We start from the raw sequence: 136,828 nt of genomic DNA on the forward strand, positions 1-136,828 counted from the left end.
CAGTTTTTGGAGATAAGGCCTCTAAGGGAAGTGATTAAGTTAAAACTGACAACTTGATCTGAACTTCTGGCCTCCAGAATTGTTTGAAAAATAAATAAATTTCTGTTGTGTGAGCCCCTCAGTCTGTGATACTTTCCTATGGCATCTCTAGTAAACTAGTGCAAGATATCACTTTGTTAAGCTATCATAATGACCAAAGATAGAAAGAGATTTTTCAAGTAGCAGACAATTGGAACTCAAATTTTGGCTCAAAAATGGAACAGTTAGGGAAAAACAAAAACAGCTACACACATATCCACATGTTTTGTTGTTGTTGTTGTTGTCTAGTCACTAAGCTGTGTCTGACTCTTTGTGACCCCATGGACTGCAGCATGCCAGGTTCCCTATCTTTTACTATCTTCTGGAGTTTGCTCAAATTCATGTCCACTGAGTCGATGATGTTGTCTAACCATCTTATCCTCTTCCACCCCCTTCTCTTTTTGCCTTTGATCCAGCATCAGGGTCATTTCCAATGAGTCAGCTCTTCTCATCAGGTGGCCAAAGTATTGGAGCTTTAGCTTCAGCATAAGTCCTTCCAATGAATATTCTGGGTTAATTTCCTTTAGGATTGACTAGTTTGATCTTTTGCAGTCCAAGGGACTCTCAAGAGTCTTCTCCAGCACCACAATTCAAAAGCATTAATTCTTCACTACTCAGCCTTCTTTTTGGTCCAATTCTCATATACTTACATGACTAATGGAAAAACCATAGCTTTGACTATACAGGTCTTTGTCGGCAAAGTGATGTCTTTGCTTTTTAATACATTATAATACACAAAAATGTGTGTTGTTAAAATGACATACTGATTTCATAATTATTTCTTGATTGCCTTTAGGTTCCTGAAATTGTGGTAATGATAATGATAATGAAAAGTCTAATGTATGCTAAAGTTGCTTCAGTTGTGTCTGACCCTTTGCGAACCTATGGACTATAGCCTGCCAGGTTTCTCTGTCCATGGAATTCTCCAGGCAATAATACTGAAGTGGGTTGCCATGCCCTCTTCCAGGGGATCTTCCCAACCCAGGGATCAAATTCACTTCTCATTGTGTCTCTTGCATTGGCAGGTAGGTTCTTTACAACTAGCACCTCCTGTGGATCTGTAATGCTTACTTAGTATTTAGAATGTTTCAGGCAATGTTTTAAGTACTTAATCTATATTAAGCATTTAATCCTAACAACAAACTCACAAGATAGACACTGTTATTACCTCTATTTCAACAGTGAAGGAACTAAGACCCAGAGAGGTTGAACAATTGATTGAGATCACAGAACTCACAAGAGGCCAAATTAGGATCTGAATCTAAATAGTTGTCCAGAATCTGAATTTTTAAGCACTAGGACTCACTGCCAGACTGACAATGTGATGGAGAGTGACTGAATTGCTGGGGCAGATGTTCACACAAGACTAGTGAAAACTTCTACATATGAAAAGGCTTAGCAGCTCAGATCAGAGCATCCATGCACCCTTGTGAGTATCATCTGTCAGTCTGTCACTGTGTGGATAAAAACAAACTAAATGGTTATAATTGACAGATGCAATTTGCCTTCAGTTATTGCTATTGTAAAGATATGGTTTGAGCGCTCCATACTCTCTGGTCCACAGTGAACGTGAAGATTCTGAGTTTAAGAGTCAAAATGCCTACCTTCAAGGTCCTGTTTTATCACTGTGAACTGTTTAACCTTGAGCTTATCAAAATACCAAGCTTCAAGGCCCTGGGGTTTATCACTGTGAGCTATTTAACCTTCTGTTTATCAATTCAGAAATTTTTTCCTAACTGTAAAAATAAAGGTAAAATGCTGCTTTGGAGATTTATGTGATGATTGAGTAAGATAATGAATATGAAAAATCCTGATATAAGTTGCTCAAGAAAGTAATTCAGGAAAAGCTGAGTCAAAAATCTTACCTAGGTGAATGAAAATGCATGACAGTGCTTGTAAGATGTTAGTGCCAACTACTCCTAGATAAATCTAGAGATGAGCCTAATATTTAGTAGGAAGGATGAATCCTAGATGAAGTGAAGGAAAAGATTTAATCCACTCTATTTTTGGCCTGTATTGCTTTCCTAGACTCTAAGACTTTTACATTATAGCATATATCCCAGTTAATGAATCTTGCTCTACAAAGTAAGTTAATATTAGGCACTTAACATTATATGATCAAATCATCTATATTAATAAACATGGTGTTACTTTTTCAGTATTTACAATCATCTTTGGAGTCAAAATAGTACAAAACAGTGTAAGTCATATAAACTTCATGACTATTTCACTCACCTATGTTAAAAAAGCCAGCATCCCCAACAGTTTAAGATCCTATTTCCCTCAGACATGTCCTCCCACATCCCCTACAAGACCTCAGATGTCAATGAGCCAGAGACAACAGAAATTCTAGGTTATAAGACTGGCACCATGACCTTCATACTTGGACAGAAGGCAAGAAGAAGAGCCCAACTGAGAGGAGTGTACCATTAGCTAGTAGACATCAATAGGGAAGGATGAGGGCACCGTGAAAGTGACTCTAAAGGTTCAGGATCTGGATGTAAGGGAGCAGAGGCAAAGTGTGGTCGGGGAGGGTGGGAAAGAACCAGCTCAAGAATTTTGCTGTTCTTACGGCATCTCACCTTTTGGATTCAGAAAAGTAGGAGTTTCTAAACCAAACTAAAATTAAAACTTTTCCTAAAAAATCACAAATATTTTACAGCCTTATGGTTCCCACTGGCCTGGGTAACTAACATAGTTTTGTCTTCCCAGCCTCTAAGTCACCCTTCCCCCACCATCCCACTTCCAAATTGACACCAAGGTTATCTTTCTAATTCAAAAGCCTTATGCCACTTCTCTGATGAAAACACCTTCACTGGTTCCCTGGTGTTTTCAAGAGAGAGTGCAACTCCTTGGCATGACTGAATCCATTATCTACTGCTGCATAAACATAAAGAATAGACTTATGGACATAGGAGATGGGAGGAGAGGGTGAGATGTATGGAAAGAGTAACATGGAAACTTACATTACCATATGTAAAATAGATATCCAACTGGAATTTGTTGTATGGCTCAGGAAACTCAAATGGGGTCTCTGTATCAATCTAGAGGGGTGGGATGGGGAGGGAGGTGGGAGGGAGGTTCAAAAGGGAGGGGATATATGTATACCTATGGCTGATTCATGTTGGTGTTTGACAGAAAACAACAAAATTCTGTAAAGCAATTATCCTTCAATTAAAAAATAAATTAATTAAAAAAAATTACCCCCAAACCTAATGGCTTAAAACAATAATCACTTATTGTCTCCCATGGTTACTGTGGGTAGAAATCCAGGCAGAATATAGCAAGAGTGGATTGTTTCTGTTCTGTGGTATCCAGGGCCCTGCAGAGAGACTCACTGGGTAAAACCATCTGAAGGCCTATTCATCCCACATCTGATGGCTGATGCTGGCTGGGGCCAAGAGACAGAACATCTACACGAATGCTCTCCTTTTGACCTGGGCTTCCTCACAACATGCTGACTTCCAAAGACAAGGATCCAGAGAGAAGGAGGCAGGAGGAGAGGAAGAGGAGGAAGCACGCTGAGCAGAAGCCACCTGTCTTTTATGACCCAGCCTTGGGTCTATGCAGCATCACTCCTGCCATGTCCTGTTGGTCAGGGAGGTCCCAGAGGAGTCTAGGGTCACAGAGAAGGAACAGAGACCCCACCTCTAGACAGAGGAAAGTGAGATCCTCTGGGATGGGATGTGTAATTGTGAGGTCATCTTTGAAAAACACAGCCTGCCACATGACTTAAGCTGACCCTTCACCTCCACCAGCATCATTTCCTTCTATTCCTCACCACTCTCTCTACACTTTCCATACTGATCTAGTTTAGTTTTTTCCTTATACAAGGACAAACTTTTCCACACGTCTGAACCCTTTTATATGCTACTACTTATGCTTGGAATATCCTTTCTTTTCTCTGTTAACTCCCTAGTGAAAACCTTCTCATGCCTCAAATCCAAATTCAAGCCACATCACTGCAAAACCTTCTAGTCCCACCCAAAGAAGGTTAACTATTCTCTTGCCTAGGCTTCTATATATAGTATGCACATCTCTGTCTTACAGTATTATCTAAAGTTGAATTTTTATCCTTAACAGACTACAAGCAACTCAAAGAAAAGGACTAAGACTTGTTCTTTTTTTGTTGTTGTTCTTTGTTTTCCCCCCTCACATTTCCCTATTGCCTCCTGAATGCCAAATATTTAACACAGTGCATAACATTAAGTCCTCACTCATTAAATGTGACTTGAATGGCCGAATAAAACTTTAAGACAAACTTTGGAAAATTATCATTTCAATGGTAGGGTGTCTCCCTTGACCCTCTATTGCAAATATTTTTTTCTACTTCTATTACTGCCTGAAATACTTTTTTTTTTTTTTTTACAGTAACAAGATAGTTTATTCATGAGGTCTTAGGAATTCCAATTCAGAAGACAGATTTGGGAAACCCCAAAGGAGTGTTTGGGGGAATAGAAACAATCAGGGGCTTATAAAGACAAAAAGTCACAGGTTGTTAAAAAGTTGCCTGGTGATGAAATACTGTACTTTTTAAGCCTTACATTTGTGAATGAGAGACAAAGGGAAGAAGAAGAAGAAGGAGGAGTAGGAGGGAAGGGAGGAGGGTAGAAGGAGGGAAGGAAGGGGAGGGAGAGGGAGAGGGAGGAAGTAGAGGAGAAAGTAGAAAGTAAAGAAAGCTGAGTAGAGAAAGCTGGTCAAGGCAAACCACTGCCTCAGTCAAAGCCATTTCTATACTTCTAGGAAAGAAAAAGTTGAGAATAAAGACACATTGGGGGGATGAGGAGTGAGGGACACCAACGAGGAAGGAAAGACAAAAAAAAAGGGAAGATTGTGAATACCAGGAACAAATTTTGCCTTGCTCACAATTTTCCCTCTAGGCAAATCTTGCTTATCTTCAGCTGTTTCTGGAGGGCTAGATGCTTGAGGCAAAAGTACCCCATGTTCTGCCCGGTTCCTTAGCAGGAACACAGCCCAGGATTTTTCACCCTCCCTCACCCTCCTCCTGCCTCCCCCAGCCCTGCTGTTGTGCCCTCAGGCCTAGCAAGGGTAGGAGGGAGGCCATCCCTGCATGGATCACTTACTTCCAGGAGCCCCAAAGTGGCCTTCCTATCAGGCTCTGGCATCGATCCCTTGGTGAGAATGTCATGAGGTCTGCAGCCCCATTCACAGCTACCCTCCTTTCTACTCCTTCCATCCTGGCTCTGGCCCTCATTTTCTAGATTCTGCGGCCAATGTGTCTCTTTGGACATGAGTTTCTTCATCAGGTCCCCCGAACCACCTGCAAATGTGAACACTCAGGTTATTAAGCACACAGACTCTGAACCCTTAGTTGGGAAATGATCCAGCAGGCCCGGGAGGAACATAGAAATCTCTCATATTTACAAGTGACGAGGAGAGCTGAGGAAAGCCTCCAATTCCCTTGTTGGGCTTGAGTAAATGGTCTTCATCTAAATTTTCTCTTCTGTAACACATGGTATTATGATTTACCCTCCAGAGTCTCAGCTCTGATCATCCTGTAACAGGAGGCCACTATGGAGAAGAGTAGCATGATTATATTTAAAATGTTGAAAGGCCAGTCTATCGGTAGTGTGAAGAGTGGTACAAGAAGAGAAAGCCATTATGGACAAAATTTTTACTATAGTACAGAAATCCTCTTTTCTCATTAGTGTCTTGGAGCAATCCTGCTTCCCATATGCTGTAGGAACTCATCTGGTATCACTTAACTGAAACTCATTGTCCTCATACACAGTTACAAACGCTATTCAAGAGACCAGGACCAGGACTCCCCTGGTGGTCCAGTGGCTGAGACTCCATGGTCCCAATGCAGGGGGCCCAGATTTGATTCCTGGTCAGGGAGCTAGATCCCACATGCTGCAACTAAGACCCGGTGCTGGCAAATTAATTAATTTGTTAATAATAATTTAAAAAGAGCTGAGGAGCAAAGCAGTAGCACTGGAGGTAAAAGAGGGGGCAGCACAGGGAAATGAGAATAAGACAGAAGGTGCAGAACTTGGTGAGGAAAGGGTTAACGCAGAGCCGAGGCTGTGCCTTGCAAGGTCTTGTAGTCTGTGGCACCTTCAGGCATCTCACAACCCTTTCTTTTTCATCATCCCGTGGTCTCCTCCAATGGCCCTAGGAATTTCTCTCATACCTGATAATCCTTTGATGCATGCATAGACCTTTTGGACCTTCTTCTGCTTTTGCTTGGCTATTTGCCATGTTTAATGGCAGTAACTTACACATCACACTTTTCTAGGACTTGCTACCACCTAACCCATATAATAGTCCAGAGTAAAAAGGTGAGCAAGAGAGCTGATTTACCCTAGCTCACCATTCTACTAAATCAATTTCTTAGCATATCATCCTGGCTATGTCCTAAGTATTCCTTTATGGTAGTTACACTTTTCCAGTTTGTTCCATTCTTCCTGCCTCCATGCTGGTCTTGCCTACATGCCTTCCTATTAGGTAGGTACAGCTCAAATGCCATCTTTTTGATTCCCATGGAGACATAACCACTTTCTCTTCTGATCTCTGTAGCTCTGTAGAGCATGATGCTACAACTATGCTCCCTGCTGGCCTGAACTCGGAGCTTCTTGTTGTGAGATGATGGTTATGTACATTTTTAGTTCTTAAGAATGCTGTGCTTGTTTTTGTTGGATTATGAAGATGTAATGATCATATTTTACTTAAACCACAACTTGTTTAGCTCAACCATGCCCTAATTCTTTATTCCACAGTTTTGAGAATAACTTTGTGATGTAGGTAAAAAAATTGGAATTGTTTTCCTTTCATAGTTAAAAAAAAATAATGCTGATTTCCTAATACAAACTTTGGCAGTCTTCATGAGGGTACAGTCACATTAGCATGGACATTTTCTATTGGGAACACATCAGTGGCTCAACACAGTGAATGAGGGAAGAGTCCAGACTAAAATTTAGGTTCCCTAAATCCATGGTGGCTCAGTGGTAGAATCCGCCTGCCAATGAAGGGGACGACGGTCTAATCCCTGGGTTGAGAAGATCCCCTGGAGAAGGTAAGGGCAGCCAGCGCTAGTATTCTTGCCTGAGAAATCCTATGGGCAGAGGAGCCTGGTAGACTATACAGTCCAGGAGGTCGCAAAGACTAGGACACGACTAAGCAACTAAACCACCCCTAAATCCAGATCCAGTGCCTTTTCCATATTGAAATAAGGTAACCAAATAAAAAATTATTATGGCATAAAGAAAACCCTGACAACATTGACTCAACCTGTTAATGATACATGAATACCGCTTTACAGTGAGAAGCCAATTAATGTATTGAGTTTAAATTAAAGCAGTGTTTCTGGAGATACTTTACATGTTTTTTCAGAGAAAACTAAAAATATGCAGGAGGATTATCACAGGGCAATCAACAACAACAAAATCAATGCAAACTAATCAAGTGTCTCTGGAAAGTCCCATATAACCAGGACATAAAGAAACAGTGATCTCAAGCCCATAGAGAACAATTCCTTGTATCTGAAGAGAAAGTGAAAGTGTCAGTTGCTCAGTCCTGTCCGACTCTTTACGACTCTATGGATTGTAGCCCACCAGGTTTCTCTGTCCATGGGATTCTCCAGGCAAAAATACTGGAGTGGGTTCCCATTTCCTTCTCCAGGGGATCTTCCTGACCCAGGGATCGAACCCAGGTATCCTGCATTGCAGGCAGATTCTTTACCAACTGAGCCACAAGGGAAGTCCTATGTATCCAGCTTCACCTCTAACATTTGTGGGGTCCAGATAAAGGAGACAAATAAAGACCCCATTGCCATACTTTTGAATATTTTACAATTTTTAACTAGACTTTTAACTTCTTAAATATAGGGTTCTCTTCCACTTTAACAAGTAGAACTTCATGGTGGCAAAATGTTTAAATTTGTAAAGCTCTACTTTTTATGGTTGAAAGACAGTAAATTATCAAGACTACTGAATTTTGTCATTATTGAGTATGTCTTAATGTTCTGTTGATGTGCCAGCAATGTTGGGGTAAGTAATAAAGACATGTATGACTCATAAATTTTATACTTATTCCACAAAATGCACCTTTTGACTTTATTTCATCAAAATCACTGTATTGTTATAACCAAGGTTTTCACATAATTTGGTGATTTTGACAGTAATAATTTAAAAGTTTCTTTTAAAAAATAATTTGAAGTATACACACTTGAATATATTTCATCAGAAATGTTAATTAAATGAAAATAGAAACATTGAAGTATTTCTTATATTTTAAAAAAGTTATTTTTCCTAAAATATTTAGAAGTTTTAAAGTTAAAAGGCAAAATAGAAATTAAAATTGATGAGTGTCAAACTTAATAAAATTACTGTTTTTAAAAATATAGCTCATAAAATATTTTTATAAAAATAAAGCTATTAGAAAATCTATAGTTTAATGTCTAATTGCTGACATAAAGCATCAATCTTATCACAATTAATGCAAGTTATGTCTAGACCTACATGTATACAATACAGATTTCAGAGTATTATAAATTGTTTAATGTTGTGAAATGTATGTTCAGTCACGTTCGACTCTTTGTAACCCCATGGACTGTAGCCTGCCAGGCTCCTGTGTCCATGGAATTCTCCAGGCAAGAATACTGGAGTGGGTAGCTATTTCCTTCTCCAGGGGATCTTCTGGATTCAGGGATTGAACCCGGGTCTCCTGTATTGCAGGCAGATTCTTTACCATCTGAGCCATCATATGAAGTTTGGGAAAAATACTGGAGTGGGTTGCCATTTCCTTCTCCAGGGGATCTTCTGGACCCGGGGACTGAACCTGCATCTCTTGTGTTTCTTGCATTGGCAGGTGGATTCTTTACCACTTACTCAGCCTGGCACTATTTTTCAGATACTGAAGAGCATTCAGTCAGTTCAGTTCAGTCGCTCAGTCGTGTCTGACTCTTTGCGACCCCATGAATTGCAGAAGGCCAGGCCTCCCTGTCCATCACCAACTCCCGGAGTTTACCCAAACTCATGTCCATCGAGTCGGTGATGCCATCCAGCCATCTCATCCTCTGTTGTCCCCTTCTCCTCCTGCCCCCAATCCCTCCGATCATCAAGGTATTTTCCAATGAGTCAACTCTTCACATGAGGTGGCCAAAGAATTGGAGTTTCAGCTTCAGCATCAGTCCTTCTAATGAAGAGCATTAACTGCCCTTAAAACACATTAAATCTTGTGGGCCTAAGTATTTGCTGTCAGTTATGAAGATTTTCCTCACAAGAATCAAGTTGTGAATTTCTTGGGGCATTACTAGATCTTATAGTTTTCTTTTACATACTCCCAGGAAGTCTTGCCAGTGCTAGGTACATAAGAGTCCATCAATATGAGGCACACAAATATTGCAGTGATTTGTTTTTAGAGTATCTGATTAGTGTGCAATTGATACTCTAATAAGGATACTGGGATTTTGCACTTGTATAATTGAAAGCAAGAAATATTGGTCTTTTAATAGTACAAGTGTCAGCTTGAATATAAGGAGTAAAATGGAAGAAAAAGACTTTTAACGGCCTAATAGAGTATCATGCACATGCTCTGAATTACTCCTCCCTGCAGACTTTGGTCCAAAGTCACTTCTTTAGTGACAGCTACATGGCAGATATTACATGCTTTAGAAGTGATTTCTGAAGATTTTCCTCACATTCTTGCCACCTCTAATTCAAGTGAATTCTAGCTGTCACCCACCTTTCCTAAAACTCACAGCTTTTTCATAATTATTAAAACTGCCTGTTTTACATAACCAGAAAAAGGAAACCCCAGAATTTTAATAACTGAAAACATTGTGGAAATTCGTTTCAGATTTTTGAATTTTCTAGAATCCAAATATAACTGACTATTGGAACATCTAGTTTCCAAAATAGTGTCTGGCCATATTTTTAAACACATAAAATCACATGAATTTGGGGTGATCCTAACATATACTACAGTAAATTAAAGGTTTTGTTTAATTTATGGTATTAATTTCCTTAATAAGTTTATTATCTTAAGCATTTTAATAAAAAACTTAGGTTAGAAAAACTTAATAATTTGAGATGACAGTCTCAACAGTCTTGAAAAGTGTCTTCAGGTGTGTATTTGTTCTGCAATTCTGATTTCTATATTTCTCTGGGAAGGCAGCTATCACTGGACAATATATTGCTTTTCCCAGGTTAGTTGGCCCATTTGAGAACATCACAGTATGCAGAAATGCTAAAACTGAAAGCTCAAGCTGTTTTAGTTATATATACAACAGACACTTTTCTTTTTTTCATACTAGAAAAGTTTGAATCTTTTCAACCGGCAAGCAGATGTTACCCTGGTGCTGTCTCCATATTCATTAGCCTGTAATGAATCTATTAATTGAATATGTAAGTTTGGCTAATTAGATGTGAGACATGTCTTCAGATTTAAAGGGTAATAATAAAAAATTTAAACTGAAACACCAGATCAAGCATTTAAGGGTTGATAAATGTGGCCTGGAAAGTGCACAATTCCAATATAAATTAGTTAATTGCCTCTGTTAATTTAGGTGAAATACATTAGCAGAAAGGTCAATCCATTTGAGGCTTGATGTGTTTTTCAAATAATAAATTAAAAATAGCAAATCAAAGAGCACTAGAAAGTGAGAAGCATGAAGTCCACTTTTACAATCCAGAGACAGCAGTATGGACTCAAGTAACCCCACAGAGCTAAGATTCTGTGGGTTAACCAGTGGTTCTCAAGCTGGGCTGTGTCTTATAGACACCAGGAAGTTTTGTTAAAATTATCAATGCCTAGGGCCCCAACTTAAACTCATTGAAATCTCTGGAGGTGGAACCAGGTATCTGTAATTTTTAAAGCTCCCTGTGTGTGTCTGTTGTGTGTAGTTGCTCAGTCATGTCTGACTCTTTTGTGACCCTGTAGCCCACCAGGTTCCTCTGTCCATGGGATTTTTTAGGCAAGAATACTGGAGTGGGTTGCCATTTCCTCCTCCAGAGGATCTTCCTGATACAGGAGTTGAACCCACATCTCTTATGTCTCCTGCATTGGCAGATGGGTTCTTTACCTGTTGATCCATCAGAGAAGCCATAAAAGCTCCCTAAATTATTATAATAGGAAACTGGGCTAAAAACCATTGGACTATTCCATGAATGCAATAGCAGGAGTATAACAGCAACATCAGTCAATGGCTGGTATGCAAGCATTAGTAGTGTCAAATTTAATGCTCTCTTTCATTACTAAGAGGGGGAAAAATAAACTGCCCTTAGTCCTTACTGCGTTTACTCTTCTGGCTATGTCTGTGTCAGAGAGTCTACTGTTATTGTTGTTTGGTTATGAGGTTCTGTCCCAACTCTTTTGCGACTTCATGGATTATAGCCCACTAGGCTCCTCTGTCCATGGGATTCCCCAGGCAAAAATACTGAAGTGGGTTGCCATTTCCTTCTCCAGGGGATCTTCCTGACCCAGTGTATGAACCTGAATCTCCTGCACTGGCAGGTAGATTCTTTACCAGGGAGCCACCAAGGAAGCCCATAGAGAGTCTATTACTTGAGAATATTTAACTCAGATTTGGGAAATGGGAGGAAATCCCAGGCCCAGGTGTTTGCTTTTGGGAGTTCCAGTTTTGCAAATAGTTAACTTACTGGATAACATTAGTTACCTTCACACTAAAAAATGTCAAAGGAGTTCTTTGTTGGGTCATGTTTTGGAAAATGTTCCCTCATCACTTGCGTCTTCTGTCCCCCATAGCACCTGCAAGAGTTTAAGACTTATGGAAACCCCAACAAAAGCATTTGTAATAGGCTGTCTCTTTTCTGATATCCTCTTTCACTCTCATTCTGCCCTGCATATTCTAACTTCTTTCCTGTCTCATATGGTCCTTGAATTGTTTCACATATGTAGTTACTGTCATCCCGCACACTTCTTTTTTGTTCTTCATAGACTCTTTGCTGATGCTTGCCTTATAATGTATCATCAATGAATATTTGTTTGGTTGAAGCTATTTGATTGATAGAGGGGAAAACAATCCAGGTTTAGCAATGTAGTCAAGGAGTCACAGATGCTCTGAAATGGGGAATATGTATGTTTGAATCAAGAAACCCTTCCTTTGTAATGTAGGACTGGATGTCCAAATTGGATGTCTGTGTCCTGGTTCTGAATGCCTCACACTCCTGACCTTTGCTTTTCACAGACTGAACTGTGTGGTTGAGAAGAAAGAGGCTGGCATTCCCCCTCTGTTGTCTATCTAACATGTTCCTCATTATCTTGTCAATGGCTCATTCCACCATGTAAAGGAGAATAATTACTATTCATTTAACCTTGTATTCTAATGACCATGAACATGGATCCCTGTCCCAAATATCACCAAAGTTCATATGAGGATTACTCATGCCCAAAGCCCCTCTTGTTAAACGACTGTATAAGGAAAGAAAGACTTGGAGAAGTTTATATTTAAAAATGCATCATGCTCAGTCACTTCAGTCATATCTGACTCTTCATGACCCTATGGGCTGTAGCCCACCAGGCTCCTCTGACCATGGGATTCTCCAGGCAAGAATATTGGAGTAGATTGCCATGTCCTCCTCCAGGGGATCTTCCCAACCCAGGGATTGAGCAAAAGAGCAAATTTAGCTTAGTTACATGCCAAGCACTTATCTGGGTGAAGGAAAACATAAAAATGCAGGGGCTTGCCCATTAATAACTCTTCCTCACCCACAATGAGGAATTGGAAACAATACTTGTTTCCAATCTGCCACACACCCATGTGACTTGCTCTGGGATATTACCTTCTCTTATCTAGCATGTGAATGAACTGTAGGGTTCTAAGTACTGCACCTCTTATGGTAAATTTGGCTAATGAACCCTATTGTTTTTTCTTAAGGGTCACAAAAGATTTTTCGATGATAGTCTAACTGCAATGTAAAATTTGTCTGAATCTCAAGCATTTTTTTCCTCTAAAGTAATTCAGATTAAAACTGTAACATTTAACAAAAGAGTTCTTACCAGTATCAGATGCATACATTGAATCCAAGCTATTGCTTTTTAAATGACAATATTTACTTGCACCTACATACCATCAACTGCAGAGGGAGCTAATGCCTTTTTTTCCTCAGGGCCATCAGAAAATACTCCATAGCTGAGATTTTAATTTTTCTCTATGCCTGTTAAGTGTGATTATTGATAAAGTACTGAGCTCATCTCTGCAACCAAATTTAAGCCTTTAAAACATATATGAGGTGGAACTGGGCTTTACAACAAAGAGGAATCTAGTTTCCACTTTTAAAATGGTCTCCTGAGGTTCTCAAAAGCTGGGAGATATATTTTAAAAGGAAAGAATTGTGTTTTGTATCAAAACATGATTTTTGGAGTCATGACCAATTAGGAATCTACTCCCTGCAACCATAAATACTCTTTTTCATAGAATATAGTGACCAGAGGCCACATTGGGCATAGGGAATTAATATGTAGAGAATTTTTATGGTTAATAAGTGCCACAATCTCAACCTTTTTTCCTCTAGATATTGGAAGGAAAAGAATAATTAAGTGAGCATTTAGATCCCAAATAAAAAGTTAATATTCACATTAAATAAAAAAATGTAAGTGAATTTATTTTATAGAAGTTTTCATAATGGGTCCAAAATACTTCATTAAGCATTTCTGGATAAAAATATGTAAAGCTCTTTATAAGCTTTTGTTAGTATATTAAATACCATTTCTCTGTAAATATTCCTTACATTAAGCTTTCCTGTTAGAGTTTTCAGGAAACATTTCAAATAAAGTAGCCAGACATATCCCATTTGAGATGAATGAGATCATTAGGAAACACTTATATCTGAAATAAGCACTGAGATCATTTTGCATACAACCCAAGGGCCCTAATTTTTTAAATATTTCAAACACCATGCTCCTTTCAAATCATTAGACTTAGAGACATTTAAGGAACTGATTCAATTAACCCAGAAGAAGGAAATGCTATAATGTGTGATTTATTTTTGCAGATAAATTAAAATGCAAGTGTATCTGTTAGAAAAGGTAGGCTGTCAGCGTGGTTAGTGATGGGAACAGGAAGGCAATTAAGCAGGGCCACCTGAGGCTGAAATAGTGCCTAAACATGGAAGTGTGACGTTCAAGCTGGACATTCAGTTATTGCCAAAACCAAAAGTGTTCCTTCGTTGGAAGGAATATCTGTGCTCTACTTAGTCTCCCTCATTGACTTCTAAAAGATGTTTCTTGATTTAACAGATACTTTCCCCCCTTAATTATAATCTGAAAAGAAGCCTAAGTTGCTCGGGTTTCATACCTAAAGTCAAGCTTCACATAAAGCTGATGCCTGAAAATTACAACTTTGCATTCTACTATTTAGGTGAGGAAATATGAGGCAAGAATTTATTTTCCTTCTCTACGACTCCAGGATATTGGCTCCACTAGGCCTAATAAATTGTTTTCACAAGGAAATAAATAGAGCATGCTGTAGTGTACATTCCCCTGTGCAGGGGGCTTTAACCAAGATGTATCCTAAACAATAAATAATTACAGATGGGGGAGGGTGGGAGAAAGAAACATTATAAGGTTGGGAAAAAATGTTTCTTAGCTAAATCAGGAAAAAGACATTCAAAATGTTAAACCTGAAGATAAAGTCTGCTACTTCAACCACTGCAAAATCTGTGGATAAAATAAGAGGACAATAAAACAAGAGAAAAGAACAGGAATATGAGAAGAGTTGCTAAGGCAGCTTTGAAAGTAAGTAACAGAAGAATAAATTCTACTAATAGAAACGAACAAGACTGAAGTAGTTGTAATTCACTATTATTTTCTGCTAAATCTTGTCCCCCCTCTTGAATTAAAAGAATTTGCACAAAAAAATGGCCACAATCATGAGCTGAAGATAGGGGGAAAAGAGAATGTACAAACAACCACAAAAAACTCTTAGAAACCTATGAAAAGATAAATTTATAGTAAAAGATAGGGAAAAGTAAAAAAAAAAAAAAAGAAGAAGAAGAAGAAGTAAGATCAGGAAGAGAAAATGTCCCTTAATCAGAGAGCTTGGGAAAGTTACCTTCATTTTACAGCTGAAGTAGTCAGCGGAAATGGAACTGTTTAGGAGAAGAAATGTTTTGAAAATGTTCAGGAGAAGCCAAGAGATCCTTCCTTTCTGGCCCAAATAAGAAGGGAATCTGTTTATTGCTCTTCCTCGCTAGGATTCCCAGGTGGTGCTAGTGGTAAAGAACCTGCCTGCCAGTGCACAAGATATAATGAGACATGGGTTCAATCCCTGGGTCGGGAAGATCCCCTGGAGGAGGGCATGGCAATCCACTCCAGTACTCTTGCCTGGAGAAACCCATGGACAGAGGAGCCCAGCTGACTGCAGTCCACAGGGTCACACAGAGTTGGACACGACTGAAGTGACTTAGCATGCATGCACTGTGTAACAAATGCTGATAACTCTATCATGTCGTTTCTTCCAGCCACAGTGATGGAGCTGGAATTAGCAGACCAGAGGGGGAGTCAAGGGTGAATATCCCTGTCTTATACTTTGAGGAGAATATAAATCAGTGGTTTCTGGTTTGCAACAGTCTTTCTCGATAATATTCATTCATCAGTTTATTTATTTTAAATTACTTATTCGTACAGTTTTCCCTTTTCTCTTCCTCAGAATCTTTTGATGACTTGCCCTTCTCAGTGTCTCGAGTTAAGACCTTACATCCTTGAGGCAACTGCCTTGCCAGCCTTATCTGCTACTTCACCACCACCACTGATGTCCCTAAAAAGCATTCACACATTTCCATGCCTTTGCTCTTGTGGACTCTTCTGCCTATTCTGTCCTCCTCGCCATGCTGAAGGCTGACCTTCCTTATAAGGCCAACCTCCAAGGTCAGTTTTCCCAGAGAGCTGGCCTCTTCCTTGGTGGGGCACCCAGATGGTGTTGTGGATGCTCTTTCCGAAACTTTTCCCCACAGCCTCTCATTGTCATCTCCCTCTCCGTGGGGGGTTTAAGCGCTGGAGAGTCCAGAGCTGTCTTATTCGTAACCCAGTCTCTACACCATGCCTTTAAAGCACTCAAAACATGTTTGTAGAATTGTTCCACAGGCATCACTGATTTCCCTCGCTACAGACTTCTCCCTCTCTCAACTAACCTTAACTTTTTGATCTCTCATTTGTATCTCTAACCCTCTAAGGTTTTCATCTATTTCATGAACATATACTGTTATTATTAGCGCATAATCTTTAGCCATTGAGATCCCCTGTGAACTGAAATCTCACCACTTTCTTGGACCCTCAGTTAAGGTCCATAATTTCTCCAAACAAAACACACACACACACACACACACAACCCCCAATTCGCTCTAGTAACTTAATGTAGATATGTTGGGTTCTGAGAGGCTGGAAGTTATTTCTTCAGATCTAATACTGAAATGATGTATTTAAGTCTATTTCTACTGTTGTTAGGAACCAAGCAATAAATATAGGGCTGTTTTAGTTACTGAAAGTATCTAAGTCAGGATCTTTTCTGGCGGACACTTAACATCCAAAGAATCAGTAGACCTCTGTCAGGCTTACATTGAGAGGGCAAGTGACCTATAAAGGTCTTTTGATCTGGACAACGGATTTAGATCACGAACCCCAAAGCCCATTCTGAGATGGGGGGTCTCTGTATTCTTGACGAAGACCTACATGCTGACCTCTATAGAGTTCCAAGAACTAGATCTGTTGGAGCTTCGAAAAGGCTTAAATCAGGGAGCTCAACTCTAAAAGGGGGGCAGTTAAGTGAGAAGCCCAATGTCTGGCACCATGACAGCTGTTAGCGTGGAGAACTACAGAAAAACAAAACTAGTTGTATCCTTGTGTATTTTTGGATGAGGGGATCCCTGTTTACCGCTAGAAAGAGGGATCAGGAAGGACCAGAAAAGCCAACGCAGCTTGCAACTCCGCGGAGCAGCCCGGTCTTCCCAAGGCCCCGTCCTCCCGGCGCAGCCCAGACCGCCCGGGGTGGTCCCGGCCAGCAGAGGGCAGCAGCTGGGCGGGAGAGTCCCGGCGAGGGCCGCGCGGCGTCGACAGGCTCGCGGGGACACTCTTTTTGAGTAGTGGGGCGAGAAACTCGCTCATCACTACCCGTCCCCGACCCTGTGGCCACGGCGCACCTCGGGCCGCATTTCGGGAAGTGGGTTGCGCGGGCACGCGGCAACTGCGGAGGGCCCGGCGCCCTTGGCGGGAGAAGGAGAGCGGAGGGAGTCCCGCGAGTCCCCGGGAGAGAAGAGGAGCCGGGCTTCCGCGGGTCCGGGGCGGGAGGGGATCTCTGCGCCAGCTGCAGCGTCGGTTGCCCCTTCCTTGGCCGGACCCCTCAGGGCCCGGGCTTCTCCCACCGACACCGCGTCCCGAGTAAGCGCCGGGCCGCTCCGGTCCCTTCGCCAGCCCCCTCCCCGCTCCGCTCCCCGGGCCGGGACGGGCGCCCGACATCGGCCAAGGTGGGCTTCCCGCCGACGCTGCCCCGGCCGCAACGAGGCCAATCCCGGCGGCTGAGCCCGGAGCGGCCGCGGCGCCGGTTTGCGCTCCCGCCGTCGAGGACTGCGGCGGCCGTGTGGGCCGGTCCCCGCAGTCGCGGGTGCTCAGGGCAAGGGGGGGCAGCGGGCGCACTTGACCGTGGGTCTCAAGCTTCTGAGTCGCGCGGCGCTGGGCGGCGGGCTTTATGTAAATCGGGGCTGCGCCGGGGCGTCCTAGGTAGGATGGACCAGCCCCCCGCGCCTCGGCCCTCACGTCCAATAAGAAGAGCCCCAGCTTGACACCTGCCTATATACAGGCGAGCGCGCCCCCGGCTCTCGGACCGCGCGCACAGCCCGCACTGCCCACGCCGCGGGCGAGCGAGACCTCGGCCCGCCCCCATGACTTCCAGTGAGATCGAGATGCCCGGCGAGGTGAAGGCCGACCCCGCCGCCCTCATGGCGTCCCTGCACCTCCTGCCGTCGCCCACGCCCAACCTCGAGATCAAGTACACCAAGGTAAGGCGCCGCGGAGGGCAGGCCGTCCACGGAGACTTTCTAGAACCTTCCTTCCTCTCCGTGGTCTGTTAGGGGGTGAGGGCGGCATGACGGGGTGTGGGGCTGGGGTCTCCTGGGCCAGGCCGTCGAGCCCGCGCAGCAGAGGGACACCCGGTCCTCGGCGTTGGGGCTGCTCAAGTGCCGCCGCGGTCTTGGGACGCGTCGGGGACTCGCTTCCTCCAGCCTGCCGCGCGGCGCTGGGAGTCGCCGTCAACGGCTGCTTCCCAAACCGCGTCCGCCGCTGCCGCCTCGTCCGGTTCTCCGGGCCCCGACTGCTGCGGGGAAGGCGTCGGCACCGCTTCCACTCCTCGAAGGGTTCCCCGCCGGATTGACCGAGCAGCCTGGCCGTCTCTTCTCGGCCGTCCACCTTCAGGGGACCGTCTCGGGTACCTCGCAGCCCTAGCGGGGTTCCGGCCAGCGGCTGTCGCGTAGGATCGTCCAGGCTCACAGCGCTGCGGCCGCCTTTGCAGATTTCATGGAAACCTGGCCTCTGAGTACAGTAGATTCAATATCAGCGTTTTATTCGAATTTTGTAGGAAGTGGCCGTTTTCCTGGAAAACTTGAGAAGTCTTTAAATTCGTGCATATTAAGGGGTTCGCTTTTGACCTGAAAAAAAAAATTGCTTTTTATAACGAACTCTGACATCTCGGGTTACCCAAGCAGGAATTATTTTTTGTTGCACCACAACATAAGGAAATGCGTTCGCTACCTTAATGTAAATAGAATTTACTTCCACAAATTGGACGTAGAATAAATGTATTGATTACACATACAGGAAAGGTTATGTTGTGCCATTGGGGTGAGAGAGAGAAATAGATGCAATTTAAAATAATGTTTCTTGGAGTTCTTTTTGCAGTTGTCTTGGTTTTCTATTCCTTTCCGTTGATTTCTACTCCAGACATCGCCCATTCAACCTAAACGCATACTGCGCACACGCAACATGGTTAAAGTTGTTTTCCATCATGCTTATTACGAGATAAACTAAATTTTGTCCAGGAACGAATTGTTTGGTTTTGTCTTAAGGATTGAAAGACAAATATTTTTTAAAAACCATCAGAATATTGAAATTTTACCCGCTGAATTTAAGATAAAAACCAGGGTGGCTCGTGTTTTGAATGCCAATTTAGATGGATTTAATGTACCTGTTAGCTTTTTAGATGGTGTGACAAATTTTTGAAAGCCTTTTTAATGAGAGGTCGTTAATGGTTACAACCATTTAGGCATTGTTTGCATAACAATGGTGCCAATGTGTGGTACTTCTCCGGGTTTAGGAACAAGCAAGGAAAGCCTATAGCGTAGGAGTTTTGTTTTATGAGGGTCCCTAACCTCTTCAGGTTCTCTTTAAAAGGTTTCGGGATCCAAGAGCTGTGCTGGAGAGGGGACCTCAGATTTGGGAGGGTTTGATTTTAGACTGACTTTGGATTGAATTTTCCTCACAGCCCCTGAATGGAGTTTTAGGTTTGCAGTAGGGTATCTAGGAATTTAATTTGGAAGCTTTTCCAGCTCTCTTTTTCTGTGACAACCCCCGCTTCCTTTTTTCTCTTGTTGTGCCCCAGTAGGAAAGACAACTGATTTATAGCTAATTGAAGCCTTTAATGTGGAGTCCTTTAGCTCAGGGGAGACTTTTATCCAGTATCCACTTTCCCACTTATTACAAAGAAAAACAATCAGAAATGAAATAATGGATCGTAACTTGATTCTTTAATTTGTGGGGAGGAGGCACCTTATTTTAGGTTTGACAAACAACCCTCATAAACATTGAGCAATACTAAACTAAAGGCAAGCTCTTTTCACAAAATCTTGTAAAATCAGGTATCTGTGAACATTCCCAGCAGCTTTACTCCTTGGCCCTTTAGTGAGACTTCTGAATTTTCTGAGACAAGTGGTATGGGCAAGCAGCATCTTTAACACAGAGAGCACAAACTGCTCTTTTGATAGCCGAGGGTACTGGGCCATGATTTTTTACTTAAAAGGAAAATAATGGACAGTTTTTTTAAAAACTCACTTATCAGAAGCGAGGGAAATTATATTAGTGATTTTAAGCAGAAGAATGAACAAGGTGCAATAGTTGGTCCTTTAGAATAGTGATACCACATTCATTGGGAATTTTTAAAAGGGCAATAGCTAAAATATTACTATGCTAGAGAGCTTGTTGAATAACACATAGGAAAGAAATACAGTATTTATGTCAGAAAATGGTACCAGATAAATATAGATAGATCCTTAATAATTTTTGTCTTGTTAAATGAATAATTTTAGTGAAGGATATATAACAATAGGATTCTAAAATATTATCTGGGGACCAGTAGAGTCAAACTTACATGTAAATGGTTATATTTTGAGAATTGTAAGTACCATGCATTCAGAAAACTTGCACTTGTGATGTTATTTTTTTAAAATATTTTTCACCATTTCTTTCTTCTAAAAGTATTTTACATTTTTTATAAAAGGGGAGTAAAGGAGACCATAAGAAATAAAAGTTACTGCTGTTGTCTGTCCAGTGAAAATGCTCCAAAATTAAAGTTCAATCCCCTAGAATGCTGAAAGGGCTAAACTCCTGGTTTTGTATTGACTCTCAGGCAATTACATCTAATTTTTAAAATAAGCCTATCTCTCTGAAATTCCAGCACCCATTTAGGACTGATGATCAATAGTACCATTTTTGGAATATGTCTAATTTTATTTCCTTAATATAGCCAACTAGACCCCCAATAAGTTTTAAAACTGATTCTTTTTAAAGGAATATGTTAAAGTAAAAAAACTGCAGACTGTTAGTCAAGAAAGACTGATAATTCCACCAGCATGAAGTCGTAAAGGGACCACTTTGGGGCCAGGAAAATGTGCACTCTTTTCCTTGTATCCTAAGAAGATTACTTAACGGCTTGCACAGGAGTGAGTGTGATTGTTTTTAGCTGTGCCTTTATGGATTAAAGATTTTTCTGAGTTGTTCCTGTTTTATCTGTCTGATCGTTAAATTTTTGTATATTTGAATATATTGTAGGAGTATACACATGATAAAATCAAGGCTTGCACTTTGCTGACTGCCCCTAACTCCAGGGGCGATCTCTTCCAGATTCCCAGATCTTTGGAAGTTTTGGACCGTATCCCACCCGGACCTTCTCTCTTGTCTCCGTCATCTTTTCTGGCTCTCCTAGTCCCTGCTTCCCCCAACTCCCCACTGCACGCACACACACAATCATTGTGCTGTCTCTCTGTTGGTCACTTTTTCAATGAAAGTTTATGCCCATAACGAACACTACCATAAAGAGTAGTGTTTTGTTTTAGTAGTAGTTTTATTTTCCTTCAGGATTTGATATGGTGGAGAGCTAGGACATAGGGAAGAAGAGGGTTATGGAGAACTGACCCACTGAACTAGAAGGGAAAAAAAATAGAAGGCAATAAACTGAAAATTAGAGCTAATGTGCATCGGGCAACTATTATTTATTCTTTTATTTATTCATTTAGCAACCTTTTCTTGAACATCTACTGTTTTCTGGGATCAATTTCAATTCAGTTCAAAGAATTTTTAAGTGGCTGTCTTCCTGTAATAGTGCTTTTCATTACACTGGTTGGGCTCTGGAAGAAGCATCAAACTCCCAGGAGCTTAGGATCTTTTTAGAAAGATGGAATGCCAAATTTGGGTTATCAGCATGGCAGTAGTTCAGTAGATCGATGTAATAATAACAATAATGATAACATTTATAATGCCACTTACATTGTGATGGAGCCTAACGGCTTACCTACCATTTTCATATGTATCTTAGATCCATGCAAAACCTTTTGAAGGACACAGAATAGGAAGAAATAGGAATAATTGATAAGGAAGGCCTTGGCCTTGACTTACAAAAAACTGATAGAGCTTGCCTCACCATACACTTTGCTTTTGCTAACAATCTGATACTTTTTTTATTTTTGAGAAAAAGTTTAAATCTTTATTTTTATGTGTTGCTTCTGTTGGAAACTTGGAGAAAATATGAACTGGTCACCTCTTAAGAAGGAACTCCTTTTTGTGACCTCTGATTTTCTGACTTTAAATTACTATTTTTGCTATTTCTATGAGTTTGTAGGTTTTTTTTTTTTTTTTTTTTTTTTAGGTCTACGGGAGGGTTCTTATCTATCCCAGGGATTATCTCTTTAAGGTTTGGTTATTTCTAAACCTCTAATCAAGATTGTCTTCTTGATATTAAGTTGTTAATCAAATTTCATGTTTATAGGAGACCTCAGGTTTTCAAAAATATACTTTTTCAAAATTGGACAGTTTTCTCATGTTTGTATCATCTCCATTTAACCCAGGGAAGCTAAACAACTTCATTGTAGGACTTGAATTAGATAATTTTTCTGGGTTCTGCCTGATGCCTTCTGTTAAATAACTAGGAATCATACGGAATCATTTGCTGAAGTGCTTTTGTCTTTATTCTATAAAAAGAGAAATTATAGGTTTTCTTTATGAGGATAAAAAGCCTTCTGAGGAATGTGTTCTGTGAGGTCTGATTTTCTTGCAGCCTGGCTTGAGAGAAGCCAGGCGTGCATAGTGAGTTCTCTTTCATGTTAGACGATGATTAACCTGATGATCAATCCATGACCAAAACAAAAATATCTCAAATATCAACATATACAGTTTTCTCTCAGGTCTTTCTCAGTTGGATAATGGAATACAAGTATTGATGTCTGTTTTTTTTTATCTTTTAGTTAGTGACAGCTTGTTGGGGTCAGCACACTACAGACTTTCTGCTTGATTTTGTAAATAAAGTTTTATCGGAACACACCCACAATGATTCATTTACATAGTGTCTGTGGCTGTTACTACAATGGCAGAGTCAGGTAGTTACAACAGGACTGTATGACCCACATTAAGTTTATAAGCCCTTGACTTACTTAGAAAAAAAGGCTCTCCATTAAAAATAGGCCCTTGTTCGAATCTAGGTCAGATTTGTAATTCTTAGTGCTGTGCATGTTTAACATTTATTCACCACATAACGCCAAATACGGTGCCAGATTCTGGAGATGGAATAGTAAACAACATATGAACGGTGCCTCCTCTCAGGGAGTTTCTTCACTGAGTGTCAATTTCTACATCTGTCAAAACTGAGGTAATAGTAGTACCTGCCTTACATGATGGTTGTTGTCAGGACTGAGCAAGTATGTAAAAGTAAGTGGCATATAATGACAGTCAGCCAAAGTCTAGTTCCATTTCATTTTTGGTAAGTGATGAATATATTTTTGCTTCAAATTGATGCATGTCCATTTTAAGGAAGATTGGAATTGTATAGTCAATAGCTGTTTTCTGTTTTCTGAAACAGTCCATTGTTTACTAATTAGTCATAAGGGTTTAATATTCTCAGTAGCTGTGGAATCATTATATGTTTACACTGGATTTTTATCAAATGGGACCCCTTGAAGGTTTCCCTATCAAGGACTTCTCTTTACTAAAAAGTTACTGAATCAAACAATTTCCAGCCAGGATTTTAGTAATCAAATTAGTTATCTGACACGTGTGCCTAAACTCTGCATCAACATGCCTTTTATACCCAGTCCTGATGTCAGATGGCAAAGAGTCATTTCTGGTGTTTTGAGTAGCTTAAAGAAAGATCATGTCAAGTTGTTGGTGCATAAATCTGGGAAGTATGACAGCATAGGAGGACATTCTCAGAAGGTGATGCCTTTTGAAATGGAAAATAATCTTAGTTTATACAATTTAAAATTAAAGAACCTTTCAGTGGTCCTGATTTTCCAGTTTGGGGGCACTTCACCCTCCATACAATAAAAGCGCCACATAGTGACTATTTTGAAAGTCTTCCTAAAACTGTGACAATTAATTTCAAAGCCAGTCATTTCCCCTTAGACACCAAACCAATGCATAGAAATGATTGCCATAATGTCACCTTGGTTGATTTTTAATTGCCTTTTCAGGCATGTCTTTGAGCTTTATTCCATTTTACCTTTCAGATATATGAGATAACCCAAATTGTGAATTTCTTATCTCTGGCATTTCTCTATTGCTAGTTTGTCTGCTTGTAAGATGGTAGAGTTATGTTTAAATTGTTTCCCTTCCAAATCTTAATGGTTTATTTACAACAACTTTCTGTTTTATCACATAATTTGAAAACACTTCCAGCCTTTGAAAATTCCAGTTGGAATAATAATCAAGTGCTTTCACCATCTAGACTTTAGCTGGGCTCACAACAAACTAGCCTGGGGCTAAACACAGGGGTTTATTGAATTCTGTAGAATGTGGTTAAAAATTAGAATGTCTGTGAGTGAACATTCCAATTTTTTATTATAGAAGGAAGCCTACCTTTTACTACAGTTCAGCTCTGTTGCCTCCAGAAGTAGGTATCTGCTGTTTTTTTTCCTTACCACAGTCTGACCTTTGGAGAGCCAGAGTTGCAATTTCTTTATTTCTAGATCTCTGGAAAGATAAAACCTATTGTCCGGTTGAAAGTGGAAAACACCTTATTTAGACAGAATTGAGGGTATCATGAGTACCAAAACAGTTTCCAATATTGATTATAAATTACAGAGAAAAAGTAAAAATAATTAAAGATTATATTTTATACACTTTCTTCTATATGATTTTAGTTTTTCTAACCTGTCATTGGATTTCAAGTCCAGTGCCTCTTAGGATTTTGCCCCAGGTCATTTCTAAGGATTTCTAAGAGATTAAGATTGGTCAAAAAATGGTATAAGCAATATGTCTCTTCCCACAGAAAGGATGGAGCCTACCTCCAGGTGAGTAGATCTGCCAAAGTAGTGTGAATTTAATAAACTAAGAGGCAGAAATCACCTGTTTCCCTCCTCCTGCAATCCCCATCATTGACTAACACCAAACATATGGACTGAGGGTTTAGAGGTTAAGAAAGGGGGAAGTTAGAAGACCTTGACTGGGAAGACAGAATTATGAACTATTTCAACAGATCAACAGAGATAACATAAAGTCTTGTTTCATGAGGTGTGAAAAATGGACTCCCTCACTGAATCCTTTTTGGGTGGAAATCAGGAAATAGTATGAGACTGGTTGGTTGAACATGAAACCAGTGAATTCTCTATATTTGAGAGTCTGATAACCAATGAACCAATATAACTTGATTTTCACAGGGAAGTTTATCTAATTGCATTACTCAGGGTTATTTTTATTTTTAACTGCAGCCAGAGCTCATCCTTTTGCTTTCCTGAATTTATTTACCTATCATGATTTATTCATCAGACATTTATTCGAGCCTCATGTGTCCAAAGCATTGTTAGTCACTGTCTGGCACGAAAAGATACATAGATGTTTGCATTGTCCTAAAGAGGCTAGAGAGGATTCCTGCTTGCGTGTGTGATGAGGACATGCACAGCAGTAACTATGGCGCATGATAGAAGATGCTGAATTCTTGACATGAATGCACTTGAAGTATCATGATGATTCAGAAGAAGGTGTTTCAGGCCCAGCACATCAGCAGCACTTTGTATTCTTAGAGGTACTTGAGAGGAGATCAGATACTTCAGTCATGCAGGAGAGTGTAGACAGTGTAACAAATGTGTATACATTAACACAGGTTTGTTTGTTCTTAACTGCACTATTTGCTTCTAATCTTTTTAAAGAAATACATTGATGCACCTGTGAACTTCTCCCAATCCCCTCTCTCCTTTCCTTTCTTCCCCAGAGGTATTTGGCATTTATCTTTCCCACTGGTGTATGTTCATATACACATATTTATAAATGATGTGTACTGTTGTCTTGTATTGTAAACCTTTTAATATAAATGGTACCATACCGTGCCAAAGTTATGACCAACCTAGACAGCATATTAAAAAGCAGAGACATTACTTTGCCAACAAAAGTCTGTCTAGTCAAGGCTATGGTTTTTCTAGTAGTCATGTATGGATGTATAAAGAAAGTTGACCGCCAAAGAACTGATGCTTTTGAACTGGGGTGTTGGAGAAGACTCTTGAGAGTCCCTTGGACTGCAAGGAGATCCAACCAGTCCATCCTAAAGGAAATCAGTCCTGAATATTCACTGGAAGGACTGATGTTGAAGCTGAAACTCCAATACTTTGGCCACCTGATGCAAAGAACTGACTCATTTGAAAAGACCCTGGTGCTAGGAAAGATTGAAGACAGGAGGAGAAGGGGACAACAGAGGAAGAGATGGTTGGATGGCTTCACCAACTCAATGGACATGAGTTTGCATGAACTCTGGGAGTTGGTGATGGATAGGGAGGCCTGGAATGCTGTTGTCCATGGGGTTGCAAAGAGTCGGGCATGACTGAGCGATTATACTGAGCCAAATCATATATTCTTTGCAGTTTGCTCTATTGGCTTAGCATAGTGTTTTCAAGATTCATTCGTGTTGTTGGATATACATGTAATTCATTCATTGTCATTGTTGCATAGTATTCCATTCTTTGAGTATACGCAATTTCAAATTTATTCTACTATTAACATGTAAGATACTGCCAGCATTTTGCTATTCCAGTAAGCATTCTTAAGCATATATCCTTATCTGCCTGGGTGAGAAACCTTCTAGGATATATACTTAGAGTAATATTGTTGACTCATGGATATATCTACAGCTTTATCAGGGACTGACAAATATTTGTCCAACACATTATACTAGTTTCCATTGCCATCAGCAGTATATCAAAGTCCCCATTGCTCTGTATCCTCACTTATACTTGGAGTTCCCATACTTCCTGAATTTTGCCAACCTGCTGAGTGTGAAATGTTATCTCATTGCTGTTTTAATTTGCATTTCATTGACTTCTTGTGAGGTTGAACATCTTTTCATATGTTTGTTGGCCATTTGGCTTTCCACCTTTGTGAATTGGCTAGTATATCATTTGCTCATTTCTGTTTCTGTGTATGTGTGTTTTTACTGATTTGTAGCAATTTTTATATATACTGGATTATAATCCTTTGACAGTTACATACTCTGTGAACATTTTCTTCCCCTTTCTGCTTATTCTTCCTTCTCCTTTTTTTGGTATAATTAGAAAGGGATTTTCTGTCTTTTTCCCATTATGCTTAGTAGTTTTGAACTTGCTCTTTAAGAAACTTAGTCCAAGTTTCTCAAGATATTCTTCTATATAGTTTTTGGAAAGTTTATTTTTATTATTACAAATTTTACCTTTTGCATTTGTGTCTTAATTCATCTATAATTGCTATTTGTATATAATGATACAGATAAATGTTAAGGATGAACAACATAACAGAAGAAAATCAAACAATATTACTGTATAAAGGAAGTTAGAACTATTCTCTGCAATTTTGGTAAGATTAAGAGGTCCATAATTCTTCACTGTGTGCCTTTTCTGTTTGGGACTGGAGAAAAATAGAAAGGTGACGATTACTATAACGTGAAAACTAACATCTAATAGATCTTTTTCTTGATTAACTGATTCAGTACTGTGCTTCATCCTGTTAGTTTGGAGAATTTAAATTATTCCTTTGTGCTGGGCTTGAAAATAACATCACTTTATTTTTTGTTAATATTTGAACTCATTGTGTTTTTGTTTTTTTCATTGTGTTTTAAACTCAAAGCTGGTGTTACACATTCCCCGTTGTATTTGGATTTCGTAAGTTATTTGATCCATGCATGTGTGCCTCTAATTCTTTTTTTTTTTTTTTTTTTGCCTCTAATTCTAAAGAACCAACTGAAGAATGAAATTCTCCAACTTTAAAACTGGATCTGGTCCTTCTAGGCATTTTACTTATGTAACACCTAATGGAGTTGACCCAACACTTATTTTTTTAGCATGAATATGATCTCTGAAAGTCCTTGTTACTTGTTTGTACTGCTACTAAAATGTGCAATTTTTGCCTTGTATTATATTTTTCTGTGTACTCTTCTCTTAATCTGTACTAGATTATAAACTTTTATTCATGTTGGTATATGGAAGCCTCTAGAGTCTTACAGTGTAAATGCTTAGAAAGTATTTGTTGAGTGAATACTTGTTATATTTTATCACTGATAGTTACTAATAGCAATGAATTATCTTTTGATTAATACTTTAATCAACATATTATCCTTTCATTAATACTACAGTTTCCAAAGTGCTTTTCACATTGATTACTTTTAATAATTGTGGCAGTCCTATTATGTGACTATTCTATTAACATCCCCATTTTATAAGTGGTGCAATCAAGCATATTAATGTTAATTAATTTTTCCAAGATCAGTAGCTGTAGGTGGCTCTTCCTTTTCCTTCCCTCTTCATAACAAGAACAAGCACAAAAACCACAACAAAGGCCAAAGAAAAAAAACTTGAATTATTAGCCTAAAGCTCTGCTAAATGTTTTACAAGATAATCCCAAACCCAGTTCTCTGACTATAAATCCCAACCTTAAGTCCAGTTGGTATTGCCATAGCTATCATCAGCCACAATTTCTGCCTGACATTAAGATCATGTTTGGGATATGAGTCACCTGTGTAGATGTGATTTCATAGGCTATGGGAAAGAATTGTATTTTTGGATTCTCACTGGTTGGCTAAGTCACACACGGCCTTTAATAACACCTGCTTGTTTGTTTTTTCTGTCAAAAAGTGCTTTTCTTTGGTGTGGTTATTTCAGATCCACTTGGGAGTGAGGACTAATGAGACTGTTGAAAGTGAATATATTTCACAGTCTTTCAGATTTTTCTCTCCCACTATGCATAAGCCATCATTTTGTGTTACTTGACTGTAAATAGTGTGGGAGAGGCACTTGACTTAGAAAGAGTTGGGTGGATATCTTGTATCTTTCTTTTTACGAGCAACCATTTCTCACTAAGACATGACTTGTTTGGATCCATCTATTCCATGTCACTTCAGCAGGGATGCAGAATACAGAAATAAAGTGCAGTTTTCAAATTTCAACAGAGTTTCGGTGACAGAAGTTGGTAGTGATTGGGATACACAATTAATGTTTTGTTGTAAATGGTTCAGAAATCCTATCTAAAGAAACAACTATCAAGTTATTGCTCTTAAGTCAGGTTATAGTCTCCAGACTTCTGTCTTCACTTTTAGAGAGAAAGCATTTCTCTTTATCCACTACTTCCCAGCCAGACACCCCTTCCTTCTTAACTGTTTTCATCTCCTTTAAAATTTTTTACACACTTGCGCTTCTCTTCTCCTTCTCAAAGTATTCCTCTCAGACAAGCCATTGATGACCCTCATTCCTTGGTTAGACTCATTTACCTGTTTTCATAAAAATGGTTAGTTGTGCCTGGGAACCTTTGTAGTCAGCTCTTCCAGCTGTTGGCCTGAATGGTCTCTAGGGAGACCAGAAGCAATGAACCTAGAATAACCACATTTGACTTCTGTGAGCCCTCTTGAGAATTTAGTAATTACTTAATGGATTGAATTGGTGACATATACTATTCCAGATAACAGCCTAGGTTGCATTAAATTAACCTTCACAAATGGGTATTTATTAGGTACTCTTAAAAGACTACACGTGTTGGCTGTAATTGCTCTTCCGTGTTTCTCCATGCTGATAGGTATTTGTACCCTGTGAAAAATTTCTCAGATGAAAGCCTGGGTGGTAGTTGTAGCCACTTAGTGATATGTGTCATTGTGTTCAGCACATTGAGCATAAATCCTGCCTTGTAAACAGCAGGAAGACTAATGAGGTTTGCCCACATTCTGGTATCATTACCGGGAATTCCAACAGAGAAGAAATAAAAGTACATAAAATGCAGTGATTTTTGGAACTCCTGATGATCCAAATTAAGGAGAGAGATGATTGCTCAACATTAAGCATAGACATACAAATAGGAGTGCATAAACTACATTTAGCTAAAATAGAAACCAGCATTCTGCTTTTATGAACACTGGTAAAGTCAGTGACTTGGTTCTACAGAGAGCTAATGAAGGGCTTATTTATGAGTGTCTTTAATTGTGAGAGTGTAGTGGGATAGCTATTGAAATAACGCAGCTGTTAAGATGATAGCACACTTTTTGCTTTCTCAGAACTCCTCATCATTACAGCCAACTAAAATCTCACATCATTTTTTTGTCTTAAAATTTTTGAAGTGATTCTGCCTGTTATTTTTATAGTCACAAATCACTTCTGAACACAAAGGGAAAAACCTTTCACATATGTTTTTTAAGATTTATTTCAGATCTTTATTATTCCTGCTATATAACTTGTGTGTTTGTCACATCAAGGGATCCAACTATTGCTTATTGCCCAGGCTACTTCTTGGATTCAAATTTTCATGAAAACTGTTATCTTCGCAGCTTTGGCACAAAATATGGTCCACACATTTTTGTGTTTGAATAAATACGTAAATGGATGAATACTGTTAATAGAAAATAATATTGTCTGATCCATTTGCAGAGTTACTAATAGACAAAAATCTGGGACTAGAAAGTGAATTCCAGGGTAAAGTGTTTTGAAATAAATAGCTTTCTCTCTTTAGAGAAAACATATGCATATTCCCTCTCTCTCCCTCCCTCCTCTGTCTCTCTCTCTCAGGGAAAAATCCCCTCCTCCACTCCCACTTACTTGTCCCTTTCTTTGAACTAGAAGCCCCTCAGAGTGTGCTGTAGAGTAGTGAACAAGGCAGTGGACTGTGCACCAGAAGATCTGTGTTTGGTCCCAGCTTTGCCAGGGATGTGTGCTTGTTTAGCAGTTTCTTGTATATGTAGGCACACAGTCAATACACAGTGAATTACTGAATGAACAAATTACTCAATCACTTATTGAGTGCTTCCGTCTATACCAGACTCTGAAAATGCTTTGTGATACTGATTAAGTTACTTAAATTCCTTGGACCTAACTTTTATTACTTATGAAGTGATAGGACAGAATCAGATGCCTATTTACTAACCCACCTAGTACTTACAAACATGACTAGATGAGTTGTAAGATTTTTTCATTTCACCCTGACTCTTAAGAACTCTTTAATTTCCTGGATCCCAATTTGGGATTATGAGATCAGAAGGAAAATACCAAACTTGTTTGTACATCTAGTTACAGGCTTTCTGGGACCCCGGGTTTTCATTCAGAACAGTGGTTTTAAAAAATATTTTCCCAGGGATGTCCTTATAATAACCAAAAAGTAGTCCATAGAAATCTCTGTTAATGACTCTAGTTATATAAATGAGTGATTAGCAGTGTCATAAAAATCCACTGGAAATAAAAAAATTGTGTTTACTGAACACTTAGAGTACTAGAAATTCGATTAGTAACTCCCAAGAGAATTCTTCCTTAAAGTCTTAGGGAACATTGATTTTAATACTTGGTAATGATGGTAGGAAAAAAGGACTTGTTGGCACTTTTCCGCCAAAGGATTTTGGCAGCTTTTCTGTCAACCTCAGCTCATGAAAACCACAGTGGGTCGGGTAAACTGTGCGGAGAGGGAACTTGTCAGAAGCTTACGGCTTTTCACTTGAGTCTAATAGAGACTTAGCACTTTGCAGGTCAGTGCCACTGCTATTTGTCTCTGACCCAAGAGATCTGGAGTTCTTCACATCAAAACCACATCTTGCTGAGCAGAGATCAAACGTAGGAAGGTAAGGATTCTGCCAGTGATTTATCATGCCAGGGAGAGTGATCAGGCCATATGGGGCCGCTGCAAATGAAGTTGACATTCCGGCAGTTTCTCTTATAAGTCTCACATGTAGTTGTGGCTAGTTTTTCTTGTAGAGGAATTCCGGGTCAAGTGGCAGCTTTCAGTGGCATTTCTTAGCAAGCCTTAACCCCAACATGAGATTTATTTCAAAATCACATCCTAGCAAGATTTTTCTTATATTTTATGTAAATAGCAAAAAGGAATTTCTTCACCAAATATTGAAGGTTAATTTGAGCTTTTCATTTGATGTCTCCTCCCTCCACCCCTTTTCTGGGATGGTAACTATTTTGAAAAAGAAAAAAGAAAGAAAAGAAAAATTAAGATGATTTTAGGTCTACAAAAAAAACTTGCTTTCTAAATGTTAGATGTGACTTTAAGATAATGAAACTGACTCTACAAGCTATGCTCAACTAGGCTCATTAGTTCATCCCATTTTATTAACTCAGGACTTTTAGGAATGAATTACTACAAATACGACAATTTAATTCTCAGGATAGGGAAGGCATCAGGTAGACCTTTCTGTATATTTGTAATGACCAAGAACAAAGGAGAAGACTTTAATTACTTAAGTACAAAATAGATATAATTATGTTTGAAAATATTTGCTGATGTTTAAGTTGTGGACAAATATTTTAACTGAAAGAAAAAAAAATCTAGTAACTATGCACTATTTATTTTTATCAACAGACGCATGAAAACAGTTGTGCAATATAAAATTCTGCTTTTTATTTGTTTACCATCACAAGCAAATGTTTAGTCTCTTGTGGAGAAAAAACTCATTTATTGGTTCAAAGACCCCTTCAACTTTAGGATATACACTGGGGCATTTCAAGCTCCTCTTTGCACAGCATGTTTGCTTTGTAACATAATGAAAGATGATATTGGTCATTAAATGTAGTAGTTTGTGACATTAATTTCTAATTCAACTGAAGATATCATTTGTCTCTTTTGTGTTTTACTTTTTCTCAATGAGAAAAATTACCATAAATGGAATGGGCTTTAGTGGTTAGAACTAGGTCTCATCCTGTCTATAGTCAGAATTTTGTTGATTTCCTGAGGTATCAGTATATCTGTTTAGTAGCTGGGAATTATTATTCTGACTGATGAAGTACTTCAGATCTTCAGGAAGCAAGTTTAAATATAATATATAATAATAACAGTTTTCATCCTTGGAATGTGTACGACATCCATGAAAACCTGGTAGAGTCACCAGGTAAAATATAGGGCATCTAGTTAAATTGGAATTTTTGATAAATAATGAATACTTTTTAAATACAAGCATGCCCCATGATTTGGGGACATTATTATACTGAAATTTAATTCATTATTTTTCTGAAATTCATATTTAACAGATTGACAACCCTAAACTGTTACATGCATGGCTTGTGATTTTTATCTGTGACCAACAAATAAATATCATTTTAATGTAAAACTACTTGCCAATAAAATCAAAGACCAAAGGAATCCTTTAAAATTGTTGCACTTGAATCATGAAAATGAGTATAGTAGAAATACCTTTTTTTAACCCTAGCAATACTAGTAAATAAATAGGGCAACTAGGCCCATTGTAAGACAGCTTAATCTCCTAAATGAATTGCTCCAACCTTTTAATTCAAAATCATACAAACAAAAACATTGAGATAAGCTGGGTGCTTTTTCAAATGGGGACCCCTGTGGCTTTGAAAATAAACACTTCAGTCTCCTTCCCACCCCAGCACCCACACTCACTAGCCTTTCTGATGTCTTCCATTTGCAAATGAACAGGCTGAATTCTGAGAAAGACAGAAGGCTAATTAAACCTAGGAAAGATAGGCAAAGGAACATTTGTTTCCAAGAAGAAACAAAAAGAAATCAAGTCACATTCTGCTTTCTCAAGATGACAGAAAGCCTTAAAGCCTTTCCTGAAGTTTCTTCTCCAAGCATATGTCTCACACCACTGCTCAGGCCCTGTCAGGGCCAGGCTTTAGTAGTGTGTTTGAACATTCCAGCATTAGACTGTCTTCATGGCTGAATCTGGAAAGGGTCTCAATCAGAAATTGTCACCAGTCAGTGTGCTGGATGACCTTCACCATCTCTACCTTCTTTCCCCATCCTTTTGCCCTGTGTGTCATGGTTTGACAGAGGGGTCTTACTTACTGGTAACAGAAGAATCAATGAACAGATAAACACAGAACAAAGAGTGAGTAACATTTTAACAGCATTAATAAATTGTCTTGAATTGATGATTTACATTCAGAATCAGTTAAAAATTTGAGTGAGCACTATTATCAGGTTTTCAGCCATCCAATACTTAATCTTTCCAGCCACTGGATGAGCTGATTTTCTCCTTTTAGAGATGAGAAAATTGAGCCATAGAAAGATCAAATGACACACCTAAGTCACACCATTTAGCAGTCTTTATACATGTAGAAATTTGATCCGTAAAGAAATAGTTTGAAAGCAGTGGGGAGGCAGAATTTGATCTTAGGACACCTAAGACGACCAAAAAAACCTCCATGAGATTCAGTATAGGTGCTAGTCAAACCTGGTGGTATTACTAAGGGAGATTGGGGAAATTAGGCAGTTTAGGTGTGTGGAAGAGAAATCTTGCCATAACCCTTGGGGTCCTGAATCAACTAGAACACTTAGGTCTGCCCTAATTTGTATCACAGGTTCTTGGAATTACCCCCAGAGCCATTTAAATGATCCAAGTATCTTCATTCTGGGAAAGAAGGCAGCCCCCCACCCCCATACCTCGCCTCCCAGTTCATTTGGTTCTAGCCTTGTGTCCTGAAGGCTGCCCAAACGGAACTGTTCTCTGGGGAACATGACTAATGATCTATTGTCTCTGTACTCTCATCAGTGTCCTTTCACTTTCAGAAACAGATCTTGGGGTTAGATGGGTATGTGGGAAGCTGGATGGATCTTGGCTACCTAACTCTGCTAATGTCCTGACGTATTTCTGTTTACAACATTAACACAATTTGTGTAATCATTGCATGTTAGTGTAATATGTTGGGCATATAGCATTTATTTTAAAGTACTCTGGCACAATCAATTTAGATTAACATTTTAAAGCTATTTGAAAATGTTGCCTCTGGCTTCTCGTTTCTTTGACCTTGTTGTTTCTGCATACGTGGAAAGTGTAGTTTGCAGTCTTTTCTAATGAAGACTTTTCCTTTTTCCTGCCTTTCAGCCTAGGACTCAGGATAAGTGGGGTTCAGGGCATACAATATTGGGTCTATTATTTAAAACTGTTAATTGATTAAAATTAAGATTGATAAACTGGTCCTTGTCAAAACAGGCTTCGTAAAACCATGCTTTTTGCCAGTAAACGATTACACCTATTGAACAAAGGCCATGTCTTTATAATATCAAAACATTGACTTTAAAGTGAAAAATGTAATCAATCATCTAGGTGTTTTCCTATACAATGCCATTTGGGTGTTTTTTTCACTTTTTAGCCAGATGTTTTGGCGTGAAGCAAAGCAAAGACAGGAGAACCACTTTTGCTCTGACTACCTAGATATTTCAATAGGAAACTTCTCACCTCACCCCATAGTGATCTGGACATTTGCTTGTTTTATTTTATATAGGGGGCCTCTTAATTGCAAGTAAATAAGGTCAGGATTTTTTTCCTTTAAGTTAAAAATACCTTTATTACCTTAGATTAAAATATTCAAAGGCTACCAGCTTTGCAAGGTGGTATCCTGAGGTGATCGTCAATATAATTTTTTATAACAATAGAAATTTAATTTCATGTAGTTCAGTGATAGTGCTATCTTTACCCTATTGATTGAAATCTCTTTGAAGTACGTCAGGAGAAACAATCATGTAAAAGGAGATAACTGACAAGACAAGTGCTCAGACTAGTTCTTTCTACTCTTAAATAAAATTGAACTTTTTCCTATAAATAGATCAGTCTGGCTATTGATTTGCTATTTGGTGCTCTCCTTTGATGAACCAAAAGCAGTGTAGTGGCAAGTCGAGTAAAATTCAACTCTCCAAAGCATAATGTACTGCAGGATTTAATGCAGATCATTTGAAGCATTTACTATTAAAAAAATAAAACCTTTTATTACTGAAATAAAACCATGGCAGCTTTATGTCAAAGATTCATTGAGGATAGGAAATTATTTACACCTAACTCCTATTAATACCTGCTGCTTTGAGAACTCCTCAGGGGTTTAGATCCTACAGTTAGAAAATCCATGGCAGCCTCTCTGTGTTGTCATGTTCACTTTGCTGTGGGCTGAAAGGGTGGTCAGCCTGATTTGTCCTCCATCATCCTCCTGCTGCAGAAGTGGCCAAGTGATATGGCTTGGCTTGTGTGGCCAAGAAACTGCTGAGATTTATAAAACAAATTAGAGCAGCTTGTGAAAGAATCAAATTCCTGTTGACAGCCAGTCTGAATTCCTTATCCCACCTTTGCTTCTTTCCCCAGTAACTTGATTTATTAAATCTTCTGAATACTGATTGCATGTTAGATGGTGTGTTAGAACCTGTAGAACATGGGGGACTCCAAATATTGCTGGGAGACCTTTCTTCAAGGAACTTAGGAAAGGGAGAAACTTCCATTGTAGCTAGCTAAGCCTTAGGCACATTCACATTTTAGCTCACCTGATTGTGCAGTAGCCTTGCAAAGACTAGGCCTACTGCTTTTTCTGGAAAGGAACCAAAGCTCAAAGAGTTTGAAAGTCTTATTTAAGATGGCTCACGCTTACACAGGGCTTCCCTTGTGGCTACCCTGGTAAAGAATCCACCAGCAATGCAGGAGGCCTGGGTTCGATCCCTGGGTTGGGAAGATCTCCTGGAGAAGGGAAAGGCTACCCACTCCAGTATTCTGGCCTGGAGAATTCCATGGACTGTATGAATTCCATGGGGTTGCAAAGAGTCAGACACGACTGATTGACTTTCACTTCCCTTCACTTCTTCAGGCTTACACAAGTGGTAAAAGGCAGGTTGATTTTAACTGGAGATCTTTCAACTCTAGTACTTCCATTCTAGTTTGTGCTATAAGGAAGATAAAGAAGTACATGGAAGGTTAGTCACCTCAGTCCTCAGTGAATTTCCTACCTTTTTTTTTTTTCACATACAGAGACATGACCCTCATGGCATTTAACCATTACTGTTGATTTAATTAAGCAACTTCAGTCTCTACACTTGTCCTGGGGAGAAGAGACATGCATATTATGTTGTTATCCTGAGGGTGTCTTTTGAAAAAAATCATATAAATTCAACCCAATATTTTGAACTGGCCTGCCTTTATAATCTTTATTGTTTAAAGTCAAGGACACAACCAGATATTTCATTCATATTTCAGGCCACTTCTCTTGAGTGCCGTGAGATGTCTGTTCCTTTCTGGTTTGGGAAGGGACACTTCTGGGCAGAAGACTCATGGAGAATTGTCCTTTTTAGAGTTCTTAAAAGCATTCCACCAGAAAGGGAATAAAATTTGTGAGATGGGGAAATAGATGACATTTCCTGACCAGGTTCCCAGAATTCTAGGATGCTATGAGATAATTACAGGAGGAAATTGTACTTACAGGTTTTGTCCAACTACCTGTGTGGCATGTCCCTAATAAACTGCCATTATGAATTTACTTTTAATTCCCTTAGCTGGTGAAGTAACTGAGAGACATATAGATGTGACCATTTCATAAAGACTGGCATTTTGATGCCTGTTTTGATACCTAGATTTGGCAGAGAAAGGAACATATGAAAAAGGAATTGTTTTGATGCAGTGAACTTGTAACCAGCCCCTAAATCAGGCAAGGGTTGGCCATTTCTTTTTCATCTGCATATCCAAAACTAGCCTTTCCGTGGGAAGTCATTAGGATAGGGATAGGTTTTGCAGTCCCCTTTCTGGACCCTCAGATACAGCCCTGTGGTTGTAAAAGTGCACAAACTCTTCTTTAAGAAGCCTCGGGAAAATAATTTTCTATCTGAGGATTACAGTAACATGGCTGCTGTCCTCTGGCAGAAGTTCCTGCTTCTGCCGGTGAGGAGAATGCAGAAAGTGTCCCAGGACCTCAGCTCTGCATGGAGTCCAGTAGGAAGGTAAACCACTGTTGTGTCCCTGACACATCATGCCGTCAGGAGAGGGAATGGAAGAGCGTTTTGCTGTCACCTGTGCTGATTGTGGTGAAGGAAAAAGACTCAAACGAAACTCCTTGTGCTGCATCATTCTGAAGAGGCATTGTGGAAGAGATGCTTATACTTCCTGGTCAGCCATCACATCTGCTTTCTAAACAAAATTTAAATTTAGCAAAAGCCCTGGTCCAGAAATCAGGATATTGGATTCCAGTCCCCATTCAGCCACTAATGGGTTGTATGACCATGGGCCAGTCATTGGACTCCTTTTTGACAATATAGCAATTTCCTTCAGTATAGGTTGTATGTAAGGCCCTTTCGGTTCTTTGAATCTCTCTCTTCCTCATTAAAGCAATCTCTACTATAGTTAGACCAAAAAATAAAGAGTGTTAATTCATTAGTGCATTTAAAAATAGTGCTTTGATGAGACTTGGATGTCAAAAGTATGAGCTTGGCATGCTGCATAATTTCACAGTAAGAAACTAAAATCAGTTGGGGGTGAGTGGGCTATTTCCAGTTATTCTTGGTGGTCACTTTGCATGAGTTTAAAAATGTTTGCTACAGGACTTTTTTCCACCTAAATTTACTTTTTTTCAAATGACATCTTTTTAGTACATTAGATGCATATTCAAGTATTAGACATAATTGGAAAAGGAAGTAACTTTTAACCTGGAGGATGGACTCTTTTATGGGCATGGAGATATATTAACTATTATTCAAGTAGTTATGAAACACCAGCATGCGCTTAGAGAAGGAGTAAGACAAATCTGCAGAGAACCTCTGATAAACTCTCTTATTGAGCGCCCACTAGTGGACACATGTGTGTACCTCAGATAGGCGGAGTATCCGAGCTAGGAAGTCCCTAGAAATGGATCTTCCATTCAGTTAGTAGTAGCTTTCTAATGTGCCATGCTGAAAAGTATTCAGGAGTTCAACTGGAAAGTTTCACAGTCAATTATGAATGTCTGTCAAGGGGCTGGGCGGAAGATTTCTATCACAGGTGCCATGGATGAGCCTGTCTTTGGTTACCAAGTCTGGTGTTCTCCTAGATGAAAGAAGGCTGGGAAAGGTGGGAGACTTGCTGAACATTTAGTGCAAAACCAGGACCAGAATACAAGCACTTCACCTATTCTTCCTTCTTTGACTGTGGAAGAAAATAGGACTCTTAAAGTAGTATCCTCTTATAAATAGCCCCTAGGTGTAGTCAGCCTAAGTAATGAGCTATAAAATGGCCACACTACATAATTGGTAGTGGTTGAAGGAGGAGACTGAAATTCCAGTTTGGTTCTGTAGGTGTCAGATCAGTCAAGAGAATTGCAGTGTTATGGCCCAAGGCCCCAGAGGAAAGTAGTTCCTTCTGAACCACTTTCACTGACAGGGTGCTGTGGTACAGCAGTCTTCCTAGGTAAGTGAATAACTCCACTGAGTCAGTGGTCACCATGTGTATCCAGAACCGTATTCTGGATGAAGGTTGATTATCGTAACCTCAGTTCCAACAAGAAAGAGTGGGAAGCTTATGGTGTTAGTGAGATGCTGTTGAGTGTCAGTTGAGGGATCAGCTTCCCTGGATAGATGAAAATGATTCTTGAGTTGCAAGAATTTTGACTCCTGGAATTCAAAACATATGTTGTTTTACTTTTTGTTTTAAGAAAGTACTTCTTTCTCATGTGATACATATACATACCTAACATTTATTGAGCAACTGCTATTTCACTGTTCCTTTTCTAGGTACTGGAGATACAAAAATAAAGATGACATAGTGACGTAGTATTAGCCCTTAAGGAAGGAACAGTTTAGTAGTGGACAGATACCTTTTACCAGAGGTAAAATATTGTAGGATGTTATGATACTAGGCAGAAGCCAGAGGACTGCATTTAGCTCTGTCTGAAGGGATTTGGGAAGGCTTTATCAAGAGGTCGTATTTGAACTGAGTTTTGAAGGATGACTAAGATTCTAATGTTTTATCAGGTGAAAAAGTACCTTTATATTGAAAGATCCTTACAAAAGTTCATAGCATATTTAGGATTAAGTGTGGTTTTAGTCACTAGGGAGGAACTTAGATCCACAGATTTTAAATTATTACACTCCTCATTAGATGGCATGCTGTAAGAAACTGGTCTGTGCAAGACTCCTCCTATTTTCCCCACAAGCATCCATTCCAGGCTATGTTTAGATACAGATATATCCTTGATGGGGAAATAGTATTATTTTGTCTATTTTTCATTTATGTAAATGGTACTGTGCTATGGATGTTATTCTGGCTTAGATCCTTAGTGAGGAATGGCCAGAGATGAGACCAGAAAGATTGGTCGGGACCAAGTTATGAAGGAAGCTACCTCTTGGGAGGAAACATCTTTAAATAATTTATTTTGAAACAGTTCACTTGGCCACTTAAAGGTTATTCAGCAATAAGGAAACTGCCCCAGAGCTCTAGTCTGTTACATAGAGGTAGGTACCAGACTGCTTCAGGTTTGGATCCTGGTTCCACTGCATCCCTTACTGCATTCCTTTACATCTCTGAGCTTCCACTTCCTCATCTGTGAAAAGGGAATGATGACACTGCCTACCTTATGTGATATTTTTGAGGATTAAATGAGTTACTACATGTAAAGTGTCTGAAGCAGTGCCTGGAACATATAAGCACTCACATTTAACTTTCATTATTATTCTCTTGATCCATTTGGTTTTCAGTAAATTTCCTAATTATGTTAGTTCTACTGCCTTTGGCCTAACTGAAGATAGCTCTTTAACATAAAGTTATAGTTTAGCAGAGAGGATGGGGAAAAACCAGTAATGTTAACTGGCATAAAAAAGCCCTATACTTAACTTCAGGAGACTTAGGTTCAAATTTTTGCCCTGTGAGTTATTTGCAGTATTTACTTGGACATAAATCTTAGTTCACTTGTCTGGAAGGAAAATACCTACATCATAGATTTGTTAAATAGATTAAGTGAAGTAGTGAAAATGCTCAGTAAACAGTGGCTAGTTAATCATCTGAATTATTTTTTGAATGTATATTGTCCATATACTTTGAGTTAAAATGAATTCCTCTCTGTCGATCTCTGCAGGATGTTTTGGTCTTCATGATATAGCTGGGCCAGTGTAGATGTGCAGTGTTAGCACAGCTCTTGGAAAAGGACTGACTTACTTATCAAACAATCCTGCTTTTTCAGCTGAGGGTTTGACGATCTGGTGCTTTCTTTGATGAAGCCCAAGTGCTGTCCTTAGAAGGATGTCCTGTTGGCTTCTGTCAGGCAGGCGTGGCACTTTGGTTGGATTTCTCTTTGGCACACAAATTACTTGTCCAGTGCAGTGTTTCATAAAATTAAAACATAAATTATCTTATCCTTAAAGCATATTCATAGTAAGTATTCAGTAATACTTTTACTTTTGAGTGTTGTTACCACACCATATCATTGGAGCTGTTGTGTTGTTCGTCTCCACTGCAGTGCTGAACACTCATTTCAAGAGCTAGGGCTAACTCTATTTATTTCTGTATCTCCAGTGCCTAGCACAGTGTCTTCCATGCAGTAGGTTCATAATAAGTACTTGTGAACATGGGAACATTAGTAACTTCAAGGGAGTGAGAACAAAGGTGTTCCCCTTTGTACATGACTGTCTTTTCTTTTTCTTCTTTCTTCCTTTCGTTTCAGCTTCTCCCTTCCTCCCAATAACTAGTGTCATGAGTCATTTACTAGCCTTAATTCACCTTTTTAGAAGATATTTCTGTCATTTCCCCGTTTCACAAAAATGGAAGGTGACATGTCTTCATGTGAAGAAATTGCTTCAGCCAATTTTGGAAAAACTCTTGTGGTTAATCAGTTACTTTTAATTTAAATATATATGTTCAATGCTGAATTGCATTATAAACTCCCGCACTGATTTATGATCTTAGTCTGCCTTAATTAACATTGATTCTAGGGGAATAGTAAATGGGAATGGCCCTTCACAATTGAGGCTGAACAATGAACTCTCTGGGTGTTGTCCAATTTGTAACATGATTTACATGGAAGCCAGCCCTTCCTTTCCTGGGGTTATCCCTTTTTCATCTGGTGTTTAGGACGGGTTATATATAATCCATAGATAGGAACATTTGCTGTCAAATACTTTTGCTGATTTAGAGCTGGGCCACAAAATGGTCACTATTAATAAAGACAGAGAAAAAAAGCAATCTGAGGCTTTGCAGGGGTTCCAGGTTCTTGCTATGTGTCATCACTTGTCCAGTCTGTGGCATTTTTATGAAGTGGCCATAATGAAAGTCAGATTAAATGCACGGGATATATACATTTAATCAACAGCCATTGGAGTCTGTGGTGCTGGAACAGTTATAAGAGCCCCATGAATGCAAATTTATTGCAAAAGAATCCAAGGGGTGGGGAATGAATGTCTGCTGAATGGTACTACCTGACACGGGACACCAAAAACTTTCCAGAGTGAGTGATTTAAGTGTAAGGCTTGGCTTGTAAAGCTGCCAGCTGCGTGGTTTCAAAACTTGAAACATTTCCAAAACATTGGATGAGGCACTTTATATGTGCACTAGAGTAAATACTCTGGTTTTACTGCCAATTTAAATGTGCTCAGTTTACAGTAATGAGCTTGTATAGGCATTACCTTGTTTATAGAAAGTGGAACAGGAAGAAATGAACATTAACCATTACCAGTAGCAATTCCCATTGCCTTCTGCCACATCACTGATGGCAAGCATAGTTTCTTCCAATTTGAGACTATGTCACAACTGACATTGATGTGTATGTGGCTCTAATGCCATGCTGCTACAACATGTAACAGAATGACAAATGCTGTAATTCACTGTGGCTCTGATGAGGCTGCTCAGTGCAGTTGACTGTTTCCTACTATTTTTCCTAAAAGAGATAAGAACAGCATTCTTAGATATGGGAATCATGGGACACTAGATTAGGTAGGTACCCTGATTACACAAAACTGAGTTTATTTTAGCCGGTCTGTTTTCTACAAGCAAATCAGTACTGGGAGTCATATATTTTCTCCTAAAAAATTATCTGGATGTGTCTTGGTTCTCTGCATGGAAGCACTGGCTTTTGTCTTTTAGGATGACTGAAACAGGAACCCCTTTAGCCCTCTCATATTCTTGAGATCATATGCTGGCAGATATATTTAGCCTGAAAGACATAATTTGCTCAGCCTGGAAAAGAAAGAAAATATAGAAATATAAGGAGGCACCAGTGAGTGCAATGCCTAGAGTAAGCACTCAATAAAAATTGTTGGAGGAGATAGGAAGGGAAGAAGGGAAGGGAGGGTGATTAATTGGAAGGGAGCATGGAAACCCATATTTTAAGAGACATATCCTCATGAGTTCAGCTGTGTTTAGACTAGACTTTTTAAAACAAAAAAGTCCCTACTGATTGCCAGGGACTCCTTGTCTTTATTTCTACATTTCTTTGCATGGCTTCTGAGAACCTTTTGGCCCAAATACACTTATTAGTTATGAGTATCTGGATTCTGCTACCCAAGGAATCCCACACCTCCCCTATAGTATAATTCCTTTTCCATTGTGTGAAATACTCTCAAAATGCAGAAATTGGCCAGAACCACAAGCCTGGTATATGTCTGCAAACAGCAGGCTTCTGATGACACAAGTGTATGGCTATCAGATTGTTTTCATGCCACAGATTGTGTATGTTTTCTAGCTGGTCTTGCTTTAAGTGCTTTTTCTAGCAGTATTTTCATGGTGCAAAAAGAAAAGAAAGCTAGTCCTTCAGCACTGAATAGTTCAACGTGTTGAATACTTGGGCTTTCATGGCAGGTGCGCGCCCCCTCTGTTTTCCCTGTCGGGTCCTCTCCCGGTCCGTTGTTTCACCCTCCCTTCATCCTAGTTTCCCTTCTCAGTGCATCGTTTGTCAGTGTGAAGTCAAGGCTTATTTGTCTCAGTCTCTTTTTTTTCAAGGAGAACTGTATTTTTAAAATAAACATATGTTTTCTAACACTTTTTAAATATTCATGTCCTTATTTTCAAGTCTTCCCATCCTATTTCTTCCACAGTATTTTTCACTCCTTTTAATTGCTTCTCTTCTTACATGTGATTAATTTATATTTTTAAAATTCTTCTCTTTTTTCATGACTGCTTTCTTTATATGACTCTATTTCACTAGCCAGGTTTGTGAGTTTCTGACCTATTAACTGACTCTCTGCATTTTCGTGAGTGCTTGCCTGAAGGCACCTTGCTTATTCTGAAGACAATGCTATCTATGGTGGAGGGGGATGCTGAGAACCCAGGTGTTGCTCAACCACTGGAGCTAGTGGTAGGGTCCGAGGACTTGTAGGTAGGAAGATGAGAAGCTAAACCTGGGTTTCTTCCATCTCTTGTCATGTATCTTCAACCTGGGTATCAGATAATCTTTGAGAGGAGCTGACATCTAGGAAGAGGGTCTGTTGAGGCCAGCTGAATAATTTTATTAGGGATAGAGTTTCTTTCTTGTACCTTTTTCATGCCTTACCCCAGGTCATACTCCCTCATTATTTCTTGTTTCCCTGAAGTGTTCTTCTAACATGTCAGCCCACACCAATATCTCTGGTCTCTGAAGCGAACTCCTGCAGTGCTTATCTCTCCCATTCATCTTGGCACTAAATCATAGAGTGCCTTACATTATTTAACTTTCCTGAAAGTAATCTTGTCTTTGAAACATGATTTTAAGCTCCAGGACAGCAGAGCACATGTCTTCTGTAGATTTTCAGTGGTACCTACAAACATCTCCATGTTTAGAATAGGCCTTTAATAAACATTTTGCAGTTTTTTCTGTGAAGTCAAATTTCTACTCAGCTATTCCTTTCCCTCTTAGTTTGAACTCATTCTGTTTTTGTTCTAACAAACCTGTTTCAGAGAGGAGAATTGAGAGGATTTAGCAGCTCCCTCAGTTTTATGAAGTGGTTGCATTGCAACTAAGAGCCATAACTCTGTTTTAGATTATTATTTTTAGATTTGTATCAGTTAAGAGTAATAGTTGCTATCTAGGATTTCTGCTTCTGGCTTTAAACTGTCATACTCTAAAGGGTCCTTCAGTCAGAATGCAACTAGCTCTTGTATAAATTAATGTGTATGTAAGTATATGTACTTGAATTTTATTTTCCAATGATTTGTTGATAGCCTACTGATCTTGTATCCTGGGATTGTGCTAAATTATACTTCCAGTAATTTTTGGTACATTTATCAGAAATCTCTATACAATCATGTCTTCTGAAAATAAAGAAAATATTACCAATTTTACTATCAACTTTTTGGCCTAATAATATCAGATCTTATTGCAGTATTAAATAGTGGGAACAGCTGTCCTTGCATATTATATTATTTTTAATATATTGCTTAATTAAAAGAACAGTGATCTGAAAACTAATCAAGGGGCTGAGGGAAAATGCAAAAGCTGGATTTTTTTTTCTAGAAGAAAATGCCAATACTAGTTCTAGGAATAGTAAAATAAACTTCTGTCCAGCAACAGGAGAATACATATTCAAGTTCACGTGGGGCATTCAACCAAGTTAGATCACATCCTGGGCCATAAGACACACTTTGGCAAAATTGAAGTGTAGAAATCATATAAAAATACACTCTCAGATTACAATGAAATTAAACCATAAATTAATAACAGAAAGATAACCTGGAAAATCCCCAAATATTTGGACATTAAACAACACTTGAATCAAAGAATAAGTCTCAAGATAAATTAAAAATATTTTGAACTAAATGAAAAGACAACTTATCAAAATTGGTGATATGCATTGAAAACAGTGTTTAGAGGGAAATCTATAGCATTAAGTACATATATTAGAAAATAAACAGTCAAAGCTTCTACCTTAGGAAACAGAAAAAAAGAGCAATATAAACATAGGTTAAGCAGAAGAAAAATAATAATAAATTATACCAGAAATCAGTGAAATTGAAAACTGGGAAACAGTAGCAAAAATAAGTGAAACCATAGGCTGGTTCTTTGAAAAAATCAATAAAATTGGTAAACATCCAGCCTGACTAACAAAGATAAGAGAGGAGACACAGATTTCTGATGCAGAAAACTGATGCATTAGAAAAGACCCTGATGATGGGAAAGATTTGAAGGTAGGAGGAGAAGAGGATGACAGAGGATGAGATGGTTGGATGGCATCATCGACTCAATTGACTTGAGTTTGAGTAAACTCTAGGAGATGGTGAAGGACAGGGAACCCTGGTGTGCTGCAGTCCATGTGGTTGCAAAAAGGCAGACAGGACTGAGCAACTGAATAACAACTGTATTATTTCTGGGAAAGGTGCAGTAAAGGAGACAGTAAAAAGGTACGTGTTTGTCAGAGCTTTAGGGGGAAGAGGAAGAGATAAATAGGTGTTGCCCAGGACATTTAGGGCAGTGAAGAAACTATTCTGTGCTAAGTGATGATGGACACATTGAAAACCCATAGAACTGTATAACACAAAGAAATAGTGAAGCCTGATACAATCTATAGATTTTATCAATACTGGTCCATCAGTTGTAATAAACATACAGCACTAAAGCAAGATCCTAAAAGCAGAAGACACTGGGGAGGAGAATAGCAAAGATATGGGACCTCTATGCTCAATTTTCTGTAAACCTAAAACTGTTCTAAAAATTAAAGTATTAATTTTTAATACAAAAAGACCAAGCAGATTTGAAAGAAAATAAAGCAGAACTTTTAGGAATAAAAGTTGAAATTAGCAGATTAGACCTTGGTAAAGATAACTGGATAATAGATCTGAAGAAATTATTCAACTGCAGGACAGAGAAAAAAGGAGAATAGAAACAACTTGAATGTCTTTCAGTTTAGGACTGATTGACTAAATTAGTCTATACCCATGCACACACATGCATGCATGTACACACGTACCTGTCTGTGTGTTAGTCGCTCAGTCATGTCTGACTCTGCGACCCCATGGACTGTAGCCCAGCAGTCTCCTCCATCCATGGAATTCTCCAGGCAAGAATACTGGGGTGGGTTGCCATTTCCTTCTCCAACATACCTGTGTACATACAAATAAAAATACACATTGGAGTCAAACAAAACCATTTAAAATGTCTATAGCATATATTAACTTTAAAAAAAGCAAATTATGAAGCTCATGTAAAGTTGATCTTGTTTTGGAAAATTGTATATATGTGTGTGTATATATATATACATATATATACACAGAGATATGTCTAGAAGGATGGTCAGGAACATGTGAACTTTAGTTATTTCTGGATTATGAAATTTGAGGTGATTTTTTACCTTCTCTTTGCTTTCTTGTATAGTTTGAATTATTTATGAGTATTTTTGACACATTTACAAACACAACAAAGTTATATTTACATAAAATGTTTTTAAAAGAGATGGAAAATACAAATGGTTAAAAGACACTGATGATAGACTAAAAAGGTATAGTTGGAATGCCAGAGCAGAGAATATAAATAATGATATTTAAGGGGATGATGATAATGATTAAGAATATCCAGGAATTACAAGACAAAAATTCACAGATGTTACAAACACAATGCTTAACTATCAAAATAAAAAAATTGACACATAGACATGTTATGTTGAAACTTAAAACACCAAGACAAAGACAAGATATGAAAAACAACCAGATAGAAGAGGCAAGTCATCAACAAAGAAATGATAACCAGACTTGCAGCAGAGATTTCTTGTAAGCACCATTATAAAATAGAAAATACTGGAATAATAGTCTCAAAGTATTGTGATATCTTTTGAGTATGCAGATGCAATAAATATATGTTAGGAATTGAGACTTTACACCCAATAAATTCATTAAATTGAATTTTAAGAAATCTTGAGAATAAAAAATTTTAAAGCTTACTAAATGTAGGAAATCCTTTTCTGCATAAAATAATGATTTTATAACAAATAAACCCCTGGAGAAGAGTGATTAGATTTTGTGTTCTAAGGCCCTTGTAATTATTTGGGGGAAATGTTAAAGTATTTATTAACTTTAGACTTAATTTTGTTAGATATGCATGATAAAATATCATGGATAACCAATGAAAGTATAGAAAGATCATACACAGCTTCAAAACTGATAAAAGAGGGAAATTACATTGTAAAGCAAACAACAAGCATTAGTCAAGAAAGGAGAAAACGGGAAGTAAAATAAAGCAAGACAAATAGGAAACATTAAGTCCAAAAGTCACAAAACACAAAAGTGTTTGTCACTCAGTCATGTCTGACTATGACCCCATGGACTGGAGCCTGGCAGGCTTCTTTGTCCATTGAATTCTCCAGGCAAGATTACTGGAATGGGTTGCCATTCTCTTGTCCAGGACATCTTCCCAACCCAGGGATCGAACCCAGGTCTCCTGCATTGCAGGCAGATTCTTTACTGTCTGAGCCACCAGGGAAGCTCGGTCTATAAAAATAACAGCATAGTAAGAATATATAATATTTTAACTTTTGGTATACCAAGAAAAATAGTCATCACATTTACCATCTGGGTCCAGTGGAGGCTATATAATTTTAAAACTTTAAGTTATTTTATGAAAAATTTAGAAAAGTGAAAGTACAGAGATAGTGAAAGCAATAAAACAAGAATTTAAACAAAACAAACCAATGTTTCTTCCATCTTTTCCTGGTATTGGAGGTATATGTATATAAAATGAGCAATGGCCTTTGAATGCAACTACCCATGTGGCATAGTGGTAAAGAATCCACCTGCCAATGCAGGAGACATGGGTTTGATCTCTGTGTCAAGAAGATCCCTGAAACAGGAAATGGCAATGCACTTCAATATTCTTGCCTGAAAAATTCCATGCACAGAGGAGCCTGGCGGGCTATAGTCCATGAGGTTGCAAGAGTTGGACATGAATGAGTGACTGAAAACATATACATCTGCTCATCAGCCATTATGTTTGAAACTGGAAATACATATGTCATAAATACTGATTGCATATTTAAATACATTTCTAATAGGTTATATCTTATTGTTCTGGTTCTTCTTGCATTTGCCTTATCATAATGTAATACTATTGAAAAGTTTGAAGGCCCCTAATTTGGTAGAAAAGATCATGGCCATTTTTGTTCCATAATTACTAAAAGATTTTCATTTTTAGTTTATAAATATAAATTGGATTGATCATTCCAATGAACTTCTTATTTCTACATAATATCTGTCCTTCTCAGTCACCTTTGTAAATACACATACTTTTAGCATTTGTCCATTTATGAATCATATCAACTAAATTTTTGCCCACGAATATCTTAAAAGATAAAAGAATTCTTACATTTTTAAAAATCAAAACAGGATGGTTTTAAATTACTAAGTCCTTCTTATTGAATAGCTAGCTAGGTTAGACTATCATATTTCCTTTTTTATGTTTATAATTATCTTGTTTGCTCTCTGATTATTAACTTGGAGAAAGTGCATTTATTTATCCTAAGGGCTCATAGTCCAAGATTTTGCTTATACAGTCAATTTCACCCTCATCAACAGTGTCTCTAGTGTTTCTGTCTCTTTGCTTTCAGCTGCTGACTCATCTAGCAATTACGAAATGTCTTTTTCTATTAGACTTCTTTTTCTCATAATGAAAAGAAATGAAAAATTCTGAATTCTTAACTGTGTTCAGTGAAAGGAAAAAAGAATATGACAAAGCTGGTGTCATCATAGTTCTTTTATTTATATCCTTTTGAGACATAATAATGCATTACTTTGGATAATACATTAATAAAACCAAAGGATGATAGAATTGTTCTGTTGCTCAGTCGTGTCTGACTCTTTGTGACCCCATGGACTGCAGCACGCTAGGCTTCTCTGTCCTTCACCATCTCCTGGAGTTTGCTCAAACTCATGTCCATTGAGTCGGTGATGCCATCTGTCCATCCCATCCTCTGTTGTCCCCTTCTCCTCCTGCTGGTGATACATTTATTTAGTCATTTCTAGATATTTTCACAATGTTTTTTGTTTCCTTATTATTTTAAATTTTTTAGCATAGTTGGAAATAATTGATGAGTGATGATGAAATATTTCCTAGAATGAAAAAATTTGCAAGATACAGAAAAAGCTTGTTAAGACCCCATACTGTATTTTAAAACAATATATGCTGGAGAGGGTATAGAGAAAAGGGAACCCTCTTACACTGTTGGTGGGAATGCAAACTCCTATAGCCACTATGGAGAACAGTGTGGAGAGTCCTTAAAAAACTGGAAATAGAACTGCCATATGACCCAGCAATCCCACTGCTGGGCATATACACCGAGGAAACCATAATTGAAAGAGACACATGTACCCCAATGTTCATCGCAGCACTGTTTACAATAGCTAGGACATGGAAGCAGCCTAGATGTCCATTGACAGATGAATGGATAAGAAAGTTGTGGTACAGGAGAGAACAAGATGGTGGAGGAGTAGGTGGATGTGGAGTACATCTCTCTTCACGGATATATCAGGAATACACCTTCAGACACGGAGTGCCTGCAGAACGTCAGCTGAGAGCAAACAGGAGTTCCTGACCAGTGGAAAATAATATATAGAACCACATAAAACTTGGTAGGATGAAGGAACTAGGGGGAAAAACAGGAGTGTTAGTAGGACTGGACCTGCCTTGGCTGGTGGGGGAACTGAAGCAGGGGTCTGATCCCCACATCGGGGTAACTGAGTCAGAGGATAAACATTTAAGGCTGAAACAGCTTATCTGTGGCAGCCTAAATTGAATGAGAATTAGACAGTCCTTGTCATAGCCATACATACCCTGGACAGGGATGCAGGTACCCTGGAGAGTGCAGCGGCTGGGAGCTGGAGTCTGGGGATTGTGGAGCAATCCCAGGGTGAGGGCTGCTGTTGACTGTGGAGAGAGGGATCAAGGGGATGTGAGGGAGGAGATTGTGCTGGGAAATGCCTGTGGAGGAAAACCCAGCAGCCAAGGAAGCAAGGGGATACTGCTGAGCCACACAGAGTGGGTGGAGCCATCACCATAGCCTCTCTCTTCACACACCAGTATGGGCAGCTGAACAATAAAGGTTAGCCCATCAAACAAACGCCTGACGCACTGAGCTACAGAGTAGGACCCCATCCAGGGTGCCCTTTTATGTGCCTGATGCGCCAATTTACAGAGTAGGACCCCAGCCAGGGGGGCCCCTCTATGTGCCTGATGTGCCAAACAACAGAGAAGGACCCCAGGCAAGGGAGCCGTCTAAGTGTCTGAACGGCGGAGCTACAGAGATAGACTGGCCAAAGAGGCCTTCTGATCGCCAGCTACAAGAGGCTCGAAAAAAGACTCTGATAGGGCCATAACTCTGCGATGGAGGCAGTCCATGGCCCTGCACACTTGCGCTGCCAAGGTCCTGGCAAGCCAAACAGCTGTGCCACCTTCACACTCAACTCTTCACTGGGGCAGAGCTGCCACATGCAAAAAAAGTCTTGCACCTGTGCATGCAGGGTTGCTTCAATAGTGTCCGATTCTTTGCAACCCTGTAGACTGTGGCTTGCCAGACTTCTCTGTCAGGGATGGGGGGTTCTCCAGGCAAGAATACTGGAGCGTATGGGCCAATACTGGTTGCCATACCCTTATAGAGCAGTATATATCCTGCTGCCCTGGCCACCAACTCCCCTGAGTACCTGGTGCTGCCAGAACCCCTGCAACCCAAGCAGCTGCAACACCTCCACACCTGGCCCTCACAGGGGCAAACCCCAGTGGACGACCCACATGCAGAAGTGGAAATAAAACCACAAGTGAAACCCAGGGGCAGTGTGGCTAAGGAAGAAGACCCAAAATTTTCCCACCAACTGTACAAGCTGCAGATTAAATCCACATAATCAACTAGGTAGACTCTGTGTCTATGGAATATATAAAAGGTCACTGAGAGCTTCCACAGAAGAAAATGCACTAGTTCTGATAGCTGTGGACATTGGTGACAAGAACACAGAGGAGTAGGACCAGATTAGAATCTGAGTTGCCCCCACAGCAGGCCCAGAGATCAGCACAGTGTTGGAGGACATGCTAGGGAGGTGAGGTGGTCTGTGACTCCCAACGAGGAGGGAAAGGGCTCTGACAGCAGTGACTCAAGAAAAACATTTGTTATTCTTATGTTTTGACTTGTTCTGTAGATTCTTTTGGATTTTTTTTTTCCTTTTTCTTCCCCCCTCTGTTGTAGTTGTTGATTTTATTGGCACTATGAAATATAGTTAAGCTTTTGAACTTTTTTTTTCTTCCTTCAGTCACATTTTTTATAGTTGTTATAAACCTCTGGGCTTTTGCAGTTCTGTGGAATTTTCCTTTTTTTTTTCTTTTCTCTTTTAATTTCAGTTTTTAATTTTTAAACCTATTACTATTTTTTATACATTTACTCCTTTGTTTCTCCTACTATTCTTTTTCCCTTGCAGTTAATCTTTAATGTATATAAATCTTCTTTATCTCTATTTAACTTTGCATATCTGTTCTTTATTTCTTTCCTTTCCTTTTAACGTATTTGTTAGCTTTATTTTCATTGCTTTATTCCCCAGTTGGCACCTTGCTTTAGTTTTGTTTTCCAGTTTGTGCTTTAGTTAGTTTTGTTCTGGTAGATATAATTTTTGGTTTCCTTTGTTTGCCAGGGCAACCTATTGTAATTTATTTTTGTTGGACTGTTTTGCTTTTGCTTATCGGTGTATATGTATATATTCAGTCACACTTTTCATTGTTGTTATAAACTTCTGCCTCTGTGTTGGGCTTTTGCAATTCTGTGGAATTTTTCTTTTTCTTTTTCCTTTTTACTTCTGTTTTTTATTTTCTTCTTTTCTTTTTTATAATTTTAATTTTTAAAGTCTGTTATATTTTTTATACATTTATTCCTTTGTTTGCCTTTCCTACTGTTCTTTTCCCCTTGCAGTTAATCTTTAGTGTATATAAATCTTCATATACCTCTAACTTTGCATATCTATTCTTTCTTTCTTTTCTTTCTTTCCTTTCCTCCCAACATATTTGTTAGTTTTGTTTTCATTGCTTTATTTCCCACTTGGCACCTTGCTTTAGTTTTGTTTTCCAGTTGTGCTTTAGTTAGTTTTGTTCTTAACTGGTAAATATAATTTTTTTATTTCCTTTGTTTGCCAGGTCAGTCTACTGTACTTCATTTTTGTTGGACCATTTTGACTTTGCACATGAGTGTATATGTATATATTCCATTATTTTAATTATTATTTGCCTGATTTTGTAACTGCCATTTGTCTGGGGTTCATCTTTGGTTTCTCATTTTTGGATATTTATTTTAATCTTACTTAATGCCATAACAAACCACTTCTGGAATCTTCATTCCTAACCAGAGATCAAGCCCTGAACCTTTGGAGTGGAATCACTGACTCCAGGACCCTAGACTACCAGAGAACTAACCGTAGGGAGTATCAATTAGTGAGAACTCACACAAAGGAAACCACTTGAATACATGACCTGACATCACCCAACCACCAGTAGCACCCTGTGCAGGAGGCCTCATCTAAACAACAAACAAAACAAAAATATGAACCCAGTCATCAGCAGACAGGATTACCACCTCACTCAACCTTGTACATCAGAGGAAAAACAAACAAACAAAAACTCAGCACAAATCTCACCCTACAGAAAGCTTACACAAACCACTGGACCAACCTTAGCAGGGCAGAAACCAAAGAAGAAAGAATTCAACCCTGAAGCCTGGGAAATGGAGACCTCAAACACAATAAGTTAAAAAAATAATAATGAAAAGGCAGAGAAATACTACATAAAGGAAGGAACAAACTAGAAACACAGAAATCCAAATAAATGAAGAAGAAATAGGCAAGCTACCTGGAAAAGAATTCAGAAAAATGAGTAAAGATGATCAAAAACCTTGAAAACAAAATGGAGAAAATGCAAGAATCAATTTAAAAAGACCTAGAAGAATTAAAGAATAAACCTACAGACAACACAGTTACTGAAATTAAAAATACTCTAGAAGGAATCAATAGCAGAATATCTGAAGAAGTAGAACGATTCAGTGAGCTGGAAGATAAAATGGTGGAAATAACTTCTGAAGAGCTGAAAAAAGTAAAAAGAATGAAAAGAACTGAGGATAGTCTCAGAGACCTCTGGGACAATATCAAATGCACCAACATTCAAATTATAGGGGTCCCAGAAGAAGAAGAGAAAAAGAAAGGGTATGAGAAAATTTTTGAAGAGATTATAGTTGAAAATTTCCCCAAGATGGAAAAGGAAATAGTCAATCAAGTCCAAGAGACACAAAGAGTCACATGCAGGATAAACCCAAGGAGAAACATGCCAAGACACATACTAATTAAACTAACAAAGACTAAACACAAAGAAAGAATATTGAAAGCAGCAAGAGAGAAGTGACAAGTAACATACACGGGAAACCCAATGTGCTTAACAGCTATCTTTCAGCAGAAACTCTGCAGGCCAGAAGAGAATGGCAGGATATATTTAAAGTACTGAAAGGGGAAAATCTACAACCAAGATTACTGTACCCAGCAAGGATCTCATTCAAAATTGATGGGGAAATCAAAAGCTTTTCAGACAAAAAAGCAAAAGTTAAGAGCATTCAGTACCACCAAATCAGTTTTATAACAAATGTTAAAGAGACTTATATAGTCAAGAAATACAAGAGAAGAAAAAAGATCTACAGAATCAACCCCAAACAATTAAGAAAATGGCAATAGGAACATATATGTCAATAATTACTTTAAATGTAAGTGGATTAAATGCTCCAACCAAAAGACACAGACTGACTGAATGGTTACAAAGACAGCACCCATATATATGCTGTCTACAAGAAACCCACTTCAGACCTCAAGACACATATAGACATATGAAAGTGAGAGCATGAAAAAATATATTCCATGCAAATGGGAAGCAAAAGAAAGCTGGAGTAGCAATCCTCATATCAGACAAAATAGATCTTAAAGAAGATTACAAGAGATAAGGAAAGACACAACATAATAATCAAGGGATCAATCCAAGAGGAAGACATACAGTTGTAAATATCCATGCACCCAACATAGGAGCACCTCAATACATAAGACAACTAATAGACATAAAAGGAGAAATTGACAGCAACACAATAATAGTAGGAGACTTTAACACTCCGTTCACACCAATGGACAGATCATCAAAACAGAAAATTAATAAGGAAACACAAGTCTTAAATGATACATTAGATGAGATGGATCTCATAACAGCTCAAAACCTATGTAGCAAAAGCAGTTCTAAGAGGGAAGTTTATAGCAATACAATCCTACCTCAAGAAACAAGAAAAATATCAAATAGGCAACCTAACTTTACACCTAAAACAACTGGAAAAAGAAGAACAAAAAACCTCCAAAATTAGTAGAAGGAAAGAAATCATAGAGATCTGAGCAGAAATAAATGAAAAAGAAATGAAAGAAACAGTAGTAAAGATTAAAATAAAACTAAAAGCTGATTCTTTGAGAAGGCAAACAAAATCAACAAACCTTTAGTTAGAGTCATCAAAAAAACAAAAGGAGAATCAAATGAACAAAATTAGAAATTAAAAAGAGGTTACCACAGACAATGCAGAACTACAAAGGATTATAAGAGACTATTATGAACAACTGTGTGGCAATAAAATGGGTAACCTGGAAGAAATCGACAGATTCTTAGAAAAGTTCAATCTTTCAAGACTGAACCAAGAAGAAATAGAAATTATGAACAGCCCAATAACAAGCACTGAAATTGATGCTGTGATTTAAAAAATCTTCCAAAAAACAAAAGCCCAGGACCAGATGGCTTCACAGGAGGATTCTATCAAACATTTAGAGAAGAGCTAATGCCTGCCCTTCTAAAACTCAAAAAACTGAAGAGGAAGGAATGCTTGCAAACCCATGCTATGAGGCCACCATCACCCTGATACCAAAACCAGACAAAGACAACTCAAAAAAAGAAAACTACAGACCAATATCACTGATGAACATAGATGCAAAAATCCTCAACAAAATTTTAGCAAACAGAATTGAGCAATACATCAAAAAGCTCATACACCATGATCAAGTTGGGTTTATTCCTGGAATGCAAGGATTCTTCAATATACACAAATCAATGTGATACACCATATTAAAAGATATGAAAGATAAAAATCATATGATAATCTCAATACATGCAAAAAAGTCTTTGACAAAATTCAGCACCCATTTATGATAAAAATCCTTCAAAAAATGGGCATAGAAGGAACATACCTCATCATAGTAAAGACCATATATGATAAGCCTACAGCAAGCATTATTCTCAATGGTGAAAAAACTGAAAGCATTCCCCCTAAGATCAGGAATAAGACAGGGGTGTCCATTTTCACGACTGTTATTCAACATAGTTTTGGAAGTCCTAGCTACAGCAGTCAGAGAAGAAAAAGAAATAAAAGGAATCCAGGTTGGAAAAGAAAAAGTAAAACTCTCACTGTTTGCAGATGACATCATACTGTACATAGAAAACTGTAAAGATAGTATCAGAAAATTAATAAAGCTAATCATTTAATTTAGCAAAGTTGCAGGATATAAAATCAATACATAGAAATCACTTGCGTTTCAATATACTAACAATGAAAATCAGGAAAAGAAATTAAGGAATCAATCCCATTCATCATTGCAACAAAAAGAATTAAATATCTAGAAATAAACTTACTTTAGGAGACAAAAGAACTGTACACAGAAAATTATAAGACACTGATGAAAGAAATCAAAGATGACATAAACAGATGGAGAGATATTCCATGTTCCTGGGTAGGAAGAATCAATATTGTGAAGATGACTATACTACCAAACACAATCTACAGATTCAGTGTGACCCCTATCAAATTACCAATGGCATTTTTCACAGAACTAGAACAAAAAATTTCACAATTCGTATGGAAACACAAAAGACCCCGAATATCCAAAGCAGTCTTGATAAAGAAGAATGGAGCTGGAAGAATCAACCTTCCTGACTTTAGATTATACTACAGAGCTACAGTCATCAAGACTGTATGGTACTGGAACAAAGATAGAAATATAGACCAATGGAACAAGACAGAATGCCCAGAAATAAACTCTTGCACCAATGGGTACCTTATTTTTGACAAAGGAGGCAAGAAATATACAGTGGGGCAAAAACAGCCTCTTCAGTAAATGGTGCTGGGAAAACTGGACAGCTACATGTAAAAGAATGAAATTAAAACACTTCCTAACACCATACACAAAGATAAATTCAAAATGGATTAGAGACCTAAATGTAAGACCAGAAACTATAAAACTCTTTAGAGGAAAACAGGCAGAACACTAGATGACATAAACCAAAGCAAGATCCTCTATGACCCACCTCCTAGAGTAATGGAAATAAAAACAAAAGTAAACAAGTGGGACCTGATTAAACTTAAAAGCTTTTGCACAGCAAAGGAAACTATAAGCAAGGTGAAAAGACAGCCCTCAGAATGGGAGAAAATAAAAGCAAATGAAACAACTGACAAAGGATTAATTTCCAAAATATACAAGCAGCTTATACAACTCAATGCCAGAAAAACAGACAACCCAATCAAAAAGTGGGGAAAAGACCTAAACAGACATTTCTCCAAAGAAGACATACAGATGGCTAACAAACACATGAAAAGATGTTCAGCATCACTCATTATTAAAGAAATACGAATCAAAACTACAGTGAGATATCACCCCACACCGGTCAGAATGGCCATCATCAAAAAATCTACAAAGAGTAACAGCTGGAGAGGGTGTGGAGAAAAGGGAAAGCTTACACTGTTGGTGGGAATGTAAATTGATACAGCCACTATGGAAGACGGCATGGGGATTCTTTAAAAAACTAGGAATAAAACCACCATGTAACCCAACAATCTCACTCCTAGGCATAATATACCCTGAGGAAACCAAAATTTAAAAAGACACATGTATCCCATTATTCACTGCATCACTATTTATGATAGCTAGAACATGGAAGCAGCCATGTCAATAGATGAACATGTCTATGATGGACATGTCGATAGATGTCCATCGACAGATGAATGGATAAAGAAATTGTCGTACATATACACAATGGAATATTACTCAGCCATAAAAAGGAATGCATTTGAGTCCTGATGAGGCAGATAGACCTAGAACCTATTATACAGAGTGAAGTGAGTCAGAAAGAGAAAGATAAATACCATATTCTAACGCATATATATGAAATCTATAAGAATGGTACTGAAGAACTTATTTAAAGGGCAGCAGTGGAGAAACAGACATAGAGAATAGACTTATGGTCATGGGAAGAGGGGAGGAGAGGGTGAGATGTATGGAAAGAGTAACATGAAAAATTACATTGCCATATGTAAAATAGATTGCCAATGGGAATTTGCTGTATGGCTCAGGAAATTCAAACAGGGTCTTTGTTTCAACCTAGAGGGGTGGGATGGGGAGGGAGTGGGGAGGTTGGTTCAAAAAAGAGGGGATATATGTATACCTTATGGCTGATTCATGTTGAGGTTTCAGAAAACCTCAGAAAACAAAATTCTGTACAGCAATTATCCTTCAATAAAAAAATAAACAAAAAGAAAGTGGTGGTACATATACACAATGGAATATCACTCAGCTATTAAAAAGAGCACTTTTGAGTCAATTCTTATGCAGTGGATGAAACTGGAGCCTATTATACAGAGTGAAGTAAGTCAGAAAAACAGTAATACAGCACATTAATGCACATGTATGGAATTTTAAAAGATGGTAAAGATGCCCCTATATGTGAGACAGCAAAAGAGACACAAAAGAGATTTTTGGACTCTGTGGGAGAAGGTGAGGCTGGGATGATTTGAGAGAATAACATTCAGTTCAGTTCAGATCAGTGGCTCAGTCACTTCCGACTCTGTGACCCCATGGACTGCAGCACGCCAGGCCTCGCTGTCCATCACCAACTCCCGGAGTTTACTCAAACTCATGTCCATTGAGTCAGTGATGCCATCCAACCATCTCATCCTCTGTTGTCCCCTTCTCCTCCCACCTTCAATCTTTCCCAGCATCAGGGTCTTTTCAAATGAGTCAGTTCTTCGCATCAGGTGGCCAGAGTATTAGAGTTTCAGCTTCAGCATCAGTCCTTCCAGTGAACGTTCAGGACTGATCTGCTTTAGGATGGACTGGTTGAATCTCCTTGCAGTCCAAGGGACTCTCAAGAGTCTTCTCCAGCACCACAGTTCAAAAGCATCAGTTCTTCGGTGCTCAGCTTTCTTTAAAGTCCAAATCTCACATCCATATATGACTACTGGAAAAACCATAGTTTTGACTAGATGGACCTTTGTTGGCAAAGTAATGTCTCTGCTTTTTAATATGCTATCTAGGTTGGTCATAACTTTTCTTCCAAGGGGCAAGCGTCCTTTAATTTCATGGCTGCAGTCACCATCTGCAGTGATTTTGGAGCCTCCAAAAAGTAGTCAGCCACTGTTTCTACTGTTTCTCCATCTATTTGCCATGAAATGATGGGACCAGATGCCATGATCCTTGTTTTCTGAATGTTGAGCTTTAAGCCAATTTTTTCACTCTCCTCTTTCACTCTCATCAAGAGGCTCTTTAGTTCTTCCTTGCTTTCTGCCATAAGGGTGGTGTCATCTGCATATCTGAGATTGTTGATATTTCTCCCTGCAGTCTTGATTCCAGCTTGTGCTTCTTCCAGCCCAGCATTTCTCATGATGTACTCTGCATATAAGTTAAATAAGCATAGTGACAATATACAGCCTTGACATACTCCTTTCCCTATTTGGAACCAGTCTGTTGTTCCAGCAAATTTGGAAAACTCAGCAGTGGTCACAGGACTGGAAAAGGTCAGTTTTCATTCCAATCCCTAAGAAAGGCAATTCCAAAGAATGTTCAAACTACCACACAGTTGCACTCATCTCACATGCTTGTCAAGTAATGCTCAAAATTCTCCAAGCCAGGCTTCAACAGTATGTGAACCATGAACTTCCAGATGTTCAAGCTGGTTTTGGAAAAGGCAGAGGAACCAGAGATCAAATTGCCAACATCCACTGGATCATCGAAAAAGCAAGAGAGTTCCAGAAAAACATCTATTTCTGCTTTATTGACTATGCCAAAGCCTTTGATTGTTGGATCACAATAAACTGTGGAAAATTCTGAAAGAGATGGGAAACCAGACCACCTGACCTACCTCTTTAGAAATCTGTATGCAGGTCAGGAAGCAACAGTTAGAACTGGACATGAAACAACAGACTGGTTCCAAATAGGAAAAGAATAACATTGAAACATGTATATTACTATATGTGAGATAGATGACCAGTTCAAGTTCAATGCATGAAACAGGGCACTCAGAGCTGGTGCACTGGGACAACCCAGAGGGATGGGATGGGGAGAGAGGTGAGAGAGGGTTTGGGACGGGGGAACACATGTACCCTTATGACTGATTCATGTCAATGTATGGCAAAAACCACCACCATATTGTAGGGTAATTAGCTTCCAATTAAAATTAATTAATTAATTTTTAAAAAAGATCCCATACTACATTTTGTATTGAGAAAATGATCTGTGGGCTTAAATAACAGTAAGAGGATGAATTTTATTCTATTAAAAAATAAGTAATTTTTCCATTTGATCTTTGGAAGACCTCTAAGAAACAATAAAAGGTCATGGAATATCAATCCTTACATACGGTCCTGGTGGCTCAGTCAGTAAAGAATCTGTCTGCAATGCAGGAGACCCAGGTTTGATCCCTGGGTCAGGAAGATCCCCTGGAGGAGGAAATGGCAACCTACTCCAGTATTCTTGCCTGGAGAATTCCATGGACAGAGCAGCCTGGCGGGCTACAGTCCATGGGGTCAGACATGACTGAGCTACTACACCACCACCACCACATACGCTTAGAACTGTTCAACAAAGCTTAAAAAACTGTGATTGGATCTGATGATATATCAAGAGTTAAGAAGTTTCAGTCAAATAGTGAATAAAAAGAGTGTTTGCAAGACCCATTCCATTCTTCCTTAAACCTGATAAGGTCTAGATGTGGATGTTTAATGAAACTAACCTCTAATAGATGTTTTTCTTTTGTTACCTTTAAGATCATACTGCATTTCAAAGGGGTATACAGATTCGAAGAGCTGTAAAATGTTAGGAAGTTTGTTAAATGGAGTGCAAAGAGGCTTATAACTATTAAATAGTTGTGTTTCTTTGGGCTGAGTAAGTCTAGAAACCAGGGTGTAGTGGGAAGAGCAGCAGACTGAATCAGAGCCTCAGAGATGACCTGCTTTTTCCGACTATTACCTCTCTTAATGTTTGCATCTTCAGTTGAAATAATAAAATCCTGCCATTAGAGTTGTTGTGAGTATTTAATGAACTACTAGGGACTGTTGACCCAAAAGACTGGAACTCTTAATCATCCTTGCCTCTCCTGTGTCTAGAAATACCTTGCATTTATTAAATACATTATACAAATGAATACAGCATATTAAGCATGTTTACACATTCATAGTAAAAACTTAAAAATTGTTACAAAGTCATTGTGTTTGTGCTCAGTACATTTGTATTAAGTGCGTTTATGGGCTTAAGGTATTTTTTCCCTCCTTTTATCTTTAAAAGCCTTCAGTGAAAGAAGACTCCTTCAACACAGGCTCATTGTTTTATCAAATCAAGGAAAAAGCAAAGATCTGACATAATCTAGAACTTAATATTTAAAATTGTAGATATACACTCACTTAGCCTCATCTGTAATTATTAAAATACCAGGCAGTAGCAAATCAGCTTATCATTGTGTTTGTTCTAAATTGACTGGCTACTAAATGGTTCATAATTTCAGAAATTTTTGTTGTGCCATAAATTTTATTGAGTAAAATCTCTTTGTGTATTCTTTGAGCTTTCATAATCCAAAATATTAGTTTGGATTTTCTCTTAATGTCAATAAAAATTTAATGTTTTTGCCCATATTTTTCCTCCTCATTTAACTCATCTCTTACAAATGTCCTGAGAAATTGACTTGCATAATTTCTTAAACCATTAGTCTCTTTGCCATTTTAAGATAGCCTTCATTTCCTAAAATAAGAAACCAAGGACTGACCAGCACCATGGACTGACTTTCTGTCACTTGTCTCATGGAGTCCATTCTTTTCTTAAGAAAAGTCCTGAAGAGACCAGTTCAAAAGTTACAGGCCTTTCCCCTTTGCCTACCCAGCAAAAGGAAAGAGATCTAACTGGGGTTTACACATGTAAGTTGTTCAATTCACCAGTTGGTTTGGTCAGAGTCATTGCTGTGTTCTGGTTCTGACTATAAATTAGGCAAATGCTTGTTCCAGCACCATTCAGGTTTCCTTGTGAAGTCACTTAAGCCCTCTGACAGAGAAACTAGTAGCTCAGGCTGGATGACTGTCAGTTTGATCCACGATTTACCCTTTTGGGGTATTGGCCGGAGCCTGGACTGTAATAAATACTTCCTCAGCCTCAGTACATGCTCTGTATGTAGGTGAGACTCTCCTTCCTTCCTTGTTTGACTCCCTCAGTAATTGACAGATTCACTAAAGGTAAGCATTATATTTAATCTTTGGATGACATTGAGGTAAAAATAGCACAAAGGAAATTTCTGAATTGGGGGTGACGCTAGATTGCATAATGATCAAGGTTTTCTTGTAATTCTTCAAATTCTGTACTTTAGTTATATACCAGCAAGTATGCTGTGCTTTGCTTAGTTACCGTCATGTCCCAGCTTTGCAACCCCATGGACTGTAGCCTGCCGGGCTCCTCTGTCCATGGGGATTTTCCAGGCAAGAATACTGGAGTGGGTTACCATGCCCTCCTCCAGGGGATCTTCCTAACCCAGGGATTGAACCCAGGTCTCCCGCATTGCAGGTGGATTGTTTACCGTCTGAGTCACCAGGGAAGCCCAAGAATACTGGCGGAGCAAGTATTACTACTATAGTACTTTCGTATAGTACAGCACCACGGACTGACTTTCTGTCACTTGTCTCATGGAGTCCATTCTGTTGTCTATTCCCTTAGATTTTTATTAACAACGAGTGGCAGAACTCAGAGAGTGGGAGAGTGTTCCCTGTCTATAATCCAGCCACAGGAGAACAGGTGTGTGAAGTTCAAGAAGCAGACAAGGTATGTTCATCTGAGAAGAAAAATTGCTATGAAATAACTACCTTCAGACAGCAGAACACTAAATTTATGGTCTCCAGACATCACCACTAATGTTCATGTATCACCTTTTTGTGTGTGTGTGTGTGAAAGCAAATGTTTCTTCCTTTATTGTATCATTGTCTCTCTTCCTCTCTAACAGGCAGACATAGACAAAGCAGTGCAGGCAGCCCGCCTGGCTTTCTCTCTGGGTTCAGTGTGGAGAAGGATGGATGCTTCAGAAAGAGGCCGTCTGTTGGATAAGCTTGCAGACTTGGTGGAACGAGATAGGGCAGTCCTTGCAGTAAGTAACCTAAGAAAACATCGTCTTTACTGCCAAATTTACCATTCATTGAAATTTAGATTCCTCAGTTTTTCTGAAAGCATGATATGAAGCAGATCTGGGGAACAAGTGAGTTCAGTTCAGTTCAGTCGCTCAGTTGTGTCCGACTCTTTGCGACCCCATGAATCGCAGCAGGCCAGGCCTCCCTGTCCATCACAAACTCCCGGAGTTTACTCAAACTCATGCCCATCGAGTTGGTGATGTCATCCAGTGAAGGAGTACATAATAACTCATGAAAAGGGGGAGAGGTTTGGCTTTTGGGGACGAGCTGAATGTCTCTTCTTACTAAATTTTGAAGAACAAAACCATAGCTTCCCATGACTGGTATGGATCTTGCTGCTTTCCTTGTCCCTCTCCTTCCCACCCTCAAGAAAAAGAACAAAAACAGTCCAGCAGTGGGAAAGTGACCATGCTGCCTGCAGGAAGCCAAACCACTCATTGGTTTTTTGGCATTCAGAAGAGTTTTACCTCTCCAGTGTGAGCCCCTCTTGACCAAAGAGAATCCTTCAGAAGCAGAAGGTGTGATGCAGACCTCTCATACAGCTCTGCTCCCTTTGTTCTTTGGTCACTTTCTAGAGTTAATAGAAAGGAGAGACGGGAGACAGCAACTTTCTTTTGCTACAGAGATCATTTTCTCACATAAGGGACATTCCCTTTCCTACTGGTTTGTCGTTGTTGATGCTGTTTTAAAAATAGAAGTCAGTTTCTTAGAGAATACAAACTCTTTTGGACACTGGAACCATTTTGGAATGCCTGTAGTCTCCACCTGCATGACCCATAGTTGATCATTTAATATTGAGGGCATCCTTGTCGAGTCAGTGCATTAAGGCCGTGAATACTACAGTCTCCCCTCTGCTTGGAAAGTCACGTCACTGTTGGGTTTCCTTTGGGGGAGGGGAGCATCAGTCCCTTAGGCATTGTCCCTTCTACCACCACTCTCCCCTCTTCCATCCCCCTCATGGATCTATTTCTAGTGTGGAAACAAAAATGGATGCTTTATGGAGATGGTTTGGAACTCCTGCGGTGCCTAACATATATTTGTCCATAAAAGCATTTTCTGGTTTGGTACTTCAAGGAATGCTGTTTCCAATGAGATGTTTCTACATATTGGGAAAAGATGTTTCATGGAGATTCATAAGACACTTAGCATATTAAAGACTGACAAGCCCTACTCAGTATGTCTCAACCCTGTTGGAGCCTCAACACTAATTTTCTGGCTAACCTGTCAATATCATACAAAACAATTCTTTGGACTACCTTGGGGGAATGCTGGTCTGTATGCTGTCTCTTTACTGGATTGTGATTTCTTTGAGAGTGTAAAGTGTGTTTTACTCCTTTTGTTGTGATCCAAGTGTAGTTCTTGGCACATAAATAGTGTGATGGGGGCACATTGATGGTCTGTAAGTATCTATTTCAGTTAAATCCATACAGTATTCATAACATTAGATTAGCAGTACTTACTAGATGAAGATGTGGTTCATTTCTGCAGTTATCTTTTCATGTCATAAAATTCAAATGCCATCCTTTCTCTGACATGTCTCACTGTGGTCAAGTCCTTTTTCCTATCACACTTAAATGAGAGTCCTACTTTTAAACACTCCTAAGCAATGTGACGAATGAGTTTTATTAAGAGGTAGCCTCTTGAATATAGGGAAGCTCCTGACTAGAATACTGAAGTTAATATTGCATCTAGGTAAACACAATTGAGAATAAACCCAGGGCTGGCAACTCTCAGGTGATCAACAGCTCATAGGGATGGACCACTTAGGTGGCCTAGAATCTGATGAATGACTCTACTTTAGTCTGTGTAGTGTTGACCTTGGCTGTATGCCCTCTGTGTGGAGAATATATTCATCTCACAGACCTATAAATATTCTAAAAAGAACTGGGAAATACCTTGTTTTGCTAATATACAGTGAATAGGTCACATAATATTTTTAAATGAGTTCCATCTTATACACATAGTATGTGAATAAATTACACTGTAAATATTATTTTTATGTCATTGAATGGAGAGTATTTCAATTTTAGTTTTGTTAGTACTCAGATAATTTTAGTGCCAGTATATATTGTAAAATGTCCTTGAGGAAGAGGACATGAGATTGCAAACATATGTTTTTATTTATATTATTTGTTAAATATGTAAAAACCTCTACTATTTCTCAAGTCAAAATACTCTTCTCATTCCAGTGAATTCTTCTTAAATTCTTTACATTACAGACTTATCCTATTTAGGAATGTGTCATTAAAATAATAACATCTATAATCTAAAACTGCTTAATAACTCTAACTCTATTTTTATTAAATGGACCGAGTACTTCACTCTTAATAGATAATGGTTGTTAAGCTAAATATTTACAGAAAACCAGCCCTCATGTTGTTGCAGTATGAGCTTCCCTAGAGGAGATCTTGTTTATTTGGTAGTAATAAATAAACTCGCTCTGCACCGTGGCCATTCCATTTCTCAGCAGGGGTCTTGGCAGCTGTGGAGAACGTTTTATATTCTCATCAAGTGCATAAAAGCCCATGTCCCTGCTCCTCTTTATGGATTCAGATTACTGATGTAGACTCTGAAAAATCCCCGCACAGCTCTGATCATTAATATAACAGAAGCTGGTTGACAAGCAGAACACTTTCTTTATCACCAGTAGTGTTTATGTATTGGAATAGTGGTTACTGGAAACACACACCCAAGCACAAGAACATGCACATACATACTCATGGTGGCTTTTACTGGAAACTAAACTCAACAAACAGTGCTCAAATCTTTTCATTTGGGAAATCAGAGTTGACCAGGTATGCGTCATTATTCAGATTCATTTGTATTCTTTCCATGCCTTTTTTTGTTTGCTCCAGCAATCACTTAGTGTATCACTGGAAAGTTCTCTCTGTTTCTTTTCCCACAGACCATGGAATCCCTCAATGGTGGCAAACCGTTCCTGCAAGCATTTTATGTCGATTTGCAAGGAGTCATCAAAACTCTTCGGTATTATGCAGGCTGGGCTGATAAAATTCACGGGATGACCATTCCTGTAGGTATGTGAGACTGAGTACGCTGAAAAGGGAAACGTGAGACCTCAGCAGAAACACACTGTCACCACCAAACACAGACAGCGGTCAGGTGGGGTGCAGATCTGAGCATACTCTTACAGCACCTTGAACTGAACAAAGAACAAAACAGATTTTGTCGCTGCTTTTGACGGTATCCCTATTTCAGTATGTAGCCAGTCCACACATAAGTGCAGAGAAAGCCTCATCAGTACGTCAGTCAGCTAAGGGACAAGTGTGTATCAGCTACAAAGTTCCTTGCACTGTGCTAGCTTAGGTGCTGGAGGTGGGACAGCACTGGGTGTGGGAAAGCCAGGGAAAACTCTGAGAAGATTAAGACTTGGCCCTTGGTCTTCTGAAACCCAAGATCTTCTTGTTTGGAAGGAAATCCTCTAAAATGTTAACAGTTGTTTTCTGTTAGTGGTGAGCTTATGGATTGTTTATTATTTCTTTTTCATATTTCTCTATATTTTCTGTATTTCCTATAAAGACCATGAACTACTTTTACCATCTGTAAAAACAACCACCATCCTGACACATTGTCTTTTAAAATCCAGTTTTGGAGACAAAACCAGTAAGACAAAATAAAGATCTCTACAGGAGAGTTACAATTAGGTGCTAAGCCATGCGGCTTGGCCTGTCAGTGCTGTGGCCCTTAAAGCAATGGGAAGGCATCCAGCCTAAGTCAGTGGAAAGGTCTCTGTCTGAGCATGAACACAAGCCTGCCAGGCTTCTCTGTCCATAGGGATCCTCCAGGCAAGAACACTGGAGCAGGTTGCCATTTCCTTCTCCAGGGGACCTTTCTGACCCAGGGATGGAACCTGTGTCTCTCACATCTCCTGCATTGTCAGGCAGGTTCTTTACCACTGGTGCCAGCTGGGAAGACCAAGCCTGAGCACTGTGCTGTAGTAACATGGAGTGAAGGGCCTTCACGGCAGCCCCAAGAGTAGGCTCTGTTATTACCAGAGGAGGAAACTGAGGCCTAGAGATGGTAAATTGTCTTCCTGATTCACCCAGCAGATAAACTGTAGAGTCAAAACTTTAACATTAGAGCCTGGTGAATCACTTCACTAGCGAATCTGTTTTAGAAACTGAGAGGAAGAGAGATCATGGCAGGAAAGGGGCCATCTGGAAGAGATATGAGGATATTGGCAGTGGTGAATAGGTATACAGAAAGAAAATACATGTGTTTGAGTGGCTCCTGGATGCTGCTAAGTAGTGTACCAGGTACTCTACCTGTGTTCTTTGGAGAAGAGCCAGCTTTCCATGTGCACACTGGGGAGAGTGGAGAGTGATGCTGGGTACCTTACAGTGCCCAGTGTGGGCTTTCCTCGATGGAGGAGGATTGGTTTCCCAGAAAAGGAACCCAATGGCTGAGAGTGTAGCTGGCTTAGAGCAGTGCCTCTCAAACCTGAATGTGCATATGTATTACCTGGAATTATCTTCAAGTGCAGGTCTAGGATGGGGTCTGAGAATCTGTGTTCCTAACGAGCTGCCAGGCGACGCCTGTGCTGCTGGTTCTCTGCCTCAAGTAGTGAGGAGTCACAGTGACAAAGAAGAGAGACAAGACTTCAAAGGACTATTTTAAAATTATCTCCATGAATGATGGTGACATGTGGAATGCTGGTTTTAGAAAATGGGTTTCTGGTTATAGAGACTCTTCCCTGCCATTCAGAAGTTTCCCAAGTTCAGACTCAGAAGGATGGAGAAGATAAAGGAATGTCAGAATCTTAGTTTAGTCCTGGCTCTCAGATATTACAGACAACTGTTCTTTGTCGGATTTGTAGTATTGAAGAACGGTCTAAGTGAGACAGAGTAATAGTTTGGTATATGCATACTTGTGGGAGGGCCTAGGAATTAAAACCTCTGTTAAGAACAGGACATGCATCAACCTTTTTAGGCTGACCTCTGCTGTTTCAATGCAGAAAGAAAATTATCAGGATCAAAGGCCCCGGTTTTTTTTGCATCCCACCCCACCTGCCATTTCACTGTTTCGGATATTTCAACATCTTTTCAAATGATATAAAGAGATCTTAGAAATAAGATGAAATCGAAGGCTGTTTGAATACGTAAATACCTACTTGGCCTAGCAATGTCTTGGTTTTCTTTTGCCTCCTTAGGATAGAAGTCCTTGATTGATTAGATAAAGATTTGTTGGAATTTTTGATCATAATTGATACTTTACTGTAACTTTATCTGGCAGTAGAGGTGGTTGGTTTATAAGCCTCACTGTTTTCATCTGATGCTGTTTAGAGATTCTGAGTTAGAAGTACAGGGCTTAGAAAAGGCATTCACAGTAGTCTCTCCTACTTTTACTCATAAACTGGCATCCAGCCTGTGAAGGAAAAAAAGGAGGAATTCTGTAAAATGCTAAGTAATTTTTGTTTCCCTGATTTCCCCTAACGTGCATTTAGAGGGATACTAGGATGAAGAACTCTCCAGGGATTCAGGTCGTTAGGCAGAGGTCCTGGGAAGCTGTGGGTCTGGGACATAAAATCTTTCATTGTGGTGCCTCAGGCAGGTGAAGGAAGGACGAAGACAGACATGAACTTGGCCACTTTCCTTTCTGTTCCAGTTTTAGATACATTTTGGCATGCCTATAGGCTATTGAATCTTCATCTCACAACTCCTTTGACTAGTTCAGTGCTTAGGGAATCTGGTTGGCTAAACCAGGGGGTCATAGTAGAAGACCAGGGAAAGGGAGGGTCATTATTATTCACTTATTTATTCTCAAATTTGTTCAATCAGTCCATCTGTGCTTTATTGTCATTTGCAAATTTATAATTTAGTATCAGCTTGATTTTTGTCTCAGTGTTCTTGGCTTTTTTCAGTGAAATCTGGACCATAAGAGAGACCATGAGGTCTTTATATATGTTTCCATGTGCCAAGTTTCTTCAGTTGTGTCCAGCTGTTCACGACCCTGTGGACTGTAGCCTGCTAGGCTTCTCTGTCCATGGGATTCTCCAGGCAAGAATACTGGAGTGGGTTGTCATTTCCTCCTCCAGGGGATCTTCCCAACCCAGGGATTGAATCCAGGTCTCCTGAGGCTCCTGCACTGCAGGCAGATTCTTTACTGCTGAGTCACATTTTCCTGTGAAACAGCCTAATTTTGTTTGAAATTATAAATATAAAGAAATAATTTATGTTTGAGCATGTAAAAGGTCTTTTGCATACAGGATCTGTGTGATTCTATGTGTGACCCTGTGAAACAAGTCACCTTTTAAAAGGTCAGTCCAGTCACTCAGTAGTGTCCCACTCTTTGCAACCCCATGAATCGCAGAACACCAGACCTCCCTGTCCATCACCAACTCCTGGAGTTTACTCAAACTCATGTCCATCGAGTTGGTGATGCCATCCAGCCATCTCATCCTCTTTCGTCCCCTTCTCCTCCTGCCCCCAATCCCTCCCAGCATCAGGGTCTTTTCCAGTGAGTCAGCTCTTCGCATGAGGTGGCCAAAGTATTGGAGTTTCAGCTTCAGCATCAGTCCTTCCAATGAACACCCAGGACTGATCTCCTTTAGGATGGACTGGTTGGATCTCCTTGCAGTCCAAGGGACTCTCAAGAGTCTTCTCCAACACCACAGCTCAAAAGCATCAATTTTTCGGTGCTCAGCTTTCTTCACAGTCGAACTCTCACATCCATACATGACCACTGGAAAAACCATAGCCTTGACTAGATGAACCTTTGTTGACAAATTAATGTCTCTGCTTTTTAACATGCTATCTAGGTTGGTCATAACTTTCCTTCCAAGGAGTAAGCATCTTTTAATTTTGTGGCTGCAGTCACCATCTGCAGTGATTTTGGAGCCCAAAGAAATAAAGTCTGACACTGTTTCTACTGTTTCCCCATCTATTTCCCATGAAGTGATGGGACCAGATGCCATGATCTTAGTTTTCTGAATGTTGAGCTTTAAGCCAACTTTTTCACTCTCCTCTTTCACTTTCATCAAGAGACTTTTTAATTCCTCTTCGCTTTCTGCCATAATGGTGGTGTCATCTGCATATCTGAGGTTATGAATATTTCTCTTGGCAATCTTGATTCCAGCTTGTGCTTCATCCAGCCTAGCATTTCTCATGATGTACTCTGCATATAAGTTAAATAAGCAGGGTGACAATATACAGCCTTGACGTACTCCTTTTCCTATTTGGAATCAGTCTGTTGCTCCGTATCCAGTTCTAATTGTTGCTTCCTGACCTGCATATAGGTTTCTCAAGAGGCAGGTCAGGTGGTCTGGTATGCCCATCTCTTTCAGAATTTTCCACAGTTTATTGTGATCCACACAGTCAAAGGCTTTGGCATAGTCAATAAAGCAGAAATAGATATTTTTCTGGAACTCTCTTGCTTTTTCAATGATCCATTGGATGTTGGCAATTTGATCTCTGGTTTCTCTGTCTTTTCTAAAACCAGCTTGAACATCTGGAAGTTCACGGTTCACGTACTGGTGAATCCTGGCTTGGAGAATTTTGAGCATTACTTTACTAGCGTGTGAGATGAGTGCAATTGTGCGGTAGTTTGAGTATTCTTTGGGATTGCCTTTCTTTGGGATTGGATTGTACACATTTTGCAGGTAAGAAAATGAGACAGCAAGGGTTTAGTGTTTTGAACAAGGTCACATGTGAGTAAGTGGCAGGCCTGAGATTCAAACCCAGGTCTCTCTGCCTGAGCCATTGTAGACCCTCTGGTAGAGACCTATCAGCAGAGTGGGAAAAGGAAGAGGCCAGTTAACCTGGTGAAGTCTTTAACCCTCTGCACATTTTTAGATTAACATTAACCGTTGTTCCTAGAGGAAATACAAGGGTAGAAAGCAGTCATAAAAATAAACCTGAAAGTTTTTTTTAAAATATATGACTACTTAGTTACATTGAGTCATGCTCCATGGTTCATCCAACTTAGTATCCCTAACACTGAAGGATAAGACCCAGAAAGAGTGCGAAGAATTATGCTGTTGTCTCTTGGACTCCTTCCCATTTAGGAAGGCTGGGCATTCTGCCTCATAATGGGAAGAGCTCTTCCTCTACCTGTTCTGCCATGCATCAACCTCAGTCTCTCAGGCATCCCCTCATTCATACTTTCATTCAGCAGATTTTTTTAAGCACCTGTGTTAAACACTAGGATTACAGAGGTAAACAGGGAAGATGCCCATAGAATAGTAAGGAAAACAAGCAGGTAGACAACCGAGTGCAATATAGAGTGGACGTACAGAGTTCAGTGGGTACTCTATAGGAAAGGCATATCACTCAGCATTAAGGCTTCCTGGAGAAGGAAGTGAGATACACAGTTGATAGCTGTACAAGGGCTGATAAGTGAAGATGTAGACAGGGTGATCCCCAGCAGTGCTAACGGTCTGTGCAGAGCATGGAGGGAGCAGAGTACTGTGTGCTAGTGTAGCCAGTTTTAGCAGACAGTGGGGCCCTGGGCCTGGGGAAACTGCTACGAGTTTTTTCCCATAGTAATGGTGAGTCGCTGAATTATTTTAAGTAAATGAGTGTCTTGATCAAAATTGGTTTTAGAAAGAGACTTTGATGACATAATGGATAATCAGCTGCAGAGAGCAAGTATGTACTTTTCCCCCTCCCTCGGAAGGGTAGCCTCCCTCTAGAACATCTGGGAGGAGGGGAAAAGGGTTACAGCATGACCACTGCTGAGCCTCCACTGGACAGCCATGTCTCCCTCTGAACTGAGAGATTCCCTGATCCCTCTCTGTTACATCCCCACCAAGGCCCACAGTTGGATGTTTTCACAGAATCATGCAGTATTAGTTTGACTCACAACGGTCTTAATATTCTTGTCTTTACAACATTATCTATAATTTCTGGCCATAGTACTCAATGGAACCATTCTTTCTGACCATAAATCCTATGCTTTGACCCTTCTGCTATAACATCTGCTAATTATGATGATAAATAATAATCATTATTATGATTTATTGTACACTTTCCTTGTGCCTATTATAGTATCTCTAATCTCATAGCAGCTCTCCAGGGGAAGTGGTTTTATCTCCATTTTGATCATTTTTAACCTGTGCCAAAATTCTCTGCTCCTCCAATGGCCACAAAATCCTTGTGCTGGAGGAAGGAACAAAGATTATCTTTAGTTCACTGAGGGAGAAGTCGAGGTTTTGGTTTACATTACTTAAGATTTTTCTCTGTAACAGTGTTGATTTGTTTTGTGATATGTAAGAGAAAATGTAGTTCATACTTTAGCTAAATTCTGACATAAAAATTACTTTATGATACATTAGTATATCAAAACGTTAAAGAGCTACACAGGCCACCTGTAATTATTTATCCAGTTTGCCTTCTTTCAGTTTTACCTGTTAAATTAAAGGATAAGCTAAAAATGTGCAGAAATTGTCTTGAATCCTAAGGTTTTGCCTTCAACAGCTCAATCTGATTTAATGTTTTCAACAGAGAATCCATATGGTGAAATCTTGTTCAATCAATAAGAATGAGGAGCTGTTTGCTCTACCCACCTAAACAGAACCCAGGGCAGATAGAAAGAAATAAAGTGTCTGACTCTTTGCCACCCCATGGAATTCTCCAGGACAAAATACTGGAGTGAGTAGCCTTTCCCTTCTCCAGGGGATCTTCCCAACCCAGGGATGGAACCCAGGTCTCCGCATTGCAGACAAATTCTTTACCAGCTGAACTATCAGGGAAACCCAAAGCAGGTAGAGTTACCTGAACTGGTGGTGACAGATCATGGAGTCTGCTTCACATGTAACCTCTTTGAGAGGCAGGTTGAAGAAAACTCAGGGATCCCTAAGGCCATGCTCCTCATTTCTCAGACAAAGAAACTAAGGTCCAGAGAAGTAAAGTAGCTTTTTTTCCAGGATCACATAATGTGTAGTGATAGAGCTAAGATATGTTCATAATCGACTTAGGAGCATGTAGTTAAACTTCTGAGATGCTAGCACTTGACACCTGGGGGGAACAGTGTCATCTCCACTGTATGTTATTGTAGAATCTCCAGTGTCTGTATATGTATCTGTGGAGTTTATCATTACAGCTGTGAAATGTCCAGTGAGATCTGCTCAGTCTGGAATACATAGAAATCTGCTAGAGGACATAATGAACTAATTCAGTGTAGTTGGTCTAATTGTTCATTACTGGGGTCACCAAAAGATCATTGCTAGTTCCTTGAAAGGTAATTCTGTACACAAATTAGAGATTGGAAGATGGCCATCCATTCATTGAATTGTTTAACAGATTTTAATGCTATTAAATAAACTCATTTTTAGTGTTACCAGGTATATAAAAATCATAGCACTTCTTGAAATGCTCTTAGTATTGTAGTTGGGAGCCATTTCTTGAGGTCCATATTTAAATTTCTCCTCAATTTCTGGCACATTTCAGATTCTTCTGATTTCATTTACCATACATATTACCTAATCATATTCTAGTTTATGTATAGATTGTGTCAATGCCTGATATTCTTATGAGAATAATAATTTTGTTCAATTTTTTTTTTCAAGCAGCTATAAAATCTGCTTTAAGGAGTAATGTTTATCCTAAAGGAATAGTCCACATAATTGTTCTAATTAAGTAATTTCTATCTTTCCTGTGTAATTTGATGTCAGTCAGTCAGTTCAGTCACTTCGTCATGTCCGACTCTGTGACCCCATGGACTGCAGCATGCCAGGCTTCCCTGTCCATCCAACTCCCAGGGCTTGCTCAAACTCATGTCCATTAAATAACATAGAACAGTGACTCACCATTCACAAATATGGAAGAAGTTTTTCTGTTACTCATCCCTAGGGACAAAGACTCTTCTTAGTTTAACTCTGAACTAAGAAATGGCTTAATCCATACATGCTCGGTAAAGTTTGATCCAGAGTTCAACTAAATTCATGATAAAGCTTTTAATTGGAATTCTTCATCAAGGTATATAACACTGAGGTGTAAAAACACATCAGAAAAGTTGTCTCTGGGTGTGTCTTAAACTCCTTCTAAGAACAGTAGTTTTTACTTTCTTGAATGAAATGGAAAAGAGGCTGAGAGATAAAAAGTCCTAAACATGAGATTTAGTATTTCTGTCTTGGTGTCTCATCTCTTCGTTAGTTTTCTCCGCCATGGTTGTGTGCTAACTTGCTGGCTTAGAATATGGTATTCAGAACATTTATTTGTTATTTTCATCTAATGCAGTCCGTTATTGCTGAGTCTGAGCTCTCTCTTGGATGCTTTATATTTGGTAAGAAGACCTAAGATGATTGTAGCCTAAAGTGGAGTATCTGAATTTGCATGGAGATTTTTCCCTATGTCAAGCTGATGTGCTTTATAGTGCAAAGCTAGAGAAATGATGGAAACAATCTTTTTAGTCATCTTACCATATTTAAATAGTGCCACAGCAAAAAGACTAAAGGTGTTTAAGATGGTAAAGAATCTGCCTGCAAACCAGGAGACCCAGATTCTAATCCTGGGTCAAGATTCCGTGGAGAAGGGAATGGCTATCTACTCCAATATTGCCTGGAGAATTCCATGGACAAAGGAGCTTGACAGGCTATAGTCCATGAGGCTATAGTCCATGTCCGTGAGGACATGACTGAGCAACTAACCCTTTCACTTTGGGCTTCCCAGGTGGCTCAGTGGTTAAAAAAAAAAAAAAAATCTGCCTGCCAGTGCAGGAGATGCAGGAGATGTGGGTTCGATCCCTGGGTTGGGAAGATCTCCTGAAGAAGGAAATGGCAACTGTCTCCAGTATTCTTGCCTGGGAAATCCCATGGATAGAGAAACCTAGCGGGCTATTGTCCATGGAGTCACAAAGAGTCAGACACAACTGAGTGACTGAACGCATTAACATAAAAGATGGGAAATGGGCTGTGATTTTTCTTCTAGGCAGAGAGGAGTACTCATACGTCGTCTTAGGTACAGAAGAGAGGGAGGGAGAAGTAACACTGCCACCCGCTGGAGTCCACTTATCCCAGATGCAGAGAGGCACTCAGCCTTAGACTTCCGAACCCGAGAGGAAGCCTGTGCTCTGTAGCATTCCCTTTATTGCTTGAGATACAGGAGACTATGTGAATTCTCTGTCCACACACCACATCCTTGAAGAATCGTCTTCACCCTTTTCCCCCGCCCCATCTGCATTCCTTGACATTACACTCTGATTCTGTGGTTTGTGATATCCACCTAAATCCAAACCTTGTTCACAGAAGAGCCTTTGGTATGTTTCTAAGGAAAGTGAACTTGAAGTCTGATGACCCAGTTTCAAGTTCAGGAACCACAACTTAACCAGTGATACTACTTTAGACTTAACCTTTCTGTGGCATATTTTCACTGATTATAAATTTCAAATAATAATACTTGCCTTAATTTTTCCGTACATTGTTTTGAGCATGAAATGAGGCAAGAATACGAAAATATTTTGTAAAAGTTATATCTGTTTTTGTTTTTATTTTTGTAATTTAAAAGTGTTAAAAACATTGCTTAGATTCTTCTACACTTCAGATTCCTTTCAGGCAAATTAGTAGTTACCAGAGAGGCCAAAATTAAATAGAAATGAAGTCAACAACTATAGATCATCACAATACCTGGGGACTTCCCTTAATCCACTTGGTTCCTCTGGACCTGGGTACTTGGAGTATGGTCTGTGGATCAGAAGCATTGGTGTAACCTAAGAGCTTGTAGAAATTCACACTCTTGGGTTCCACCCTAGACTTACAGGTTCAGAATCTGCATTTTAATAACTCCAGATGCTTTGTGTACACATTTAAATTTGAGAAGCACAGTGTGGCATATTATGTGGCACGATGATGAAAATCAGAACCACAATGAGGTATCACCTCACCCTGGTCAGAATGGCTATCGTCAAAAAAGTCTATAAAAGTAAATCCTGGAGAGACTGTAGAGAAAAGGGAACCCTCCTACACTATTGGTGGGAATATAAATTGGTGCAACCAGAATGAGAACAGTATGGAGGTTCCACAAAAAACTAAAAACAGAGTTGTCATATGATCCAGCAAGTCCACTCCTGGGCATATATCTGGAAAAAACTCTTAACTCAAAAATCATACACCCAATGTTCATAGCAGCACTATTTACAATAGCTAAGACATGGAAGCAACCTAAATGTCCCTTGATGGATGAGTGGATAAAGAAGATATGTGTGTGTGAGTGTGTGTGTGTGTGTGTGTATACACATAATGGAGTATTATTACTCAGCCATATAAAGAGTGAAGTAATGTCATTTGCACTAACATGGATGAACTTAGAAATTATCATACTAAGAGTATCAAGTTGGACAAAAACAAATATCATATGGTATCACTAATATGTGGAATCTTTAAAAGATGATAAAAATGAACTTATTTACGGAATAGACTCACAGACGTAGAAAACAACTTACAGTTACTAAAGTGAGAAGGTAAGGGAGGGATAAATTTGGCATTTTGGATTAACAGATACAGACTACTATATATAAAACAAATAAACAACAAGGACCTACTGTATAGCACGAGGAACTGTATTTAATATCTTATAATAAATGCAAAAAGGCAAAATGGTTGTCTCAGGAGGCCTTTCAAGTAGCTGAGAAAAGAGAAGTGAAAGAAAGGCAAAGAAGAAAAGGAAAGATATACCCATCTGCATGCAGAGTTCTAGAGACTAGCAAGGAGAAATAAGAACGCCTTCCTAAGTGACCAATGCAAAGAAATAGAGGAAAACAATAGAATGGGAAAGACTAGAGATCTCTTCAAGAAAATTAGAGATTCCAAGGGAACATTTCATGCAAAGATGGGCTCAATAAAGGACAGAAATTGTATAGACATAACAGAAGCAGAAGATATTAAGAAGAGGTGGCAATAATACACAGAAGAACTGTACAAAAAAGATCTTCATGTCCCAGATAATTATGATGGTGTGATCACTCACCTAGAGCCAGACATCCTGGAATGTGGAGTCAAGTGGGCCTTAGGAAGCATCACTACGAACAGAGTTAGTGGAGGTGATGAAATTCCAGTTGAGCTATTTCAAATCCTAAGAGATGATGCTGTGAAAGTGCTTCACTCAATATGCCAGCAAATTTGGAAAACTCAGAAGTGGCCACAGGATTGGAGAAGGTCAAGTTAATACTTGAATCTATCACCTTACCCATATTACAGCATTTATTTGGGAAGAATTTCCTTGCAAATGTTACTCTTTAGCCTCCTGATCATTTTTTTTTGCTCCCCATGAAAAATCTTCCCAGGGAGAAGAAACAAACATCACATTTATATCTTCTAAGGGAAAAAATGTGAAACGTTAAAAAGTATTAATAGAAAAAAAAAACTTTTCAGAGATTTATAAATTGAAGAAGGGTGATAACTGGCACTATTGTAAAGAAAGATATCTATGAAAATTCTTGAATTGTCTGCCTACAAAGCTGAGATAGTTAACTTGATTTTTAAAATATTACTTAGACTTCTCATTGTCCTCCTGTGGGTGGTTTCCATATTTGGGCTATTTTTTGTTGTTTTATGGAGATACATTCTGAAATCATTTCTTTCCTACAGTCACTGAATTTACCTACTTCCTAAAGTCTTTAATTTAGACTATATACATCAAACAAAATTAGGAGACAAGTAGCAGACTAGGGGAAACTTTGCATATACACATGACAAAGGCTTAATGTCCTTAATATATACAGAGTTCTCTAAATGACGGAAAAAGAAGAATAAACCGGTAGAAAAATGGGAGAGGATATAAACCTGAAGAAAAAAATGTTAATGGCTATTAAACATGAAAACATATTCAATCCATATATCATCAAGCACAAATCAAAACAAGTTGTCATTTTCTTTCATGTTGACCAAAATTAAAATGTTTGAAAAACCCCAGTGTTAAAGGATAGGGAGGAAAAAAACATGTTGAAATTATGAACTGAATAATTTTTCTGAAGGGTGATTTGGCAGTATTTATCAAAATGTGAAATGCATGTACACTTTGACCGTGAAATTTCACCAATATGCAGAGATATATAAAATAGTGTTACAGCATTATTTGTAATAGCTTGCACTGAAAGCGGTCTCTTTGGCCCCTCAGGAAAGTTTAACAGCAGTACCATTATTTATTGAGCCAGTGGCAAAACATTCAGCAGCTTAAAAAGTGTGTTAGATTTATATGGGAAAAAAAGTGGGAAAAACCAAAGTGTAGAAGCCTGTGTATAATATAGTCCCATTTGTATTCTTTTGAAAAAGAGGATAAAAGGATGCTAATGTATGTGGGGGGAAAAGTTCTTTGAAAAGATGTGCCAGCAACAGATAGCTGTTAATTCTGGGAAGAATTAACATCTCCTCCTGTCCCCACTCTTATCCACACCTCTAATAGTAATGCTTTTCCTGAGTATTAACAGCAGGTCTCCCCTTTCCCCAGTGAACATCTTTTGAGAGAGAAAACAAGTATCAGTGAAATGGCCAAAGGGTTGACAATTAATGGGGGGGTGGGGAAGACCCAATACCAAAAATGAAAAGCTTTATGCTAAAAACAGGCATTCTTTGGTTATTTCCTTTAGCCACTTAAAATAACTCAGATATACATAATGGTACTTTCCTAAAGAAGAATTTGGTTTGGATTTCCTGGGTATTTGTTCCAACTGCCGCTTGCTCCTATAGGGAAAACAAGGTAATTAAATCATCCTCATTTCCATGGCTGGTTTGAAGGTGGAGGCTTTGGGTTATTGACGGAATCTTCTTTGAAGTGGACTTTTGCCTTCTTGAAATAGGCCTAGACATGCCTGGGTTCCCCCAGTGCCCAGAAGTGCATTTGGACACCACGACTGAGTTATGAAACAGATCTTACTTTTAAATCTAACCTTTTCCAGTTGCCTAGCATCTTAAATTTACCCAATAGCATTTTACTTAGTTTCTTTTTTTTTTTTTAATAAATATTTTCAGAAAGCTATTTAAAATTTTGAGGAACCTCAGTTTTTAACTCAATTAACTATTCCATATATAAGTATCATTTTGATAGTTGATATAATATTTAATATTTTCCAGTTTCCAGCCACTCCCCGCCCTGTCCCTTCCCCACCCTCCACCCCCAGGACTACATCTGGTGTGATAAACTCATCCTTTATTTTGCCTTCAAGGTCCTCTACCTCTGTTTGGGTGTCTGGGAACCGGATGTGGAGAAACCCTTTGCCAAGTGATAGTTTCTACTAGCTTTAATGCACAGTGGAGTGGGAACCATGACAAAAAAGTTTTTTCAACTTTATTTCTGCTTTTTGCTGCCACCCATGTTCTCCCTCTGCAGTTCTTCTTCTTATCTGAACTCTGTGGCAGTAACTGCTCATTTCTTTCAGATGGAGACTATTTTACCTTTACAAGACATGAACCCATTGGCGTGTGTGGACAGATCATCCCGGTGAGTGTATCTCCTCACGCCTTGTATTTATTTTCATTTGAACCAGTTCTCTTAAAGATACATAAAACATGGACCTCAGCAATGTGTGTTTTCCATTACTGGGGAAAAAAAACTGAGCTCATGTTGTTGACATATCTTTAACAGCCTCCCTGCAAATGCTTATTTGAACAGGTTAATAGGGTTTCAGCTTCGTTACCAGGAGTTGAATTCTCCAGTCATGGAATTCTCATGATTAAAATAAGCAAAGCAAAGCCCAGTGTATTAATAACCTGCCTTCAGTTATGGATGTCCATTCAGCTTATGGAAAATTAATGCTTTGTTATATTTGCTTGTTGATTTTTTAGAACTGTGACTCACCATTTTTCCAGGCTTATTGTTTTATATGGCCTTTTAATCCCATTCTTTCCCACTGTTTCTTTTCACAAGAATCTAGATAGAAGACCCTACAGAAGACACAGCAGTACAATTAACGTCACAGTCATAATTGAAACCATGCCGGGCTGTTGTGTGTCTTGTACAGGGAAATAGATGTACTGCTTAGTGTTTGGATTGGAACATTAAACATTGTCTTTTTTTTCCCTCTCTGCCTCATACATAGCCTTGGCACTATACAAAACATCATCGAGTCTTCCAGCTAGGAGAGTCTAGCTAATCATTCTGGCAAGGATTTCAGGGGAGCCTCAATTTAAATTCTTAGAGTACAGACAAGAAGTCTTCTCAAAATATAGGAGAATAACTCAAGATAATCTTCAGCTTTGGGAGCCAAAGATTTGGGGGACATATTAATAAATTATTTTAAAGGTCCACAAACTCTGGGTTACTGCGAAATTTATTCAAGAATGAAAGGAGAAGATGAGAGATTTGGTTTAAGTTCTTCTGCCCCTAAGCCACCCAGGGAAATCCCACTCAGATCAGAACTGGGTTGAGGTCTGTCACCTTAATTGCAGGAACTCAAACCTGCTTTTCCTGCCTTCCCCAGACTCAGTTAGCTGCAGCTTTCACTGACAGGACAAGAGCTGCTTGTCAGCCAGCTCGGCTCAATTACTGCGCTCCCAAGATTTATATACTGTAGATGGAATTAAAACATCACTGTGTACTCCCAAGTTTATAAACAACTAAGGGGAAAAGAAATTGGGTGTTTGGTGAAGGCAAGACACTTGTATATTTTTGCAGGCTTGCCAGGGCCAGTGAGAATCCTTCAAGGATGGCAGCTGAGATGCTTCAGGCAGAAACACATTGTGGTCAGGGGCTGGAGCCAGGGCACCAGGATTTCTGTTTTCTTTCTTAATGAAATTATCAATGACACCTGATAGTACTGAGGCTCATGCCTGCACTTATAACAATACAAGCTTAATATCCTTTTTAAAATTGGTTTAAACCTTCTTAGGCCCCAATCTCAGATACACACATATATTTTTTAGTCTCCATTAGTTTATTTTGCAGTGGCCAGGAGACAAACTAAGATTTTTGCTTCCTCATCAGTAGATGCACTTTATTTTTTGTAATTGTGTGTTTTGTGACAATACATGTAGGTAAAGAAAAAGGTTCTGCCTTGAAATACATGCTCACTTTAGGTTTTCCTCTCTGAAGAGCTTTTATACCAGCCTGAAACCCTGGTATAAAAAAAATCACAAATGCAAGAAAAAGTTTTCATACACAAGAACTTACTGGAACCAAAGGCTAATTTTAAAAACATATAAAATGACAACAATGAAAAGCTGAAACAAAACAAAGACTCCCTTTTTACAATAAGATTTCTTTTTGTGGGTAGCTGGAAAATAGTAATTTGCTGACCGGAGAGAGAATAGGGGAGATTTTCAAGGTCAATCCTGTTCTCTTCTTAATGAAGTAATTAAAAAATCCAAACATCTATACTCTGTGGTGGGACAAGATTTATGTTAAGGACCAGTCTGAGAAATCTGAGAAGTCACAGCTTGAAAACAAAGTAATGGAGGAATATTTTTCCATCTATCAACCCTGAGTTTTTGCCTTTCAGTGGAACTTCCCCCTGCTGATGTTTGCCTGGAAAATTGCTCCAGCTCTGTGCTGTGGCAATACAGTAGTTATTAAACCAGCAGAACAAACACCACTCAGCGCGCTCTACATGGGAGCCCTCATCAAGGAGGTAAGAGAAACCGACCTCAGGAGTGGCTCCCACCCTCCTTACAATCGGGGCCTACTGGAGCATATCCGATTTAATGTGCTTCATCAGCTTTCACAAGCCACGTTTCCTCCAATTCTGTTTTGTTAGGCTGGCTTTCCACCAGGAGTCATCAATATTTTGCCAGGATACGGGCCAACGGCCGGGGCAGCAATAGCTTCTCACGTTGGCATAGACAAGATTGCGTTCACAGGGTCTACTGAGGTAGGTGCCTGAGAAACCACAGCTTAAAGAACAGTTCTGCAAATGAGTAGAGGGTTGGAGAGAAAATTGAAAATGTTACCCATGGACTGAACACCCAAAGAGCAGTGACTACTCAAGGTCTTAACAAACAGATAAGACCTTAACAAAGTCTTATCATAGCTAGAAGACTGACGGGTGTCAAAGTAAAGGTGGACATTGACTATTTGTGCCTCAGATCTCTGGACTCTTGTGTGCTCCATTTGTATGAGACCTGTCCCAGAAAAATAAAACCCTATTATATTTTGGAATAAAAGGAACATATATCAGAGGCAAAAACAAACTAACTGTCCCAAAAGAGTCTATCCCAGAAGCTGGGGTTCTGAACACTTTCTTGAATCAAGAATACAAATTAAGAACTGGAGATGTAAATTAATCTCTGGTCAAGATGAAAATGGAAACACAGCTGTGTCTTATGATTATATCCCCAACTCCTGTAGATGCTGTTTGCAGCTAACTATGACCATGAGCCTTAAAGGGTCATAGAGAGTAGAGATCAGCGATTTTTTTCTGCAAAACATGGCCAGATAGCGAATGTTGTGGACTTTGCTGGCAATATGGTCTCTATTGAAACTACTTAACTCTGCCCCTGGAGCACAAAGTAGCCATAGGTAATGTAGTTTGAGCTGAACTCAGCTACAGGTGAGCACTGCATGTCCTGGACTGACTTTCCTCTGGGGTCAGTGGGCTCTGCCTGCCTGTCCACCTCTTGGCTCAAGCACTACTGGGCCACATGTCTTTCAGGAGTTATCAGCCATTCTGGTCAGACGTGACTAGAAGACACTCTTCAGTGAATGGTGCCGTGATTCAGCTTTTTGTTTGGGCAGGGCAGACTGGGCCGTAGGGCTGGCAGCAAGCCCTCATTTGAGGAGATGAATCAGGCCGATCTGCACCCATCTGTGTTCCCTGGTCAAAGTGTGCCCCCCAGTTTGGTTCTGCAAATGAGCAGAGCCACTGGTTGGGATTACTGCTTGGTCACTGCAGGTGTGAATTCAGTCTGCCAGGATTTGTGTGTTGCAGCACCCCCCCACCAATGCAGTCTCATTTCGGTAGTGGTTGAGCCCTGCAGATTCCCCTGCAGTGCCCATGGTGTGAGGTCAGAATAGTGGCTCCCATAGGTCAGCTCACAGTTCTGAGTTCTCCTTTCCCACTGGAGAAGCCAGAGGGTCAGGAGAAATGTCTCCCCATGGTGTTGCAGTGGCCTGGGGGAGGGCAGTGCAGTCACAATGAAGCTGCTTTTCTTAACCCTTCTCATGGGTCTCTGGTACAGGGGAGTGCTTCCCACTTAACCTTGTGTTCTAAGATTCTCTCAGTGATGTCTTGTTTTTTTAACAATTGCTCCTTACGCTTCTTGTGAAGGAAAGCAAAGTCTGGAGCAGTCTGTGTTGCCATCTTGGTAATGTCACTCCTCAGTATTTTCACTAGTACCAGATTGCTTTAATTATAAGGTTTTAAAAGATGTGTTGGAGTATGGCAGGCAAGATACCCTCTTACTTGGTTTTTCAAAACCTTTAGGCCGTCCTTGTCCATTCTTTCAGATAAAATTTCACTTTGGTTTTCCAAGTACCTTACCTTCCTCCACACAGCTCTCATTGGAATTTTGATTGCATCCCATTACCTGTCTGTATTAAATTGAAGATGAGTGTTCTTTCTAGAAGACTGACATCTCATCCAGGAACAAGGTATAAACCTCTTCAGTTATTTATCCTACAGTGTTCATCACTGATGTCATCATTTACATCTTAGGCTTGTCTTGATAAATTAATTTCTAGGGATTTTTTTTCTTCCAAGGATATTTCAGTTTAAAAACAGCACTTTTTTTAAAGTCCCAATACCATGTGTTGGAAAATCATGTTGAGAGGATTACTTAATCTTTCAGGCCAGACAAGAAGTGATGTAGTGCATCAATAAGAACAGAAGTGCTTGTTTCCAAGTTGCCTGGGTTTATATCTCTGTTTTGCCATTCAAAAAGTTTTTTAAACTTTTAAAAAGACTTTACTGCAGTATAATTTACATACAATAAAATGCATTCATTTAAGTACCAAATGTACACTGTCACATAACCATCACCCAAACTAAGATATAGAATATTTCCATACCCTAAAAAGATTTCTCATACCCTTGGCCCCAGGCAATCAGTGACCCTCTTTCTTAATTTTCCTTCCTCTGTTACTTTATATAAATGGAATATACAATATGTATTCTTCCATGCCTGGTTTTTTTGTTGTTGTTGTTCAATATTTAATGAATTATTGATATAATTGAATTTGAATCTCCCATTTTCACTTTTATTTTCTACTTGTCCCATCTGCTTTTTGTTACCTTTCTCCTCTTTTTCTGCCTCATTTTGGATGAATTGAGTACTCCATTTTATCTTTTATTTTGGATTATCAGCTAAGCCTCTTTTTAAAGTGGTTGTTTTAGTAATTACAATGTGCGTTTTAATCACAGTCTACTATTTAAAAGTATTATGTTACTTCATATATAATGTAATAACAGTGTAAAAGAATTCTTCTATTTCTCATTGCATCCTTCATGCTGCTGCTGTTCTAGAATTCACTGTTATGTATGTTATGTAGCCCATAGTACATTGCTACACTTTTGTTTTAAAAATTCAACTGTCTCTTCAAAGTGAAAATGTTAGTTCCTCAGTTGTGTCTGGTGTTTTGCAACCCCATGGACTGTAGCCCACCAGGCTCCTCTGTCCATGGAATTCTCCAGGCAAGAATATCGGAGTGGGTTGCCATTTCCTTTTCAAGGGCATCTTCCCAACCCAGGGATCAAACCTGAATCTCCAGCATTGCAGGCAGATTCTTTACCATCTGAGCCATCATGAGAAAACAAAATTATTTTATGTTTACTCACGTACTTAACTGTTTCTAACCTTCTCTCTCTCTCTCTTTTTTTTTTTTGGCCTATGTTTCTTTCTGATATAATTTTTTTTCTGTATAGAGACCTTTCTTTAGCATTTCTTATAGTTTGGGTCTGTTAGTGACAAATTCTCCCAGCTTCTGTTTGTCTGAATATGTATTTATTTTGTTTTCATTTTTTATGATTTTTTCTGAATATAAAATTCTGATTCAACAGTTTTTTATTTTGTTTTATTTTATTTTCAGCACTTTAAAGATGTCATTCTGTTTTTTTTTTTTAAATGACTTGCTCTGTTTCTGATAAGTTAGCAGTCATTCTTATCTTTGTTTTACTGTATATAATGGTTTTTCAAATATGTATGCTTTTTCATGTCTATTAATTTTTGAAAGGATGCTGAACATTGTGACCATTACATTATGGACCATGTAGATTTTGTTTTCTTTCTTTTAAGAGTGCTGGACTTTTTTCTGTTAGGTAATTAAGTCACTTGCAGTACAGGTTGACCCTTTTGACACTTAATTTTAAGCTTCATTAAGGACTAGTTTATCTTTTACTAAGATAAAATATATAAGATTACTAAGTTGGGATCCTTCTGGATTTTGTAGTGAATGTTCTCAGTGTTCAACTAGGTCTTTCTACTCTGGTTAGTCAGAACTCAGATGTCCCCAACCCTATATGAGCTCTGAGGATTATTCAGCATACAGATTCCCTGATCTTTGTTCTTTATCCAGTCTTGTGAAGTATACCAGTCACCACAGGTATACCCTTTAGTTTAGCCTTCAGCCAGAGAATTGATGGGACCTCCATAAGTTTTCTTGACTGCATTGTCAGTACTCTCTTGTACTAAGCCTTTTACTTTTTAACCACCTCATTCTCTCCAAACTCTAATCTGTTCCATCATTTCAGTGAGACCAGCACATTCTACTTTGGTCTTAACATCCCATGATGCAAAAGGTCTTCCCTTATTTCTTTTCTTTTTAAAAAAAAAAGTTTTTAATTTTATTTTATTTTTAATTGGAGGATAATTGCTTTACAATATTGTGATGGTTTCATTCCCTTGTTTCTTTTATCTCTAGAATCACAGTCCCATGCTGCATGATATTCCATTTAAAGGAAGCAATTTCATGTACTTTTCTAGTTGTTTACAGTGCGAGGGCAAGTTCAGTGACAGTTTTTGAGAAATAGACTGCCAGTTATTCCTACAGCCAAAATGAATTTATTCAGAATCAGCGAAGAATTTCAGTTTGGGGTCTACAGCCATGGCAAACCACATGCACACCCTTCCACAGCAAGGAGAGCACTCTTTTAAAGAAGGGAAGAGGAAATTGGAGAGCTGTAGTAAAGAGTCCACTGGAGAAATTGAGAGTTGGAAGTATAGTTGCTTTTTGTTGCCTGACTTGTGACAGTCTTCTCTCATTGCATGAACTCTTGCCAGATAAGAAGAAGTTTTTCTTTTTTCTGTTGGGCTCTGCTACTGTCATAAGTGGTAGAGTTCCCTTTTCTGATCTCCCAACTCTATTTTAATTGAGGTTTCTGTTTATTAATTTTTTACATTTGCCCCTTTTGATCAAGACCTTTCTCTGAAAGCATTGCTGGTAAAGGAGTCCAGTTTTCTGGTTTCAGCAGCATTTTATCTCTCAGTGCCAGGAAGGACCTTTAGTGTAGTTTCCCACATCAGAGGGAAAGCCTGCAGATTGAAAACTTGTTGAGGTCACATTCTAGTAACAAGGAAGGGTAGGAGGGAGAACTCTCAGGCAGTTTTTATGTAAAACCCTTGTGTTATCAAGATCATAGACATTGGAGATCTTCTGAAGTATCAAGGCATCATTAAAGGTCTGGCAGGCAAGTTTCCAACAGACCTGGTCCAGATTATCTTGGAAAGGTTGTCTCATCAGATATTGTCTGCTTCAGTTCTAGGGAATCTTTACTTTCAGGTCCCCAGTGATGTGCAGGTCCAGCCAGAGTTTGGTGCTTTCTTTCACTGTATCATGTAAGTCCAAAGTCTGTTTCCTGGAGTTCAGTGAGACATGGGTTGGTTAGCAGAACTAGATAGAGGGATCTTTCCAGCAAGGTTGAAGAAAGTTTTTCTGGAAATTTTTTCCAGTAGATAAAATCTCCACAGAGTGTAAGGTGTGATGCTCAATGTCATTGTCTCCCAAGAGCACACGTAAAAAGATTGCTGTACCAAAACATGATTGCTTTTAATAGAAGCAATTTGGCCTTTGCAATATTGCAGGATCTTTCTTACCAGTGAGTCAAGAGGCGGGAGCCAAGTGCACTGGGCATTCAATGACTATTTCAAAGTGTGAGAGTTTATGAGTTCCAAAAGATATTGATCTAAGGTCCAGAAGGACCTCTATGGTGATGCTTTTGGCCAAGGTGTTTTTAGGGACTCTACAAATTTCCTGTTTGAATCTTAACAATATCATTAGTGCATTTGACTAAACTAGAGGGTTGACAGTGGTAAGTATGGTCAAAGTGTTGTGAAACTGGCCAAACAGTACACAGTTGTCTTATCTGACTAGTAAGGTGAGTTCCTTGATCATAATGAAGTTCAAGAGTTGTCCAGGTAGGGATAATCTTTTTCAAAGGGACTTTAGTCACAGCAGAGGCAGTAGCCTGTCTGCAGGAGGTGGCTTCAGCCCATGTAAAAACATACAGACCAGATCTAAAACCTATTTGTATTCATGAGATGGAGGAAGTTGTATGAAATCCTTTTCCAGACCTCAGATAGTCATTAGGCAATTTGAAATGTCCAGGAACAGTGCAGACAGGCTTATTTGGGGTATATATTTCAGACAAGTGGGTTAAGTGATAACTTCTTGGAGCCGTCTTTAATATTGCCTCACCAGTGTTGATTCATGAATGCTATCATTTTGTCAGTAGGCCAATGGTTTAATGTATGTACAGTGGTTAGGAGTGAGAATTTTAGAATCTCCACTAGGACTGAGTTGTTATTTGGTCCAAACCAGAGCTTCCTCTTTTGTCAAACCAAGAATTGTTGAATTTCTAGTCTTGTTTTCCCTTCTCTGAGGCCAACTGTATTTGGCTTCTATAGTTTTTCTAAGTCACCATTTGGGGAAATATCTCTTTGGATCATGCCAGAGGTTTGATTCTTGTTGGTTTCTTTAAGGGCAGCATTCTTTTTGGAAATGTGAACAAGGTGATTTCTTTTAGCTTCCAGAAAGTCAAGTTTAGAATATCGTGGAATCTTAATAATAGCTAAAGCAGCAGGTAAAATGTATTGCATCCACTAATTCCTGAGTATAAGGGCCATTTAAAATTTTGGCTTCCATAGTAGCTCAACTGGTGAAGAATCTGCCTGCAATGCCGGAGACCCCAGTTTGATTCCTGGGTTGGAAAGATCCCCTGGAGAGGGGATAGGCTATCCACTCTAGTATTCTTGGGCTTCCCTGGTGACTCAGACAGTAAAGAATCTGCCTGCAATGTGGGAGACCCAGGTTTGATCCCTAAGTTGGGAAGATCCCCTGGAGGAGGGCATGGCAACCCACTCTAGTATTCTTACCTGGAGAATCCCCATGGTCAGAGGAGCTTGGCGGGCTACAGTCCATGGGGTTGCAAAGAGTCAGACATGACTGAGTGACTAAGCACACCTGTAAGGAAGCCATGTTGCTTCTACAACATTCCAAAATGATGAGCTACTCTGAAACCATGTCTACTATCAGTGGCGCTTTGAACAACAAGCCGTTTAAGAGAATATAATTTAGCCTGTTTAGCCAAAGTAGCCGTAAGTAAAGATGCTGCTTCAACAGTATTAAAAAGAGTTGTAATATCATGCCCAGCTCAGTATTTGTCATTGTCACTTTAAAAAAGAAACCATCAGAGAACCATGAGAAGTCAGTGTTTCCTAAAGCACTTTCCTGCATATTATCTCAAGGAGTCAAGAGGAGACCTGTCAGTGTTAAGCAGTCATGAGGGACTTTATCAGTGACAGAGGGGAGCAGAGCAGCAGGGTTACCTTTACCCTGTGAAAGAGTTCTATGAAGAGTAGTTATCTTAAAAACTTCATAGGAGGTGAGGCAGGTGTCTGAGAAATGTTGACCATGATGAGACTTCAAGTGAGCTTTTCCTACATGAGGTACAAAAGTGGTTGAAGGGGATCCCATAACAGTTTTTTGGTGGCCTTCACCAAAAGGGCAGTGGCAGTTTTTGAACTAAAGAAGGGAAAAGTATTTAATTTTCCCCTTTTTCTTAGAGGAATTCTGGAATTATACTTCCCTAAGAAGTCTCAGGAAGCTGAAACTCCAATACTTTGGCCACCTCATGCGAAGAGTTGACTAATTGGAAAAGACCCTGATGCTGGGAGGGATTGAGGGCAGGAGGAGAAGGGGATGACAGAGGATGAGATGGCTGGATGGCATCACCGACTTGATGGGCATGAGTTTGAGTAAACTCCGGGAGTTGGTGATGGACAGGGAGGCCTGGCGTGCTGCGATTCATGGGGTCTCAAAGAGTCAGACACGACTGAATGACTGAACTGAAGAAGTCTCAGGTGAAAATGGATATGGATGGAGGAACTAAGGAGAAAAGAGTGTGTATCTCTCAAAGGGTCTAAACCAAAGGGAATAGATTCAGAGAAAGAAACTCCTGAAGTTCACTAGAGTTCACTGTTTGAACTGTCTCAGTACTCTGAAACAACGGCTGCTTTATAGTAGTGGAGTTGAGCACTGAGATGTGGCTCTAATGTTAGGAATGGAAGAGATTGAGCCCCAGTCTGGAGAAACATTTCTCTAAGATGATTAAGAGGGAGGGTTGGGAGGAGCCCCCTATAGTTCCTCAGAGCCACTTCCTTGAGGATTAGGAGGACAATGGAAAAACTAGTTAGGAGACCTGAAGGTGCCAGAAGTTTGAATTTGTAACAGTCTCTTTTCCAATGTCCTGGCTGTTTTGCAAAGGTAACAGCAACTAGGAGGGGTTTTTTGGTTTTGTTTTTGTTTTTTTTCAAGGGGTCTTCATTTGCTCGAGTTGAAGATTAAGAATTTTGTTGATCTTCCTTTTAGATGACTCCTCTAAAATGTGAGAGAGCTGGTATACCAGATTAACTGCATCTGAACTGGACATAGTTACCCATCCCATCCTGGTCCTTTTTACTAGAAGGGAAAGGTCCCAGTTTAGCCCACTGATAAACACAAAATCAAAAGCTCCCCAGGTGGGACCAACATCTGAAGGAAGACCAAAATTTTCCTTAACAATCTGAAGTTGATTATAATTGTCATGAACAGGTTCGGCAGATTTTTGTGCACGAGCTTGAATTTTGTCCCAGTCAACAGGCTTTGGAAAAGTCCAGAAATTGCTTGATCAAGTTGTGTAGCAGTTGCCTGAGTCAGATCATATAATAACCTAGTGGGCTCATCTCCAGCTTTAATTCTAGGCACCTTTCAGGATTTTCCCTGTTAACAGTTTTCATCCAATGCTGGGCCTGGCTTTACCAGGAAGCATATGAACTAGCAGATGTAAATCAGAGAAACCAGGTTGATAAGTTTTGTTTTATGTATCCCTTAATTACTTATTGTGGATGTAGATAAGTTAACTACTTTTGTCTTTTAACTTTCCTACTAGCTTTATAGGTGGTTGATTTACTATCTTTATCATGTATTTGCCTTTCCTAATGAGATTCCTCCTTTCATAATTTTCATATTTCCAATTGTGGTCTTTTCTGCTTAGAGAAGTCCCTTTAACATTTCTTGTAAAAACTATTTTGTGCTGCTGAACTCTTTTACTTATCTGTGAAACTCTTGATTTTCCCTTCAACTATGAATAATAGTCTTGCTGGGTATTTTTGATTGTAGGGTTTTTTCCTTTCATCATTTTAAATATATCATGCTACTCCCTTATGGCCTGCAGAGTTTGTGCTAAAAAGTCAGCTCATAATCTTATGAGAGTTCCTTTGTATATAACTAGTTGCTTTTCCTTTGCTATTTTTATTTTTTTTCCCTCAATAATCTTCACCTTTATTTTTTTATTTCTTTTTTTTCCATTTATTTTTATTAGTTGGAGACTAATTACTTTATAATATTGTAGTGGTTTTTGCCATACATTGACATGAATCAGCCATGGATTTACATGTGTTTCCTTTGCTGTTTTTAATATTCTCTCTTTAACTTCAATTTTTGTCATTTTAATTACAATATGCTTTGGTATATTCCTCTTTGTGTCAACCCTATATGGGACATTGCATTTCCTTTCCCTAATTAGGCAAGTTCTCAGCCCTTGTGTCTTCAAATGTATTCTCTGCCCCTTACCCCCTTTCTTCTTCTGGGACCCCTATAATGTGAATATTAGCACATCTGATATTGTCACAGAGGTCTGTTAAACTGCCCTCATTTTAAAAAAATTATTTTTTTTGTTCAGCTTGGATGATTTCCCCTAGTCTGTCTACTAGTTCACTTATCTGTTCCTCTGGATCATACAATCTACTGTTGATGCCTTCCAGGGTATTTTTTGTTTCAGTTATTGTATTCTTCAACTCTGGTTCTTATATTTTCTAACTCTTTGTTAAAATTCTCGTTGTGTTCATTTGTTCTTCTCTCAAGTTCTTTGAGCACATTTATGATTATTACCTTGAACTCTTTATTGAGTAGATTGCTTATCTCCAGTTCACTTAGTTCTTCTGGTACTTTATGTTGTTCTTGCATTTGGAGCATATTCCTTTGCCACTTCATTCTGAGTGAGCCCCAGTGGCCCCCTTTCTCTTTGATAGACTCTCTAAGATCAGCTGGTGGGTATGACCCAGGCTTCTTTCAAATTACTACTCCTGCCTTGGGTCTCAGAACATGTTCTGTGTGTGCCTTTTAAGAATGGAGCCTCTATTTCCCACAGCTCTTTGGGTCTTCTCAAAGTAAGCCCCACTGGCCTTCAAAGCTAAATGTTATGGGGGCTTTTCTTCCTGGTACAGAGTCCCCAGGCTGGGAAGCATGGTGTGGAGCTCAGACCCCGGCTCCTTGGGGAGCATCTCCACAATTGTCCTTATTCTCCTGCTTGCAGGTCACCTGTCTAGGAGTATGGGTCTTGATTATATTGCATCTCAGCCTCTCTAATCCATCTCATTATGGTTCCTTCTTTATATATGCAGTTGCAGAAGATATTTTCTGCTAGTCTTCCAGCCATTCTTACCAATAATTACTCTTTAAATAGTTGTAATTTTGGTGTGCCTGAGAGAGGAGGTGAGTTCACTGTCTTCCCACTCCACCATCTTAGCCACGCCTCCTATTTTATCTTTCTTTGCATCTTAACTTTAAAATCTTACTTTGCAGAAAGGCAGTTTTAGGTTCCTGTCAATGGAAATCTCAAACTACCAATTGAAATATGTGTTTCATTCAGTTTGGAAAAATTTTAGAGTTACTTAAGTTCGAGGATTTCAAAGGTTTCCCTAATCGCCATGGATATTCTAAATTGCCTTTGGTTAGGTAGGTTTCAGGCAAATTTTCATAATTTATCATTGTCTCAAATCTGATATATTATACTCAATGAGGTTACAAATTTATATACTTCTGTTTATACAGCCAAAGTCATAAGAATACAACCTTAATGATGTTTGGATTTAGAAGTCCTTGGTTTCTTTGGTGTAGGATATTCTTAAAGGATTATAATCCTATAAATGACTGATGTCTAATCTTTTGGGGTAAGATAATCTGATTATTAGTTTAGTATTGATTTTTTTAAGCTTTAATTTTTGAAGATTACAGTTTCTGGTGATATACATAGATTTTGGGGGGGGATGCTGCATTATTTTTCACTGAAGTCTGTCCTTTAGTCATTATTCTCACTACCCCAAGTAGCATCTGATGTGCAGTCAGCAACCATTATAAGTATTTGTTAGGTACACGAAAGAGGAAAGATTAAATTTGAGAAATAAAAGCTTAATCCCACAGCTAGAAGGTGATGAACACTTTCTCTCTTCAAAACGCCACTAATAGCTTAGGGTTTAATATCTTTTACTTTGTAGCTATGTTATTATGAACCACTCAATTCTGTACAAAATTTATTTAGAATCTCTTAAAAAAAAATAAAGTACTCTTCATGGCTTTGCTGAAATGAAAACTGGAAAGAATGCTGCATCATTCCACCTCTTAAAAAACTAGAGGAAGGTATTTTTTTCAGTAAGATATGCCAAACACAGTCTTCAAATCATGCTAAAAGCAATCAAGATTAAATATCAGGTCTATATTAGAAAACTAGACATAATTTAAGCCTCCCTAATAGTGGTGTGCATTTGTTCACAGTACCTGTTAATATTTAATCTTTCCCATGCTCAGATGCATGTCTGTAGATAAAGGATGATTGTACCTAATTCATCAATTTTAAGGCTGAAGTAAGCTAGTATATCTAAAGTTTTTAACACAGGGCCTGGCTCTTAGTAAAGTGTCAATAAATATTAGCTGTTATTGTTTTATATTCATTTTTAAATGAAATTTATATAATAATATAGTCTTGGGAAAATGTGTAATAGAGAAGGGGGCTGGATTCAGCCTACCTTGGATCAAATCCCGGCTCTCTTTAGCATATTATTTGATCTTTCCCATCTCTCATTTCTTCATCTGTTAAGACGGGTTAGGAAGAACTCCTTACATGTTTATTTGTGGATTAATGGAGCTAGAGTATTTGAAAGTTCCAGTCCAGTTGTTGGCACATTGTGAGAATTCAGTGAATACTAGTTGAATCTGATTGATTCTAGTTGAATCTATTTGCAGAGAATGTCTGTCAAAAACTAATCTCTGCTTTCCTCTAGAAATTTTACTTTCCTTTTGTTTGTTTTATGACTTTTATGAATATTTTACAAATATTTTTTTCTTCTAATAAATGTTTATTTTGTTTGTTTTGCTGTTCTAGTTCACTTTTTTGGAAGAGTGCCTGGGTGCTTGCTTAAATAAACTGATTATGAATTCTTCTTTTATTTTTTTAAATGGAATAGTGTACTCCATTTAGAGAGTAGTGTTGTCAGAGGACACTTGGTACCTATTAAGGAACTCACAATTTTACTTTGGCCTAGATCAGGGGCCAGTCCTACAACCAAAGTTTGCCAGAATTAGGTTCTGGTGTAGGGAGACATTTCTTTGTAGCAAACTATAATGTAATTACCATTGTTGTTCGCTGTCATGTAGTTACGATTGTTTTTCAGTAGTATCACCACCTTCCCTATAGTAATGGGGAGGTGAGCTCTGGGGGAGAGAGGAGTGATTTGTTTAAATTCAGATTCTTGAGCACCACCCAAGATCTTCTAAATTAGAAACTTTCAAGTGGGTCCAGGAATTCTTATTTTAATAAGCTTTCCTAGTAATCCTTATGTTTATTAACATTCAAGAATCACTAATTTACACATATTTTGAAGCAACCTACGAAGAGGTGCCCATAATGATCCTGGGGTGAAATGATCCTGTATGATGGCATTGGAGCTGTGCTAACCGTATGAAATCCTCTGGGGAAACATGCCCAGAGCACAGGAGAACTAGAGATGGGGAGGATTAAGTTCAGGGAGAATTCAGGTGATTTTACCAAGAGTCAGTTCAGTGCTCTGTACGCCAGGTGAACCCAAGAATTCCTTCATTTGTAAGATAAGGAGTGAATTAAGGGAATTTTTACCAGGGCCTGGAACATGCGAGAGACTGCAATCGCTTATTGGATGAAAGAGGAATTTTGTGTTGCTCACGGGAGCCCAGAGAAATCAACTGATGGGTTCATAGAAAACTTTACCCTATAGGCTTAGCGGGTCAGATTTTCTTCTTGAGAAATTTTTGTTGATTTAGCCCTTATCTGCAGAAAATCAATATTCCTAACAGAAGGTCCAAGGTTTATTTCAGTCATAATTTTTGGTTTCTGAACATGGAAATTCACCACCATTTCCCACTCCAACTCTCTTCCTTCCCTGTAAGATCATCAGTATAAAAGATTTTCTACCATAGCAACTAATTGGTTCATTAAGTTTTTTATTTACCAATGTGAAAGTAACCAAGTCAGTCAGTCGGTGCCGTATTTCATGTGGAATATTTCCCTGAAATAAGTCACTTATAGTTATGAACCTCTCTTTTGAGCTCCAGACTTCTATTTGTAGCTCTGGAGTGGACATGTCTACCTGGATATTTAATCTGCTTCAGGTAACAGGTTGATTCATGACCTGAACCCTGCACCTTCCCATGTTCTCTAGCCTCACCAGACTGCTTGCAAATCTTCAGATGTGATTTGCCTTTCACAGTTCAGCTGTGACAGTGCACATGCCTTTTTCCTGACAGAAATGACCGCCCTTCCGTCATCTACTCAGTGAGTTCCCAGCTCAGTGATTCTGCTGTGTCATCCGTGCAGCTAAATGAGAACTGGTCCACTTACATAATGAGTATGATGCTTCATTCTTATTTAGATTCATAATCTCAAAAATTGTCACCCTTTTACTTCTAGTAATTTCTTTTATTAGCCTTTAATCTGTTCTTTATTTTCACCACCTTTTGCTTTTCTTTAAGTTTATGTATTTTTTTCCTCTTCACTTGTTCTTTTTCCCTTTCAGGCTTTAATTATTTTAAAATTTAATTCATTCTAATGCATTTGACTTTAATTAACACCACTAAATCACATTTGAAATGGTCATATGTGTTCAATATCATTTCCCTACCAACAGTTCACAGAGGACAATGAAAAGATGTATGGCATAATTACTCTAATAAAATAACATTTTTACTGCTTAATATATCTTTATTATCAGCTTTATTGAGGTATAATTGACATACAATGAATTTCACATATGTAAAATGTACAGTTTGGTAGTTTTGACGTATGTATCCACCTGTGAACCCATCACCACAGCTCACATGGTGCACACATCCATCACCCTCAGACTTTTTTTTTCTTTTTTCATCACCCTCAGACATTTTCTACTGCCCATTTGTAACCTCTCGCCGTTCTTTCCCCTCCCCTCCATTCCCATTCCCAGGCACTGATCTGCTTTTTGCCACTATAGGTCATTTGCATTTTCTAGAATTTTATATGAGTAAAAACATACAGTATATGTTGTCCATTTGTAATCAACACAATTATTTTGAGATCCATGCACATTTTTGCATATATATATATTAAAAATCCTTTTTATTACTGAGTAATATTCAATTTTATGGATACATCATAATTTGCCTGTTGGACATTTAGGACATTTAGGTTGTTTTCATTTGGAAGCTATTACAGATTAAAGCTCCTATGAACATTTTCTGTGCCAACTCGTGTGTGTGTGTGTGTGTGTAGACTGGTTGATTCTTTTTTTTTCTCTTGAGCAGATGTCTAGCAATGGAATGGCTGAATCATATTAGATTCAGAAACTGCTAAATTTTTTTTCAAGGTGGGTGCATCATCTTACCAGCAATGTATAAGACTTCTAGCTCCTTCACATCCTCACTAGCACTTGGTACAATCAGTCTTTATAATTTTAGCCTTTCTAATAGGGGTACAGTGCTATCTCACTGTTGCTTTGTATAACACAAGAAACATTATCTTCACAGGAAGAACATTAAAAACTAAATATGTTATCTTCATCAGTGCAAATATCCAAAGGGGGAGCTGAGAGGGAATAGAGAGTTTGGAGAAGAGAATAAGATGCAAGGTGGCCCCATGAACCATTTTGCTCTTTGGAACATTCATGTAGTGAGATAGCTTATAGCAGTGTGCATTAACTAGTTTCCCCCAAAGTTTTCTGGTGGTGTCTATTGATACTTCTCTGGAGGGGTTTGTATTCACTAGGAGGGAAACCAACCCTGTGCATCTGGAGTATCTCCCAGTTTCTTCTCTGGGATGATATAATTGATAGGTAATAGAAGACCAAGTTGTTTACTCGCTAAGTCATGCCCCACTCTTTTGTGACCCCATGGACTGTAGCCCACCAGGCTCCTCTGTCCATGGGCTTTCCCAGGCAAGAATACTGGACTAGGGGATCTTCCCAACCCAGGGATCAAACCCACATCTCTTGCATTGGTAGGTGGGTTCTCTACCCGTGAGCCACCAACGGAAGCCCAATAGAAGACCAGAGTATTTGACTAGAATATGAAAGCCAGCTTATAATTATATTAAGGTGGCAAGTGGAGAACTTTCACAGACAAGTCTAACTTACATAATCCCAAACCCCTTTACAGCTTGTAGTTTTTTACTTCTTTATTTACCTATCCTCTCTTAATTTTGTAGGCTGCTTGAGAAATTGTATAGATTCTTCCAGAGGGTACATGTCACTTAAATATGGATTTGAACGTGGCTCCACTAATGATTTTCCTAATATCAAAAAACGTCTGGAACAGTCAGCAATAAGAAGCTTATTTGAGGTGGCTGCTTTCCGTTTTACTTTAGAAAAAGGCCTTTAAAAAGAAAACAAGTTACTCAAAGATAGGATTAATTTCTCCTTATGCAGCTAAATACTTAAGCAACGAATGTAAATATTTAATATGTGACTATGAAAGGGCTCTTATAAACACAGAGGCAATAAACAACCTCAGTAAAGTATAGGAAAACAGTTTGCGTTTTGCTTAGTATGATGTTTTCTTCATTCAATTAGGTTAACAAACTATGATTTCATCATTAGTCAACAAGATAACAGAGACCATCAAAGCAGACTACAGGAGAGTCCAGATTGATTCGTGCCAAACAAATGTTTATAGTTAACAGCTGTATTATCACTGATTCTAATTTACGCAGCCGGGGTTCTCCTTTCATTTCCTAAGTGAGATGAATGTCATCGTACATGGTACGGACACCCTCTCTGCTGCTTGAGTAATGAATAGGGTCAGCTGTCCCCTCTGGGTAACATCACCCCTCTTTGTAGGTGGAAGGAAGTGGCCTGCCAGAGTTTTAGTTATTTTTTAAAAACAGCTTTTAAGCATCTTTCTAAGGTTGTATGAGTCCTTAGTAAACTCTCCAGCGTTTGAATCAAAAATACCAGTTTGTTTTGTCAAAACTTTTGGATGTACAGATTTTAAGTTATTACCTGTCTTGTTTAACACTTAACGAAAAATTTGATTACTGAAGAATAAGAAAGAGTGTGCTGTAGCCTCTGCCTGCCACCCTGAGATGCTGTGATTCATTCCACAGTAGGTCTCTCACCTCAAGAGCTCAGGCTGAGTATGAACCGATCCTAAGAAGCCCATCCCTTTAGATCTCCTGGTTCGTGGGACATGTGGTACCTTTGACTTGAGGACTCTAGGCTTCTTCCTATCAAAGGAGACCTCCCCAAAATCAAAGTCTTAATTTTTAAAATTTATTTGAAATAAAAAAGGAGAGTCTTAGTAACAGAAGGAGGCTGAATGTTCAAGGCAGTCACTCTAGAATGCCTGTTAGTTGTGGAGAGGCTCTGCTCAGAGCAGAAGGTATCTAATCCCAGGAGAATGTGTGGAGAAGAGCAGCCATACTGGCCCTGCCGCTCAGTGGGTGCCTGTCAGCAACTCAGGATTGCTTGACCTGAGGCATGTTATTTTTCTTTCAAACCTAAAATGGGGTAATAATTCTTGCCTCACAGGATCAGCATGAGGATTAAATGATGTTTATAAGAACAAGCAGTTCAGAGTAAGTGCTCAATAAATGAGAATGTTCAACAACTGAAAAATAGAACCAACAGGGGAAGATTAGAGACAGTATGAGAGAGGTGCCCTTAAAGATTCTTTAATCCCATGGTTTTTAACCTTAGCAGCACATTAAAAATACCCATGCCTGTAGGCTCCACTGCAGACACCATGATCAGAATCTCTGGAGTAGAGCCCAGACAAAGAAAAAGTTTTTAAGAGCTCCAGGAAAATAGATGTGCATTCAGTGTTAGAACCACAAAGCCATTCCCTTCATTAAAGATGTGGAAATTTCAGCCAAAGATAAGGACAGTGGTGGCTGTGGTGGCAAAGCAGAGCCTTGGACACAGGCATCCTGTCTGCCAGTCTCGCACTTCCATTTCCTTAAAGACTTCATGTTCTTCAATTTCCAGAGACTTGAAGACCAACTGTGATGTCTGGCCCATTGACTCATCAGATGTTGTTGAAAATGTCTGTGTGTGCTCACGCGTGCGTGCATGTGCACACGCACAGGGGTCTCTCTGCTTACTGTCAGTCTGGTAGGAAAGACAACAGTTAAACAAGAAGAGTATGAGAGTTATGTGGGGTCAGAAAAGTGGGAAAACCAAACCCTGTGGTGAGGGCAGATCCAGAAAGCTAGCTTCTCAGAGGAGGCAGCAAAGGTCGGGCCAGAAAACTGAGTAAGCGAGGAGAGGAGAGGAGAGGCGTTTCAGGCAGAGGAGAGGCCGACAGAGGCACAGTCACAGCCCAGGAGGGACGAGGGGGTAATGTGCCAGAGTGAGCAGCGTGTGGTGAGCGCGGTGGTGGGGAGAGGGGCTTGTGCCAGTGGCTGCACTGGTCTTTACAGTCTGAATTTCGCAAAGTTTTGAAATTGCTTTTATTGTTTTAACTAAAGGAGCTTCTTTAATGCCTTGGTCCTGTTACTTTCTGGTGCAGATCCAAACTGATTGATTTGGTCTGTTATTTCTGGATATTTCCAAGAGACAAGAAATGTCCAATTACACATATTGGTGGCGCTAGTGGTAAAGAACCCACCTGCCAGTGCAGGAGACATAAGAGACATGGGTTCAGTCCCTGGGTTGGGAAGATCCCCTAGAGGAGGGCATGGCAACCCACTCCAGTATTCCTGCCTGGAGAATCCCATGCACAGAGGAGCCTCATGGGTTACAGTCCATGGGGTCGCAAAAGAGTCAGACACAACTTAGCAACTAACACCACAGTACACACCTATTTGGGGCATTTCTCTTTGTATCCTGACAGAACCTAGAGCACAATGAACATCAAGAAAGGAGAGGTGGGAAGAACCAGAGAGTCAGTTTGTTTGGGGTTTAATAAATGAAATATATTATAAAAATCATTCATCTTCAACTTGTTTATTGAGGTCTCTACTAGAGATTTTTCCATTTCTTAAAAAAGGTGGCATATCTCTAGAAGGAATTCACTGCAACATATGTACTTAGCTATTCAAGAAAAAGAAGTATCTCTGAAAAGAAACCCATCCTAGAAATATGGGTGATTAACTAATGAATAAAAAGAAAAATTTTACCAGACTTTAGATCTGTTCAGGAAGCAACAACCTTAAATAAAGAGGGCACGGGAAGCCTTTCATAGTCTTTTTTGTCTTGTATAACAAATTATTTTCCATGCAAAGCTCCAAATTGCATTTCCTACCCTACTGCATTGCCATGAGCATGGTTCTGGTACACTGTGACTCTTCCAGGGATACTCCTGATATCAATCTTGAAGACTGTTCGAAATGAGGATGGGAGTCAGTGTTGACTTGTGCCAACATTCCAGCTGAGAGTTAGCCCAGTTCCATTATGTGTGGGCGAGCCCCAGGTCCCCGCCCTTGCCTGTTCAGGGGACACAGATACAGCTGAGAGACTCTGCAGGGAGCACCAAGTTAAGACGCCGCATGATAGAACAAGATCACTTACTCTTTCATAATGAACTTTTTGTGGGAAACTGAGAAAGATCAGGCTTATTTCCCATTCGGTGCATCTGTGACGCCTCTATGAAAGTTGAGTTCTGCTCAAAGACAAGAAGAATCCAGAAAGAATTGTAGAGAGACCCTCAGAATGAACAGGGCCCCTAAGTCTTTTTTTAACTCTTACAACTTACTGGGTCTGTGTATGTGTATATGTGTTCAGTTGCTCAATGGTGTCCAACTCTTTGGGACCCCATGGACTGTAACCCACCAGGCTCCTCTGTCCATGGGATTTTCCCAGCAAGAATACTGGAGTGGGTTGCCATGCCCTCCTGCAAGGTGATCTTCCCAACGCAGGGATTGAACCTGGGTCTCCTGCATTGCAGGCAGATTCTTTACTGCTGAGCCACTGGGGAAGCCTGCTACTGGGGCACTAAGGGCCAGGTTAACTGCCTGGCGGGTGTGTTCATTCGTCAGATGAAGAAGCTGAGGCCCAAGGAGGTGAAGTGACTTTCCCGAATCAAAGGTTAGTTAGAAACCAAGCCAGAGCTTGTAGTAAATAGGTCTTCTCACTCCTGTGGGCCAAATTGTAGTGTATTAACCTGGTCAAGGTTATAATTAGCTAGGTTGTCAGAAAATAGGACAGGATGTATAGTAAGTATATTGGAAAATCTTATTTGAAAAAAAAAAGATAATGATAAATTTTGTCAAAATCTGGTCTCTGTGCCTTTATTCTATTTAATCCATATTCACATACAGGATTTAGTTTCTCAAACTGTTTATTTCTCTGTTTTACCTCACAGATTGGCTATTTATCAGAATAGGGTTTAGTTTTACAAAGTCCACCCCGTTGCCTTGGCTTGAACCACTCAGAAGGCCTGTCCATCCTGGCAGCCTCATTTAGCTCATCATATGTTCCTCCCTTCTGTTCGTGTATAAACATGACTGGCGTGGCACATAAATATCCCCACAGAACTTTTCTAACATGAGCTACTTAATCCCAGGTCTGTACTTCATTTGATGTCTGTACTTCACTTCTTCCTGGACTTTCCTACCCCAGAGATTTTAACTTCAGAAACCTTTGCATGGGATTCAGACAAGTAATATTTTAGGTTGGTTTGCACAGGATGTATCATATTTTGTAAGAGTCAGTTCTCACGTGAACTCTTTATTTTTAAACATTACTCTTTCCTGATAGAATTCCCTGCTTTGGAGTCACATATTCTTCCTGTTGTCTCTTTCCCACTGAGCGTAGTGAGGAGTGCCTCCCTTCAGGGTCACTTAATTTCATTCCATTTGTGGGGAGAATTCCTGAGTAGTAATGTATTCTCCAAAGACAGTCTGACCTGGAAACAGAGTAAAATGGGAACGTTTATGATACCCAATCCTGTAATTAATGAAGGTTTCATCCTAGCCCACTTCTCTGGATGAGGTTCAAAGGAGCCTGACCCTGGATTATAACAAAATGCTGCACAATCATAATTCCACTGTTCAGATCTAATATTAAATCAGACCCATATTTTTCTGTACTTATTGAACACCTGTTAGGTTTACATGGGAATCCTCTTAGCTGTGAGTTCCTTGTGGATAGGAGCAGTACCTAGCATTGTGCTTGACACATAGTAGGAGAACCAGGAGTACATGTTGAATGAAGGGGATTGATGAGAAACTGGGATTTTTCAGAGTATTCTGTCATGAGCCACTCTAGATGGCCGTGGTTCTCCTGTAGCGTAGGTAACACATCCAGTTCTTTCTTGAGGCTGGTCTGCAACTTGACCTCCTTCCAAAGATGAAAAGGAAAAGCATTATTCATCTGAGATTTGCCTTGCTTTGTTTAGTACAAATTTGGTTTCTAAGGAAAGGTTGGCAAAGCATTGACACAGGAAAAATTATTCTTAGGTATTCTTCTTTGATGACCATTGACTGTGCAAGATTTTTGTATAGTTACTGTAGCCATGAAAATACTAATCATTGGACAGCATTCTTAGTGCAACAGATACCAAGCCATAGAGCACTTTGATGAATGTCAGGGAACAGAGCTAACAGAAATGTCATGCCAGCAGGCCGGCACTCTCTTCACCAATGCCAAACATTTATTCAGCGTCTTCCTGTGTGTAAAAGCCGTGGTTTCTGCTTCCTTTTGCTTGGTTTTCAAAAGTCAGTCTGAAGGCAGAATATAAGTTTTGTAGCTGATGAACTGTGATCATTATTTGTGTCTGTAAAAAGTGATATTCCTCCTGTCTTCTAAGTTCAAGGACAAGGTTTTGATGGTATGTGGCATGTGTTAGGTGCTCAGCAAATATGTAAAGGAAGGCAGAGTGCTGGAAGGAGGTTAAGGGAAGGAAAGGAAGTGGTCCACACTTGGACCCTGAAGTCAGCCTGCACAGAGCCCAGCAGGCTCTGCAGCAACCATCTAGGTAACCTAGTAACAGCCATTGATTTCTAACTTGAGCTTATTGTTCTTTAAAATGAGATAATACCTACCTTGTAGGGGGTTTGAGAGGCCTAAATGAATGAATACATGTAAATGTCTCATATAAACCCACTCAGTAAATGCTAGTTTTTGAATATAATTAATAATAATGTTTATGACTTCTAGTGATAGTAATTGTCTTGAGAAAGCTCTTCTCTCTTTATCTTCCTGGACTTTGAAATGAATCCCCATCAGTTAATATTGATTCCTCAGGGGAGAGAGAGCCAAGCCCTATCGCCCTCGTGTGGGTTAGCTTCTACTGGACTCTCAGGCTTCAGTCCTAATCTCACCCACCTGCTGTTCTCTGACCAGCATAGAGGCCCAAATCCTCCTTTCTATTGTGTACCCATACTTCCCTCATGCAAGAGAAGTAGCACATTTGCTTGAGAATGAGGGCTTTGTTAGCCCATATTCCTGGGAAGTAGAAGAGAGACACGCAGGCAAGTGGGTAAGGGCATTCTGGCCATGGACTAGTCCGCGCATTAATCCTTAGGATCAGATGTTAGTGTTTCTTACACCTTCAATGAGCAATAGTGTTCTGCATCTGAGGGACTCTTAATTTTACCTATTTTACGAAGGTTAGATTTCCTCAGAATGGGAGTATATTTTCTAAATTATTCTTGCCAGGAGGTAGAGTAACAATAAAAATATAAAAAGCATTTGATCCAGCTAATGAGCAGTATTGGAGATTGGTGGCATGTAAGAGAGTTTCCTTGGTGTTTTCCCAAGGTAATTGATATGCATACATAGTTGGGAGCCCTGGGAGGAGACCGGCTTTGGAAGGCCCCAACCCTTACAGACCATTCCTGTTTCTCTTCTGGGGCGAGGTGGGGGCTGACCTCTCGCACCTGGATGTGGGTAACTCATATGGGCACTTACTGTGTGCCAGCCTGGATTCTGAGGGCCATTGATCTTAGATCACTGCATCCTCAGGACAAGTAAGTTCGGATGTTGTTGTTATTCAGTTGCTAAGTAATGTCCAACTCTTCGTGCCCACACCCAGGCTTCCCTGTCCTTCACTATCTCGCATAGTTTGCTCAGACTCATTCATGTCCATTGAGTCGGTGATGCCATCCAACCATCTCATCCTCTGTCGTCCCCTTCTCCTGCCTTCAGTCTTTCCCAGCATCAAGGTTTTTTCCAGTGAGTCAGCTTTTCACATCAGGTGGGCAAAGTATTGAATCTTCAGCTTCAGCATCAGCCCTTCCAATGATATTCAGGGTTGATTTTCTTTAGGATTGACTGGTTTGATTTCCTTGCCGTCCAAGGGACTGTCAAGAGTCTTTTCCAGCACCACAATTTGAGAGCATCAATTCTTCAGTGTTCAGCCTTCTTCATGGTCCAGCTCTCACATTCATACATGACTACTAGAAAAACCATAGCTTGACTCTATGGACCTTTGTTGGCAAAGTGATGATGTCTCTGCTCTATTTAATATGCTTTCTAGGTTTGTCATAGCTTTTCTTCCAAGGAGCAAGTATGTTTTAAATTCATGGCTGCAATCACCATCTGCAGTGATTTTGGAGCCCAACAAAATAAAATCTGTCACTGTTTCCATTTTTTTCCCCTTCTATTTGCCCTGAAGTTCTGATGCAAGTAGTGTTTACAGAGGAGGGAATGGCTCCATTTATGGGGGAGGGAATGGAGGCTCAGAAAAGATTTTTTTAAATCCCAAGCTCAAACAGTTGTTAAATGTTATAATCAGTTTAAAAAAATCCAGGCTCCAGGGCCTTTTAACTGCTCTACAGTGCTTGAGGAGTTATCAGTCAGGGTCTCAATCAGAGACTAGAGGAGTCCAACATATATTTAGTATTTCTCTTCCCCTAGACTTTTAAAATACGTTATTTTCAGTAGGATTGTAGGCATGAGTAACTGTTTTCATCTCAGCAAGGGCACACTGACTATAAGAGCTATGTGGTAGCTCAGTGCTTTCCACGGAGTGACCTCTGTCCTCTAGTAGAGCAGCACCTGTCGCAGACCAGGTGCCCTGGGAGGAGTTGCCGAGGTAGAGTTTGCCATGCAGGTTATATGCTATTGGGCATCCCAGCTGAAGGGCCGTGGAAACGGGAGGTGGAGCTGCAGTGTAGGCCTGACCGTCTCAGCCAAGCACGTAGGTGTGGTGAAGCAGAGCTGTCTAATGGTGGTACCACTGCCACCGACAGGCAGTGGGCGTGGGACCCCAGGGGACGGTGTCCCCTCCGGCGAGGAAGCTCTTTTCAGAATGAGCTGACAGCATTCCTAGTCACTGAGGCAATGCATTCTTTCTTGAATGGGGGCCCTAGGTGCTGCTTCCATGCTTCTATCTTGATACTTTCAATGTTGTTAACAGTGTGAGTCTACACAATGGGAAATGCTTTCTTCAAACTCACCTCTTGCTTGCTTGGATTCTAGATTAATGGGCATTACACAAATAAAGACAGGTTCTCAGCTTTCTGGAATCCTTTCACTATAGCCCTAGGCATAAGCAGAGGTATGACATCAATATATATATATGTATATACATACATACATACATATATATATATATATATTTGGACCATGTGATTAAAGTCATACCTGGCATTTTTGGAGATACATGAAGAATTTGTTTTATACTCATAAAAGTCTTTCAAGTGGAGCCAGTTGGCTTTTTTCTAGAGGCCAGAGTCCAAAGCTAAAAGCCACAGTGCAGTGGTGGAAAATCTCTAGTTACATATTGCTTGCCAGTTGTCTTTAGAGAAGTCGTTCAGTGATTAAGAATCAGGTTTAACCCTCTTTTCCTTGCTCCTTCCATCATGAAACTAAAGCTGTCTTCCAGCTCCCTTCAGCACAGACATGAAACAATCCCAAATTACATATCTTGTCTACACAAGGTGACCACAGGAGCCAATCCTGTGTATCCAGCGGGTGCTTTGCCCTGCAGGGTCCACTACTACCCTGTCCCACTGTTGCATATAGCTGCCTCTGGCCACTTTATGGTCTCAACTGCAAGATGTGCAAAACCTCTCTCCATTGCCTTTCTTTCAGGTTGGAAAGCTTATCCAAGAAGCAGCTGGAAGAAGCAATTTGAAGCGAGTAACCCTGGAACTTGGAGGGAAAAGTCCCAACATTATTTTTGCAGATGCTGACTGTAAGTCCACCACATATGTGCTACCTTGTCCTGGCACACTGCCCTGTGGTGCTCACTTTTGTTATCTCCACTTTAGACAGAACATGCAGAGAAAGGTCTTTGAAGCTAAGTGGCATTCAAGGAGAAAAGTCTAGACCCTTCATTCTAAGGAGAAAAACCTCTCTCCACTTCTGGGAAAGACCACTTATAATCAGATAGAGTTTGTTTTCTAGACATCATAAAGCCATTTTGATTCTGTGATGTTGTAGAATATAATAGAAGAGGTGAAGGCTTGGCCACTGTTGCATAGTGGAAAGAACAGTGTGGTTTAAGCCTCTCAACACTGGAAATGTAGCCTCCGCCTAGATTCAAGAAATCTGAAACGTCTCATGTATGCCTGGTAGATTTGTAGATCATTAAAATTTTTTAGTTCACCAGCCCTGCCAACGTTGTCCCAAACCCACACCCTCTTCTCTGTTTAGCTGTCCACTCCCCTTTCTGTTTCTCCCGTGGCTTTCAGTGAGGTTGATGACACACTGTGGTCACTTCTGTATGTGTGTTGTGTTAATCCCTTAGTCATGTCCGACTCTTTGGGACCCCATGGACTGTAGCCCGCCAGCCTCCTCTGTCCATGGGATTCTCCAGGCAACAATACTGGAGTGGGTTACCACTCCCTTCTCCACAGTTCTGTATGAATAGACCTAAATTGGAGATGATCACACCTTGGCAGTAAGACTATACAGAGGCTTGGAGCTACAATCTAGGAAACCCCATGTCTCCTGATAGGCTGCTCTCTAGTCCACTCTGCATAGGAGTGGTCCTTGTGTTTGGGAAAACTTCCCAGGGAATAAAATTACAAAACTTCTTTCAAGCATCCTTTTTCTTCTTCGCATCCTGCCAGGCAGCCCTGCTCCCTCAATTTCACTATTAGAGATGTCAGAAAACAGAAAGAAGATTGCCTGAATTTCAGCCCTAGCTTGGAATTTGCAAAGAATTCAGCTTTATACTAGTTGTCAAAGGGATCAGAATTCTATAACTAAATTCCTATTAAAATGTAGGCACTCCACTGACAGTACATTGATTGATTCACTGAGTCAGTCATTTAGCAACTAGCAAACACTGCTTCCCTTGTGACTCAGTGGTAAAGAGTCTGCCTGCAGTGGAGGAGCCGCAGGAGATGCAGGTTCGATCCCTGGGTTGGGAAGATCCCTTGAGGAGGGCATGGCAACCCACTCCAGTATTCTTGCCTGGGAAATCCCAAGGACAGAGAAGCCTGGCGGGCTACAGTCCATAGAGTCACAGAGTCAGATATGACTAAGCACACAGACACCAGGTTTATTAATACTGTTTTCAAGTATAAGATACAAGAGATGAAAATGAGTTACCACATGCTATTATAGAGTTCCATGTAAATATAGAGGAACTTTAGTGTCTTCAAAGACTATTGTTGCTGTTACAGTTTAATTCACCAAAACACTAATTAAAAGCATAACTGCAAGGTCTTACAGATTAGGGATTGCACGTTGGCAGTCCATAGGCCACATGCAGGGTATGGCTATGTTTGTGCTGTGTGTGCTAAGTCGCTTTAGTCGTGTCTGACTCTTTGCAACCCTGTGGACCATAGCCCACAAGGCTCCTCTGTCCATGGGATTCTCCAGGCAAGAATACTGGAGTGGGTTGCCATGACCTCCTCCAGGGGATCTTCCTGACCCAGGGAGTGAACCCATGCCAACCCACCGCTGGCAGGTGGGTTTTCTAATACTAGCACCACCTAAGAAGCCCCATGGCTATGTTTATTTCTAAACATTACACAAAATATTGATTTCTGTTTTTTCTTAAAACTTGGAATCTGGCAACCCTGGGCTATGTCTATGCATAAGGGTTCTGAGTCTCTGTCACACTGCTTTACTACCATTGCATTATCTGCCCAGCGTCTTGGATTATTGGGGTTTGAGACTCCTTTTATAGATAATGTGGTCTGATTCCTCTTTTCTATAGAAGAAAAAAGGGATTCCAAGAGTAGATTGCCAAGCTTAACATAGCCAATAGTGTCAGGGTCTGGTTAGAACTAGAGAAAAGCTGTGTTCTCAGTCCAGTGCTTTCCACTGGGCTGCTCACAGTTCTGCTCTGCAGTGAGCATGACATTATGCCTGGTTCTTTGGGGAGGGGAGGGAGGCAGTCCCATAGATTGGTGTTGAGAACATGGCCGTTTCCTCTTGTAGTGGACTATGCCGTGGAGCAGGCTCACCAGGGTGTGTTCTTCAACCAAGGCCAGTGCTGCACTGCAGGATCTCGAATCTTTGTGGAGGAGTCCATCTATGAAGAATTTGTGAGAAGAAGTGTGGAGCGGGCCAAGAGGCGCATAGTGGGGAGTCCCTTTGACCCCACCACCGAGCAGGGACCCCAGGTAGAGAAATCATAGACATGTCCGTCCTTAATCCCTGGTGAGCACAGAAATAGGACACTGTAACAGAACCCAACGAAGCACCATCCTCCTTACTCTTCCTCCTCAGTTGTCTTCATGGCTGAAAATATAGCCATTAAGGCATTACTTGCTTGTGTCTTATACTTCTCTTTTCATTTCTAAATTTTATCTCTGAAAAACTAAGGGATTAGGACTGCCTTAAGGGTATCATCAACTTTGGGGGTAAGTTGGAGTCTCTTGGCTCTAGAGAAGGATCCAGGCATGGCAAGATGGATCTTAACTAGAAGCCACTTCTTAACTGTTGGGTTCAAGACATCCCCACAGGTGCCACAGTCAAGGAGGGCAGGTATCTCTCCTTCCCAGAAACCATTTATCCTTTTACCGGCTACCAAGGTTTCTTTTCCACCAACCTGACCCACTCTGGGGAAACCACTTGCAGCTTGTAAATGTGTAGGGAACAAGATCTGTCTGCTTTTTCCTCTGCCATGTGGTTCTCTCTTACTCTGAATGCCTCATGCACTGTGGTGAAGGAGGAGGCCCACAGACCCCATGCAGACTGCAATCCTGAGCTCTGCAGGTCCTCCCCACTCATCTAGGTGTATTTCCAGATGAATTCTAGTTTTGAACTGAGAATATTTAAAGGAATATGTAGACCAGATCTCATCTGGATCATGAGAGCATGGGTTTTCCTGATAAGAGACATCATCTCCTTAGCTTGGGGGCCATTTGAGAGAAGACTAAAGTTCTAACAGCAGTTCAAACCTAAGTGAGTGTAGGTTTTAATTTTATTTACAATAGCAATTGAGCAATAACTCTGTAACTTGGGGGCCTCGTGGGGGAAGGCAAGAATGACCTTATTTTACAGACTAGGATACTAGCTCTCACTCTTTAAACTTAATCCTTTCCTCTGATGGTGTAACTGTAGTTCCATAAAAACACTACCCCAATAGGATTTGATGTGTAGCACCATGTACAGGGGCTGTGTGTTAGCTCCTCTGTTGTTTTCATCTGTTTAGTATCAGTACAAGTTGCTACACGATTCATTTGTCTATAAGGCTAATTTTTACTTCTGTAAAAAGTCAGTAGTCAATCGACCAATATCTCTGTCATTGAGAAACATTGCTTAAATCTTGAACTGGTACTTATGATTTGTCAGTAACAGCAGAACAGTGCATTTATTGGATTTCTTGATGTATTAGGTTGAACCATACAAAATTTCCCTTTTTGTAGGTCAAATATGGTTAATTAACAGCAGTTCCATGTGATATGACTAGGTGTTATGAAACTCTGAAAAAAAAATCACAAATGAGAGCTTCTTGAGTGTATTTTACTCCATTTTCAGAGATTTCACTTGGAGTCATTAGGTGCTTTCTTCCACAGATTGACAAGAAACAGTACAACAAGATCCTGGAGCTCATCCAGAGCGGTGTGGCTGAGGGTGCCAAGCTTGAGTGCGGAGGCAAGGGGCTGGGCCGAAAGGGATTCTTCATTGAGCCCACAGTGTTTTCCAATGTCACTGACGACATGCGGATTGCCAAGGAGGAGGTAGCTCATAGACCTCAAGAGCAGCCACGTCTTCCCCAGGGTTGTTTCCAGGGCATTTCTAGTAGACAGTATTAGAGGTTTAGTTCTTTGTACTTTATATACATCATACAGTAGCAATAAACATGGCTATGGACATCCCACTTGCTAGACAAAAAGGCAAGCAAGCTAGATGGAGGCCAGGTGATGGCACTTTATGATTGTAGTTGTTATTGGCCAATAGAATAAATAATAAATAAATAAGTAAAAGTCAATCACTAGTCTCAGTAATACATTGATAACAGTTAAGTTCCCCCCGATGTAGGTCATTAGGCTGTTAACCAGGAAAGAGAAAGCACCCAAGCATCATCACACTTTTGTAGGAGAGGACCAGTTGCAGGTCAACCAGCAACCCAGAGGAGTAGCTCTCAGTTCTGGAGCAGTGCCTGGAGGCTTGTGGAGAACACAGCTTTAGAACATACAATGAAATCAAGGGATGCCAGGCAGGGCCAGGGAGTGGAGGTGTTAAACTCTAAGGATAGACTTATGTAATCTTACTCTGGGAAAGTTTGGGTATTTTACAGTTATGTTCTGCTAAACTTAAACATCACTTAAATGACGAAGGCAGAATACACTTGCCTGAAAGTTGGAGAACAGGTGAGAGGATGGCAAAGCATCCACATTGGGTCAATCTGTTTTGTCGCAGATCTTTGGCCCTGTTCAGGAAATTTTGAGGTTTAAGACTATGGATGAAGTTATTGAAAGAGCCAACAACTCAGACTTCGGACTTGTAGCAGCTGTCTTTACTAACGACATCAACAAGGCCCTCACAGTGTCTTCTGCAATGCAAGCCGGGACTGTTTGGTAAGATCAGGGTCAGTCTCGTTCTGGCCCTAACACATGCTGTGGGGCGGGGGCGGGGGCGGGGGCCGCGGGGCCTTGTAATTCTTCAGAGCCTGTGTGAAATAAGCACATAAACTCTGGAAAGATGGGGGAGACTGACCAAAGACTTCATCCTGAGAAGGGACACTTCCTATTGGCTAAATCAGAAAATCTAAAGTGTGGGAGGGAGACTCAAGAAAGAGGAATATATGTATACATATAGCTGATTCATTTTGTTGTACAGCAGAAACGAATACAACAGTGTAAAGCAATTATCCTCCAATAACAATTTTTAAAAAAACACGAAAAAATTATAAAATTTTCATGTGGGAAAAGGAATTTAAAAATAGAACTTGCAAAAGAAATGTCATGCCAGTGGGATTATTTCTGTGTAAACAGAACTCATGCTAACAGTACATGTTTTGTTCTTTTAGGATCAATTGTTACAATGCCTTAAATGCCCAGAGCCCCTTTGGGGGATTCAAGATGTCTGGAAATGGGAGAGAAATGTAAGTGTCCCAAGTTGCTGGTGCCCAAAGAGAAATAGAGTTGCAAATAGCAGCACTGAATGTACTCACATCAGTGAATTCTCTTACTCTCATCCATTCATTAAACAAACACTATGTTGAAAACACATGTCTATAAACAAAGCACACATTACAAGGATAACTAAAACACAACAATGCCCTTACCTTAAGGGGGAATGGAGAAAAATTCAGGCACCAATAATCTCATGTAATAGGTGCTGTTATAGAAGTAGGTTAAATATCTTGTTAAGTACAGAGAAAAAAATCCAATTAATTTTGCCTATGAAGTTTCAGAAGGAATAATATCTCAATTTTTTTAGGAGAAGATATTCCAGGCAGAGGGAATAGCAAGAACACTTCCTGTGCATGAAGTCACAGCAAGTACAGAACAGTCCAGACACAAGACAGAATTTGGTGTATTTAAAACAGGTCACCAACTGCCTACTCAGGGACAAATCTGGCCTAGAGAAATGTTTTGGTTTTTTTTCCTCATAACATTTAAAAATCTTTACCTGACATCCAAAAAGAGGAGGCTTTCCATAAAATCTAAATTTCTTGCTTATTTCATTCTCCCATAGTGGAATTGTTGCAACTGTGAGTTCTGCAGTTCACAGAACTTAACATTGGTGGTTGTTATTTTTACACATACCCAGTTCACTCATTGTCACCTGCTCAGTGCCCATTGGATCTTTTTAGTCTGGGGCTATAGAGCTTGGACATGGGGTGGATGGAAGGGACTTGGTGAAGATGCAAGTGGAGAGGTTGCTTTAAACCCAGTCTGAAAGGTCTTTAGAGGGCAGATGTGGGAGCTGAGAAGATAGCAGAGATTTTAAGGGCAGCATTCTTGGTGTAGAGAGGATGTTTTGGTAGAGATTACAGGAAGATGACCCATTACGAGAATTTTGCAGTAACAGTAATAGGTATTAATCAGATGCCTGCTCTGCATGTAGCTTTATTCTCCCTTCTTATCTAACATTGTCTGATTTTGCCTCATTTGCTTTTCACAGTAATTCTATGGAATAGATACATTTATGTTTATCTCATAGATGGTTCAGATGAGAAACTAAGGATTGGAGTGGTTAAGTAGCTTGCCCAAGTTACACAGCCAGTAAATAGCAGATCTGAGCTTAGAACCAAAATTTTGGTGGTTTAGTTTCTGTGATGTCTGGCCAAGGAAGTGTGGGTATCAGGTTTAATAAGGACTCTTCTGGGTCAGGATCAGAGCTGGACTGCCTTCTTGTGATGCTAAGGATGTGAAAAATGGGACTGTGGCAGAGGAAAACTAGAGGGGTTGTATTTGCAGTTTCATATATAGATGGATTTTTAGAATGGCTTTGAAGAAGGAATGGTAGCTAGGGTCTTCCTGAGCTGATACATCCCCTCATCCCCAAAACTTGAATTTTGAAAAGAGCTGGATCCAAGTTTTCTAAATCCTGTGACTCTTAAAAGGAAATATCTTCTATGCCCACTCTTCCCAGCATTACTGAATATATCATTTTTTAAAACAAATGTTCAGTTCACAATTAATCTTCTAAGAAGTATTCAGCATATACTTTGTGCAAATCATGATCCTTGGTCTGTGGGGAAAGGTCCAGCTCATTGAATTACTTCAAATTTTGTTGGATAAATTAAATACACAACACTTAAAGAATCAAAAGAATTCTAGAACAGCCTGTGAAGTGATAAGAGGAATTCAGGGGTGATAGAGATGGTGTGAGCCAGAGAAGTCCAGGACAACTTTAGATGTGACCTCTTACAGGGATTTGAATTGGCCTTGAAAGAAGAGGAACATTTAAGTAGATGAAGAGAGAGGAATAATTTTTTAGGGTTGGTGGGCAAAACAGGGTGGCAGTGAGGGAAGGGTGAGCAAAGGCACTATGGGAGAAATGTGTGGTGTTTAGGGAGAAGAGGAATGAACCCAGGACCAGCCCAAAAGATTCACATCTTTACATACTGTAACTAAGAATTTCTACTCCTGGGCCATTAAACCATGGAAATGAAGTTTAGCTTTGAGATTTAGCTTTGAGGCTAAGAGCAGAGTTTCTAGAATCACAGCTCAGATATGTACCCTGGCTCTACTACTTAATTCCTGTGCCACCTTGGACAAATTACTCAATCTCATTAACCTTCAGTCTCATCTATAAAATGGGAATTGTTACTGTACTTCCTCCACAGGGTTGCTGTGAGGATTAAATGTGAGAATCAAGTATGCCAAATATCCATCAGGGTGTCTGACAAACCTTCAGAAACTGTGAGCTTCTATCATCATTATTGATCAACTAAATGACTGCCAAGTAGACAATCCATTTTTCTCTTAATAATGTATTACTTTAGAAATGTGGCACAAGTTTTCCTAAATTTCAGCTAGTATCATCAACCTGCTTTCTGTCTGTGGTGACACCAGTGAGAAGCTGCTCTCATTTGAACCTTTGCTCCTGGCCTTCAGGACCTCCCAGTTGCTCTACAGCCAGAACCCATTTGTTGTTATTAGTATTTCTTGTTATTAATACTCCTTCAGCTTTTATAAAGTCTCCATGTACTCATCTCTTCTTAACTTGCCTTAATTTTCTGCTCCTGCTTTTCAAGATACATGCAACCTGTTTCATTTCCTGCCCCTCTGTTTGTGCTCTCCCAGCCTCTGAAATGTCAGGGCCATCACTAGCTCTGGAAATGCTGCTTACATAGACTGTTACAGGTCATTAACAGGGTGTGTCATGGGCATAAAATAGACTTGTCGTATGTAACCGCTGGTTGGCAGTTTCTCATCCCAGGCTAGCCCTGGACGCTCATCATGGGGCAAGCCTTCTACCAGGATTCAAGCTTGGTCCAGTGCAGAACTTTCTATCGGAAACATTGCCCTTGCCTAGAAAGAAGGTCCAGGGAACAGTTTAGCTGTGTCAGAACCACACAGACTAGTGGCCTCTCTCTCTACTCATCTCATGGGCACAAAGAGTGATTTGGCCTTCTCTTAAAAAATAATTACGAAACAGTGCTTTTTAATGAGACTCACTTCGTCTTGTCTAAATTATATGAGTCTTTGTCCCTGTTTGCCCCCAAAACATGTTTTCTCTTCCTTAAATGACCCTGAGTGGTAGGAAATGCTTCAAATAGAAGAACCTGCCCTGCCCTGGTCCTTCACTCTTCCTTCTTATTTAATACAGTCCCAGAAACTCTGCTTCACCTTCCAGCTGGACAGAATTGTTTCTCTCAAGGCCTGCAGGCTCCATGCAACTTTGGTTCCTAGCATCGTCTTGCCCGCTACTAAGAGGCACAGAGAAGGGAGGTAGCACTTTCTGAGGGCTGTCTGAGCCTCTGATCGCTCCCCTACAGAGCTGTGGAGAGGGCTGCCCTCTGCAGGTAACCTGGAGATTGTTGTTGTTCAGTCGTTAAGTTGTCTCCAACTCTTTGCAACCCCATGGACTGCAGCATGCCAGGTTTCCCTGTCCTTCACTATCTCCCAGAGCATGCTCAAACTCATGTCCATTGAATTGGTGATGCCATCCAACCATCTCATCCTGTGTCACCCCCTTTTCCTCCTGACCTCAGTTTTTTCCAGCATCAGGCTCTTTTCCAGTGAGTCGGCTCTTCACATCAGGTGGCCAAAGTATTGGAGCTTCAGCTTCAGCACCAGTTCTTCCAATGAATATTTGGAATTGGTTTTTCACCTAGTGCGTTGGCCTTTAATTCCTAGGGTCAGAGACTTGACTGAGTTTCTCTCAGTTCTGCCTATTCAGCTAGTTCTATCTATTTCAGTCTTCATGTCTTTTCCTATCTCATTAAGCTCTCCTGAGACAAGAGGTCATAAAGCCCAAGCTATAAAAAATGCTGTGAACCTCAGCATTTTAAAAACTAAGGACACAGGCTTTGAAGACAAGAAGCGCTATTTGGATGCCCTGAGTCTGTGTGTGTGTGTGTGTGTGTACAGTATGCGGGTGCTTGGGAAAGTCACCTGCAGGCTGGGAGAGGGGCTTGCCAAGCATGCCTATCTGGTGATGCCCCTCTCAGAGGTTCTGATTTAGTAAATCTGGGCTAGGGCCCAGGATTGCATTTTTTACAAATTTCTGGAATAATTCTGGTGCAGGTGATCCAGGGACCCTGCTCTGAGAAATGCTGCTGTAAGCCAAAGGAAAGGGCAGGGAAACAGACACCCTAAGCAGAAATCCTTGTTTGTTTTATGCATGAGTCTGAGTGATTTCCTAAAATGGCTGATTGAGAGATACCAAAATTTAACATCTTACTTTACCTCATATGTACACCGAGTTTGGTTCATCTTTGGGAATATAACCTAGTCTGGTCAAGAAGCAGGAATATAGGCTTCTCAATGTCCTGTGCCCTGAGCCATGACCTTGCTGGGCAGATGACCATGTAGAGATACTGGGGCGTGTCAGTAAGAGTGCATCTGCCTTTTGTGCAGCAGTGAACTGCTTCCTTACTGTGAACTGTCTGTGCCACAGAATTTAACTGGATTAAGAAAAATTTCAGTAGATTTGGGAGAAAGACCCCGGAAGGAGATGGCAAAATAACTGAAGAACTGAAATGTCAAGGCTTTCTGAGACCTTACAGCAGTATTGCTCAAAGTCTGGATTCAATAACCACCTATCTCACAGTCTCTTGGGCTTTCCCCCAGACCTACTGGAACAGAATCTTAGGAGGGGATTGGTCAGGAACCTACACTTTAAGCAAGCTTCGTGAGTGATATGTATACTAACATTCAGGAACTGATGTCAGAAAGACAGCTGGGTACCAGGAGATGGGGATGAGTGACTGGAGTCATACAGCCAATTAACAGAGAGCCAAGGTGGCACTGCTGTCTGCTGCCCCCTGCCCCAATGTTCTGCTTCACTCACTGTCCTAAGACCTCTCACTGGCTTTCCTTGCAGCCCGGGCCCATGGGCATTATTTCCTTCTGTGGAAGATATGAACCCAGTCCTCCATCTCAGAGCAGTCTGAACGCTTACAGCAGCTGGCTGCCTGGGATCCAAGAGAGGAGAACCCCGAGTCCAGCAGGGTTTTCCATTGCTTTGAGAACCCAGAAGTTTGGGATCTGACAGTCACACTGGAATGCAAGTTCCTGCCTTTGAAGGCTTTCTTACGTTTCTCACAGCCTAGCTAGAGATCTGAGGGCAGTGGTTCAGGGTCTGCCCCAAGTGCGTGCACAAGCATGGGAACACGAAGGGAGTAACCATGCTTCAAACAGGAGGCAGATGATGTCCGTGATGGAGAGACACATGCACAATTGCCCAAGGGCAGGAAAAAGTCCAGTGAGAGCCAGAGCTGAGCTGGTAATAAAGAGACAGCCTGGTTGGAGCCAGCGAGGGAACCATATACGAGTGGGGCAATCCCAAGTTTATTCATCTCATCCCTGGAGCAAGATGGCCAATGCAGATGAGAGGACAGCACGCTTGCCCCAATCTCTGATGTCCTGGGGGCTGAGGGGGAGGGGGCATGACCCCTCAGGTGCCCTGGTGCTCAGAGGAGCTGCTGGAAATACATGAGGAGCCTTGTGTGGTGCCAGGAAAGTTATTAGATAATTCCCACAGTTATCAGGTGCCTTCTTTGAGCCTGGTGCTGTGGGCCACACACTAGGTGTGGGGGAGGACAGAAAGCTATATCAGTAAGATACAGACTGGTGGGGGAGACAGAGCGGCCACCACGCTCCCCCACCCTGCCCCCTGGCGCAGACAGCGCAGTAGAGGCAGGTACACGGTGCTCTGAGCACAGAGGAGTAGGGCGCTCTCCTGAGAGCGTGAGGAGACGCTGCACAGAGGAGTGACTTTAAAAAGAAGAGAAGAATAAAGTTCAAGTATTTTATAGAAAAAAATTAAGAGAACATACTTGATACAACAATGAAATAGAGAAAAGAAAAAGAGGCATTTAAAGAGAGGTAAAATGAGAAGGAACTTGAGAAAAGAGGTGAAGAAAAGGAGCATGGTGTCAAGGAGGCTTGTCCTTGCCCCAGCATCCTTAGAGCGGTGGTCGCGGGGCTTTGTCTCCTGTGGCCACCTAGGCAGGTGACCTGGCACCCACCCCTCCCTCTCAGGCTCCTCAGAGGCTGGGACCACTTATGTAGTTTCTCTCTCACCCCGCCCAGCACAGTGCTGCCCCATGGTAGTAGCCATCAGTGTGTGTTTACCAATGATACAGACGCTTTGGTCCATGACCAAGACCCCAGAGAGTGCCGTGAGCCAGGAGGGGAAGTGACCAAAGGCAAGTCTTGGGGAACAGCTTACTACCACATCCCAGTTCCTCTTCAGTCAGTTATTTTGAGTTCTTGACTCTTTCCCCTGACTCGGTGGAGAACTGTGGACAGTACTTATTTAGGATTCTATTTTTAATGCATTATAGGTGATTTGTACTCCTCCATAGGAGGCCTTTAGGTATTTGTTTCCACTTTCCTAGGTGGCTCAATGGTAAAGAATGCAGGAGATGCAAGAGACCTTGGTTTGTTCCCTGGGTCAGGTAGATCCTCTGGAGAAGGGAATGGCAACCTACTCCAGTATTCTTGCCTGGGAAATCCCACTGACAGAGGATCCTGGCTGGCTGCAGTCCAGGGAGTTGCAAAGAGACACGACTCAGCGACTGAGCATACACATTAAACCCAAGGGCTAACGAGAAGGAATGTAGAATCCCAAGCCGAAAGGACCGTTACCTGGGAACCTTGTGGTTTTCTTTCAGTTGAAGTGGACTAGATTCTCCAGGAGACCCAAGAGAGCACAGACACATCCCGCGTATCCAGTGATAGGAATGGGGTTTCTACCCCATTTCCTGAAGGGGAAAGCCCACGTTGGACTGTTTTGGCCTCAGGTGCCTGATTCTGCCCTTTTCTGTTTTTCAGGGGAGAATTTGGTTTGCGAGAGTACTCTGAAGTTAAGACTGTAACAGTAAAGATCCCCCAGAAGAACTCTTAAGATGGCCAAGAAGGAAGGTGAAGACCAGCCTGCACGACTCCCCTCTCTGCTTTCCCTGTGGGGCCCAGCTCTCAGGAATCCCCAATACTCAGTTCTTATTTAACAATTCAAATGACAGCATGTAGACCATTCGCTGGGTGTAATGAATGCAAGCCAGTGGGCGTGGTTTCTTGGCACTCTGTGAGGGATCACCTTTATGATACCAAATATTGGAAATGGGATAAAGGCCCGGGGAGCACCTGTGGGCACATCCAGTGTGTCTTTCTGGGGTGAGGGGGTGAGTAAGGGAGCTGTACTGTTTGATGCCTCTGTCGCAGAGGACCTCACTCATGAGCAAAGGTAGCCTTTCCATTGTCTTCGTTTCCCTCTTCCAGGCTCTCTCTGCTCACACTCCCCTCCTGCTCCTCCAAGGAGATCTCAGCTCATTTGGGGCAGATGTTTGGGCCGGGAACAATTTTCCAAGGTTTTGCAGCCAAATTACCATTTCATGTTATCCATTTCTTCAAAGCAAAACATGAAATGGTTTTAGTTAGAGCCAGACAAGATTGAAAATGCCAGGAGCTGGTACACTGCAGATGTACTAAGGAGAAAGAACTTAGGAAGTTTCTGATCCAGTCTGGCTTTCTTACATCCATAAATAACTTGAGTGAAAGATCAGGAGATGGAGCTCCAGAGACCATTCTGTGTAGTTCACAGCCTCGGAGCTCACTGCATGATTTGGGGGTGTATGTGAGAGATGTATGTGTGTGTGTGTGTGTGTGTGTGTGCGCGCGCGTGTACATGTGCATGTATGCATTTAATTCCTTCTTGATTATTCTGGAATAAGTCAGGGGCTGGGCTATTTTTCATAGATCGATAAGATCTTTTCCAAAGCTTGTCTTTCAAATCAACCAAAAAGTGATCTGAGTGGACTTGAGAATTTGGAAAGAAGGTAATGCTGGGTGCCTTGTAGAAATAATTCCATGTCCAATTCTGCAGACAATTCATATGAAGTGAATTCTCCCTGCAGTTGGAATCCGCAGCCTCTTGTACCCCCCCAGTCCACTGTGCCCACCACCTGCTAGTCCTGGTGCAGCAAGTGTTACTTTTGGCTCCCATGCCCTAGATCTACCGGCGGTAACCTTGGAAGATCTGGCCAGGCCTTCCTTCTCCATTTGTAGTGTTCCAGTGTGCCATGATTGCCACGCCCCACCAGAGCTCCACTTGTCATGCCCGTGGCCTGTCCACACACATTTCTTGCCTCTTGGCCTCCTGGCAGGGTGGGGGGCATGGTGTGAAACAGGCCGGCCCCCTCTCCCCCTCTCCTAGCTGAGCACCCCACTGCTGCTTCCCAGTGAAGGCTCCATGACGTGGGCAGTGTCAATTTCCTTTCCAGCTGCCGAATCCAATTCATCTCTAACCTAGATGAAGATCACTTATTTAAAAGTACCAAACCTAACCTAGAGTATATGAAATAAGGGCAACACATATATAGCCTTCTGTATTTAATGGTTTTCTGCTTTCTAACATTGCTGGTTGTCTATTTATAACCCTTGTGTCTACTCATGATGTTTTAAAGAAATCTCTACTTGCTGTTATTGACAAAGGACAGTGGCTGGATGCCTTGAGAGATGCCACATTTCTGAGTTCTTTCATGTGAATGTCATGCTCTCCTCCTATAGCCTGTGTCCCCCGTGAACATATCCACTAACCAGCTAGTTACCTTGAACTGCAATATAGAATGTGAAAATGAAGATTTATTTCTTTTAATTTACTTAAAAAGAAACCTCTGTGCTAGCAATAAAGCATTTATATTGTGTACTTCTTGGGATCTTCCGGCTATGTTTATCAGTGTCTTCGTGTCATACTGAGTCCATCTAGGCCTTTGACTCAGCAGCTGGACTTTTCAGATACGTTGCCTGCTCTGGTTATTGAGCAGTCTGGGAGGGTATTCTTGCCATAAGGTAAATGAAGCCCTTATTTCCGACTCTATTTAAATAAAGCTAGGTATACATACAGTTCTGTGTGGCAAACCAGTCCAACCCTGCATGAAACATAGAAAATGACAGTTTTCATTCAGAGTAGCCTCCAGGAGAGTTAACGTGTAGAGGAATCTTCAGGCCTTGTTCTCACAAATGTGGACCATGGGACGAGAGCTCACATTTCCTAATGGCATTTATCAGTAGCTTTATTTTTATTTACTGAACTAAAACAAAGTCAGAAACTGACAACCTGACACAATATTTTTGCAGCTGTAGAAAGGAAGCTGTAAATGATGACTGCAGGACCATCCAGAGTATGTTTGCTTTCCATGTGTTCTCAGGGTGGTGCTTTAGGAGAGTGGTTTCCACCCTTTAGACCAGCACATCCCCTCCTCCAACCCCACTTCCCCATCCAAGTCCTGGACAAGTGCAACAAAAACGAAAACCGATGACTTTGACACAAAGGAAGTGGGTCGCAGGGAGAGACATGTTGCTTTGGATTGGGATTACTTGCTCGGACTGCTGGTGTCTTATTCCTCAGAGGAACAAATTGAGCATGGGAGAATGCCATCCCCGGGCGTGGGGTGAACTCTCAAATGTAGGCTGTAGGCTCTCTGTGAGTCTACCTCGTGTTCAGTACTTTGAGATGTTGAGAAGAAAATGAGAACAAGATGGACACAGAATAGTCATGTAAAAGTGCTTTGTTAGATGCCAAGTAGAGGTTACAGATAACAGGAATCCAGAATAAGGTAAGACATAAGTTAATAGTTCTTCAAAGAATAAAGTCCTTCAGACCTCATCTGTTAATGATCCTGATGTAAAGGAACACAAAGACAGATGGCATTTACAGGGATCATTAATGAAACCAACACAGAGACACCCATTGGTCCTTCGTCATCAGCACCACATAATTACAGTCTTCTTGTTCACCCCAGAGATTTCCATTGTACCTTTTCCTCCAAATCATCCTCAGTGCATTTATAGGGATAATATTCTTTTTCATGACATTTTAGATATTAAAGGACAAAATATAATGTAGAGAGTAAAAAACAAACAGTGAATCTACTGGCATGTGTAGTTAATATAGGAAGGCACTCAAGAAAAGAAGACAGAGACAAGTTGTTGAAAGAGATGGATTTTAAACAAGGCTTGAGGTAGGAAAGTAATTTCAATAAACCTTCAGAGTCAGCAGAGGTGAGGGAGGCCAAGGCATGCCCTTGTGGTAGGAGATGGACTGGCAAGAGCAGTTACCACATGCTGGAATTCAGTCAGATTGCAAGGGGTGGGGGGGTTGGCCAGTGAGTTTCATGGCACTGCCCTGCCCCAGGCTCCCGCCAACCTCAGAGCTCAAAAGTAGCACATGCCACTTTCAGTTAGACGATTCTAGAGCTGGACAAGCTGGCTGAGGTCAGGGAGGAAACTATTGGTGAAATAGGTTTTAAAGAGTGAGTAGAATTTGGAAAGATATGAAAAGGAAGGATAGCAAGATGGCTGGAGAAAAAAATCTTGGAATTTGTTAATATTGAATGGGTTGCATTCTTGGTTGGGGGGGCACAAATAGAAATGTTCACTGCCATTTATGTGTGTGTATAGCTATTCATTTGCTTTTCTAGGTGTTTTTTTTTTTTTTTTTTTGGTGGATTAATGTCCCAGAAATATTTAGTCCGCCACAAGAATGCTTAAAGTATAGCAGAAAAAAATGAAAACAACAAAATCACATGAATTAAAAGCAGGAGTAAGAAAAAACAAAGGTGAGAAACTAACGCAGCCACAATGAGACCAGAAAAAAACATGTTATGCAAAGTCCTATCCTAGGACTCATCTTGAGCGCCTGTGATAATCTAATGAGAGAAGAGCCGACACAGCAGGCCAGTGATCCTAAGAAATTAACCTCCCTTCATCCTTCCCATTCTCTCCCCTTCCCTCCCTCTTCAGGTGTTTACTATGCCAGGTCCTGGGATACAGAGCAAACCAGGCCTGGTTACTGCCCTCGTGAAGCTTGTGGTCTTATGGCAACTCAGAGCCAAGAGTTGGTAGTTTTCTCTGCTGTCTCTCTGTAACTCCTTGCCAGGCATGTAACTTCAATTTATAGAAGGGTAACGTAGACCTTTCCCAGGTCCTTTAGGTAACCCAGAATGACAACTTTGCACAGAGAAATAGCCTATTAGCAACACGGCAGAGTGAAAAGCACCTGGCATCAGAGGGTCAGAAAAGTGATCAGAAGTCCTCAGCTGGAGTCCCATCCTGGCCAGTCTGCAATCGTGTGTCTTGGGGGTAAGTCATATAAACCTCCATGGGCCTCTACGTCCTCCTGTGTAGGATCCAGATAATCAATCCTGCCCTGCACACCACACAATACTGTGTGAGAATTAAACAACATCACAGATGATGGATCTCTTCCATTGGTCTGAGACACCAGGCTGCACACACACAACTCTAAAACTCCAAAAAAAAAAAAAAGACTTCATTGCTTTGCAGATCAATCCATAGGACATCAGAAGCCATCATTTCTCATGCAGCGCTGAGCCATCATGTAGACCCTGGGTATTTAGGACAGGTTTTTGTGGTTTTTAGGCCTCCTGTGGTTTCCAGGAGGCCTCCTTTCCCAGAGGTGGACCTCATCTGAATTCCTAAAGCCAGCTGGGAGTAAAGGGGATGATTGCAGCTCCAACTGTTCCCCAGGTTTCAGTTCCATGTATTCAGTGTGTTGTTCAGACATTCTATAGAGATTGTCTGTGCCGCCCTGTTCACACAACAACTGCTCCTTAGTGGGGACAGGCTGGAAACGAGAGCACAGGAAAGTCCACTCTGGAACAGCATGAAGTCTTCTTCCTAAGCATGTACAATGTCTAATCCTCACTTGCTTATTGGACAGATTAAAAGGAAAATTAGCCTGCCATTTAGCCTTTGATGTGAAACTCTTGGATAATGTTTCCTTTGGCCATTTATGTAGCAAAGAGGAACTTGAAACCAGCATGGCCTGGGCCCCATTCCTGCTGGAGCGTGAACGCCTCTGAATGGCTTCAAGGTCTTTTGACCCAGGTTTTCTAGTGTGTTTCTCAAGAGCAGCTCCCCGTCCTCCTCCTCAGGAAATAAAATCTATGTTACTGACCAAGTCTGCTTGAGCTGACTAATTTCTTTTATGACAGTTTTGTTGCCAACCCTCCCAAGTCAGTCCCCAGCAAAGATCCTCCTGGCTTGTGTCATTGGAGCCAACAGAATGAGACTGAGTTTGGTTTAGAAGCAAAGAAAAACTATTCTTTGATCAAAAAACCACAAGAAGTGAGCTCTGGATCTAGAGTCCACGGTCTCTCAGACAGGCGGGGCTGCTTTATGGAGAGCCTGCCAGCTGGAGGGGGCGGGGCCGGGGCCGAGTTCCGGCTCTGGACCACAATGCCTCGGGCAGCGTCTCTGCGCGGGCTGCCGCCATCTTGAGAAGCAGTGTTGTTCTTGTGCCGAGAGGCTGGGGAAGCCCTCTCGTACTCGGAGTTCTGGTCTGAAGGTCTAGGGGCAAGGCCTCTGTCCTTGGCCCCGGTAAGCGAGTGAAACCAGACGAAGCACCAAGGAAGAGAAAAACGGTTAGACTTTGTTTTATTAACCAAACTCCGTTTTTCTTCCCTGGAAGGGTTAATGGGCTTTGCTGGTGACAGCTCCCTCCGCTGTCTTTTATCCTGATCCTCCTTTTCAAGGGCGCAGGTCCTAGCCTGTAACCATTTCCTGCTAATTTGGGGCATCGTCGTAACGCCGGGTGGAGGAGCAAGACTTCTTCCCATCCGCTTCAGATACGCTTGATTGTCCCAGGCCTCGGCCCTGACCATTCGCATCCCTGAGTGACCAGCAGGTTTCTAACCTTTAGGAGAGTGAGGATACCAGACAATTTAAGGCAGCAAGAGACAGATGGTAGCCTTTATCTTATCACACATACTCCATCTTATTTATCCAAGGGACCCCAGTGAGCTTTGACGGTGACCATTTCCCCAGCCTGTTTTTCGGAAATGCACACCTGGTTTCATATTTTATATTCTGAGTAGGATAAAAAGCACACCAACCCAGGTACCCCTGAGCAGCAAAGAATAGGGACCCCCTCCTATCCCTACCCTTTCTGGAGCCAAACATGGGGATTCTAGGACTCTGGGAAGACTGCTTTCTTTCTGACTCCAGGCAGATGCATCCAGTTTATGGAAGGGTAATGTAGGACCTTTGCCCAAGTCCTCTTGGTTGATAACCTAGAGTAAGAACTCTCAGGACTCCCATGGAGTAGCCAATGGATAACAGTAAACGTGAACCCCAGCGCTTCGTTAGTTTGCCAGAGCTTGGCAAACCCAAGGGAGGGTCTGTTTATTAAACAGCTGGGATTCTAGTCTCCATTCCCCAAGTGAGGTTCATTCATAAACAACACAGTGTTTGTGTAAAATTGAATAAATTCCAGATGCTACTTGTTAATACAATTAGCTCATGTTCCCTAGTGGCCCTGAGGAAGGTGTAATGCCCAAAACACTCTCAGAGCCTGCAGTCATGTCCTCTCCCATCCCCTAATTGTGTGTGCTAAATGAAATGCCAAGGGCAGGGGGGAACAGGAGTTTGTCAGGCGAAGACTGGGGACTAAGGGTGTGTTTGTGTGTGTGTGTAGAAAATTGCCCATCCACCATGTGTTCAGTCTTTTAAATTCAGATCTGACATGCTAATTTAGGAAAGGGAATCCTGTTAGTAATATAAAGAACTTCTCTACTGGGCAAAGGCAGAGAATCCTCAAGTGTTTCACGGATCACCAGCTATGGGCCCTTGGAAAATCAGTTAGCCATCCTAACCAGTAACTTTCCTCAGGTAGAAAACAGGTGATATTCCTCAGGTGATACAATCATCTACCTCTCATCGTTGTCAGAAGTGTGGAACCAGAAAGTGCATGTACATAATAGTTTGCATTGTAAGAGCTTGGGAAAAAGGTAGCAACTGATGGAAATGAACAAATATGTAAGTATTCACATAAGCTATAGTCCCAGAGAAGCTGTAAATCTCACATTGCCTTCCTCGGTCTAGCACATCAAAGCCTTAGTCTCCTATGCAGAGGACAGGCAGGAGGACACCTGTGTGAAGGTGGCCTTCAAGGGTAGTATGGGAACCAGGAATCTTGGTGAATGTGAGGAGGTCAGAAGGATAATAATCACTTAAAACCACACCTGTGCCCAGTCAGTTTTGCTGAAACATCAAGATCCAGGAATTTCTTACCCGGAAGATGTCCTGGAGCCCATCTGTTTAAAAGCACAGGTAGCAAGAAGGGGCACATGGGTTAGGGAAGCCAATGTTAATTTGGAAGAAGGGTTTTTTTGGTTTGTTTGTTTTTAATAATTGGCTATAGTGGGTCTTAGTTGCTGCCCATGGGATCTTCAACCTTCATTGTGGCATACGGGAGCAGCATGTGGGAGCTAGTTCCCTGACCCGGGATTGAACCCAGGCCCCCTGCATTGGGAATGTGGAGTCTAAGCCACTGAATCACCAGACAAGTCACTAGAAGAGAGTTTTGCCACCTTGTGCTAAAGAAATGTGAGTTGTGTTGATGTTATTTTTCTATTATATGTATAAGAGAAAATAATAGAATGTTATTGTTGTTATCATTGTTCTCTAATTCAAGAAACGTGGCAGCTTTTTTTTTCTGCCTGGAAGGGGAATCACTGGTCTACTTTGAATATTTAAATGGGAGCCCAGCAGGGATTCTCAGGAAGGAGATGGTGTCACCTGTGGAGGAATAGCATTTTCAAAGGTCTCTTGAAAAGCTACAGAGTATGACTCTCTACCAGCTCTTGGCCCTTTTCACAGAGCTCAGGCCCAGATGCTGGAAAACAGGAACCCTCTGCCAAGGGTTTAGCTACATCAAATCAGCTCAACCCAAAGAACTGCAGAGGGCAAACCTGAAAAAAACCCAGAACACATTCTTCTGCTGCCTGTTTGTTCTGTTTCATTCCCACAAGAAACGGTTATTCTTATGAACTGGATACAAGTCTCACCCACAAGAAGAATCGATAACCTTAAAAAACCTGGGGAAAATAAAACCACCCTGGCTTGGGGCATCGTGACCCAGGATTCTGATTTGGCTTTTTTTTTCCCTTTTCCTTCTCAAAGATAACAAATAAATTAATGCGCAAAGCCACATCCATATTGGAAAGGCTTGTCTCTTTTTCCACTTACCCTCAGCGATATCGAGGGCTTTGTGATAAATAAGCTTGTCAGGAGTTCTTTTCAGGAAACTCAACCACAATTTTAGTCTTGTCTATTCAACACATTGTTCAGAAATGTTTTGGTAACCTTTAAAGTCCTGCTCTAGGAGAGAGGTTCCCATACCCTTCATTAAGTTTTTTTCCTATTTTGAAGGTCATTAAGACTTTGGAAGATATTCTTATACGTGACTTTGAGTCACTAGTCCGTGTCCTCAACTAAAGAGGCAGGAAGGTCCATGCTTGTGAGGAAAACGTTCCTCCAAACTGTGCTGTGCCAGGGCCTCGCTGGTCAGGAAGGGTAGCCTGGGGGTGTTGGACACAGCCTCCTACCAGCAAGGGCTCACTGATGAGGGGGCTCCATCTGTTGTGGTCGATGCTGGGATGTGACCAGACCTAAAGTAATAAGGGTGGGGGACCCACTCCATGGGACGGTTAGCAGAAACCCTGAAGGGGAGGGGGTTGATCCTCCTACTCCACTGAAACCTCATTGTAACAGGGACTCAGGTATTTGTACACCTGTATTCACAGTAGTGTTATTTACAGTAAAAACAGAAGCAATCCAAGTGACCTTGAATGGATAAACAAAATGTGCTGTAAAACCCTAAATATTCATTAGAAGGACAGATGCTGAGGCTCCAGTACTTTGGCCACCTGATACAAAGAGGCAACTCACTGGAAAGGGCCCCGAGGCTGGGAAAGATTGAAGGCAGGAGGAGAAGGGGGTGACAGAACATGAGATGGTTGAATAGCATCACAAACTCAATGGACATGAGTTTGAGTAAACTCTGGGAGATAATGAAGGACAGGCAAGCCTGGCATGCTGCAGTCCATAGGGTCGCAAAGAGTTGGATAGGACTTAGTGACTGAACAACAGCAATACATACAATGCAATTTTACCCAGCCTTAAAAAGGAAGGATGCTCTGACATATGCTACAACGCAGATGCACCTTAAAGACATTGTATTAAGTGAATCTGCCAGTCACAAAAGGAAAATATTACATGATTCCACGTATAAGAGGTACCAGAATTGTTAAATCCACAGAGATGGAAAGTAGAAGAGTGGTTTCTGGCAATGGGGGAGGAGGAAGTGGGGAGTTACTATTTCATCGGTGCGGAGTTTCAGCTGAAAAGGATGAAAACGTTCTGGAGATGGATGGTGGTGTTGGTTGCACAGTGATGAATGTATTGCCACAAAACTATACACTTTAAAATGGTTAAAATGGTACGTTTTGTGTATATATATGTTTTGTGTGTGTGTATATTTTATCACAATTTAAAAGACCCTATTTTTAAAAAGATTTGATAAATTCCTATATATGGGACTTCCTGGTGGTCCGTTGGTTAAGAATCTGCCTGGCAATGCAGGGCACAGGATTTGATCTCTGGTCAGGGAACTAAGGGCTTCCCAAGTGGCTCAGTGGTAAAGAATCTGTCTGCTAGTGCAGGAGACACAGGAGATGAGGGTTTGCTCCCTGGGTCAGGGAAGATCCCCTGGAGGAGAAAATGGCAACCCATAGAATTGCCTGGGAAATTCCATGGACAGAAAGAGCCTCGTGGGCTACAGCCCATGAGATCACAGAGTCAGACATGACTCCAGGAGCACGCATGCACGCACAGGGAGCTAAGATCCCTGTGGCCACAGAGCAACTAAGCCCATGTGTTACAGCTACTGAGCCTGCACACTCTGGAGCCCATGTGCCACAATGAAATATCCCATGTGCTGCAACCTGATGCAGCCTAATAAAAAATTCACATATACTTGGTGGGGGGTAGTATTGTCTCAAGACACTTGCATTTTAGCAGGAGAGAAACCTTAGATCAAGGCTGTTTATCCCAGCTGGTACAGGGGGAAATTAAGCCATTGCCAACTACAGCATCTCTTCTTGAACATTCTTTCTCAGATACATACCTGGCTTTCCTCCCTCAGCAGAAGCAGAAATCACTAGAGGTCAAGCGTATCTGTGCTGACATGCAACTTCCTGTGTTGGGTCTTCTCCAATTCTAATAGGCTATTTTCCATCTTTAACTTTTATTTGGTTTCAGTTTTTTTTTTTTATTGAATCCCAAGCTATTCCTCTTTTTCGTGATCAAGACTGAATTTGCACTGAAAGGTCCCTTTTGCATGTGTGAATGCTCAGTTGCTCAGTCATGTCTGACTCCTTGCGACCCCACAGACTGTAGCCTGCCAGGCTCCTCTGTCCATGAGATTTCCCAGGCAAGAATACTGAGGTGGGTTGCCATTTGCTCCTCCAGGGGATCTTCCCAACCGAGGGATCCAACATGCGTCCACTGTGTCTCCCAAAGGCAGACAGATTCTTCACTGCTGTGCCACCTGGGAAGCCCCAAGGTCCCCCTTGCCACCCACTTAATCCTGAAATGGCTAAAACCATGCTACTCAAGCTCAGACTTACAAAATATTCAGTTACTGAGAACTCTTTTCCAAAAGCATAATTATATCTTCTAGAGCCTATGGTTTAACATGCATATTTAAACAGAAAGGACAGATTTAGGCAGGGATTATATAATAGAATATTAATCATTAAAGAGGACCTTTGAGATTATTCAGTCTAATGCCCTCATTTTACACATGTGGAAAATGAGCCCAAAAGAGAGATGACTTCCACACGGTAAACCTTTCAACCCAGGTCTTGGGACTTGAGTCTGCTGCTTTTTCTCCCCTGCCTCCTGGGATAGAATTTTAGAAAAATCATTATACTGAATCCCCCATATTACTTTACAGAAGTGAAATGCAGTCATTGATTGCAAATGTTTCCAGAAGGGTTCATGAGTGTATTTTAATAGAGCTCATTGGCCCATTAGTACCCACTAAACACATCATCACTCCGTTCACCAGATTAGCTTGAAGAAAGCAGGGTTTGAAGGGCATGGGATCTGAGACAAGAAAAGTCTTTCTTGTGCAGAGAAGTAGAATTGAGAGCAGAAGATGCTGGGGCCGCAGTGGGGTGAGCATAAAAAACAGCAGGTTGAAGACCTGGCACTGAAAATCCAGATTTTACTTACTGTTTGATAAGTAGCGGTGTGACTTGGCCCAATCCCCACCCTTCTCAGAACTCAATTTTATCTGTAAAACAGGATCTTCTGTCAGGAGGGAGGAGTCATCCTGGAGGATAGGAGTCCTATCCTGGTTTCAGACCCATTTTGGAGACTGGGTTAAAAGCACTGCCCCATTTTTTCTGGACTCAGGTAGGACCTGGAAATCTATATTTATGGTTCATCTTATTTTAAATGTGAGTTATTTTGTTGTTTTTGAATTATTACATGCAATGGATTCAAAAGTTAAAAAAAAAAAGTATTTGTATACTGGAAAGTTCCTTTCCAATGCTCTGCCCTCATGTACCATCCCTCTTGAAATAGACTTGATGTCAGTTTCTTGGTATCTTTCCAAAGATGTCAATGATGGTTTTAACATGTAGCCCAGATGATTGTGCTACAGCTGGTTTGAAGACAGGCATTTGGAATGTCTGCTCTAGAATTTCCCTACTGCAGTTGAGGGAAATAAAGCTTGGAGACATTAAAATATCACTCCTCGTGGAGTGTTTGGGAGCTGACAGCAGTACTGCTGTCTGGTGGTCTTGAATCTGTGCTTGGCGTGTCTTAAGGCCTCTGCTTGCTGTTGTCATTATCTTGCTGAGGGCCACTGCTGTGTGGGACTGAAGGGCTATGGGGTGTCCGCCTCCGAGCATGGAACCTTGCCAGGAAGGGTCTCCCACACTTAGAGCCAAACACCAGGCTGGGCTTCAGAATTGCTGGATGAACGGCTGTGGGACCCCTAGGCGCTGCCTCAGAAGGAAGCCTGGCAAGGTGAAAAAATGCATCTCTTTCCCATGCCCTTGGGAAGATGAGCACTCCACTGTGGGCACCGCCTCTTTCCCTCCTCTTTCTGTCTTTGGTGGCATCAAAAAGTTAAATGCAGCAAATGTTTCCCCAAATTGACTGATTGCATAACTGGAAAATCTTCCCAGAAAAGGAGCTGGAAATTCTAGAGAGTAAAGAGCCTTCACCCCTGATATTTAACTTAGTAATGGCCTTAAGGACCTTCCAGCAATGGTCCCAGCAACCCTTCGTTTCCACATACTCCTGCCCTTAGCTAATAAATAACACAATGAAGCTTCACCAGGGGTCTGGTTTTGGACAAATTATCTTTTCAACACTTGGATCGGTTTACTTCATAGCTTGGTTGTTTCCTGTTTCTCAGCATCCAATTGGCTCGCCTTGGAGCTGGCTGTGAGTATAGGCTTTGTGTGCAGCATACGAAGAATTCCTCTGCATTACTTAAAATCCAGCGTTCCCCTCTCTAGAGCTCCCGGGGGACAGCCCTATGCAGTGGGAGGGGCCCTGACTAGCCGTCCAGGCACCTGGGTTCTGGTCCCAGCTGTGTGCTGACTCCACACCCTTGGGGCCAGCTTCCTGCTCTGCACAGGCTAACGCCTCTCGTCCATGCAGCTTCCCCATGTTGCATTGTTTCACTTTAGTCTTATCACTGCCTTAAGAAGAGGGCACATGAGTCCTGTTTTATTGATGGCAATGAGATTTGAGAGGAACTTGGGAGCAGCAGTATATGGGCTAGTGTTCCAGGCATTGTTCCATCCATCAGGAGGAGTGATGGGACCCTAACCCCCAGCCTCTGCCCTGCCACACGTCGCCATCACCACATCCTCCCCCTCCTCTCCTCCTCCAACCCCAGCTCACCCTTTCGTTATTGTTCCCACTCTGCTCACTGACACTCACTCCCCACCGACCCAGAACTTGACCCCACATCCCTTGACTTCCCCTCTCTTTCTGTCATTTACTTACATGTTTCAGCAGAATGACTGCCCTGTGCTCCATGTCAGGTGTATACTAGGTGCTGGGAATACCTAGCCAGTGAGATGTGTTGGTTTATGGAGCTCACAGTCTAATGTGAGAGACAGAGAAGTAAATAAATCATTATAATATCATAAATTCTGTACTAGGAAGAAGAAAAGTTGCAATGGGAAGGCAGAGGAAGAAAGGGATACATTTTTATTTGAGCAGGAGCTAGAGTGAGTTTTGGGGGGATATTTTATAGAGAAGGTGACATTTGAGTTTTTTTAAATACCTCCCTACTACCAAAAGTATTTTAGAAGGATGAATACTGGGTAGAGATCAGGGAATGAGAACATGATGAATTATGTAGCCTACTACATATCAGGAACTTCTTACTTGCCCAGTAGCACATCACGAGTAGTTTCAGAGGCATATCCAAAGCTCAGAATCTTCATACTGACTCTGGGACATTAACTTCTAGGGGAGAAAGAGTACAGATAGAAGCAAACAAAAGAAAACCCAAAGTACATGTAATCAATCTCAAGGGTATTCTGAAGAACACAAATCCTCCCATGGGCAGCAACACCGGGCAAGTAGAACTCTACCTGCTACAGACAGGACCTTTCACCTCATGGGTGCCCAGCGCTTCCACCTGCCAGGCACTGCAGTGGGCTCTGGTGTACCAACACCAACTTGGCTCCTGCCTCCAGAGGTTTGGTTTGATTTATGCTTTTTGGATCTGCTTGCACATTTTCACACCAAATGACATTAATGGAAATGGATGAGAACTTACTAATTGAATTAAAGACTTTATATTCATTGTCTATTACAAGAACCCTTGCACTTAGCCAAGTGGGACTATTAGAATAGACAGAGTCAAAAGTGACAGTAAGACTGAGTCTGGAAGCAGGTGGGCTTCAGATTCTGGCTCTGCTGTCTGCTGTGACTTGAGGCAAGATGCATATATCCTCTATATCTCCTGTTCCTTTCCTATAAAACTGAGGAGAGAGAATAATAAATAGTTTGCAGTGCTGTGAGGATTTAAAGTATGCACCCAACAAACTAGGAGAAAATGTTTGCAACATATGTAACAGTCAAATTATCAGTATTCAGAATATATGAAGAGCTTCTGGAAATCAATAAGAAAAAGACAAGCCAATGCTGCTGCTAAAGTATCACCAGATACTTTCAGTCTTCACAATGGAGCACTCTTGGCCAAAGATTTTTTGGGGGAAGGGAGAGACAGTCAGCTGTCTAGTTAAAGTTAATACCATATAGTGTCCCTCATCAGTGTCCTTTTTAAAAAAAGTGCAGTAAGACAGCAGCAGTACAAAATGGCTAAAATAGATTTTTGGATCATACAGTATGTATCTTGGTTCATGTTCAAAGTCAGACTGATCTTTGAAACTAGTGGTTTTTAATCAAAGGTGACTTTTTATGAGGAGTATAATGTCTGCACTGCTGTTTTAAAACAATGTGAGTGCTTGGGTGTGTTTTTGTATGATTGAGCCCTTTCATCATAAGTGTGAACACGCTAGAAACAATATACTCATGTAGACTCACAAAATAGTAAGTAGATGTGATCTCAGTTGTAAATAGAAAAATCTAATTCAATAAACTCAATATCACCCCTTTCAAAAAAATATGTTTTCTTCAATAGAAGAATAAACATAAAGGTCAGTTCAGTTAGCATATGAAAATATCCTCATTCTTAGCAACAGTCTCAGTGCAGATTCACAATGATGAGATGCCATTAATATTGGTTAAATATACTTTCGTGTAGCTTTCCCATAAAATAAATTATACTTACTGACTCCTTTCCACTGCTGGGCAGAGGGAAAATAATGTGTTTTTAAACAAATGTTAAGTGAGGAAAATTTATTGCAGAATAATGCATAAAGCATGATACAGTGCAGATTGAAACATACACAAACATACTCTGTATGCCCATAGTGCACTTGTATTCTTGTAAATGTCTAGAAAAAGACTGAAAAACATTCCCACCAAATGTTTATCAGTGGCTACCTCAATGGAGGGGCCTGCCATGGTTGGTTGGTGGGAACTGTCAAAGGGCACTTTAGCTCTATCAGGAAAGTTTCAATTTCTTATAAGAATGTGTTCATAGATTAGTTTAAATGAGTACTTGTTGTTGTTAAGTCACTAAGTCATGTTTAACTCTTGTGACCCCATGGGCTGCAGCATGCAAGGCTCCTCTGTCTTCCACTATCTTCTGGAATTTGCTCAAAGTCATGTCCATTGAGTCAGTGATGCCATCCAACCATCTCATCCTCTGTCACCTTCTTCTCCTCCTGCCCTCCCAGCCTCAGGGTCTTTTCAGTGAGTCAGCTGGTCACATCAGGTTGCCGAAGTATTGAAATTTCAGCTTCAGCATCAGTCCTTCTAGTGAATATTCAGGATTGATTTCCTTTAGAATTGACTGGTTTGATCTCCTTGCAGTCCAAAGGACTCTCAAGAGTCTTCTCTAGCACCACAATTCAAAAACATCAATTCTTCGGTGCCCAGCCTTCTTTACGGTCCGACTCTCACAATGAGTATGTTAAATGGGTACATTAAGTGAGTAAAAATTTAGCATCTACATAAGAATTTACCTCAGCATGAGGAATGGTTAACATTTCCAGCTCAGAACCTGGACTGTCCTGGGCATACCTTGGCTCCACCATTTACTCTGAGCTTAGCCAAATCATCTAACTTCTTCTGCCTTAGTTTCCTCATTCTTGATATAAGCATAATGGTAGAATTTGCCAAGGGCAGTTGTTATGCAGATAGATGAATCAATACATATGAAAAACTTAGTGCCTGGCATGTAGAAAGGCTTAATAATATAGCTTTTACTATCATTGCTCTCCTTCCTATAATGGGGCAGCAAAAATCATCCCATATGGGAGACAGGAAGGCCCACATTTAGCCCAGTGACCTTCTATAGACATGGGAACTAAGACCAGAGAGATTCAATGACTTGTCCAAGTGATACAGTAAGCTTTACACTCCCAATTCAGATTCTGGTTCCCAAGTCTTAGTGCTCTAATAATACAAAATTAAATTCTTCAAGGCATAAAAACACTTGTACTCAGCTTCATTTCTGTGCCTATAAAATGTTAATGTCTTTTTCTTTACACACATCTTACCAGACTTCCTTAGGAAAAGTGCAACTCCAGTAAAAGCCTAACTTGTGGCCTGAGTATTTTGCTTGAGGGCAGAGGTGAAACACTCCTGGTTGTGGTGATTCTCCTGTTCCAGATCAATGCTCCAGGGAAATAAGTCACTAATTAGTCTTTGAATTTCAAAGCACGTTCATGTATTATCTTATTTAGTCTCCAAGACTCAGTGAGGCAGGTATTGTTATTATTCATAAATTAAAGAGGGGGAAATCAAGATGCAGAGCATTTAAGTAGTGTGTCCAAGAGTTTTAAAGAAGATTTAACTTTCTGCTAAATTAAATGGCATGTTTTAAATTATGTTTTTTTTAATTTAAGCAATGAAAAAAGTTTGGAATATGGTTTTTGTCATTTTTGCAGAGCTGGGATAAACATGTTAAAACACAGTCCATGAGAACATATATTTGTATAGATATTCTCTAACAGAACTCAAGTATCTTGCCATATTGACAGAATTTGCACACCGATGTCCATCTGAGAAAAAGTAGTTACCAATCCAGTGAAACAATATTTTCACTCTAGATTCACTAAAGGTCAAAAGTATCATTATGAAAGAGTGATCATAATTTCTAATGTTACACTTTTATTTTTAGTTTTGGGTGGCAAATGAGCATGAGTAGATAAATAGAGCCAAGTAACCTTTTAAGAAAAGTTTCAAAAACTCATGAGAACATGCCAAGAATCATGTGAGGTCCCCTCTCTTCATGAGGTGCCAACTGTCAACAGATCCAGAGTAGCTGAAGATGACATAGAAATATTAAAGACAAATACTCTCCATGGGAGTCAGCGCTCATCACTTCCAGAAGATGCTTTTGGAAACAAAGATACTCAGTTCTTAAACACAGGGCATGTGTCTGGATAAATATATTGGTTGATCCCACTCAATCCAGTCAGACCCACTGTCCATCCAAAAGTTTATGTGAATAGAGTCAAGCACTTAACTCTCTCCAGCCTGCAATTAATCAAGAGAGGCTTATCAGAGTGGGAGAGATGTGTCTATGGAGGCATGCACTATAGATATAAATGAGAAGAGGAAGGGGTTTGCACCAAGTTCCTTTGTCTTGAAGAAAAAGGGCCTCCTTGGACTTGCCTGATATAACACCTTTTCTTGTGGGGAAGGGAAACCCTATCTCCTGAGAAGGATTGTGCAGTCTGGAGGGTGTTTTAATGAACTTCTACCTTTGGGTACTGACAAGTGGTGAAGTGCAAAATGCAAACAGTGCAACAGAGAAATGCAAATGGAGCACTTGTTTGCTCAGCAGAGCCTACCCTACTAAGTGCTTAGTAGGCTGCGGCTTTGAAGGTGATGGATGGAGCGTGGGTACTTCGCCTAGCGAGCTTTCAGACTCCAGCTGCCCCCTGGACCACTCTGGTGATGAGATTCTCACAGTAGCATCTGAGAATGTTTGTTTTTCTGGTATAGACCTGCCATCTTTTATATGCAGCCTGAAGGGTGTTAGTGGCTCATCTTCCTTTTCCAGTGTCTGTAGCAATTGCGCACACTCCTCAGTACACAGGGTTTACTTTCAGTTTCTCTCCCCTAAGGGTTGGGAGCCTGGGAGGAGCTACTGTCCCGGTCGTGGTCATCCAGCCCTTTTGTCCCCAGGTTGTCCTTTCTGGTATGTGGCAAGGGGCTTACAAGGAGCTGGTACGCTGGCTTGCTCTTCTTCTCACTGTCACTGTAGGAGATACACCTACTGATCAGCAGAAGTTTCTCATATGAGTAAGGTCTTGACTTTGAGTGCTTGTTGATGACATCAGGAGATGTCAGTGAATATCTCTCTGCTTGCCAAAAGATTTTTTAAAAAGTCTCCACCCTAAGGAATAACCTGGACAAATTTGTAACTCAGTTCAGTTCAGTCCCTCAGTCATGTCCGACTCTTTGTGACCCCATGGACTGCAGCACACCAGGCCTCCCTGTCCATCTCCAACGCCCAGAGTTTACCCAAACTCATGTCCATTGAGTCGGTGATGCCATCTAACCATCTCTTCCTCTGTTGTCCCCTTCACCTCCTGCCTTCAATCTTTCCCAGCATCAGGGTCTTTTCCAAGGAGTCAGTTCTTCACATCAGGTGGCTAAATTGTTGGAGTTGCAGCTTCAGCGTCAGTCCTTGCAGTGAATATTCAGGACTGATCTCCTTTAGGATGGACTGGTTGGATCTCCTTGCAGTCCAAGGGACTCTCAAGAGTCTTCTCCAACACCACAGTTCAAAAGCATCAATTCTTCGGCACTCAGCTTTCTTTATAGTCCAAATCTCACATCCGTACATGACTATTGGAAAAACCATAGCTTTGACTAGATGGACCTTTGTTGGCAAAGTAATGTCTCTGCTTTTTAATATGCTGTCTAGGTTGGTCATAACTTTTCTCCCAAGGAGTAAGCGTCTTTTAACTTCATGCCTGCAGTCACCATCTGCAGTGATTTTGGAGCCCCCCAAATAAAGTCAGCCACTGTTTCCCTATCTATTTGCCATGAAGTGATGGGAACAGATGCCATGATCTTAGTTTCCTGAATGTTGAGTTTTAAGCCAACTTTTTCATTCTCCTCTTTCACTTTCATCAAGAGGCTCTTTAGTTCTTCTTCACTTTCTGCCATAAGGGTGATGTCCTCTGCATATCTGAGGTTATTGATA

At 40.4% G+C, this 136,828-nt stretch overlaps 1 protein-coding gene and 1 long non-coding RNA gene across 3 annotated transcripts in view; both read left to right on the forward strand.

The window, feature by feature from the left end:
* The first annotated feature begins 17,322 nt into the window (after positions 1–17,322).
* ALDH1A2 (aldehyde dehydrogenase 1 family member A2) lies at positions 17,323–119,839 on the forward strand. Of its 2 annotated transcripts, none has more exons than XM_043471846.1 (14): positions 17,323–17,433; positions 17,852–18,050; positions 62,630–62,734; positions 62,913–63,053; positions 65,999–66,128; positions 79,417–79,478; positions 81,475–81,603; positions 81,730–81,843; positions 105,695–105,797; positions 107,999–108,183; positions 109,582–109,746; positions 110,429–110,586; positions 111,039–111,113; positions 117,967–119,839. In XM_043471846.1, exons 2-14 carry the CDS (start codon positions 17,934–17,936, stop codon positions 118,037–118,039), a joined length of 1,557 nt encoding a protein of 518 aa, XP_043327781.1. In that variant the 5' UTR covers positions 17,323–17,433; positions 17,852–17,933; the 3' UTR covers positions 118,040–119,839. The 2 variants fall into 2 exon arrangements, with proteins under 2 accessions (XP_043327781.1, XP_043327779.1); XM_043471844.1 differs by having other exon boundaries at positions 17,386–17,519.
* A 9,503-nt stretch (positions 119,840–129,342) lies between these two features.
* LOC122443558 overlaps positions 129,343–136,828 on the forward strand; it is a 241,333-nt gene continuing 233,847 nt past the window's right edge. Inside the window, exon 1 of the long non-coding RNA XR_006270059.1 lies at positions 129,343–129,417. This is a non-coding gene — a long non-coding RNA (uncharacterized LOC122443558). The remainder of the gene's footprint in view (positions 129,418–136,828) is intronic.

This window comes from Cervus canadensis, chromosome 6 (genome assembly GCF_019320065.1).
Source record: "Cervus canadensis isolate Bull #8, Minnesota chromosome 6, ASM1932006v1, whole genome shotgun sequence".
NCBI classification, from domain to species: Eukaryota; Metazoa; Chordata; class Mammalia; order Artiodactyla; family Cervidae; genus Cervus; species Cervus canadensis.

What these genes read in the sequence shown, in the direction of transcription:
- ALDH1A2 (XM_043471846.1), top strand. Translation starts at nt 17,934, where the DNA reads ATGACTTCCAGTGAGATCGAGATGCCCGGCGAGGTGAAGGCCGACCCC. An exon ending in AAGTTCAAGAAGCAGACAAG is followed by an intron (nt 62,735 to 62,912) that starts GTATGTTCATCT and finishes CCTCTCTAACAG; the next exon opens with GCAGACATAGACAAAGCAGT. An exon ending in TGGGAGCCCTCATCAAGGAG is followed by an intron (nt 81,604 to 81,729) that starts GTAAGAGAAACC and finishes CTGTTTTGTTAG; the next exon opens with GCTGGCTTTCCACCAGGAGT.